Genomic DNA, 144179 nt, shown 5'->3' with positions numbered 1-144179 from the left:
TCTAGCCAGATTTCAGAGCAGAAGGCAAAGGGACTGGTACAGAGACAGAATGTGAGGAGTAAAGAAGAAGATGAAGTCACCAAGCCAGTGGGGTTTGGAGACTTAGGAAATTACGGTGTTAGTGACAGTGAGGGAGTATCATGATTTACCCCTGGCTGTAGTTTAGCACCTCCTCCCTAGAGGCTGCTGTGCCTTCATCTGTTCTTGCTTGCCAGGGGTTAAGTTCTCATCATTGGATCTGTATCATGATCAGCTGTGACTGGCTTTTATAAGACTGCCTTCCCCTGCAGATTGGGCCAGTTCATCAATTGTCACTGCTGCTGGTCTCCCTGTAAAAACTCCTGTGAACTGATCCACCCTGGTATTTAACACCTCCTCGTTCCTACATGTTTCACCTCCTTTGTGACTCAGACCCTGGCTTCATCTGACCTTGATTCGGCATACTCCCTGGTATTATTGTGGATCTACCAACTTCTGACCATTCCCTTGCCTGACATTCCTTTTGCCTGAATCTCCTATGGATCATCCAGTGCTTCAAGACATCCTATATGCAGTCACCTGTTAAACTTGTAAAACCAGAGTCTCCAGCTTCCCAGCTTAACCTACCAAAGCAGACACCCTGCATCTACAGGCACCTGTTATACTTGAAAACCTGGTACTCCAGTTTCCCAGCTAACCTGGCTATCTTGACGACCTGCACCCGCAGTCATCCTGTTGTGCCTGGGCTCCAGCTTTCCAGCCAAACCTGCTTACTCAGACTAACCTGTACCTGCAGTTAATCTGTTTTGCCAGGTTTCCAGTACCTCTGTTCCTCAGATAGCCTGAGTATCCAGGTAATCTATTTCAACTGTTTTTATGGACTTGTGTTAATTGTCTTATTATTTACTGCATCTCATTTCACCTGTGTGACCTGTGAAATAAAATAAACCACCTTCTTTTACTTACATTTCCTCTGTTGTCTTCACATTGGGAATCTGGCCATAGAGAGTGAAGGATGTCTTCTATATTGGAGTCACAAGCAATCTAGCAGATATGTGCACTAGAATAGAGCTGGTGAGTGGATTATTTTGTATTTTTTTTCTCTTTCATCCTATCTGAGGGACACTGCTACCATGTGGTTGTGTGAGGGGAGTGGAGTTTGGCAGTTAACTTGTTAATGTATCATGCTGACAAACCCCTCGCCTCTTCAGTATTAGTTGAGTTGAGGGGAGTTGGGGTTACTTATGCTAGGTGGTTATTTCTTTAGTTTAAAACTATTTTATTTAACCTATTTACCTTTTTATTTTTATATATTTTACCTACAGAAATGTGCTCTATCTTACACAGAGCACACTTGTTCAGTGAAAGGGGGCAGCTGTCAGACAGTGAGAGCCTGACAGAAGTAGAAATTAAGTTTTTTCTCTCCTTTCTCAGTGTGACAGGTGGCTTGTAAGCCGCCGTCACAGTATGATTTCCAATTACCGGTGCTGCCATGAGTGGTAGAGAGCGCTGGTAACCAGTAGCGTCGGAGGCGGACATTCTGGATTATACCAAGTTCCCTCCTCAGAAAAGTAGGGGGTGGGTAATTGGTTCCAAATTAGAAAGGCCATAGCAATAAAGGATTCAGCGATTACTGCCTATTGAAGAGGCAGTAAATCGCCATTGCCGGCATGATAGTATAAACGAGGGCTGAGCAGAGCTGCAGGACGCGAGAGCTAGGTATAGAGCCCCCTCGCCTGCAGACACATTTTGGACCAAATGTCACCAAGGCAACTGCCCGGGAAGGACCGCAGCTACTTCTGAAAGAACATGCCGAGCTGCTGACAGACCTCTCCTGCTCCAGACTTCTTAGCCCCATGGAAGGCTAAGTACCACTGAAATTTTTTCTATAGTCTCTATAATATAGATACGGGTGTATTAAAAAAAGTTATATGATGCAAATAGATTAATATATAGAACACTACTTGCATTGATATTCTGTTGTTTGACACACATAGCCTTAACAGTGATACTGTCTTTTGACTTCTGTCATAGATTATTTAGTATCTTCTATCATAGATTATTTAGTATCTTCTGTCTATTTCTTGTGTGATTGCCTGTATTACATTTTATTGCTGTGACTCTGTTCCTTATAAAATGTCTGACAAGGGTAAAGCACCTTTGCAAAGTATTATACTTGCTCCCAGTGTAAAATTAAATTACCCATTGAACAATAGTTTGTTTTCAATGCAAAATCCACTCTGTTTAATCAGACTGCTGTACTACTTGCTCAACCACTCCCTACCCATGCTACAGTTATTTCAGTTCCCCATCTCACCACTGTACTTTAATTCAATTTAAGCTTTGTCTCCCTTTACAAGTAGGAAGAAATTATACTGTCTTTCAACCAATCTCCTCTCTCATGAGTCTGCAAAATCTCAGCTACTCAATTACCTGCTCTTTATTACTCTCCATTCAACACTTCCACCCACTCACCCACATGGCTCCCCACACCATTACTTTATACTATCCAGACATCCAGGAATACACTACATTTGCTGCAGCCTAGCTCTACACTACTTATCTGATTACACTGGACATTGCAATTAGGCAATTCCTTTAATTCCTCATTTTTTGCTATTTGACTACTAGTCCCAATGCTTGCCAAAATATTTTTCTTTCTCTCTTTTCATGGCATTATCTTTAGGACTATATCATCCCTCACCCATTTTGCAACACACACCTCTGTCCACATTACCCCTTCATTACTTCACTCACCTCTAGTTAACACTCATGAACTCTTTTGCTATTTAAATTCAATAACTTTAACAGCCTCACCCTGCCGCCAGAAACTAAAAGGACAGACATCTTACAATCATCTTTCCTACCTTTCTTCCTCCCTGCTTCTATTAGCTGGTGATATATCACCTAATCCAGGTCCCCCTCACTTCTCCCACACACATATATCTGAACACTACAGAAATCTGGCAAACCTCAAACACATCACCTGTCTCCCCTCTCTTCCAAAGTCCTTTAGATGTGCCCTTTGGAATGCACGCTCTGTTTGTAACAAACTTACCTCCGTACATGATCTCTTCCTCTCATACAACCTCAACCTTCTAGCAATAACAGAAACATGGCTGTCACTCACCGGACTGTGAGTGCTTCTTCCCGGACATTTAGGAACCGTGGCCGTCCTCCATCCTGAGGGTCTGCGCATGCGCAGCCCTTTCCTATACTTCAGTGTATGTCCCTTTAACTCAATTGGCAGATCAGGCAACACTCCCTATATTAAGCACCTGTGGTCAACACCACGTTGCCTGATCTTGGAGTCTCATTCCCCATGAGTCTCTGAAGGTGTTCCTATGTTTCCTCGTGTATTCAGCGCTGCTGATTCCTGTGGTTTCCAAACCACTTCTACCTCTGTGGTTTCCAAACCACTTCTACTACTGTGGTTCCCATACCACTTCTACCATCAACTGTATCATCGTGACTGTTGGCTGATTCCTATCCACTGCCTCCGTGCACTACAGTCTTCTATACCACTTCAACGCTATCATATTCCATTGTGACTGTTTGCTGATTCCTATCCGCTGCCTCCGTGCACTACAGCCTTCTATACCACTTCAACGCTATCATATTCCATTGTGAATGTTTGCTGATTGCTATCCGCTGCCTCCGTGCACTACAGCCTTCTCTCCACATCCACTCACCTGTTCATCATCAAGTCTGTGAGCTGATTCCTATCCGCTGCCTCCGTGCTCTACAGTCTCCAGCTTGCAACTCGTCTGTGTTCATCATCGTGACTGTTAGCTGATTCCTATCCGCTGCCTCCGTGCACTACAGTCTCCAGCTTGCAACTCGCCTGTGTTCACCATCGTGACTGTTAGCTGATTCCTATCCGCTGCTCCTGTGCACCTCAGCCTCATCTCATCTCTTCCGTGTTTCCTCGAGACTGCTGCAATTATTACCATCTGCTTCTCTTCGTGATCAACAGCTCCTGGTCTACTCTGCTCTCCCGTGTTCCATCGCTATTGGTACCTGTTGGTTGCTACTGGTTACCTCCGTGTGTCCGCAGAGCCCTGCTGCTGCTGTCAGCGCTATCGTCCATCCGCTGCTGATCCGCTCTCCACGCCTTCCTGTGTCCCGCTGGTCTCTACCCTCCTGTCAGCATTGGATTCGTATCTCATCAGCTACTCCTCTGCTAGATCATCTCCATTCTCCTGGGTCCTCCACGAGTCCAGTTCCACGTTCTACTGATTCCTGTGGATTCGTGTCCCTGTTGGTCTACTTACCTGTGCGCTGCACCTACTAGACTCTTCCTCATCCATCCAGGGACTTCTCATCCTGCCGGCCTCCTGCCGCTCAGGGATCGCTGCACTACTATCTGACTGCCTACTTCTGAACCACGGTATGCATACTTCTCATTGACTGTGCTGGTGTATTGCATACCTTGCTGGACTGTGTTGGTTCTCCTCTGGAGTCTGCTATCCGCTGAGTCTATTGCCATCATTGACTGTGTTATCTTGTGCTGGATTACTTCAAGAGACTTTCTATATTTGCAGACCTGTTCAGTCATTTATATATATTGTGCATATTATTGTGGATCGTGTTTAAGGTGCCCGTGTACATCCTGTGTTGCAGTCTCTCCCCGTACACCTCCTCACATATATATTCAGTGGTACAACTTGCTGAAGGCAGACCATTGATCCCTGTTTCCTGTATCACCTGTTCCAGTATCCTCTCACATAGCAGTGGTACAACTTGCTATCGCAGACCACTGACTACCCGGATACCTCCACTTGGATTCCATTCCTTCACTCAGACAGCGGTACAACTTGCTATCCGCAGACCGCTGACTCTCATCACCTCCTCGTTGCTGTTGGACATTCCTCCTCACTATAGCAGTGGTACAACTTGCTATCGCAGACCACTGACTACCTTCACGTGTCCTTGTCCATACAGTTCCTCGTGTATTAATACCTCCATATTACCAGTGCTGCTAGTCATAGACTTTCCTGAGCATCTCATCATCTACCATTACCTGTTCCGTGATCACCCTGCTACCAGAGTACTCTATTACCATCTACATTACTCTGGTAAGCCTACCACCTGGTGATCCCTGGGTAAAGACTCCTAGTGCCCGTGACAGTAAGATCAGGCCATGACAGACCCAGATACGGAACCTACCGCCAAAGAGATGCTGCAGCATCTGGTCAGCCGTGTGGAGCAACAGGATGCCCGCCAACAGCTGTTACTTCAGTGTTATCAGTCATTAACCTCCCAAGGAACATCTGGACAGACTGTGACAGCTACTCCTGAGGCTCCTGTGCTTTCCTCCGTTTCCCCAGTGCCATCCCAGGTGTCTACAGCTTCCACGCTTCACCTGCCTACTCCGTCAAAGTACGATGGAGACCCCAAAACTTGTAGGGGTTTCCTGAACCAATGTTCAGTCCATTTTGAGCTCCAACCTCAAAATTTTTCTACCCATCGTTCCAGAGTGGCCTATCTTATCTCTTTGTTTTCAGGACAAGCCCTGGCTTGGGCCTCCCCTCTGTGGGAAAGAAATGATCCAATATTACAAGATAGTGCCAAATTCATTTCTACATTCCGAAGTGTGTTCGATGAACCAGGTCGTGTGACCTCCGCTGCTTCCAGCATCCTCCGCCTACGACAAGGATCTCATACAGTAGGCCAGTACGTCATTCAATTTAGGATCTTAGCCTCTGAACTTCAGTGGAACACTGAAGCCCTAGTTGCCGCCTTCTGGCAGGGGCTCTCCGATAAAATTAAAGATGCACTGACTACTCAAGAGCTTCCTTCATCACTTGAAGGTTTGATCTCTCTATGCCATCGTGTTGATATGAGATTTCGTGAAAGAGAGGCTGAGAAAACAACTTCTGCTAAAGCACCTCTTCGTTCTAACCCTCAATTTCGTCCAGTTTCACCCTCTGTGATTCCCATGGAGATAGGACGTTCCAAATTATCTTCCGAGGAGAGAAAACGAAGAGTAAAGAATAGACTCTGTATCTATTGTGCTGATTCCACTCATATTCTCAGCTCTTGCCCTAAGAGATCGGGAAATGCCAGGCCCTAACTAGTTCTGGAGAGGTGAAGTTAGGGTCCCTGGAGTCCTCTCCATCTTCTATGAAATCTAAAGTCTGCGCTTTTGATGTTACGATTTCCTGTGCTACCAAAACCTTTGAGTCACAGGCATTGATTGATTCCGGAGCAGCAGGAAATTTTATTTCCAAATCGTTAGTAAATCAATGGTCTCTACCAGTGATCACCTTAAAAACACCCATTACTGTGACGGCTATAGATGGATCACGTCTCATCAATGGTCTCATCACCCAGAGTACGTCTCCAGTAACACTTCAGATTGGTGCCCTGCATCATGAAGAAATATCGTTTTTAATCCTTCCTGTTACGACAAGTCCGATTGTCTTAGGCCTTCCATGGCTTCAGTGTCACTCTCCCCAGATTGACTGGCGCACCCCTCAAGTCACGTCTTGGGGGCCTGAATGTCACCATCGTTGCCTTTCCCAAGTTATTCCTCTCAAAGTACAGCAATCTTCCATCTCATCTACCTCACCGGGACTCCCTCCTCAATATGCTTCATTTACTGATGTGTTTGATAAAGCTCAGTCTGAACGTCTTCCTCCTCATCGTTCTTGGGATTGTCCGATCGACCTTCTACCTGGCAAGACTCCCCCCAGGGGCCGGGTCTATCCACTTTTGTTACCTGAAACTCAAGCCACATCTGAGTACATACAGGAGAACCTCCAGCGTGGGTTTATTCGACCTTCCACCTCTCCCGCTGGAGCTGGGTTCTTCTTCGTCAAAAAGAAGGATGGATCATTACGCCCTTGCATAGATTTTCGTGGACTCAATGCCATTACTATCAAGAATCGGTATCCCATTCCGCTGATCACTGAGCTATTCGATCGCATCAAGGGAGCCCGTATTTTTACTAAGTTGGATCTTCGTGGTGCCTACAATTTAATCAGAATCCGTTCCGGTGACGAATGGAAGACAGCGTTTAACACCAGAGACGGGCATTACGAATATCTGGTAATGCCTTTCGGGCTGTGTAATGCCCCCGCTGTTTTTCAAGGCTTCATCAATGAGATCTTTCGGGACTTATTATATGTATGTGTCGTCGTCTATCTGGACGACATATTGATCTTTTCTCAGGACCTGCCTTCTCACCACCAACATGTGGCAGAAGTCCTCTCCAGGCTACGAAAAAATTCATTGTTCTGTAAATTAGAAAAATGTTCATTCGAATTGCCCCAGATTCCATTCTTGGGGTATATAGTTTCCGGAGTTGGCCTGAAGATGGATCCAGACAAGGTGAATGCTGTACTACATTGGCCCCAGCCAACTACTCTTCGTGCTATCCAGCGTTTTTTAGGTTTTGCCAATTACTATAGACGCTTCATTCAAGACTTTTCTTCCATTGCATCTCCTATTGTGGCCCTGACTCGGAAAGGGGCTAATCCTAAGCAATGGTCGCCTGAGGCTCTTCAAGCCTTTCAAACACTCAAAGAGTCCTTCTCTTCGGCTCCAATCCTTCGACAGCCTGATGTGACACTCCCCTTCTTTCTAGAAGTAGATGCCTCTAATGTGGGCTTGGGAGCCATTCTCTCCCAACGCTCTGAACAGCAAAAATTCCATCCTTGTGCCTTCTATTCTCGGGGTCTTCTGCCCGCAGAGAAGAATTATACTATCGGGGACAAGGAGTTACTGGCTATCAAAGCGGCATTAGAGGAATGGAGATACTTATTGGAAGGAGCTCGCCATCCGGTGACGATCTTCACGGATCATAAGAACTTGTCATATCTTCAGTCTGCCCAATGCTTGAACCCTCGTCAAGCAAGATGGTCTCTTTTCTTTTCCCGTTTTGAATTAATAATAACCTTCAAACCAGCTGCCAAGAACAAAAAAGCTGACGCTTTATCTAGAGCTTTTGTGACGTCCTCTGATATAGAAGAGGTTTCCAACCATACCATTCTAGACCCCAAATGTATCTCACTGGCTGCTTCATCCACCAAAACGCTACCATTTGGGAAGACCCTCGTGCCTCCTACTCTAAGGAGGAAAATCCTTTCATGGTTCCATGCCTCTCGCTTTTCTGGACACGCCGGTGAACACAAGACCTTTGAGATTCTCTCTCGAAGTTACTGGTGGCCTTCAATGAGGAGAGACGTCAAAGAGTTCATTGCTTCCTGTGAATTATGTTCCCAATTCAAATCCTCCCGCAGAACTCCAGCAGGGTTGCTGCGACCACTACCCATTCCGTCCAAACCGTGGACCCATATTAGTATGGATTTCGTTACTGATTTACCACCTAGTAAGAATCATAACACTATTTGGGTGGTGGTGGACCGATTTTCGAAGATGGCTCATTTCGTCCCTCTGTCTGGTTTGCCTTCTTCGTCTATCCTGGCTGAACATTTCATTAAAGAGATCTTCCGCATCCATGGATGTCCGTCTGAGATTGTGTCAGATAGAGGAGTACAATTCGTTTCCAGATTCTGGCGAGCCCTTTGTAAAACCTTGGGCATACGATTAGCACTCTCATCGTCTTACCATCCGCAATCTAACGGACAAACTGAACGTGTCAATCAAGATCTTGAGACTTTTATAAGGATGTTCTCTTCAGCCAATCAAGACAACTGGGTAGAGTTGCTTCCTTGGGCTGAATTCGCCCATAACAACATGTACCATGAGTCATCATCCAAAACTCCATTTTTTGTGGTTTACGGTCACCATCTGTCTTTTCCGGAATTTCCTGCCCTCCCGCCCACCCAAGTCCCTGCGGTGGAGACTGCTTGTCAGACCTTTAAAAATATCTGGTCTCAGGTCAAAACCTGTTTAAAGAAGACATCTATCAAATATAAATCTTTCGCAGATAAGAAGAGGCGGGCTATTCCACCACTAAAAATTGGAGATCGTGTCTGGTTATCTACTAAAAACATTCGTTTGAAGGTTCCATCTATGAAATTCGCCCCTCGTTTTATTGGTCCATATAGGATCATTCAAGTAATCAATCCAGTATGTGTGAAACTTCTTCTTCCTAAGAATCTTCGGATTTCTAATGCCTTCCATGTGTCTTTACTCAAACCTCTTATTATCAACCGTTTCTCAAATCCTCCCTCAGCTCCGCAGCCAGTTCAAGTTCATCAGGAGGAGGATTTCGAAATTACTGAGGTACTAGACGCAAAAATTTCGCGAGGAGTCCTCCGTTTCCTCGTTCATTGGAAGGGCTTTGGTCCTGAGGAGCGCTCTTGGATCAAAGCTGAAGATCTTAATGCTCCTGCCCTTTTGAAGAAGTTTTATTCCAAAAATCCGGACAAGCCCGGTTCCAGGCGTTCTGTGCCCACCTTTAAAAGGGGGGGTACTGTCACTCACCGGACTGTGAGTGCTTCTTCCCGGACATTTAGGAACCGTGGCCGTCCTCCATCCTGAGGGTCTGCGCATGCGCAGCCCTTTCCTATACTTCAGTGTATGTCCCTTTAACTCAATTGGCAGATCAGGCAACACTCCCTATATTAAGCACCTGTGGTCAACACCACGTTGCCTGATCTTGGAGTCTCATTCCCCATGAGTCTCTGAAGGTGTTCCTATGTTTCCTCGTGTATTCAGCGCTGCTGATTCCTGTGGTTTCCAAACCACTTCTACCTCTGTGGTTTCCAAACCACTTCTACTACTGTGGTTCCCATACCACTTCTACCATCAACTGTATCATCGTGACTGTTGGCTGATTCCTATCCGCTGCCTCCGTGCACTACAGTCTTCTATACCACTTCAACGCTATCATATTCCATTGTGACTGTTTGCTGATTCCTATCCGCTGCCTCCGTGCACTACAGCCTTCTATACCACTTCAACGCTATCATATTCCATTGTGAATGTTTGCTGATTGCTATCCGCTGCCTCCGTGCACTACAGCCTTCTCTCCACATCCACTCACCTGTTCATCATCAAGTCTGTGAGCTGATTCCTATCCGCTGCCTCCGTGCTCTACAGTCTCCAGCTTGCAACTCGTCTGTGTTCATCATCGTGACTGCTAGCTGATTCCTATCCGCTGCCTCCGTGCACTACAGTCTCCAGCTTGCAACTCGCCTGTGTTCACCATCGTGACTGTTAGCTGATTCCTATCCGCTGCTCCTGTGCACCTCAGCCTCATCTCATCTCTTCCGTGTTTCCTCGAGACTGCTGCAATTATTACCATCTGCTTCTCTTCGTGATCAACAGCTCCTGGTCTACTCTGCTCTCCCGTGTTCCATCGCTATTGGTACCTGTTGGTTGCTACTGGTTACCTCCGTGTGTCCGCAGAGCCCTGCTGCTGCTGTCAGCGCTATCGTCCATCCGCTGCTGATCCGCTCTCCACGCCTTCCTGTGTCCCGCTGGTCTCTACCCTCCTGTCAGCATTGGATTCGTATCTCATCAGCTACTCCTCTGCTAGATCATCTCCATTCTCCTGGGTCCTCCACGAGTCCAGTTCCACGTTCTACTGATTCCTGTGGATTCGTGTCCCTGTTGGTCTACTTACCTGTGCGCTGCACCTACTAGACTCTTCCTCATCTATCCAGGGACTTCTCATCCTGCCGGCCTCCTGCCGCTCAGGGATCGCTGCACTACTATCTGACTGCCTACTTCTGAACCACGGTATGCATACTTCTCATTGACTGTGCTGGTGTATTGCATACCTTGCTGGACTGTGTTGGTTCTCCTCTGGAGTCTGCTATCCGCTGAGTCTATTGCCATCATTGACTGTGTTATCTTGTGCTGGATTACTTCAAGAGACTTTCTATATTTGCAGACCTGTTCAGTCATTTATATATATTGTGCATATTATTGTGGATCGTGTTTAAGGTGCCCGTGTACATCCTGTGTTGCAGTCTCTCCCCGTACACCTCCTCACATATATATTCAGTGGTACAACTTGCTGAAGGCAGACCATTGATCCCTGTTTCCTGTATCACCTGTTCCAGTATCCTCTCACATAGCAGTGGTACAACTTGCTATCGCAGACCACTGACTACCCGGATACCTCCACTTGGATTCCATTCCTTCACTCAGACAGCGGTACAACTTGCTATCCGCAGACCGCTGACTCTCATCACCTCCTCGTTGCTGTTGGACATTCCTCCTCACTATAGCAGTGGTACAACTTGCTATCGCAGACCACTGACTACCTTCACGTGTCCTTGTCCATACAGTTCCTCGTGTATTAATACCTCCATATTACCAGTGCTGCTAGTCATAGACTTTCCTGAGCATCTCATCATCTACCATTACCTGTTCCGTGATCACCCTGCTACCAGAGTACTCTATTACCATCTACATTGCTCTGGTAAGCCTACCACCTGGTGATCCCTGGGTAAAGACTCCTAGTGCCCGTGACAATGGCTCACGCATTCAGACACTGCCTCACCTGCAGCCCTTTCACATGGTGATCTCCATTTCACCCACACCCCCAGACCAGGAGGCAGACAAGGAGGGGGGGTTGGACTACTTCTCTCCCCACAGTGCACATTCACAGTTCTACCAAGTATCCCTTCACTCACATTCACATCTTTTGAAGTACATGCTGTTAGGATTTTTAACCCATTCTTTATGCGTGTTGCTGTCATCTATCGCCCCCCTGGTCCACACCAACAATTTCTTGAACACTTCTCTGCATGGCTCCCTCACTTCTTATCTACTGATATCCCCACCATCATCATGGGTGATTTCAACATCCCTATTTCTAATCCACGTTCCAATGCTGCTTCCAAACTACTCTCTCTAACCTCCTCACTTGACCTCTCCCAGTGGATTGAATCTGCTACTCATCAGGATGGTCATTGTCTTGATCTTGTTTTCTCTAGACTACTCTACTCTCTTCTCATCTTCCTACTCTACCTCCTGTCCTCTTAATCCCATTCCCTCACAAATGGGTATGTCCCTGTCTCCTGTGCTCATTCCCCCTCTAACTAAAATCTGTAATCTATCTCTTTCTACTGGTATTTTTCCATCTATATTCAAGCATGCAGTGATTACTCCCATTTTAAAAAAACAGAATTCTGACCCTAACTCTCTCATAAATTACTGCCCCATCTCCCTGCTCCTATGCCCCTCCAAGCTTCTCGAGAGAATTGCCTACACACGCCTCACACACTTTCTTACAGCAAACAACTTATTGGATCCTCTTCAGTCAGGCATTCGCTCTCAACACTCCACAGAGACGGTGCTGACCAAAGTTGTCAATGATTTGATCACAGCAAAAAATAATAACCAATACTCTCTTCTAATTCTCCTGGATCTCTCTGCTGCATTTGACACTGTTGACCACTCTCTCCTCATAGAAACGCTGCAATCCCTAGGTCTTGAAGGCACTGTCCTATCCTGGTTCTCATCCTACCTATCTAATCGATCTTTCAGTGTTAATTTCTCTGGATCCACCTCTGCTCCGCTTCCATTATCAGTTGGAGTTCCACAAAGCTCAGTCCTAGGTCCTCTGCTATTCTCTATCTACACCACTTCTCTTGGAAAACTAATAAGCTCCTTTGGATTTCAGTATCATCTCTATGCGGATGATACACAAATTTATCTATCCTCTCCTGATCTTTCACCATCTGTGTTGTCTCGCGTTACTGACTGTCTTTCTGCCATTTCATCTTGGATGTCTTCTCGCCAACTCAAACTCAATCTTGTAAAAACTGAATTAATAATATTCCCACCCAAGAACAGAAGCTTCCTGCCTGACATTTCTATTTCTGTCGATAACATGACCATAAATCCAACCCCGCAAGCTCGTTGCCTAGGTGTAATCCTTGATTCACAACTGTCGTTTATTCCCCACATCAACTCTATATCTAAATCATGTTACATACACCTAAAGAACATTTCCAGAATACGCACATATCTGACACAAGACACCGCAAAAACATTAATTCATGCACTCATCATCTCCCGCATCGACTATTGCAATTCCCTCCTTACTGGTCTTCGAAAAAACAAGGCAGACTTGAACCCCCACAATCTATTTTGCATGCACCGGCTAGACTGATTTTCCTTACAAACCGTTATTCCTCTGCTGAGCCACTCTGTCAGTCTCTACATTGGCTGCCTTTATTTCAACGAATCCAATATAAAATTCTTCTACTAACATACAACCCCTTACAGGAAGATGACCTAAACCGTTGGGAACAGGTCCCAAGGGTTGATACGCCAGTGGCATGCTTAGCTTTCCACACCAGACTCCCTGTTCCAGGGTAAGCCATCCTGCAAGATCCACTGACCGTAAGAGAAGCTTTTTTAAAGTCCATCTATATGGCAGCAGACACTTCATTTACACTTCCATGTTTTCATTTGCATGGGTTGCCAGAGCTATGGAAACATGGGCTGACCAGCTGGCAACGAGTCCAAAAACTGGCAACAAACAAAAGGTATTCCTTCCAGAGGACGAATCCTGATCCTTGCGAGACGCTACGACACGAGTTCTGACCTGCCGCAGACTGTCAATCCTCTTATTTATGTGCCTTCTAGGAGAGATGGTGTCGACCTTCGAGTCTCTTCCTTATGGTCAACTTCACTCTCGCTATTTACAATGGGACCTCTTAAAGAAGTGGTCAGGATTCCATCAAAAATTAGAACGTCAATTGATACGCTTGTCACCAGATCCCGCAGATGGTGGATGGTCCAGGACAATCTGGTAGTTGGCTGGTCCTTTGCCCCATGGTCCTGGATCTTAGTATCCACAGACGCCAGCCTTCGGGGATGGGAGGTCCTTCGTTTGCGACTTCAGGAACTCTGGTCCACTCTGGAGCCCTCTCTCCCCATCAACATAACGGAACTGAAAGGCATGCTAATGGCCTTACAGGGTGCGCAGACCATCCTTCACGGCCGCCCGGTCCGTCTGCAGTCAGACAATGCCACGGTAGTGTCTTATGTCAACAGAAAGTGGAGCACCAGGACTGCAGGAGTAATGGAGGTGGCGGCTCAGATCTTGACCTGGGCTGAAAACTACGTTCCCTCCATCTCCGCAGTCTTTATTCCAGGCATCCAAAACTGGGAAGTAGACTATCTAAGGAAAGCTCCTGCAATTTTGCTTAAGGGCAAGAGACCCTTTGGCGGTGCTCTGGGACTTCAGGTTAGGGTACCTGTTCCGTCCCATTTCCATGATTCCCTGTGTCTTTCGGAGAGTCAAGCAGGGCGGACTCCCAGTTATACTGTGGCTCCAGCTTGTCGGCGGAGTCTGATATGCTGTAATCCTGTTAATGGCGGTAGGTCCAGTTCTTCGGTTACCTCTTCGAGAAGACCTTCTTCTACAGGGACCGTTCCAACATTAGGGCTTACCTCTGCTGAATTTAATGGCTGTTGAACCAAACCTTTGGAGGTCTAGAGGGTTTTCTCCAAGAGTAGTGGACTCTTGGAGAATAGTAGCTCTTATTTTCCACTGCATCTGGCTTACCTACATTAGAGGGTGGGAGATCCGACCCTGCCACACGGTTTTGTTCTGCCTATCAAAGGTTCTTGCTTTTCTCCAGGATTGCCTGGATGGGGGCTTTCGTCTGGGTTTATTTAAAGTACAGATCTCGACCCTTTCAGTGTTTTTTTCACCTTTGCATAGCAGACATTCCGGACGTCAGATCCTTCCTGCAGGGAGTCCTGCATATCCAGCACCTTGGGACCTTAACCTGTTCCTTAATATGCTTCTTGAACCTCCCTTTGAACCGTTACATACTGCGGAATTACGATTCCTAACATGGAAGGTTGCGTTCCTACTAGCTATTGCGTCAGCTCGTAGAGTTCTAAGCTTGTCTTTCACGATGATTGTTATGATTCCTAGTAAACTCAGCAAGCAGCCACGGAAGTATAATACAAATGTCTTTATTCCAGCAAAATATATAAGCAAGGGTTCAGTTCAATGAACATGCAGGTTTTCATAAACAGGTATAACTCCCAACATAAACATGAACAGGTGTGGCAGGAAGGTACACAGAAATAACAGGTTACACAGAATGCTAATGTAGTTTGAATGCAGGGATAAGAATGGTGAGTTACCCAGTTCCAGGATCCAAAAGTCTGTCCAGGAAGCAAACAGAGTCCAAGCAAAGTAACTGACACAAGCAAATAATCAAGGTCCAGAAGTCAGGCCAAAAGATCAGGGCAACAGGCAAAACAGCGTGGTCCAAGGTACAGGCAAATGATTTGGGATCTCAAGCAAGCAGGCAAGGTCCAAGGTACAGGCAGGGGTCATACACAGAAATTCAGTCCAGCAGGTATATATCAAATAGCACAGGAGCAGGTTAGCAGCAGCCAGGAACAAACGGGATGAACTGCAAAGAGCACAGCTTGAGGCAGGTATTTAAAGCAGTGTGACAGGTGCAGTTCTAATTAGGTCTCAGGCAAGAAGATTAACTCCTTCAGGCATGCTGAAGAGTTTAGGAACAGAACAGCAGCACCTCTGGTGGTATAAGGTACTGCTCCTAGATACAAAACACAGGAAGAGTTATAACAATGATAGGGCGGTTCACAGAACAGTTACTTCTTTTCTGCCAAAGTGATTTCCAGTTTTCATGTTAACCAAAAAATAGTGATTCCAGTGTTCACAAGGTAGCCACAGTCTTCAGGAGCATGCTCTATGGAGTTTTCTGGATGTGTTCAGAGCTCTCTGATTCTATGTCCATAGGACATAAAGATTCACTGCACGGGTTCTTTATTTATTTTGACTCCTCAAAATGAGGATGGCCGGCCTCCAAGCAATCAATTGCTATATGGCTTATGGCGACTATTAAGCAGGCTCATATCAATGTTAACGACCTGTGCCTGATCGTATTGTTGCCCATGCTACCCGTTCGGTGGGGGCATCTTGGGCTGCGCGAAATGGGGCCTCAGCGAACCAGTTATGCAGAGCAGTCCATACTTTTATAAAATTTTATCAATCCAACGTATTTGCGTTGCAGATGCCAGTTTTGGCTGTAGTGCTCTTTGTGCCGGGCTGTCAGAGCTGTTATGAGCGTTTTGTCGCTATCCAATAACGATTGTCGAATCTCGATTTGTGTTTCCAACGCACAAAGATTTATTCTCAAAAAGTAGTGTGGCAAGAGCCCGCTACTGCAGAAGCACACGCTTACAACTTCTTCCTTTTTATGGTTCTTTATTGTCAGGATAATAATAATGTTTTGACACCGTATACTTGCTCAGCAATTATGGAGACCCTCAACGCTTACTATACATAGTCCAGCTCTCTGTCCAGATCAGCCAGCTAGCCCAGCATTGATCTCCCTGAACAATGAAACAAGCAGAGTTTTATACCTGACACTCATCCCACAGGCCTAGCTTGATGGACAGGTGACACACCCACCTTCTCTTTAAAAGGAAACGCCCATCCCTGGAAGCAGCTTTTAAATCATGTAAGTAAACCAATTTTAAACTACACATATGTTTTTACCTGGTTTAATCTCCACCTAGGTATATAACTGTGCCAATGTTTTACTCTACTTCCCTGCTTTCTCTGCATATTGCCAGCTAAATGCCTCCTTTTGTTACATATCCCTCCCCCTAGCGTCTCCAAGTAGGGAAACGCGGACTTCGCGAAGAGCGCATATTTTCGTGACAACGCATCTGCATTTTTGTGTAGAATCCCAGGCCTATGTTCTACTGAGAACTTGAAAGGTTGTAGTGCCAAGAACCAGCGGGTTACCTTGGCATTTACCTCCCGGTTGTTCTGCATCCATATTAATGGTGCATGGTCTGTTATTAGGGTGAACTCTCTGCCTAGGAGATAATAGCGCAGAGCTTCTGTAGCCCATTTTATGGCGAGACATTCTTTCTCCACAGTGGCATATTTTTGTTCCCTTGGAAGCAACTTACGACTTAGGTACAGGACAGGATTTTCTACTCCATTCTTCTCCTGTGACAAGACTGCACCTAAACCAACACCAGAAGCATCAGTTTGGAGGAAGAACCTCCGGGTAAAATCTGTTGCTTGTAGAACTGGAGAGGAACAAAGAGCTAACCGAAGATCAGACCAGGCGGTTTCTGCAGAGTCAGACCAGGTTAATCTATCTGGACAACTTTTTTTTAACATGTCCGTAAGTGGAGCAGCTCTAGTGGCGAAGTGGCTTACAAACCGCCTGTAGTAACCTACTAAGCCTAAAAAGGTTCATAACTGTGACTTTTTCTCTGGTCTTGTCCAATTTTTGACTGCCTCTACTTTGTCTAGCTGGGGTTTTACATGCCCTCGACCAACAATGTACCCCAAATATTTGGCTTCTCTCATGGCTATGGCACATTTCTCTGGGTTAGCTGTTAACCCTGCGGACCGTAATGAAGCTAAGACCGCCTCAACTTTGGCTAAATGTGATCCCCAGTCTGGGGTATAAATCACTATATCGTCCAAGTAAGCAGCTGCATAAGCTGTGTGAGGTCGTAGCAATTTATTCATAGCCCTTTGGAAGGTGGCAGGTGCCCCATGCAACCCAAAGGGTAGGACTTTATATTGATAGAGACCATCAGGGGTGGAAAATGCACTCTTTGGCTTGGCCGTGGAAGTCAGGGGAACTTGCCAATAACCCTTTGTTAGATCAAGGGTTGTTAAATAATTGCTACCAGCAAGATTTTCCACTAGCTCATCCACACATGGCATCGGATAGGCATCAAACTGGCACATACTGTTTAGGCGCCTAAAGTCATTGCAGAACCTAATTGTCCCATTGGGTTTCGGGACAAGTACAATTGCACTATTCCATTCACTAGTGGACTCCTCAATTACATCTAACTGGAGCATCTTCTCGACCTCCGTTCTCACGTCCACCCGTCTGGCTTCTGGAATACGATATGGCTTCTGCTTGACAATGACTCCTGGGGCCGTGACAATGTCGTGTTCGATTAAGGTAGTGCGCCCAGGAATGGAAGAGAAGACATCCCTGTTCTGGCGAATCATTTCTTCAGTCTGTTGTCTCTGCTGAATGGACAAGGCTGGCTCTATGGGCACTTCAGACTTTTCAATGGCAGTACTCACTACCTGAGGAGAGGTTTCCTCATCATGCCAGGGTTTAAGGAGGTTCACATGATATATTTGCTCCTCCCTTCTCCTACCTAACTGGTGGACTCTGTAATTGACAGGACCGACAGCCTCTAGAACTTCATATGGACCCTGCCAATGGGCGAAAAGTTTGCTTTCCTGGGTAGGAACCAGGACTATGACCTTGTCCCCAGGCTTGAAAGATCGAACAACAGCACTTTTGTCATAACTTTTCTTCTGTCATTCCTGAGCCTCTTTTACATGTTGCTGCACAATGGGCCCTATCTTTCCTAGCCTCTCATACATTTGTGACACAAATTGTACTAGATTTGGCTCCCTGGGACCTTGCTGCTCCCACCCTTCTTTTAACATATCCAAGGATACCCCTGGGCTGTCTCCCAAACAATAACTCAAAGGGACTAAACCCTGTTGAAGCTTGAGGTACCTCACGGATGGCAAACATCAAATAGGGAATAAGAGTGTCCCAATCTTTTTTCTCTTGAGCCACTGCTTTCCTGAGCATGTGCTTTAATGTGCGGTTAAAGCGTTCCACCAAGCCATCTGTTTGTGGATGGTATACAGAGGTGTGAAGCACCGTAACCCCTAGCAACTGGCACATTTCCTTCATCAGTTTAGACATGAATGGAGTACCCTGGTCTGTGAGAATTTCTTTGGGTATTCCCAAGCGTGGTGCTGGACTTTATGTTTCATAGGGGAATTGCCTCTGGATACCTGGTTGCATAGTCAAGCACCACTAGTATATATTGGTGCCCACGTGCAGATTTTTCCAGGGGCCCCACAAGGTCCATAGCTATCCGTTCAAAGGGAACTTGTACTATTGGTATTGGAATGAGAGGTGCCCTGTACATGGGTTTGGGACAGGTTCTCTGACAAATGGGACAGGACCGGCAATACTTTTTCACTGCCATGTGTACACCCGGCCAGTAAAACCTAAGCAGAACTCGTTCCCGTGTTTTATCCTCCCCTAGGTGTCCCTGTCTAAGTCGTATAATTGGATGAACGAAAGTATATTGGTTGATATTGTCTTATTGGGCGATTGAACTCAGTATGCCACGCTACACGTGGCATATTGCGATCGCTCGGTAAAATACGCACGCACACACTCGCATGACAGCATTCAGTTATTTATGTAATTCATATTCATATTGGTTCCATCACACTGTAATTTATGAGCAGATAGTATGTGGTTTATTATTAGTCTATATATATATATATATATATATATATATATATATATATATATAATATGATTATATGTACATTTTAGTGTTATTAAAGGTTTAGGTTATAGGAAAGGTGTCATGATATCATATTGATCCCCTAATCATCAGCAGCTGTCCGGTGCAGTCGGCGAAGAGATGGCACATTGCATACTTTAGTTATTGATATTAGAGAATAATCCTTTGTATGATGCTGGCTATGAAAGGATCAGACCCCCTGGAGAGACGACCCCCACCTTTGGATTCCTTAGATTAAATCATCCTATGACCTGTTTACCCTGGAGTCACCCAACGTCTGGACCTATAGAAACAAACTACGTCATCTCTATTGTTCTCTGTAACACTGAATGTGTATATATGATCATAGCTGCACACCCATCCTCAGTCAACTCTGACACAGTATTCTAAGCAGATATAATGTCCATTGGGTCCCGTGGTTAGCGCAGTGAGCGCATGCGATAGCAGTGGTATGTATGTATCTTTTGGTATTGGCTGTGCTGTACTGTACTGTATCATAATATAATAATGTATTGAATTGTTGACTATTTACATCTGCTAAAATAAATCACTTTGTGCGTTAGAAACACAATACAATCGCCTATGCAATGCTTATTTGAAAACGATAAAATTACTTTAATAATTTGGGGGCTTGTGAGTTTAGGAGGTTACGTTATCTGAAGGTACGCAACGCTTGTGGACTTCGGTTGCTCAACAAAGTGTGGATAGTGACGGACGCGTCTCATACGGGAAAGAATGCAATGTGTTCAAAACCTGTTGTCCATTTTGTGTTGAGAAGCCGAATGTCCACAGTTGCGTAAACTGAAGGAACGCTAACTAGAATCTAGAGACAAGAAAGAAAAATGTTTCTTTTTATTGTCGTTTTGCCTTTTAAAGGGTATTGCATTGCCTAGTGTATGTGTGCTTCCTGTTTAGGGTGGATGAACTGCCGGTGTTGTTACCACGTGTTTAAACAATCATGTTCATAGTCTGTTATATATGTAACATAGTCTACATATGTGTTAATATGTTCATAGTCTGTTATATAAGCATTTGTTAAAACCTCTGTAAAACTACCATTGATTGGGAAATCTATTTTCTGTGCAGAAAACAAAAGGTTGTATGTGAATGGTATGCATAAAGATAAGAGAAGAGTTTGCATACTGTTGAAAAGAGATAGATAACGGAAGAATTTGCATACTGTTGAAGACAGACAAAGAGGTGATTTACTATTGAAAAGACAGAGATATCGGTTGCTGCCTGACCAGGGAAACTGGATGAGCAAGGTTGTATTTGAAATAAGAACAATTTAATAGGTGGTATGTGGATTTTTTATGTAACATACGGTGCAATTTAATAGGTAGTATGTGGATTTTTTATGTAACATACGGTGCAGTTTAATAAGTAGTATGTGGATTTTTTTATGTAACATACGGTGCAATTTAATAGGTAGTATGTGGATTTTTTATGTAACATACGGTGCAGTTTAATAAGTAGTATGTGGATTTTTTTATTTAACATACGGTGCAGTTTTAATAGGTAGTATGTGGATTTTATATACAACATACGGTGCAGTTTAATAAGTAGTATGTGGATTTTTTTATGTAACATACGGTGCAGTTTTAATAGGTAGTATGTGGATTTTTTATGTAACATACGGTGCAGTTTAATAAGTAGTATGTGGATTTTTTATGTAACATACGGTGCAGTTTTAATAGGTAGTATGTGGATTTTTTATGTAACATACGGTGCAGTTTTAATAGGTAGTATGTGGATTTTTTATGTAACATACGGTGTTATAAGTAGTATACAAAGTATACGGTGCAGTGATATTGTAGTATGTGGATTTTTATGTAACATACGGTGTTATAGGTAATATATAGTATTCTAAGCTGTATATGGTGTGGGAATAGGTAGTATGTGGATTTTTTTATGTAACATACGGTGCAGTGATATTGGTAGTATGTGGATTTTTATGTAGCATACGGTGTATTGAAGAAACACGTGATTTGAATAAGTAGTATACAGGGTATACGGTGAAAACAGATTTTGTGGTAGAGTCAAGTGTATCGAGGAGCTGATAGCCCATTAGTCCGCAATGATATTTCTGTGTTAGGAGGTGTGTGGGCGTAGCCTGTGAAACCATCCACGGATAAAAATCTCTAGTAGGTTCTGTTTGAAAGGAGAACAGGTAAAAAGTCTTTTTGCGAAGCGTTGGGAAATAGGTTGTTTTCACAATGGATGCGAAGCAAACGCTAGAGATAGTTCGTGTTGTGCTGCCTATTGAATGGCCAGTTAGTTCAGGAAGATTTCTCATGTTTAATAAATATGGTGCATACGCAACTGCATATTGCGACAAGTGGGTCAAAATGACCAAGGATTGTGAAAGACCTTTCCCAAACATGGGTAGTTTTGAGTCAGAGGTGTTAAATATTGTTAGAAATAAAGTGCGGTTGATTAAATCAACAAAAACGAGAAATGCACATAATGATTGTTTAAAATCGTGGCAAATGGAAGGTAACACATGGCAGAGAGGCGAATGCACAGCGGAAGTGAGTGTGGCGAAAAACACGTGTTCAGCGGAAGTAAGCATACCGGAAACAAGTATTCCGGAAGTGTGCGTTGCAAAGCGTGGCGAACTGAGCGCAAAAACGCCCCTGACAAATTCGGTCGGAGCGGATATTACAGCCAATACCAAAAATGTGAAAACTGTAACTAGTAACTTGTATGTTGTTTTAAGTAATGTTAAAAGTAATGTTTCAGGACAAAGAAAAGGAATGATCCCACCAGCAGGGGCAGCGGCTGAAAGTGGTGAGAATAATGTAAAGGTTAACACAGGGGAAGACATCCATTGTACTGCAGCAGCAATTTCAGCAACTAGTTATAGTGATTTGGTAGACTTACATCCTGTCTGCACTACAACAGTTCCCAATGGGAATGCGGACAGAGATGGTGATGTTCCCTTAAAACATGTAGCAAAGCATGATCCATGCACTAGGTCTGAAACATTTTCAATTTTGTCTGATTTCCCTGATCCTAGGAAAGATTTGACCAAATGTCAGCAGTTTATTAGATATTATGGTAATGTGTACGAGCCAACTAATAACGATTGGCGAATATTATTGAAGACCTGTCTTCCTCTTAATACTGATATACAAACATTCATTAAGGATTGTATGTTGGAGAAGGATGAATCCTTAACCGAGGATGATAATCAGGACAATATTAGACATATAATCACACAGTTGGCCATATATTTTCCAGTGATAGTGGACTGGAGTAAAATATTTACTATCAAGCAAAAAGATAGTGATAATGCAACAGACTATTTTTGCAGGGCTCTGATAGAGATGGCCAAATATACTGGGGTATCAGACATAAAAGATAATGTATATTACACAGAGGTTGCTATTTCAGTTCTAATGGATGGTCTCAGGGAAAACTTACAAAGAAGGGTGCAAACTTCATTACCATACTGGAGAGGAATAACTGTAAGTGCTCTCAGGGAGTCAGCTATAGGACATGATAGAAGTATGAATAAACAGAAAGAGACACTAAGTGATAGGGTAATGATGGTAAGTATCCCAGCACTAGAGGGACTGCACACACGTCCACCAGCATACAACCCACATAACAGGAAACACAGAATAGTGAGATGTTACAATTGCAGGGAAGAAGGACACATTAGGAGAGATTGTAAAAAGTAGGAGAAACAACATGAGCTGAGGAAGTGTTTTCAATGCAATAAAATAGGACACCTAGCAAAATATTGTGCAGACATGACAGGGACGTGTTTCTACTGCCGTAAGAAGGGACACATGAGTAGGAACTGTGTAGAGAGAAGAATGGATACCTGGGTTGGAAATCACAAAGACATCCACAAAGGAGGCGTACACTTCTCTCAGAGGTTCCCCTACAATTGATTGCACACTCTGTAACAACTAATACTTTGGGGGAGAATTATAGCCAACTCTAGAGTACAGGTCAGACCTGTAATCCTACAACTAGACAAGGTAAAGGTTTAATCTGTGGTAAGTATTTTGTACTTTTAAGAAGAAACTGATTTTGAAAGGTAATCTTTATTGATTTTGTTTGTTTGTTTTATGTTGTCAAATGCTTGTTTTTCTAATCGCTGGCCGATGGTAAAGAATGGAAATGTTTGTTTTGTTTGCTGTTTTGAGATAACTATCTTGTTTCCCTCTTACAGATAAAGTGTACACGAAAGAAATATAGACTTAGTGTTTACAAGGGTGGGATAGAGAAATAGAAAAAAAATCACTCTTAAAAGACAAATTAACAATAGACAATTGGAACACTCTTTGTTTCAGGCTGCAGTGACTCATGATAATTTGTTTGGCTGAGAATCATTATCCAAAAATAAAGTATGTACATACTTTTCTCCAAAAATATCGTTTTATGTATCTCAGATGAGTCATTAACAGTTAATTTTTACATTTCTCTATCATAAGTTCGGAAAGTCCGTTGAAAAGGTATGTAGTCAATGTTATACCGAGTTCTTAATGAACAAATGATGGACGACACTGGATTGCACGGTTGGGCTAAGACCCCCTAGTCAAGTATGGGGAGGGGTCATAGTTAGCAAATAGCTAAGGGGAGCAGTGGAATGAATTCAGCCATTTTCCCGTAGAGTCCAATCCAGCTGTCATTTGTGTTGTAAAATCTCCCTTTCTACATGTATGTTTGTATTCAAATCTTGGTATTCCTATTATTCATTGCTTTCTTATTTCTCATTCTTTACACAAATGCTAGTACCTCTCTCTCTTTCTCTCTCTCTCTCTGCTCTGGTAGAGATAAAATCAGACACAGTCTCATCAATGGGCTTAAGACATATTTTTAGTTTTTACATAAGACAAATTCAGAGATACACACACTAGATTGACATGAGTTACAGAAACAGTCAGGGGTTTTGTTTTCATGTGTATAGAAACTGCTGATTTTAAGCAGAAAGGTTCTGTTGTGGAAATACGATTCATGTTTTATAGATTGCATATCTGTTTTGTTTTTTTTGTTTTATGATTCGTGCCTCTTGTACAAAAATGTGCCTTTATATGGATGCACAAAGGGTGGATAGGAGATTGCTGGAGGTTAGGCATACAGATATGCATCTCTGTATAGAACATTGGAGTAGGATTTTTACCACAAGATACGACATAATGTGAAACCCTAGAAAATGTAGAATTTTCATGTTTTATATTTTTTTACTGTTAGACAGACATGTACTGAGTACTGTAACAGAAGAACAAGCAGGGCGCCTCTGAGTGTATTATCAATTGTATAGTGTGGAATAGAGCAATAACTTGCATACCATGAAGTTGTAGATGATAAACTTTACAGAAGATAATGGAGTAATCTGTGCTTTGCCTTTAGTCCTCCAGATCTCCACCGATCCATACAAAATACAGGAAAACAGCAAACATAGTGTAATACTGCAAAAATCACAGCAATATCACCAGGTTCCCCACAATACTATGGGGTATATGGGATAACTATCCCAAAATAGTAATAGGACACCACCACGAGTGCACAAAATAAATATTAAAATCTGCGTACCAGATATAGTGATATATTCCACTTCTGAAGGGTATTAAAACATGTGTAACACCAATGTCTTCACGATCACAACCTCATCCATATGGCGAAAATGCATAAGATTGAAAAAAGGAAGGATATTTTGGTATGCATAAAAAATTCCCGTCATCGCAAGTTTCTTCGCAGTGACCAGGCAGTGAAAAGGTACATGTTATGCTCCTGATGAAGTCTTGATTGTTACAAGACGAAACGCGTTGAGCTGTATCCAGTGTATTACCCAATACCTCATGTGAGTGCTTTTATTATATTTTATTAAACATTTTTTATGCATACCAAAATATCCTTCCTTTTTTCAATCTTATGCATTTTCGCCATATGGATGAGGTTGTGATCGTGAAGACATTGGTGTTACACATGTTTTAATACCCTTCAGAAGTGGAATATATCACTATATCTGGTACGCAGATTTTAATATTTATTTTGTGTACCCGTGGTGGTGTCCTATTACTATTTTGGGATAGTTATCCCATATACCCCATAGTATTGTGGGGAACCTGGTGATATTGCTGTGATTTTTGCAGTATTATACTATGTTTGCTGTTTTCCTGTATTTTGTATGGATCGGTGGAGATCTGGAGGACTAAAGGCAAAGCACAGATTACTCCATTATCTTCTGTAAAGTTTATCATCTACAACTTCATGGTATGCAAGTTATTGCTCTATTCCACACTATACAATTGATAATACACTCAGAGGCGCCCTGCTTGTTCTTCTGTTACAGCAATCCATCCTGTCCGGATTAACCATCTGGTTTCAGGCTATCGAGGCTGCCACTCTTACAAGAGTCAAGTGTTTTTTATGCATTGTGGATTTGGGACTGAATTTTCATATATATTGTATGTATATCTTTTTATATATATAATCTTTCCACCTCATTTATTTGAAGTGGTTACGCTGTGGTGATCAGCGCCAGTTATATCTCTATTTGTGTTTATATGTACTGAGTACTGTTATATTTGAAGAAAGTGTTATAGAAATAGACCCCTTTGTCTTCCTCACTTAGTTAAGTAGCTGAATGTGAGATACTGAGAATGACATGTGAGTTGGCACAGGGAAAATCGATTGATATACATTGGTCTTCAGCATTTTTCTAGTCTAGGGGGCGATGTTGAGGTGACTGAGAAATCGTTTTATAGCAATACAGCACATGATTAGGACACTACATAGAGGACTTTATACAGTGACACAGTTACCAACTGAAGTAGCTGCTAGTAAAGTCCACACTTACACACACGACCATACATGGCTGTCACACCAGGGCGAACATAGCTGTCAAATAGACAGCAGGGTTTTATGTGACAGCTAACAAATCTATGTTTTGTTTTGTTTTTCGTTGTATTGTTTTAGTTTTAAAGAGTGAACACACACACACAAACATGCACACATACACATATTGGTGAATATATGAAGATTTGTGTTACCTGAGGAATAAACTGTCTGGAAGGTGAAGAGATTTGGTGAGGAGTCTGGTGGACTCTGGAAAGATGGACAAGGTAAACTAATAGAGCCATCCCATATCCCTCCTGCTGATGGGTTTTCCCCCAGATAAAACAAATCCACGTCATCCGATTACCACCATGCAGGATCCTCAAGTATACAGTGGTGTACTAATGAAATATGTCTGGGTAAAGGTGTATTGAAATGTGTCTAATGTATTATTACTGTGTCATACTCAAAGCTTTTGTTATTAAATGTGATAGTCCTAGAGTTATAATAGATGATAGGGGTATTCATGTTATTTAATAACAGATGTATAATGTATGAGTAGTAGTAACAAATCACATACTTTCAATTAGCCATAAACCAGTGTGAACATAAAGTAGTGGTACTCGGTAGAACGAATTGAATAGAATAAGAGTTGGAACTTGATTGAAGTGACTGATAGCTTCGGCCACTAGTCCTTTCCCGCCACCAAAAGATCACTCCTGGGCAGACTCTTAACCTGTCAGTTTTTAAATGTACTTGACCCCTCGTGAGATGAGATTGTAACTGGGAGGCTACGTTAGACCTTCAGAGAAGGTAAATAGTGAGACAGCAACCGAGAACGTCCAAAACACTGTTTCCTGAAAAGTCACACTAACTGTCAGGATGTTGGATCGGGAGAGTAAGTTGTGGAGCAGTAATTTCTTAGGCTCAGGTTATTTGACAGACAGGTACCAGGTGTAGGCTACCAGCATCACGGCTTCAAGGGTAGCAGAGGCACACTGGTGCCCATTCCACACACTGCAGAGGGGCCAACACTCAGAGAAGGGTCCAAGGACAATCATGAGTCTGTTTTGGAAGGCCCCAATGCAGTTAGTAGCACCTGAGCCAAAGGCTAAGACAGTTGTCCAGCATGAAGTCGTAGTTTTTCCGGTTTTGTGTTCTCTCATTTCATTCTCTTCTCAGGACGGTTAATTCTTTTGATTATTAGCAGGTGACAGAGGCTGGTTCAGGTAATGATAAGGAGGTATTGGGGACGAAGGAGAAGTTAGTAGCATAATCGGTCCAGCCAATTACTCTATTCAATTCAGAGGTAAAGGAAAATCTGGAAACCTTGGAGCTTGGAGAAAGTGCGAGGGGCTATTGTCTGAGTAGCATTACATCTGTAAGTACGGCACCAGCGATGCCAGTCCAGTAATATTCAGACTTGGGCAGGCATCCTTGAGAATGATTATCATTCTTGGGAGGGTAAGGTTTTAGACCAAACAAAATGCTGGGCGTGCTCACACGTGCTTCAGTGATTATATCAAGTAGGATTAGTTCTCTTTCCACTAAATATTCTTGAGGTACCAAATTATGGGTGGGAGGTCACTAGGGGAAAAGTACAACACCTAGGTCCCTTAGTCTGGAGTCTCCCAATATTAAACCAGAGTATTGGGAGACTGGGAAGAATGAACAGACAATAGCCCGCCCACAAGTGTTGATGAAAAGAACTGATAACATTATTAGAAGTGTGTATATTAACGCAAGCTGAAGGAGATTGTATATGACATTATTGATAGACATAGGATGATGCTATTGATGAACATGAAGTTTTTAAATGTATTCTGAGCTTAAAGACATGCGATGGACAGATGAACCTGTTAAACTTGAAGAACTGTAGTAGAGTATTCTGTATAGCTGATACATGTCCTGCTGTACCTTGTACCTTTCCAAATAATGTATTAAGTGTTTTATTGCACCCTTGAAGGGCATACAAAAGGTTATCTCCAAGCTCCAGAAGTGTACGGTTTATAGTAAAAGAAGAAGTCGTTTAGAGGATTAAGACTCTCTCTTATGATAACTTGTTTAGATCTACAAACAGCGTGGTCATACACCAAGGGGGACTTGTATTACATAACAATGAAACGTGGTACTTAGATCCTGCATATAACATCTTTAAGGTGATAGTTTATTGTACTATCAAAGGGTGGAACTGTCGAAGTCGTATAATTGGATGAACAAAAGTATATTGGTTGATATCATCTTATTGGGTGATTGCACTCAGTATGCCACGCTACACGTGGCATATTGCGATCGCTCGGTAAAATACGCACGCACACACTCGCATGACAGCATTCAGTTATTTATGTAATTCATATTCATATTGGTTCCATCACACTGTAATTTATGAGCAGATAGTATGTGGTTTATTATTAGTCTATATATATATATATATATATATAATATGATTATATGTACATTTTAGTGTTATTAAAGGTTTAGGTTATAGGAAAGGTGTCATGATATCATATTGATCCCCTAATCATCAGCAGCTGTCCGGTGCAGTCGGCGAAGAGATGGCACATTGCATACTTTAGTTATTGATATTAGAGAATAATCATTTGTATGATGCTGGCTATGAAAGGAGCAGACCCCCTGGAGAGACGACCCCCACCTTTGGATTCCTTAGATTAAATCATCCTATGACCTGTTTACCCTGGAGTCACCCAACGTCTGGACCTATAGAAACAAACTACGTCATCTCTATTGTTCTCTGTAACACTGAATGTGTATATATGATCATAGCTGCACACCCAGCCTCAGTCAACTCTGACACAGTATTCTAAGCAGATATAATGTCCATTGGGTCCCGTGGTTAGCGCAGTGAGCGCATGCGATAGCAGTGGTATGTATGTATCTTTTGGTATTGGCTGTGCTGTACTGTACTGTATCATAATATAATAATGTATTGAATTGTTGACTATTTACATCTGCTAAAATAAATCACTTTGTGCGTTAGAAACACAATACAATCGCCTATGCAATGCTTATTTGAAAACGATAAAATTACTTTAATAATTTGGGGGCTTGTGAGTTTAGGAGGTTACGTTATCTGAAGGTACGCAACGCTTTTAAAGGCATGTTCCAAAGTGGCATCATTAAGTTGGTCTCGAGCAAAGTCCAACAAAGGAAACAAAATTGGTATTGCGGACCAGTCCGTATCCTCAATGACAGGCGGGGTGGGCTCATCTGCGACATCACCGACCAATGCTAGTTTGTACTGTCCATGTTTCCCCGCAGGTGGATGCTTTTGTGGAACTCCTGCTGTGACTCCCAGGATGGCATTCCGGTTTGCGGTTCCCAAAGATCGATGTCCAGATGTTGTGGATTCTTAGGCGGTTCCTTTAAGACCGGGCTTCCGACCGTTGCATCAGTTGCCGGCATGTCCGGCCGGATCCGCTCACCGAGGACATCATTAAACAGTGTTAAGTCTAGCCCCAAAATGAGTGGATATGGGAGTTTAGGTGCTATGGCAGCTACCACCATAACAGTTTTGTCTTTGAGTGTGACTGGTAGTATTGTTCTTTCATACTCCTCTGTTGTGCCATGTATGCAAAGAACTTTCACTTTGGGCAACCGAGAAGTTATGGTTTCGGGTAAAGCAGAGAGTTCACTCCCCGAGTCAACCAAGGCCAGAACAAGGTTTTGGTTGATTAGCATAGTCACCCGGAACAAACAAGGACTTCCTGATGTGGGACTCATGGTAAAACAGCTTGGAAATGCAGGTCCAATATGTGCTACAGAACAGTCCATGGGTTCCTGTAGTTTAGGACACTCTGCCTTAAAGTGGCCTGGCTCACCACATTCAAAACACTTCAGATTAGACAGCTTTGCACCTGGTCCTCTGTCCGTAGCAGTTTTGCCATTGGGCCCTGTGGCAAGGATTGTCAAACCTGGCTTTTGGCGTGGCAGCGGCTTTGGCACAAATGCAGGTTCTTTAGTCATTTGCTGTAGTGCACAAAACCTTTCTACTACGGTGGCAAGCGCTTCATAAGTTTGTGGGTCTGATTGCAGAAACCACCTTTGCAAATCGCGGTTCAGCCCCCGGATGCAGTGATCTATCGCCAGAACTTCAATAATCCGAGAAGGCGAATTCTCCTCAGGCTGCAGCCATTTCTTTAAAATTTTAGAAAGCTCAACCACTTGCGCTCTGACCGGTTTTTCTTTATCATAGCGCCATTGGTGATAGCGCTGGCATCGGCCTGGCCCGCAAACTCCAATGCGAGCCAATATCTCAGACTTTAGACACAGATAATCAGAGGCCCGTTGCTCATCTAGATCCATATAAGCTATTGCGCCAGTCTCTCAGCCCAATCTTTAGGAGGCCATTTTGCCCTTTTTGCAAGTCTCTCGAAAGACACCAGATATGCTTTTACGTCATCAGATGGTGACATTTTCTGGAGAACAGGACCAGGTGGTTCATTTCTGTCATGCCTCACCTGGCTTAACTCTTCTCTTAAGAGCCTTGTGTTTTCCACCTGTGCCTTGGCGACTTGTAGCATCTGAGCTTGCTGCTGTTGCTGCGCAGCGGCCACATTCACGAGAATTCTCGGTACTTCCTCCATGTTGACGTCTGCGCGGGTTGGGTAGCGGAAACTTGCTTCCCGGAGCATCCCTCTCCTGACACCGCTTGTGGCAAGAGCCCGCTACTGCAGAAGCCCACGCGTACAACTTCTTCCTTTTTATGGTTCTTTATTGTCAGGATGATGTTTTGACACCGTATACTTGCCCAGCAATTATGGAGACCCTCAATGCTTACTATGCATAGTCCAGCTCTCTGTCCAGATCAGCCAGCTAGCCCAGCGTTGATCTCCCTGAACAATGAAACAAGCAGAGTTTTATACCTGACACTCCTCCCACAGGCCTAGCTTGATGGACAGGTGACACACCCACCTTCTCTTTAAAAGGAAACGCCCATCCCTGGCTCTGTTTAGACTATCAGACCCACCCTGTCTGTTTGCTGAGAGGAAGCAGCTTTTAAATCATGTAAGTAAACCAATTTTAAACTACACATATGTTTTTACCTGGTTTAATCTCCACCTAGGTACATAACTGTGCCAATGTTTTACTCTACTTCCCTGCTTTCTCTGCATATTGCCAGCTAAATGCCTCCTTTTGTTACAGTAGCAGAATATATTCAAGCGAAATAATAATAAGTACAGCCGTTACTTATCGCAGGTATCTGGATCCAGTGTACAGTCATTCAGGTCTGAATTCTGTGGTCAAGGTGACTGAACACTAGGTGAGGAGCTGCTGCTTATATGCACAGAGATACAGTAAACAATGCAGATGGTATAGCTTGCTTCTATTGGTCCAGGTTTCAGGAAGGCCCAGGGGGTTGTCGATCATTGGCTATTTCAACCTAAAGAATCCAAAGGTGGGGGTCATCTCTCCAGGGGATATGCTCTGATCTTCCCGCCAAGATTCATAGTCCTTAATAGTCCATAATTCCCTAACATTAATAACTTGCGTATGCACTCTGCGATCCCTTCGCAGAGTGAACCGGACAGTCGCAAATGTAAAGGGGATTATATAATATGATACCACACATGACATGATTCCTTCAACCTGTACCATATGTTTTACTGATATGTGTATAACTTATAATATTACACATTAACACACTATATTTCGACATAAATAACTATGTGTTGCAACTACCATTAATGTGTACTATTTTACAAACGTGTGTGTTGGTGCGAATGTATGTAAAAGCGTAAATACTGTTGTTGCCACGTGTTGCGGCTGCGTACGCCCTTCCACGCTGTAGCGTGCCATACGCATCTTTTCAGACAAAGACAACCAAGTTTGCTCGATTTTAATTAAAATGACTTTATCCAATTTGCTGACTTCGACAGAGCGGTCCTCCCTTAAGGGGGCTGCTTTAGAACGTCCCCCATGGTAGCAGTGTCCCCAGATAGGATGAAAGAGAAAAGAGGATTTTTATACTTACAATAAATCAGTTACTCTGATTCCATCTGGGGGACACTGCGTTCCCTCCTTCTTCTCCACTGCTGTTGGTCTCTGGGTGGTTGACTCCCCTTCCTTGGGGCTTTATACTTAAACTGAAGAGGCTACAGGGGATTTTGCAGAGGGGAGGGGTTTGTCAGCATGATAACTAGTTAACTTGTTAATGTAAGTGCCAAACTCCACTCCCCTCACACAACCCCATGGTAGCAGTGTCCCCCAGATGGAATCAGAGAAACGGATTTATCGTAAGAATAAAAATCCTCTTTTTTTTTTTTATTGTGCAGGATTTGGACCTTAGAGTTTACCAAACACCTTTGACCAGAAATATGATACAAGTGGTCACACCCACTATGTGTCATATGGTCCATTCTCAGAGGGGCAAATGTTCCCGCTGAAACCACCCCCCCCCCCCCCCCTCAGTCCAGCCTGCCCCTGTCCATGCTTCAAGAATATGCAGAATGTACAGTTCATTTCTATCAAGTCCACCTTTTAACTGTCTTTGAACAGTATTACACAACCATGACGCCATTTGTGTATAGTTATTTCACACCCATACTCCAACAAGTGTGGTGTTAAAGGGTGAAAATGTTTAGTTTGGATTGAAAGTGTGAAATAAGTCCTCAAACTAATAAAAAGTCCCTTGGTGCTGTATGAACTATTCAGAAAATAAGAAAGAATATAGTGTTTAATATTTTTACAGTGAACTATAGTTCGCAGTGTATAATCAAATTCTCACCTATTTATAGGTGTCCTTGAAAGGAACAAATATGCTGATTAGATGATCTAATGCATTTATGATCATACATAACATAAAATTATACGATTATTTACCATAAAATTGTAGTTTGCTAATGTATAGACATTAATACATTTCAATACAGCTCTTTTGAACTGCCATTATACTATTGCACTAGTCTGTTCTAGAGACTGATTTATGGCAGGAACAGTTTTCTTTGAAATTAGACAAAACTGAAGTAATTCTAGTCATGTGTTTAATGATTTGTATAGGAGTCAAACCTATTAGAATTGAAGAGGCACAAGTAGCCGACATAACATCTGTGAATGTTAAACCTCGCTTGAGGTATATTTGAAATGTGACCATTTACATTTATTGATTGGCTTCAAGTGCCACTCACTCTCTCCTCAACCCCTTGCAATTGAGCTTTGGCCCTCTACACGTAATAGAGAATGTTAGTGACCAGTGATCTACTAAGTCAAAGAATCACCTCTCACTACTCTTCCTCCTCGACCTCTCTGCCGCATTTGATTCAGTCAACACCATTCACTCCTTTGGCCTTTGATGCACTGTGGTCTCCTTGTTCACCTCCTACCTTTCTGAACGCTGCTGGAGTAGGCCTTTGATTACCGTATTTCCCCATGTATAAGACGCACCTTTTCCCCCCAAATTTTGGGTCTAAAAAAAAGGTGCGTCTTATACACTGCAAGTCTTACTTACCTCAATGAAGAAGTCGGCACCTGGATGTGAGAGAGGAGAGAGGAGTCCTCGCTGGCTGTATGGAATAGCGTGTCCCCGCTGGCAGGAGCCATCCCTATGCGAGCTTTAACCCAGCGATTAAGAGGAGCAGTGGGGGTAACTTGCACTAGAGGCTCCAGTGATGAGGTGCTGACTCCGATCGATCCGGGTGAACCGGAAGTCCCGCCGCGTAATCGGAAGTAGCGGGTCCGCCTGGCTGTTCCAACTCCATCCCCTGGTCTCCACCGGAAACAGGCCACAATTGCCGTGATAGGCACTCTGAGAGGTAAGGCACTCAGCTAGGAGCCACCAGGGCCAGGGGGGACTCTCAGAAGGCGGGGGCACTCGGGAATCTGGAAACCGCCAGGAGGGCAGCATGCTCAGAGCATCAGATGGCGCGGGACGTCCAGCCGGCAGTGGGAGACCCCAGTCATCTCAGGAAGCTTTTTTTTTCATTTTGGGCCCCAAAATTAAGGTGCGTCTTATACATGGGTGCGTCTTATTCTTGGGGAAATACGGTAATGTTTGAAAAGGATTTTCCTGACCTCTTCTGTATGCGGTGTGTGCTTCACCTATCTGTTTGGTTTGTGGTGCGAGGTGTGTGTGTGTGTGTAGATAAAAAGAATGTGTAAATAATGTGAAATTAATAAATAAAAGGTAAGAATCAACTAAACTGTTAGGCATGTTATGCATCCACATGTCATATGCTGGCAGAATGCAGAGCCATCATGCAGGTACTCACTACAGAGAGCTCAGATCTGGGGCTTGTTTTGGTCTCCTGGCCAAATAACCATACCCACCAATGCAGGATGGTATTGTGAAGCAGTATTACCCTCTAATGGAGCTTCAAGGTATGTATAGGGGGATTAGGCCATATTCTTCTTGAGATGCTCAGGAGCTACTGTAAAATACAGTCATACTAGATACCCCACCATCTAGAAGTATACTATACAATTTTTTGGATGATAAAATATAATACATCAAATAGAAGTGAATTTAATAACTATGACAATAATGTAAATTCAAAAATCAGAGTACTTCAAAGGATAACTTGTAATTTTTCATATGTCTGAAAATAATAATAAAGTTCGTTATTCTCTCTCTCTTTTAAGTCTCATTTGTTAAGTGGCACAGTCATTTCAAGAATCAAATTCACAGCAGCCCCAGTGAAATATGAACAGACAAGGATTCATCCTCCGTTGTGCAGCAGTGCCTACTTCATTAATAAGGGCTCTCCTCTTCCCAATAAATAAAACACATCTTCTCGCAGTAGAGTATTGCTGCTTGCTAGACCACCCCTATTAACAGCCACTTACCAGCAGTAGTTAGAGAAATTGTTGTATGTGGCCAAGGCACAATTAAAAGGGAAACGTTGCACAGATATACACATATGCATAATCAACCGACTTATACAACATGATTTGTTACATGGTATATTAAAGCATAATGACTCTACATTAACTCCATATTTTCAAATATCCTTTATTTGTAAGTCTATTGAATGACATTCATGGCAAATTATGGGAAAAAGTAAAAACACCCCAAAACAAAATGCAAAAATACCCATAACCAATATTAACCAAATGTTTGCTTTCACTTTGTAATCTGTACTAGAAAATAACAGATAAAGTTATAATGGTTGCTGTGGATTACAGCAACTTGTATGTATGTATGTATGTATGTATGTATGATAAATAAATTACATGAACATGCAAAGCCATGTTAGTCCATTATTGTTGAAAAGTCTTTATGAAGAGATGCATCTGCTACTGCTCTTAGTATGCTAATGGTGTCTTCTGGCAGGCTTCTAGAAAGATGTAACTTGCCTACAACACAATAAAAAGATATTTTGTATTTTATAGCACAAATAATAAATAAATAATAAATGTATAAAACCATTTTGGGTATCACAATGGGAAATTCAAGGGTACCCAACAAGGCCAATTGGTTACTGGGAGCATTTTTTGTACACATTACATGAAGAACAAACTACAAAGACCAGACATTATGGATAAACAAATATACAGATAAGATGTTAATGCAGAATAGCAGGAACATATTTTAATATTTGTACTAATTTCAAAGAGGTTTATTGCAACACATATCTCCACTAGTAGTAGTCATAAAAAACATGCTTCAATAGTATGATACTAAACATTAAGAGGAATTGTACCTCTGATGTAGATTATCGGGTACAATCCACTCTTCTGATAAAAAGTTTGTTTTTTTTGTTATAGAAAAGCTAAAACTTTCCAGTTTTGTAGAAAATTAAATTCAAACTGACAAGGTTTTAAATAAAGATTAACTGCCCACTTCCAAAAACAGTTTTGGATATAATTTTAGTTCCGGTTCTATAAAGACCACACAAAAGTAGACAACCCGATTCACAATAACTAAACTTAAGTATGTAACCAATAAAAATCCTAGATTTACTGAGAAACCAAGTTTTAATTTTTACTAAGGCAAAAAAAACCCCATAAAAAACAGTTGCCATTTTGTTTACCTGCAATACCCCTCACATAAGTAGTGCATTTACTATTAATGTAGTATTAATCTAGTATTCTTTACTGTGTATATGACATTTCATTACATTATTTTATTGTATAGAAATAGAGTAACATGACTTTTACACTTTTAAGTCACATCTACTCTATCGCTTGGCACAAATAGTACCGCTTTTGCGTTGGATGCACCTTGATATATGTTCGACTTACACATGTAAGTATGTTGTTGTTTTTTTTCATATTTTTTTTTTTATTTATACGCATATGTACAGAGAGCAAAGGTGCCGACTCTAAATTAGGCCCTTAATGTTCGATTTACTACATAAAAAAATTAAATAAAATGTATACACTTTAAATTGTAGAACCCCTGTCAAATGCATATAATTGGGATTTATGAAGAAATGGTTCATTACTTAAATAAATAGAGCAGGTTGACTGACAAAGTTTAAATAACTAAAGATGTTTGGTGGTGCAAAGAATAAACTTTGTTTTTAGTCTTTCCATAATCATTTCTAAATATGTAATGCAATATACTAAATTACAATTATACCATTCAATCTTAAGTTGGATCTGTTATGTTTATGTGAATCTTAGCTACTACATTCCCTGATTTTGTCGCTTTTGGTTTAAACCTTTACTGCATTTTAATAGATATTTGTGATCCTTACAAGGAAAGACAGGGCAATTCACTACTTACAATAGTGAAGGGGGCCAAGCAAGGTCTTGTACATTGCCTTGTGATAAGACAGCTTTGTGATAAACGCATGACAACTGAGCCATTGTGCTGATTCAAAAGGGATTTGCCCGGTTGCATCTTTGGCACCAAGAGTCATATCTGCAAACCAAAAAATATTTTTTATTACATATGAAGACTTCTTGAGTAAGAATGCCAAAATACATTTATAAATTAAATAATTAAAGTTGTATTTTATAAATATGTGTGATGCAGTCCAGTAGCAATCTTATTGATTATGAACTGTTCTGACATTGTTAGAAAGACAAGAATTAGAATTAATCATCCTCTGCAATTCAGTTCCTCAATTCCAGCCTTTAAATTCCTCCAACAGGACATGATTTGGAGATGTTGTGAAAAAATTAGACCAACATATAGCACTCTATGAAAGGGGATTTTAAACATGTTCTTGGCTATTACTTTTATTTTGATTCATTTAAAATAAAATTCTGGAATGATGTGGAGATGTCCCCGGAGAAGACCCCCGCCATCACTGTGCCCCCGGAGCTGGTGCCCAAGAAGCGGGCGAAGATGCCCGCTACCGCCGTGTCCCTGGAGGGACAGAAGACGCCCCTGATTCCGGTGCCCAGCAAGAGGGTGAAAAAAGAAGAAAGAAGTTACTTACCCGTCCAGGGCTGGTAAGTATGGCTTCATCTTTGCAGGTTCTGGCCGCGGAGGAAGGATGAGCCAATCAGGGCTCATCTTTCCCCGCTGGCCAATCAGCGGCCTGATACACGAGCCAATCGCGGCTCGCGCCCGGCCGTTCAAAAGATTGGCGCCGATGCGAGCCAATCGGCGCTCGCGCCGGCTGATGACGGGCGGCGCCATTTTGCCAGAAGGAGTTCGGCGGAGCAGAGAGAAGGACGTCGGGGGACGTCCGGAGCGGCGAGTCAAGGACCGAAGACATCTAGCAACAGGACTCCGGAAGTGGCAGGGAGCCTGTCACTCACCGGACTGTGAGCGTCATTTCCCGTGTGTTCAGGAACCGTGGCCGTCCGCCATCCTGAGGGTCTGCGCATGTGCAGCCCTTATCAAACCTTCAGTACCTGTTGCTTTTAATTGATTGGATGATCAGGCAACCCTCCCTATTTAAACCACCTGTGATCATTACCTGGTTGCCTGATCTTGGAGTCTCATTCCCCATGAGCCTCTGAAGGTGTTCCTCGTGTATTCAGCTCCTGCTGATTCCTGTTTACTGCTATTGTGGTTTCCAGACCACTTCAACTCTACTGTGTTCCTCGTGCCTGCACTCAGCTGATTCCTATCTGCTATTACTAACGGACTCCGGTTAGTTTCAACTCTTCTGTGTTCATCGTGCCTGCACTCAGCTGATTCCTATCCGCTGCCTCCGTTACTACTACAGAGCTCCTGTTCGTTTCAACTCTTCTGTGTTCATCGTGCCTGCACTCAGCTGATTCCTATCCGCTGCCTCCGTTACTACTACAGAGCTCCTGTTCGTTTCAACTCTTCTGTGTTCATCGTGCCTGCACTCAGCTGATTCCTATCCGCTGCCTCCGCTACTACTACAGAGCCTCTGTTTGTTTCAACTGTCCTGTGTTCATCGTGCCTGCACTCAGCTGATTCCTATCCGCTGCCTCCGTTACTACTACAGAGTTCCTGATCGTCTCAACTCTCCTGGGTTTATCGTGTCAGCTCTCCGCTGCCTCCGTTACTACTACAGGGTTCCAGACCGCCTCTACTCTCCCGTGTTCAGCGTGCCTTCTCTCCGCTGCCTCCACCACTACTACTGGATACCAGACAGCCTCAACTCTCCCGTGTTCTTCATGTTTCCAGTTCCACTTACTACTGCTTCCTTGATTCTGGATTACCTGCCGTGCGCTGCACCAACCTGATTACCGCTTCCACCCTCCAGTGGTCTCTCCTCCTGCCGGCCTTCAGCCGTTCAGGTATCCCTGCACATCTCTCTGACAGCCTGCTCTCCGCGGTATGCATCCTTTCCATTGACTTTGCTTTTGTATTGCATATCCATCTGGACTGAGTTGTGTTCTCCTCCGGAGCCTCCTATCCACTGAAGCTATTGTTACCATTGACTTTGTTTCCTATTGCCTGGATAGCTATTGTGACTTTGTATACTTCAAGCAGTGCTTGTCAGTTATCGTTGTATTGTGGATATTATCGTGGGATCAAGTTCTGTGAGCCCCGTGTATACTCTGCTTTACATTCATCTCCTCGTGCCCCTCCTCACATATATATAGCAGTGGTACAATTTGCTGCCGCAGACCACTGACTTCCCTGTTACCTACTTCACCTGGATTCCATTCCTTCACTATAGACAGCGGTACAACTTGCTATACGCAACCCGCTGACTCTCACTACCTCCTCGCTACTCCTGGACATTCCTCCTCATTATAGCAGTGGTACAACTTGCTATACGCAGACCACTGACTTTCCTCACGTTTCCTTGTCCATCTGGTTCCTCGTGTACATTCATCTACTCATTACCAGTTGCTGCTAGTCATAGACTTTCCTCGAGCATTCTCTCACCATCTGCTGTTTCTCCTGTTCCGTTGTCACCCTGCTACCAGAGACCCATAGTACCAACTATATTACTCTGGTAAGTCCATCATCTGGTGATATCCTGGGCAAAGACTCCTAGTGCCCGTGACAGAGCCCTTGTAAGGGCTAGGAGCGCCCCCGCCCCCAGAAGACCCGCGCCGACGGCTGGAGGGTCTGGAAGACCCGAAGAAAGAAGACGAAGACGGCGTGGAAAGCTGAGAGTCCTGCGCAGAGCAGGTAAGTAGCCTCAGCATTAAGTCGGGCACTAGGCCCGTGGCCACGGTCGGGCACAAGGCCCGTGCAACATTGTATTAGGGGCACAAGGCCCAGGGAACTGGGCTCTAGGCCCTTATGCAGTAGTGTGCCATTAGGCCACAAAGTTGTTAAAAGGGGACAAGCCCCTGTTAGTAGATAGAGAGGGGGAGGCTCAGAGCCCCCAGGTGCAAGGACACAAGGCCCTTAGTTAGGTAGTGGCCTAGAGGCCATAGGAAAGGCCACAGGGCCTTGGCAGGGGCTGGTAGCCCGTAGGCTGAAAAGGGCACAAGGCCCTTAGTTAGATAGGAAGGCCACAAGGCCTAAGTAGGCAGTGGCTAGTGCCCCTAGGTAGCAGGGCACAAGGCCCTAGTAAGTGGGCTCAGAGCCCTGAGTTAGAGAGGGGGCTACAGCCCGTAAGTAGAGCTCAAGGCTCTGTGAGTAGCTGGGCGAAGGCCCGTCATGTGAAGGGCAGAAGGCCCTGGTGGTGTGTTAGAGGCGTGAGAGCCTTGTGAGTATAGGCGCGGTCCTGTGTGAGATGAGCACACGGAGTTAGGTGGTACAGTAGAGCGGAGGCTCCTGTGGGTGCTGTAGCAACGGGCTGGTTGGCTAGCAGCGGTGTGTTCTGGTGAGTAGCGTACAAAGTACTGTATTACTATATTCTGTCTGTGCGTCGAGTATTGTCTGTATTACTGTATCTTTGGGTGTGCTACATAATTGTGTCCAGGGGCAAGACGTCAGGCCCCCATTAAAGGTAGGCTCTTGTTCCCTGTGTTTTCCTGTACTAACCCGTGCTGTGGGGACAAGTGTAGTTACCAGCTTACACATAGTCAGGGAAGAACATACATAGTTTTCCCGTCCCTTAGGTCCCTGGGGTCACACTGGTTTCCAGAGGGGGTGGAGTCAGTGGCAGTGCAATACAGCTCAACGCAATTCCAGGGGGTGTCCCGTGGTTCTGGTTGAGTGTCCCAGTCCTCAGTTCCGTGCAGGTTCCCTGGCGGTTCCGGAGTGGGATACGTGTTCGATATCTGGGTGCAGGCAGTCGGGCGGTTCAGTTTCGATCGGCTGTTCCGGGCGGCAGTCTGTACGCAGGTCAGTGTGCTGTTCCAGTGAGCCTCAGTCGGGCCTGGTGCAGCCGGTCCTTAGGATCCGTGGGTGACCCCATAGCAAGAAGGCAGCTTCTTGGTACGGCCTGGGTGAGGGGGTTAGGAACCGCCCTCCGGTTTAGTCCGTGAACACTGGCTGGTGTTCCCCGTAGTGGTTAGTGAGCAGTTCCGTTAGTGCACCACACCTAGTTAGTCATAGTTGTTTGACTTAGTTGCATTGCCGACCATTAGAGCGTTTTTAGGGTCGGGTCGCTGTTGTAGTCAGTTTAGTTTTGTGGGTGGCCATCTTAGTCTCACTGAGAGTGCAGAGGGAGGCTGTGTGTTCCTTGTCATCCGCAGGTTTAGGGGAGGTGCAGGAGAATCGAATCGGAAGTAGGAGTGTCCCGGTAAGTATCACGCTCGATTCCCTCTTTCGGTTAGGCCCTCACCGGGTAGTGTGCGAGGTTCTTGAGGCGGGACTAGTCCTGGTCTCAAGTGCCTGTAGTCCCCCGTGCCTTGGCAAGAGCAAAGTGAGGAGGCGTCAAGGGGGCTTCGACTGAGAGTGTCCTTGTTCATTGCCGTATTCTCGGACAGCCCTTACCTGGTAGGCACGGCCGTAATCTCTGTCTCTTTCTTAGAGGGACGTGGTTGAAGGTGACAAGGGTTGCGGCTGCGGATCTGCTGGGATGGGGTCGCAGCTGGGATATCGGAGGCGGACTGGAGGTGACCATCGTTTACAAGGCAAGTTCTTTTGTGTTGCGTCTGTCCTGTTTCCCCGCAGGCGCTACAATGACAAAGTGGTCATGTTATGCATTTACAGATGCAGCCTCTAAGTGGTATTCTTACTACATCCAGGTACGTTTGAAAGTGATCATGTATCAGTAAGTGTTCCTGCCGAATTTTCAAAGGTTCAGAGATTGTGCATAATGTAAACCACTTCTATCCAATCGCAGTCCAAACTGAAAACTGAGCAGTTCATCCAATTTTCAGTGCTATCTTTGAAAGATGGTGTTGGTTCACTGAACATGTGCATGAAAACAAAAGGCTTCCAGTAAGATACATTGGGCATTTTAAAAATGTTCCTCTCCCCCTCGTACTTTAAGTTATATAAATTGTGCAATTAATGTATAATAAGCTAAAAATTTTATTATTTTTTTACATTTATTTTACAGTTTACTATTTTACTTAACTCATTTTATTTCTTATTGTTGTGTCAGCAAAAAACACATCTGCTATTACAGTGTAGAGAAATAAAATGATGCTCATTAAAATTAAATTAATATAAGGATAAAGGCTAAAGTACTTTGCAATATTGTTACCTCTGTTTTTTGCTTTTAAAATTGTGTAGAGACATGGTGCCATATCAGAAATCACAGTAAGGAAGAAAGATGGATTATTCCTCACACTTTGATTAAATGGAAGTTGTGTAACACATGCATGGAACCTAAAGTGGACAAGAGAATATAAAGAGAAGAGAATTTATTTTTTGAACAAAACAGATGAACGTCTGTTTTTTGGTTTTTTTTTTACAGCAAGCCATGGGAGAAAAAAATAAAACATAAAATGTGTCTATCTGGGTACTCAAAGGTTAATTTCAACGTTTTATATAAAACATAAAAACAACTTTATTGATATGCACTAAAATTATGTATATTGTACAATATGTGTTATCTAAACACTCATAGCGAAATATTAAGAACAAAGAAAAATGTATCCACTTATATGATGAAAACTAATGAACTGTTAAAATAGCTGTAACAAACTGCTAACGCAAGCCACCTATAACTCCTATTAAAGTAAGTCAACTCTTCAATGGAGCAAGTCCCTTTCGCAACAAAATACAAAATAAGACTTTTGTTGCAGAGAGGGTTTTTAACCGAGGATACACGGCAGGTAAGTATTCTTGAATAGCAGACATACATCTTTTGGTATTGCTGCGATGAGAAGCGATACAGATCATCTAGTAGTGCTGCCCACCAATTATAAATAGACCCCAGCAAGCTATACATTTAGGCAAGAGATATTTTGTGCTACTAAGAGGTCATTTCAATTTGTGCTTCTGTAACTATATTACTCTTTCCAAATTACCCCTCCTGTTAGTTTGAGAAGTTCAATTTTTCATGATTATCTTATTTAAAAGGAATAAGAAACTTCTCATAGCAATATTTATTGTGCTTAGCGTGCGCACTCAGCAGCATCGGTTTACCTGTCAGAAGAGGCTGCCCCAGAATGTGATATGAACATCACGTGGTTGGCATACATCCTACCATATGGTAAATGATACAAATAACCACGCAGCCAGGGCAATCTAAACCTGTTCAATTTATAAGTCATATAATAAATTATGATATTCTATCAGCCCTGTAACGGAGTCTGTAACTATCTTTCTCATGGATATATGGTGTTCACTTGCATCGTAGTTGTTCATATGCCATAGGGGGATTCATTGCAGTACACAAGTCGGAATCTGTTGCCAACTAAAAGTAATCTATAGGACTATAATCCTCTGCTTCTCATTTATTTTAATTCTTAAAGTTAATATTTTTCAATAACAACATTTCAACAACTTCTGATCTTCAGGGGCTTAAAAAGGCATATTTATTCTGTAATGATCAGTAACAGTCATCCTTCTTGGCACCATCTTTAATGCAACTACTCCGTTACTTGCAGGTTCTCTTTTCTACAGTGGGTACATCTTTGTAGGTGTAACAGAATTCACATACACTCCTTCTTTATAGTCTTACATTGTTCTGGTGGGACAACATATATAAAAACTGTTGGCGAGTAACTATGCCTAAATACTGTATAGAAGCTAATTGGATTCTGACATTCTTCTTGAACATTTTAGTAAATAAAATCAAACCACTGATTGCTACATATCTCTAGCTGTCAGCATGGAAAGGATTTGATGGGTCTGTAGAACCAAAAAAATAAACTTTATATGGGATTCATAAATTGGTGGGAGTAGAATTAGTCTGACTGAAGAAAACCTTTAACAATTGTATCCTATGTCTTAATTTAATGACATTTATTGTACAGCAATGTGGAATACATAGAATAGCTTTAACTAAAGTATTGTAATAATAATAAAGTTTAACAGATTCATGTTTTAAAATGTGATTAAATATTACATACCTGTAAGCCTGAAGTAAAAGAATCTTGTAAACATTGATGCACACAGTTCGCAGACTGTTTATCTAGAGGTTTGACAAAAGTAATAACATTTTTGTCTGGTAACAGAAACGCAATCTAGAAATATTCTTCTCCATTAAATATACAAAAGATTAGAGAACACTGGTTTACCTTGAGGTCAAGAAAGAGCCTGTGACACTTAAGTCGGAGAACTCTTAATAATTTATTTCTCAAATTTTCCCCTGCTGCAGCACTGTGGCAAAATGTCAGACTAGATCGAATGGAAGTGCATGAATAGCTGTAGGGACAATTAAAATGATATAAATATACAATACTTTTCACATGTATTATTCAAACAAACACAGCATTGGGGGGCGGGGGAGGGGGGACTTAGCCTTGCTTTAATGTTTTGGCTTGTGAACTTGAAAAAAAAACCAAAAAAAAAACTGGGAAGACATGAAATTAAACATATGTATGTACCTTGTTTTATTAATTGGACTATAAAATGCATTCAATGTTTACTAATAACTTTATAATGAAGTATAGATTTATATGGGTGTTGTCATGAACAAGGTTGTTGACTGAACTTTAATATATTGAGATAAGGATATTACTATGCAATTTGTATTCATGTGCACTAAAGCATATGCTGTGACACTGACCTCTCCAAGTTGACTTTCTCAAGGTATGTTTGGGTATAATAGCCTTTTGTTTTATAGACAGGATGGCAAAAAGATTCACATAAACATTCAATTTCCTTAGCACCAATGTAACACAGATCATCTGTCTAAAACAGTGTTGGCTAACCTATGACACTCCAGGTGTTGTGAAACTACAAGTCCCAGCATACCCTTCCAGCAATAAGCTGCTATATATTGGCAAAGCATGCTGGGGCTTGTAGTTTCCCAACACCTGGAGTGTCACAGGTTAGCCAACATTGGTCTAAAAGGTCAGCCAGCTTCTCCAGCATAGATCGCCCTGCCCACAGGAAACATAAGTCTTTTAAACCCCAAGTTCATCCTAACTATTCTGTTAGGTAGGGAAAGACCTGGGTTTGACATCTGTCTGAGTTTGACACCACCCACCTCCCTTAGATAAAGCTAATAATGAAGGATGAGCTATTTTGCCTGTCTGTGAGGCCTTGACACCCATGGGAAGTTACTCACTATGCCACAATATATATATAAAATATAATATTTCATAGTGATATCACTTGGCAACACTTTATTATTATTTTTTTTGACATCCAAGTTATGAACGGCACGTCCAAAAAATTAAGAGTAGAATAAGGCATGATCTTCCAGCATGTTTTACCTAGAATAATCACAATACACCTCCAAAGTTTTTGTATCAAGCAAAAGACCACACCATCGGAACAAACAGTGAGCTGGTAACTCCTCTACTCTGGAACACTCTGGAATGTCATTGATGGGAAAATTTACCACTGTCTTATCAAGGCTTATTGAGCAGCCATACTCAGGAATCCCTACTGCCAGAGTTCTGAAAAAAAAAATAAAAAAAAATTCACCACTAGATTTGAAACATCACAACTAGCACATATACATTGGGGAGCAATATCTGATGTGAGAATCTAATATATAAATGCTTAGTGGCGTCTGTGTGTGGAAAAAAGTTGCAGCGCCACCTGCTGGGCAGAGTTATACACTGACCTACTAAATTCTTAGTGTGTGTGGGAAAAAAATTCAAAAAAGGCCTGAAATTTGGTAGGGCTCAAACTCATTTTTCGTGAGGTAATTTTACCTCATGAACACACATGTGTAGAGGCGTGCGTTAGTGTGTGTGTGGAAAAAACTATTTTCTCAGAAAGGGCTCATCCAATTGACCTGAAATTTGGTATACTGACATTATTTGACAAAAAAAATAGAATAGTCAAGTCAGTTAACTTCCATCATCCCCCCTTCCCCCCGTGGGAGGGGTAGTAAAGGCTAAATTTACGAGTTGAGGGGTCAAACTCATTTTCGTGAGGTAATTTTACCTCATGAACACACATTAAAAAGGGCGCTTGCGTCGGGAAGTAACGATCTTCCCCTGAGGAGGCCTGGGCTAGGCCCAAATGCATGACAAGAACCTTTTTAAGACCTTAAGTATCTTGATTTGACTAGAATGCATGAGTATCATGTACGGGTTAACTTGTATAATATATATATATATATATATATATATATACACATATATATATATATATATATATATATATATATATATATATATATATATATATATACATACATATGTATGTATATACACATACACACACACACACACACACACACACACACACAGAGTACTTTGAAATCTAAATGAGTTTTGGAAATGTCAATTACTTAAATGTCACATACATCAGTTTTGTACTTTACATTAAATTAATTTCTTGGAGTAAAATAAAAATGAAAAACATGTTCCAGTAGCAGATGATAGAGTCGTCCACATGCAAAGTCTTTCCCTTTGCTTATGAATTTATAGAAATATTTTGCAGAGTAAAATAATGTCAATCCAAAATCTAGGTAGTAATTGTTCAAGTGTTCACTTCATAATCCAATGCTACCATTGTGATGTTTTTTGGAGGGATTTGACACAGGTCTTTAGCGATTAACTTATTGGATTGCTTTCTTCATAAATACCAGCGCTTTAGAATACACTGAAAGGACTAGTGGGTTAAAGGGTTCTTCAGTTTAAAAAAACATAAATAAAAAAGGAAAACTCCATGTTTGGATCTTCCTGTAGGTGTAATATATATATATATATATATATATATATATATATATATATATATATATATATATATATATATATATAAATAATGAAATAGTTGGGCCCTATGTCAGGTCAGATAGTAAGCTCTTCCAAACATCAACATGACGACAGCTTTTAACAGGAAATGATGAGGAGCAGGCAATGGCTCCTGTCATGTCCCAAGGCAGCTAACAGAACTCCATTACTTGTCCTGTAGAATTTATAAAGTCTGTTCAGCTTTCCATATAACCATTAAGTATGGCTCAGCTACGTTGCACATAATGTACATGGGCACCAATTACCATAAAATATGTTGGCAACACTGGCCATAATGTTTGTTGGCACAAGCTGCATACAGTTAGATAGAAGGGGGTTTGGAATGAAAGTCAAGTACATGGAAATTATTGTGAAAGTAAAATTCATTGCACCATATATGCATTTTTTTACAAGCATTTAATATACATTGTACTTCACCGTGTTGTTTAATTGGGAATATGAAATCTGATGTGATACATATGAGTTTCTACATGCGTTTGTCTTAAACAAGATTACAACTGCTACAGACAAAATAAAAATCTGCAGATTGAATGCATCTGTAAACACATATTAAACAAGTAGTTTATACACATTTTTATTTCGACATACAATAAGAAATGCCACTGTGTACGTAACCTTAGGATAGGATTTCAAATAGGTGATAGAGCAGCACTTTAAACTAGAGTATTAGCCCTGACCAAAAAATTAGGTTTTGCATCCAAAGTTGATAAAGTCTATTTATATATGATCGCATTTTATTGTTATGTTGGGTCTGATAATGCTCAATGTCGGGTGTACATGATTTCAGGCTTGGCTTTATAGAGCTTGTGTCATGATTACATACCGCAAACATTTTTTTGCTTGTTCTAGATGAGGTGTAACCAGCAAGAAGTCATCAATGAGTCTCATGAAAACTCTACAATAGACAAAATATTGTATTAAACACAGATAGAAAATAAAATCTCTGGGCAGCGGTAATAAGATAAGTAAGCATTCATAATTACAAAACCAGTTTTGTCCTGTATATCTCTGTACATATGGCAGACAAAACCGTTGTGAACAACTAAGTAAAAGATGTGCAATGAGTATGGTATGAAGAAAGGTAAAATTATTCAGTACATCTGCAACTGATTTTCTGTTTAGATTATCGCAAGTATGCACTTCCACACACTGTACTGTAGTTAAAGGCACTTGAGAACCTATGCAAGTTTTGAGTTGAAGCTCCTTAACAATTAGAAATATATCTACATTAAAAGCAAAGATAATATAGAAAACGGGTCTCCAACTGTTGTGGAACTATTCCTGGTTGGCTTGGCCGACTGCGTCAAAATAGCCCTTCTCCCTCCACTCTATTTGAATGGTAGAAGTCTGGGGATAAACATGAATGGCATGCCATGTTTCTGCTTTATGTAACACAGAACTGATATACACATAAAATAGTGTGGAATATATATATATATATATATTAACAAAGGGAGGCATTTATCTGACAATATGCAAAGAAAACATACAAGCAGAGTAAGACATTGACGCAGTTATGCACCTAGATTCATGTTAAACCAAGTAAAGACTTATGTGTAGTTTAACTTACATGATTTAAAAGCTGCTTCCTCTCAGCAAACAGACAGGTTGTGTCTGTTAGTTGAAACAGAGCCAGTGATGGGCGTTTTCTCTTAAAGAGAAGGTGGGTGTGTCACCTGTCCATCAAGCTAAGGCTGGGGGAGAAGTATCATGTATAAAAGCTTGTTTGTGCCATTTGTTCACTGAGACCAACGCTGGGAAAGCTGGCTGGTCCTGAGAGAGAGCTAGTCTATGTATAGCTAGCGTTTAGGGTCTCCATAATTGCTGTGAAAGTATACGGTGTCAAAACATTTACCATCCTGACAATAAAGCTACATAAAAAGGAAGAAGTTGTTCTCGTGTGCTTCTGCAGTAGCGGGCTCTTGCCACAATATATATTATATATATATATATATATATATACACACATACATACACACACACATACACTTATTATCATCAGGTTACACAGATTAAACATATTAAGCACAAGATGGTAGGGAAAGCCTTTCTCAAGACCTTACATCTAGTGCGAAAATAACACAGCTGAGTGTTATGAGGTGCAGCAGTGCCTCCAGCCGCCATGACTCGCTGGACCCCTCTGGCTGCGTTCCGGCCATCTCTATGACAACCGGGACGTCATTTCCGGTTTCATCCCAGCCATTGTTAAGGCAACGGTAGGAACGACTTGCCTCTAATCGCCATGTCCTGGCATGAAGTGGCTTCGGGCATGTGCGCAATATATTTCATTTAATTAGCATCGGAGGCTGATTACACTGCTGGGAGTGCTGCATCCTCATTGGTCCATCTATGTATCTAGGGCTTAGCCTCCCTGCCGGTTATAGCATTCAGTTCCTGGCTGATGACCTGCTCCTGTACTCTGTACCTGACTTCTGGATTGATCTTTCTGTGTATGACCTCTGGCTTGTTTCTTGCACCGTGATATATTGCTGGTGACACTGACTTCTGCCTGTGACTTGGATATCCTGGTTGTCTGCCGGCCCAACCCTTGGCCTGAACCTCCCCTCGTTGCCTGCTTATGCTCTTCCCTTAGCCTGTTCCTGAACACACTTATCTCCTTCCATCACCCTCTTGTCCACACTACGGTGTTATCCATAAGCTTGTATTACGCTGAGTTTAAGACTTGGGGGCATCTGAGTACCCGTGAGCACGACAAGTTCTACAGGAAAGGCGGCTGCCATAGCTGAAGACCTCTACCACCTGTTCTATAAGCTTATGACAATAGTTGGTAGCCGTAATACTGTGACATTAAGAGCTAGTGTTACTCAGAGATGAGATTGGGATAGTTGTAAAGGTGTACCAGTGTAAGTAGTATAGGTTTTATTAGGGTAAACTCTAATAAAGAGATCAGTTTTCATAAAGTGAATAAAGATTTGAACACTGGAGTCTGATCGGGCGTGGTAGGGAATTCCATAAGTGGACAGTGACTCCTGGTCATTAGAGAGCAAACAGGATGCAGATCAGAGGCAGATCAAAAGGAGGAAGTAAGTAAAAGTTTTGTAGCAGCAGAGACAGTGGGGTTGTTAATTAGAATTTTGAAATCACATACGTGATGAAACAAGGTATTAATATCACCTCAACCAGTCTGCACCTTGTTTCTCACAAAGTGTGGACTATAAAAACATATACTTTTTCTAGCCCTCTGGTTCCCCATATTTGTCAATCATATTTAAACTATATATTGTATTTGTAAGTAGTTGATATGTCTGGCAGTATGGTTTTCCTAACTTGTATATACATGCAGACTAGTCCATTGTTTCAGCCTAGGTGAAAGGATTATTGTCCAATATTCCTGAATAAATGTACATCACACCAGGGGGTCACATGTATTAAGATAGGCAAAAGGTCCACAGATAGAACTCTTTGCTTAATTACAGATGACTACATTGTGTATTTAAATGCAATGTGTATGGCTTGTGATCTCTCCTGTTTAAACAAAATTTACTGTGTACCCATAGAACAATAACTGTCCATGACTATATCAAGATCAAATTATCTGCTATCTGTGAAAATGCAAACACACAAAAAGGACAATCAGGCAGGACCTGAAACTCCTGAGAGGGTAATTTCTGCCTTTAAAAGCCAGCTCTCCACAACAGCAAACGGGCATTCAGTATCCAGTGATAGCTGAGGTCAAGCTGGCATTGAGGTTTTCAGCCTCTGCCAGGTGACAGGGAAGGTACAAACAATGGGTTATTATTTAAATGTAATTATTGCTATTTGGTGCTACCATTTTGTTAAATAAACCTATTTATTTTATTTCAGATATTTGCCTAGGTGATTTTAAACCTTGAATAGGTACCGCGTAGGCCAGCTATGTGACACAGAGCGATACATTAAGTCCAGTATAATCACAGCATAGTAAGTCAATGATAAGCGAGCCAGGCAGCAAAGTTGACAAAGAATTAGGAAACTGGACCCAGTCAAGACAAGTATCTGTAATGCAAGGGGGCCAAGGTATTTTGAAATGAATAGATCATGAATAGATACTTTGTTGCAAGCAAATCTCACATTCCAGAGTCCAAAATGTATGAGAAGAACATAATGTGGCCAATAGTGCTTAGAACTGAACTAATGTGTAGCTATATCTAACTGATAATAGAAGTCATTGAGGAGGCTGTGACTATATCAAAAGCACAAAACTGTAGGCTCTGGTTTTATACAGTCAGAAAAATCTGAAGCGACTTCGAATATCCATAATAATTTGCAGCATGTGGTACAGAATTCCTTATTATACACAAGTTTTGCTAACAAACAATGAATGAGACAACATAGCTTACTGTTTATATAGATATTATTTCCAGGAGTTTATGTATACATTAACATCACAAAATCAATACATAAAAACATAGTGTACATTGTAATTAGAGATGCTCACTGACCCCCGTGTTTTGGTTTTGTTTTTGGATCTGGATTACCTTCGTGTTTTGCAAAACCGCCCTTGCGTGTTTTGGTTTTGTTTGGTTTTGTTTTGCTATTTTGATTAAAAATCAATGTTTTTGGGCATAAAATAACCTAATTTAGTGCTCCACATGTTTCTTGGATAAGTAAGGTAATTCTAAAGCTAATAAATTCGGAAGAAAACAGTTTAATCCCTGGTAGGCCATCCTTAATTCTCCACACAAACCTGGTTGTCTTCCTCTTCATCTTTGCCTATTGGCAATGCAGCTATCGTCTTTGGGTGTATATTACACCTTCTATTTGTAGTTGAATAGAAAAAAAGCAGCCTGCATAGACTGTGGAATTAGAAAGTAAAAATAAACGGACCAAGGTAGTTTGGTATCTGTCTGCATCAGACCCCCTCTCCACTAGGAGTAAAATAGTAAACTATTCAGCCGTTATAGAGTCTAGAGAATATAAATAGAAATTGAGAAAGGCAATTTGGTATCTGTCTGCATCATAATCATCAACATCATCATTAGTGACCTCGTCGCCTACACAAATCTCCCCCTCATCCTCTTCTAATTCAAAAGTGGCATCCTCAATTGGTGTATCACCAACTACACTCGGGCTGTTCAGGCACACATCAGCAGAGCTGCTGAAAGGGTCCCTCTTTATGGGTAAACTGTCACTAACAGAATGCTCACGATTAGACATAGCACTTCTGGATGGACTCTCCCCAGGGATTGGTGTCATTTGTGATTCAGAGCAAACATTATCCTCTACTGCCTTACTGTTATCTTGCAGCTCGGCTTTCACGTGTAACAGTACTTGTGCACCACTTTTAGACTCCAAATTACTTGGTTTTGCTTTGTCACGAGTGTCCGTACAAGAAAAAGGCTCAGTAACATTTTTTGATCTGCCACTAATAGAGAAAGGTCATTCTCTCTTTGCCACTGCGTGTGTAGAATGGCATGTTGGCATTTTTTTTTTTTATTGGCACTTAACTTTTCCTCAGTTACACTTCTTTTGCGCTTCAACACGGTAAAAAAATTTTGGGCGCGTCTTTTTTTGACTGATTTCAAAAGACTGTTTAGTTTGACATCGCCTTTCCCAGATGACGTACTGGGAACACTACCTTCAGGACTGGTGACAGAACCTGGTTGCTGATTCTGCTCATTTGTGGACTGCTTAGAATCCATTATGAGCCCAACGCACTTGTAGTGCTACAAATTGTTTTAGATACTGCTGACAAATATGACTTTTGACAGCCAGAAATATTAATGCAAAAGAATGGGGGATACCCCAAAAGCACTTGGGAGTGCTAAATATTATATTTTAAGTCTGCTGACAAATATGACTTTTGACAGCCAGAAATATTAATGCAAAAGAATGGGGGACACCCAAAAAGCACTTGGGAGTGCTAAAAATTATTTTTCAGATTGCTGATAAACAGGACTGTTGACAGCCAGAAATATTAATGCAAAAGAATGGGGGACACCCCAAAGCACTTGTAGTGCCAAATATTGAAAAAAAAGACTCCTCTATCCTCCTCTCTTCTCTATCAGAATTGTAATCATAATTGTATTCTCTGTCCCTGCTCTAATCAGCCTGTGACTACACCCTGCTCTCTCCCTCTGTCAAATGGCGATGGATTGCTGTGGAGACGGGTATTTATAATTTTCAAGTATCGCGAGAACCGAGCCCAGAGATCCGACGACGTCATGATGACGTTCGGCCTCGATTTGGATTCCGAGCGGGCGAAGTTCGGGTGGATTCGGTTCTCGGGGAAGCGAGCCCGCCCATCTCTAATTGTAATACACAACCACAAACACACTAGAAACAATTTACATACACTTATTTTACTCTTACTCTGCCTGCCAGAACTTGAGACCGACAGACATTTTTTTAATTTACATCTTGCTCCAAGTACACAGCACACAGTTATTTTGTTTCCCAGAATGCAGGAAAGACATAAGGGTGCAAGTAGGTTCTGTAGGCCCCCTAGATGCAAGGGCCTGAACCCCTGAAATTACATCACAGCAAACACTATTGCTATTAGGTGCAACATTACCCTCAACATACAGCTGTATTTATGCTGAAATTAATGATCTATTCATTAGAAATCTATTATTCTAATATATTTTGGTAATGGATTGCTCAAAATATTTTCTGTTGTAAATATCCCAAAAAGTTTTTTTGGTTTTGCTTTTGTTTTAAATTTAAAATTGGTTGTCTGCAGATTAATAGTATTACACCCCCACCTGCCTCTTAAGTCTTACGAAGAAGGGTGGAATTATAGGGTGTTCGGTTATGTTGTTTTAATAAGAAGCAAGTCTCCATTGTGCAAGCCAAGCAATTCAGATGCCAGAGGTGTATAAAATCAAGCACCTAGCCATGCAGTCTCCATTTGTGATACAAAATGGGTCATTCTGAAGAGCTCAGTGACTTCAAGCATGGCACTGCTGGATATTCCATGGTCAACAATAAGCGATATTACTAGAAAGTGGGAGCGTTTAGGAACAATGGCAACTCAGCCATGAAGTGGAAGACCACGTAAAATCACAGAGCGGGGTCAATGGTGTGTAATAGTTGTCAACATACTGCTGATTCCCTAACTGAAGAGTTCCGAATTTCCCCTGGCATTAATGTAAGCACAGAAACTGTGTGGCGGGAGCTTAATCAAATGGGTTTCCATGACAAAGCAGCTACATGCAAGCCTCACATCACCAAGACCAATGCCAAGCACTGAATAGAGTGGTGTAAAGCACACCAACACTGGACTGGACCTTTCCAGTAATATATGATCATATAATTAGGGAAACACAGTTACTACCAAGTGTTTTTAATAAGCCCTGAAGACTGAGTATGTTACCTGCGTCTAACTTGGTAAATAAAGATGCATACATGCAGAAAAGTCTAAAAAAATGAAAAATAAAAGGCTCAGATAAGCACCGCTTGACTAGTTTAATCCCTAACTAGCATGTAAAAACTGCACTGATCCTCTAATTCTCCATTATATGGGATTTAAAATAATTAGTATACACCACGCCATTAATCTAAAAACTAATAACTATTGGAGTAATCAGACACACTTGCTTTCCATACACAACCAATCAGTAGCCAGTTATCACTTTGGGCAGTTTTGCTTTTCTCTTGGAGCTCTCCAGCAGCTATCCCTTTAGCATCCCCAACTACAAGTGACTGTGGGACAGCTGTACCCCAAACATGATAAGGTTCCCAAAGAAGGGAAAGTTAACTTGCGCTATATGTATTAGACACTACCTACCCGTCCTTTTGTATTCCAGCAAACATTTTATTTTCCAGATCACCATAGCATAAGCTGCAGAGTAATGCTGACAACATGGATCCCTGAGGTATTCCACAACACTGCACAAAATATCTGAATGGAACAAAAATTATAACGTTAAAACACCTAAAATAAAATAACCTACATTTTGCAAAAATAAGTAATTTAGGTGGAGATCTTCAATAGAAAAAAAAACATCAATTATATTCTATATTTAATAGTTACTGACAATGAAAGAAGATTTTGGTACTTACGTCAATCTCTTTCTCTGAATTCATCTGGGGGACACTGCAACCACCGGGTTGTAGGAGGGGCACTCGGAGTTTGGCACTTAAATAGTTAACCAACTGCTGCTATCTCCTCCCCTCCGCAACACCTGCCAGCCTCAGTATAATACAAAAGCACCAAGGAAGGAACCAAACAACCACATCCAGCAGAAGAGCAAAAGGGAGGGAACGCAGTGTCCCCCAGATAGATTCAGAGAAAGATTGACGTAAGTACCAAAATCTTCTTTTCTCAGTCATCCAATCTGGGGGACACTGCTACCATGGGGACCTTCTAAAGTAGCCACTAAGGGAGGGTTTGCTCTGGAGCCCCTGCAAGCAAAACACTGCGGCCAAAGGAAGCATCCGAAGCAGCGAAAACATTAAATTGGTAAAATTTGGTAAAGGTGTGAACAGAGGACCAGTTAGCAGCCCTGCACAGCTGATCCGCCAAGGCACCGTGACATGCAGCCCAGGACGCCCCCACCAAATGGGTGGAGTGAGCTGTCAGCCTCTCTGGCACCGGCCTGCTAGAACTCACATAAGCATGCCGAATCATAGATGTAATCAAACGGGCAATAGTTTGCTTGGATGCTGGCCAACCCCTCTTATGAGTCATACAAAACAAAAGTCCTTCTTACGATAAGCTGAGGTCCTATCCACATAAGAGCGTAAAACCCGCACCACATCCAACAATGAACCCTCACGAAAAGCAGGAATCACTATATCCTGATTCACATGGAAACCATCGAACCGATTCCATCCGGAATTTGTCCACTCGCAAGCGCTGATTGAGCCCTTTGAGATTTAGGATTGGCCAATAAGACCCATCCTGTTGTGACAGCGCCCTTCGTTTCAGAGGATCGCAAGGAAGAGAAGTTGAGAAGAACCTTCTGGGAGCCGGTCCCAAAAGGTCTATCACGTATCCTCTGGATATGATCCCCAAAATCCAGCTGTCCCGGAAGGACACCGTCCACTGATCTCTGTAAAGTTGCAGACGGCACCCCACCCCCACGTCAAGAGGGATGTTCCCGTCATGCTGGGGACTTATCCGGGGTCTTGGAAGTCGAGCGCCTCCTGGGAAAGGAGCCTCTTCCCCTGTGAGACTGCCTTCGGGTTGAAAAAGGCCCACCTCTTGCTGATCACGGACCTCTTCCCGAGGTGTGGCCCTGAAAGGACTGCCGAAAAGAGCTGAAACTAGGAGGTCTAGCCCTAGGAACATTCACTGCAGAAAATTACTGGCGTATCCACCTTGGGAATCTGCTCCCAGCGCAAAGTATCCTAGTCTTGCAGTGGATAAAGCTGAAGGAACTTGAGAGGAAAAGAGAATTTTCAGTCCAGAGCCTTCCATACTGACTCCGCAAACTCAGACAGATCTGAAGAGGAAGGAAAACACACAGTCTTTGACTTTTTTCATTTAAAAAGACCCTGACTTGAAGTACTCTACTCCTCTGATTCCACCAAGTCCAAAGCCTCACGTACAGCTAACACCCCTTGAATTCTGGCATTGTCCTCCCATTCAACCTACTGGGTGGAGTCAGAATCCTCTATTAGCTACCCCTCTTCCTCAGAGGACCCCTCTGAACCTGAGGCCGAAAGCTGAGCATGGAATAACCTCACCAGCTTGGCCCTGGGAGGAAGCAGCCTAGGAGAATCCAGAAAGCGATTTAAACGGTCTAATCTTCTCTCTAAGGAAGAAGACGAGGTTGGCTCTCCCTGGGCAGTCTGAGAAGGAGGGGACAAAACATGGGAAGACGCCCCCATATTAACCGCAGAAGCCAGGTTAGAAATCCTTTCTATTGAAATATGTGGAATAGAACCAGTGTCTGAGAGCACAGTGGCTCCTTGTGCCTCCACCTGCCGGGTAATGAGCTGTGCGAGCAAAGAGACCGATTGGGCCAGTGAAGACGCCCACGCCGGCTCCCCCGCCGCCAGTGAGGACACCCCCTGTACTAGCTCGTCCCGGGCCCCAGAAACACACTACACAGAGTGCATCCCGGTTCGTCTGTCCCACCGGACGTTTAGTAAAACATTTTGAACAGGCATAAACCTTAACACTGGCATATTTACCCTTATCTGACATGATAACAAGCAGAAAAAGGAATACACCAAAACAACAGCAGCAAGCACTCCACACACACACACAGGGTGGTTAGGAAATAGGAACGAGGTTTTGCTAGGATCTCCTCCTCAAAACACCACGCTCATTAGTAAAATACATATTTCTTACTAACTTGATTTACTCTCCACATTGCTATAAAGTACATTTGTTTTAAGTATAAGGCTCTATAGAAACTTCTAATGTGTGCCTTGTATTATTTAATCTTTGTTGGAAATTACTCATCAGTCAGTAACAGCATACTATAATCAGTATGTAGAATGGGGAAAATGTTATTTCACACATATACTACAGACACATATATGGCTTATCATAGCACTTTAGTCTCTCTAGGTAACATCCCCATGCATCCTATATTGAGAGGGGTAGGTAACGTTACATTGTCACTGGGTTGCCTGCATTTTTTATCTTGAAAACGTTCCTATTAGGCTGCTGAGCAGAGTCTCGCCCCCAGGCTAAATTAGCCAACCAGTCCCTGCTATTGACATACTGATTGTAAGATCTGTGGGGTTCAACTACTGAACATTTCTCCTGCCCAACACCACAAAACCATCAATCAGCAAAGGCGATATACAGGACTTTTGTTATACTATACCTACTTTTTTGCAACTATTTTCATGTTTAATATTTTGATATTTTCAAGTATAAGCACTTCACCATTAAAATTCTTAGATGCAACAACAAATGTTTAAATAAAAAACAGAAATGATATGTATACTTACTGATCTTTTATTTTCAGGATATGATTACAGATTATTTGCTGGAAAAAGGCTAGCATTCTGCTTGAACTCTCATTCAAAGATAGGCTCTAAAACATAGAAAGCGCAACAAGTTATTACTATATGTGAAGGGACTTGGTACATAAATCTACGTGTCATGTATAGTGGGGTATCCTGGGAGCTCTGCCCATTGACCAGCAACATTAATTCTTATAAAGTTTAAAATTAAATATAACTAGACCAAAATAAACAGAATTAGTAGATTTTTTTTTTTTTGGGGGGGGGGGGGGGGGAGGGGGGGGAGGGTGTCAGGCGCTGTCTCCGCACTGACACTTGGTGCAGGAGACGGACGCCTGCACCTTTTCAGCAACCACGTCCTGTTGCCTAGCAGCGGGTTGCTATCTCTGCTCACCTGTCTGCAGCCAGCATGTCTTACCGCCAAAATCTCCCTAACCCTATCAGGAGGCACCTTAGGGTATATAAAGCAGCCTCTGACACATGTCTAGTGCCAGAGTATTTGGTCTTCAGCCTTGCTCCAGCGTTTGTTCCTGTGTTGCTGTTATTTGGATTCTGACCCCGGCTTGTTCCTGACTTCTCCTTTGGTTCCTGATTCTGGCTTAGAGTGATATTTGGTATTGACCCGACTTCCTGACCATTCTCCTGCTTCTGATTTGGCTTTATCCGTTCCTCTGGTTTTGACCCGGCTTGCTGACTACTCTTCCATCCTGCCTCCTGGTGGGCTGTCACCGCTGCCTCAATTGTTACCTCGCCAGCTGACTGATACTGAGGGCCGCGACCTGTACGTCCCTTGCAGCGAAGTCCATACCTCCTTGCGGGGGTTCCTGGTGAAAACCAGGGGCGTGTTAGACTCCGCACCTCAGTACTCAGTAGCCCCAACTGCTGGCAGGTATCATCAATTCCACCTAGTGATTCTGACAGTATACTCTGGCCATGTCAAATGCCGAAGGCACCGGTGATCTCTCCGCTATTGACCTCCTGTAGCACCTGACTCGCAGAGTTGATCAACAAGAGGTAAACCAGACTCAGCTCCTGCAATGCCTTCAGGGACTGGCTACACGCACGGATACCCTCCAGAGAACCTTGACTCCTCCCGGAGTATCTGTTGTGCCCGCACCTAATCCTACTGGAGGGATTCACTGACAAATTTGGTGGTGATCCGACCAATGTGCTATCCAGTTCGAGCTATCACCAGGAAATTTTTCTTCAGAACGAGCCAAGGTGGCGTATATTATTTTGTTACTCACGGAGCAAGCGCTTGCCTGGGCCTCTCCTCTCTGGGAGCATGATGACCCCCTGTTACAAAATCCATCTTCCTTCATACAAACCTTCAGAAAAGTGTTCGATGAGCCTGGTCGAGTTGCCTCTGCGGCCTCCAGCATTTTAAAGCTACGTCAGGGAAGCCTTCCCGTGGGTCAGTACACGGTTCAGTTCAGAACTCTCGCCTCAGAACTGAACTGGAATAATGAGGCCCTTATAGCTACCTTCTGGCAGGGGCTGACAGATCGGATCAAGGACGAGTTGGTCTCCAGGGATTTACCAGCTACCCTAGATGATCTGATCTCCTTATGCATCAAGGTCGATATCCGTTATTGGGAGCGTAATCAGGAACAAGAACAATCTCGCCGGGCTAGTCCACGCTTGGTTCCCACTTTTCAGAACCCACCAATTCTACCTGAGGAGCTCATGCAGATCGGGCGTTCTCGTCTAACTGTGGAGGGGTGGGAACGAAGGTTTAAAAACCATCTATGCCTCTACTGCGCTGACCCCTCTCACATTCTATCACAGTGTCCCAAGAGACCGGGAAAACGCCAGATCCTAGTCGGTGCCGGGAAGGCCGGTCTAGGACTGAGTACATCTTCCCCATATTCCCCAGACAAGACAGACTTTTTGATGCCCATCATCTTCCATGCTTCCCAGGGTCCGGTCTCCCTTTAAGGCCTTCGTGGATTCAGGGGCAGCTGGAAACTTTATTTCTGCATCCTTAGCAGCTAACCTTCATCTACCCCTGGAATCATTATCGCAACCCTTGGTTCTGACAGCGGTGGATGGTAACAGAGTGGCCAATGGATCTATCTCTCAGGCCACCCGGCCGATCCGACTGCAAGTTGGTCTCCTCCATTTTGAATGGATCTCGTTTCTAGTCCTTCCACAGACTGTTAATCCGATAATATTAGGACTACCCTGGTTAAGGGACCATTCACCCCAATTTGATTGGCAACATGCTCAGGTTACTTCCTGGGGTCCGCTCTATGCTGATCGATGCCTCAATAACCTACCTATTAGATGTCACGCTCTCAGACCCAGTCTTGGGTTGCCATCTGAACACGCTGCCTTCGTGGATGTCTTCAGTAAGACTGCCGCTGAGAGACTCTTCCACCCCACCATCCTTGTGATTGTTCCATTGAACTTATTCCTGGAGAAAGGATTCCTCGTGGCAGAACGTACTCTCTTTCCCTCCCTGAGACTCGAGCCATGACCAAGTATGTATCTGAAAACCTCGAACGAGGATTTATTAGAAAATCTTCCTCACCTGCCGGTGCAGGATTTTTTTTCGTAAAGAAGAAGGATGGTTCTCTAAGACCATGCATCGACTACAGACTACTCAATGCCATTACCGTGAAGAACAGGTACCCCATACCCCTGGTTTCCGAGTTATTCGATCGGATCAAAGCCGCCACAATATTCAACAAACTAGACCTCAGGGGCGCCTATAATTTGATTAGGATTCGTGAGGACGATGAATGGAAGGCCGCTTTTAACACTCAGGATGGCCACTATGAATACCTGGTGATGCCTTTTGGCCTATGCAATGCCCCAGGGGTCTTCCAGGAGTTCATTAACGACATCTTCTGAGACCTACTTTATCTCTCAGTCGTTGTCTATCTGGATGACATGCTTATATTCTCCAGAGACTTAGAATCCCATAGATGTCAGTCACGTCAAAGAGGTTCTCTCTCGACTACGTTCCAACCACCTTTGCTGCAAGCTGGTGAAGTGTGTCTTTGAAGCCTAACAGGTCCACTTCTTGGGATATATTGTGTCCGATGCTGGTCTTTCCATGGATTCTGGGAAAGTGGCTGCCATTCTTAATTGGCCACAACCATTGGGTCTTAAGGCGATCCAAAGCTTTATTGGCTTCGCCTTTTCGACTCTCATTTCTCCCATTACTGCTCTCACCCGCAAGGGAGCAGCAAAATCAAGGTCTGCCGAAGCCCTCAGTGCCTTCCAGTTATTAAAAAGGGCGTTCTCCTCCGCCACTATTTTGCTACAACCTGACTTGTCTCTGCCTTTCTGCGTTGAAGTTGATGCATCCTCCATTGGTATAGGAGCCATTCTTTCACAGAAAAATTCCGATGGAAAGTTTCATCCCTGTGGTTTCTATTCCAGAAGATTTTCCTCCAGCGAATTAAACTATGGTATCGGGGATAAAGAGTTATTGGCCATCAAAACAACCCTAGAGGAGTGGAGACATTTGCTAGAGGGGGCTGAGCATCCTGTTACTGTCTACACGGACCATAAAAACTTAACGTACTTGCAAACAGCTCAGTGTCTGAACCCACGTCAGGCCCGCTGGTCCTTGTTTTTTGCCCGTTTTAAACTCATTTTGACCTTTCGACCTGGGGTTAAGAATATCAGGGCGGATGCCCTCTCCCGGTCATTTCATGTTAAAGATCTTCAACCCGCCCCCACCCCCAGAACCATCTTGGATCCTACTACAATTGTGGCCCTCACCAGAACTTCAACCAAGGTTCCTCCTTCTGGTCGCTCCTTTCTCACTTCTAGGCTTCGGCCCAAGGCTCTCAAGTGGGCCCATGATTCTCTGTTTGCCAGGCATGCAGGTGTCAAAAAGACCCTCTCGTTGATTTCTAGGCATTATTGGTGGCCCTCTACCGAGGCGGAAGTTAAGGCCTATGTTGCCGCTTGTGGAATCTGTGTCAGACACAAGACACCTAGGCAGTCTCCTGCAGGACCCTTGGTACCACTTCCTATTCCAGAGAGACCATGGACTAGTATTTCTATGGATTTTGTCACTGATTTACCAGCTAGCCATGGATTCAATACTATCTGGGTGGTAGTGGATAGATTTTCCAAGTTGGCACATTTCATACCTCTCAAGGGACTTCCTTCAGCTTCTATCCTTGCTAACCTCTTCATCAAGGAGATTTTACGTCTTCACAGCTGTCCCCAGGATATTATCTCGGATAGAGGAGTACAGTTCGTGTCCAAGTTCTGGAGATCATTCTGCAAAGAGTTGGGGGTCAATCTAAAATTTTCCTCAGGGTGCCACCCTCAAACCAACGGCCAAATGGAGAGGGTCAACCAAGACTTGGAACAATTTCTCAGGACCTACTCTTCGGGTAATCAGGCTGAATGGAGTCGTTTCTTGTGTTGGGCAGAATTTGCTCATAATAACCAGGTGCATGTATCTACTGGTTCGTCTCCATTTTTTCTTACCTATGGGTTTCACCCTCTCCTTCCTGAACTTTCCCAACCTGGTTCAGCGCTTCCGGCCGTGCAGAATCTCATTCAGGACTTTTCCCAAATATGGTCTCAGGCGAAGTCCAAATTATTGGAATCCTCCCAACGCTACAAAGCTAGCGCCGATCGTCGCCGTAGACCAGTCCCCAGACTTTGAGTTGGGGACAAAGTGTGCTTATCCACAAGGAATTTAAGACTTCAGAGTTCCCACCATGAAGCCCGCACCCCAATATATCGGACCTTTTCAAATCACTCAAGTTATAAATCCCGTGACATTCAAACTCCTTCTCTCTCCATCATTCAAGATTCACAATGTGTTGCATATTGCTCTACTAAAACCCCTCGTTCTCAACAGGTTTGTCAAAAGAACCCCACCCCCGGTCCCAGTAAAGACTGATCATGGGGAGGAATATGAGATCAATCAGATTCTGGATTTCCGGATCTCCAGGGGTCGCCACCAATATCTTGTTGACTGGAAGGGTTATGGCCCCGAGGAGAGATCTTGGATCGATGTACAAGAGATACATGCCCCTCGCTTATTGGCCAAATTCAAGAGGGAGAGAGAGGCGACCTTGCAAGCCCTGAAAAAGAAGAAAGGGGAGAGTACTGTCAGGCGCCGTCTCCGCACTGACACTTGGTGCAGGAGACGGACGCCTGCAGCTTCTCAGCAACCACGTCCTGTTGCCTAGCAGCGGGTTGCTATCTCTGCTCACCTGTCTGCAGCCAGCATGTCTTACCGCCAATATCTCCCTAACCCAATCAGGAGGCACCTTAGGGTATATAAAGCAGCCTCTGACACATGTCTAGTGCCAGGGTATTTGGTCTTCAGCCTTGCTCCAGCGTTTGTTCCTGTGTTGCTGTTATTTGGATTCTGACCCCGGCTTGTTCCTGACTTCTCCTTTGGTTCCTGATTCTGGCTTAGAGTGATATTTGGTATTGACCCGACTTCCTGACCATTCTCCTGCTTCTGATTTGGCTTTATCCGTTCCTCTGGTTTTGACCCGGCTTGCTGACTACTCTTCCATCCTGCCTGCTGGTGGGCTGTCACCGCTGCCTCAATTGTTACCTCGCCAGCTGACTAATACTGAGGGCCGCGACCTGTACGTCCCTTGCAGCGAAGTCCATACCTCCTTGTGGGGGTTCCTGGTGAAAACCAGGGGCGTGTTAGACTCCGCGCCTCAGTACTAAGTAGCGCCAACTGCTGGCAGGTATCATACATTCCACCTAGTGATTCTGACAGGGGGGGTTAAATCATACTATAGCAGTCAAAACGCTTCCACAGAAGTTTTATAAAGGTGTGGAAAGTGTGGATTGAAGAACCCTGTAACATTAGCCCTCATGGATGGTAGATAGGTGAACTTAAAGTAGAAGGGAGCCGCAGGTGGAGTCAGACATCTAATGTCATACATATATTTACTAGAATAAAGTTATTTTAAAAGTAAACAAAAACAAACTAAGCCTGATATTATTCACAGTTTAACTGTTATATATAAAAGGTGTTTCATATAAGGTTATAAGATCTATTGTAATGTAAAGTTTATTGTTATAAAAATTTTGTTGAAAAACAACATTGCCATAACCTACTTGTTATTATATTTTTATATTCCATAAAACGTACATCACATTAACAAATATGCAAAGATTATAGGGATGAAAACTTCATACCCATGTGATAAAAGATAAACAGATAGAACAGAGTTTCTTGACGTGAACTATATACAATAGCTAAGAAGTTATGTGCTACATCTCAGTTTACTTTAGTACTGTATGTTGGAGTTCACTGTAAAAAAAAGTAATTCTGTACTATGGAGCACAATTTTGTGCAATAAACTCCTATTAATCTGTATATGTAGGTTATGTTATAGGTTTGCAGAGCCTTATTCATCTAGTGAATAGAATTTCGTAATGAAGAACTTAAAACTGATATTGGTGATGTTCACTATTTCAATGTTAAATCCTATCAAAATAGAATCAGAATCTGCATACTGCCTTAATAACTTATCTAACTGCAATAACATAGCATGAAAATTGGATTGGAGAACAAAGATATTCTGGTAATGGCATTAAACTTCTGTAAACTCCGGGACAAATCTAGCAAGTCCCCAGCCCTGCATATAATACTTTTTTTTTTTACTTAGGAATCACAACATTCAATATGCCTAATATAAATAGAATTTATTTGATGAGAATGTACTACCAAGCCTTGTGGGACATACTACATGGCTACACCCCCCAGTTTTTCAGGAAAAATTAGGGCTAGAGACAATAAGGTTCATGATTTCATTTTGAGAGGGGTTTTGATTATAGGTGACATTCAACTCTTTTTTTGCAGATTGCAGAAAAGACTAATTTCCTATTTTAACATTTTAAAAGAGTCATATTTTGTATCATGGATGGTAGAACAATTTCACTACAATGCAATCAATGGAGTACAATTATGGCTATTAATTTAGCCAACTTTGATTATTATTATTTTATCATGTATTGTAATACAATATTTTGTGTTCTATAGATAATAATACAGTAAGCCAACAGAACATTCACACTATTTGTTATTGATTTACGAATGGTTAATCATTAAAATGAGAGATTGTAAATTCTATATGGAGTACAAATAGACACAATGATGAATGAAAAAGTGCAACACATGCATTTAGATGCAAAATAATGTGCAACGATTTCAAGTAAATCTGCAGCTCATATCTGCACAAATATACTACCTGTTCCACAAAGATGGAGTTCTGCACCATGTTTTTATCTTGCAGATGTGTCAAAAAACTTTTCATGTTAGGCATAAAATCAATCAAGCTGGAAACCTCAAAAAAGAAATGAAAAGAACAACATATTACTATATAATCCGTAAAATATAATGGAACTGCTAGGTTTTGCATTGGATAAAACTGCCCTTGCAGGCTACCAGCAGAGTGATTAGCTAACGGGACATACTGAACACTTAACTGTCCAATGCCACATAGTTAAGAAGTAAAAACAAAAAGAAATTTCACTATTTTTGAGCAAATAAAAATGTTGCATTTTTTGCTACAGACACATAGTGATATCATAATGGAAATATTGATATTTAGCTGTGACATTGATCTACATGTGGATTAAAATAAAAACAAAACCCCTTAAAATATTGTATCTCACAGCTACAATTATATTCACTACATAATATTTATATATCCAAGGATTTTTTGGAAAGGTCAAGTTCAATTTCTCCATCAGGCTCTGCTAAAAATGTAATCTCCATGACAAAAATAAAAACAAAAATACAAAATATATAGAGTACAGAAATTTTCAACAAGTTCTGCAATTCAGATGGTAATCACCTGCACATATCACACTGGGTACACTTAACATTTCTGTCATTCAATACATTTTGTCTTATTCTACCTGTAGAGAAAATGTATCCTCTAGCCAAAGAGATTTTAAGAGCCAAACATAAAAGAAAAAAAAAATCTGTGAATTTTTAAATACTTAAATCGTTTTTACATGTTGTTTGTAAGATTTTCTTATCCGGCCATTTGAATCCATCCATAGCATGGCATATCGTCGTATGCAATAAACTTCTTCAATGTCTGGATTTATTACATTTGAGATCACCTCCTTCAGCTTTTTATGGGGAATAGTGTCATATGCCCTCTTCATATCAGTCTAGAAATGAAAACGTAATGTATGGTTAATTACTAAACTGAGCATAAACAATGACAAACAAACATCCAACAAGTAAGCTTTTAAATGTAATATAATATTAAAACAGAATTTTCCATGCTTAAAAAAATTCAAGGTAAAATTATTTGTAAAAAAGTTATCTACCAGACATTCAGTAATTCAACAATTAAACTAAATTATAATGTTTTTCATGTAAGAAACTGGTACTTAAATTTTCTCATGTGTTCTGTGTCATAAAATGTATGCTCATTCTATTTTCCTGCATTCTTTTCCATGAGACACTGTTCTGTGATCCTGTTCCTGTTTTCTAGTGAGGTCAAGTGCAGTTTTTACTGTATCATACATAAATGGAAAAAATGCATATTGTACTGAGTATTATAATAAATACAAAAATGTGTTGTAAAATATGCCTTGCTGCAAAGAATCAGCACAACTCTAAATGTGTCAAAACATACTGTCAAAGAGTTATATTAGAGTATTTTGCACTACTGAAGCACCAAAAGGAGTGTGAGCTTTATGATTCAGGGCTTGAGTCAAGCCGTCAAGGTTTGCATTACAATGACAAGGTATAAGTTAGAGATGAGCAGGCTCGGTTCCCCGAGAACCGAACCCGCCCGAACTTCACCTATTCGAGTACAGAGCCGAGCAGGCTCGGTACTCTGGCGCCAATTCGGAATCGAAATTGAGGCAAAATGTCATCATGACATCGTCGGATCTCGGTTCTCGCGATATTTGAAATCCATAAATACCCGCCTCCACAGCAAGCCATCGCCATTTGACAGAAGGAGAGAGAAGGGTTAGGTCGAAGGCAGCATTAGAGCAGGGAGAGAGCAATTCTTCTAGCAATTGTTATAGCAGGAAGAGAGGAGGATAGAGGAGGCATTTTTGCAAACATTACCAACAGTTTGGGGTGTCATATTCCCTCCTCCAGAATCTATTCTTTGGCTGCAGAAAGTATTATCTAGCAGCACTATCTATTTAATATTTTGCACTACAAGTGTTTGAGGTCTCATTAAAATGAATTCACAGCAGTCCACTAATGAGCATGATCAGCAAGCAGCTGCTTGCACCAGTCCTGATGTTAGTCTTCCCTGTAAGTCACCTGATAAAGCCTATGTAAAAGTGCATAGTTTTTTAAGTCAGGGAAAAAAACACACCAAAAAAAACAACTTTTACCATGTTGAAGAGAAAAAGAAGTGTAACTGAGTAAAAGTTAAGTGCCGAGAAAAAAGAAATTGCCAACATGCCATTCTACACACGCAGTGGCAAAGAAATAATGAGGCCTTCGCCTTTCTCTATTAATGCCAGATCGAAAAATGTTACTGAGCCTTCTTCTTGTACGGTCACTCGTGACGATGCAAGACCAAGTAATTTGAAATCCAAAAGTGGTGCAAAACTACTGTTACGTGTGAAAGCCGAGTTGCAAGAAAACAGTAAGGCATTAGAGGAAAATGTATGCTCAGAATCAGAAATGACACCAATCCCTGTGGAGAGTCCATGCACCAGTGGTATGTCTAATCGTGAGCATTCTGATAGTGTACCCATAAAGAAGGGCCCTTTCAGCATTTCTGCTGATGTGTGCCTGAGCAGCCCGAGTGTAGCCGGTGATACACCAATTGAGGATGACACTTTGGAATTAGAAGAGGATGAGGGGGAGATTTGTGTAGGCGACGAGGGCGCTAATGAGGATGTTGATGAGGATGAGGTTGTTTGTGTAAGTCCTGCACCAGTGCAGCAGCAGTTCTGCCACGTGACAAGAAAAAGGCCATTGTCATGTCTGGGTATAAAACAAAAAAATCCACTTCTTATGTGTGGAATTATTTCTACCCAAAACCAGACAACAATTGTATAGCCATTTGTAGTGTATGTCAAGCCACAGTCAGTCGAGGGAGGGACCTTAACCATCTTGGAACCTCGTCTATGTTACGCCATTTGACGAGAGTTCATGGCAAGGTTTTGGGAAAAGCTGAAAGTTCTGGCATAAAAATTACAAGCACTCCATCATCAGCTAGGACCCTTCTGTCACCTACATCCCGATGGCTGCAAAATACACCCACAACACCATCCTCTTCAATATCCTCAGTAGCGATCGGAGTTAGCCCTGCATCCCACTTAGTAAGGCTGGATGACTCCTGCACTATAATTGATTCCTCTAAAGAAAGCGTTAGTCCCACTGCTGCTGCTGTTGCTGCTGGTGAATCTTCCTCCCATAAGAAGGCCAAGAAAAAGAGCAGTCCTACATTACAACAATTAACTGTGATACAATCATTTGCTAGGTGAAGCAAATATGACAGCAGTCACCCAGTCGCCAAGCGAATCACAGACGCCATGGCTACTATGTAAGTGTTAGATCTGCGTCCAATATCCACAATAAACGCAGCTGGTTTTTCACAGTTAATTGATGTTTTGTGTCCGCGTTACAAAATTCCATTGCGACACCATTCTACAACTATACCAAAAAGTGTGTAAAAATGTAGTGATTGCGCTGAAAAATGCCATTCTGCCCACTGTCCACTTAACCACAGATATGTGGACAAGTGGAAGTGGCCAAACCAAAGACTATATGACTGTGACAGCCCACTGGGTTAGTCATTCGCCTTCACCAGCAGGAACAGCAGCAGCATGTACACCACTACGTAACATTTGTCACTGGCAGGCCACTCTTTGCATCACTGGCTTCACTAACAGGCATATAGCTGATAATTTGTTACAAAAACTAAGAGATGTGATTGATACATGGCTTATACCACTTGGACTCTCCCCAGGATATGTCATTTCTGATAAGGCCAACAATATAGTGCGAGCATTACAGCTGGGTGAATTCCATCACATTCCCTGTTTTGCTCACACCATAAACTTGGTGGTGCAGAGCTTCCTAAGAAATAACCGTGAGGTGCAGGAGATGCTTTCGGTGGCCCGTAAAATTTCAGGGCATTTCAGGCATTCTGCCACAGCATGTAGGAGATTGCAGCAGCTCCAAGAACAGTTTAACTTGCCCTGCCACCAACTTAAGCAAGAGGTGGTAACTAGGTGGAATTCCACCCTGCACATGCTTCAGAGGATGGAGGAACAGCGCAAAGCCATCCAAGCGTATTGCACAAGCCATGACATTAGGAAAGGAGGAGGAATGTATTTCACTCATGCACAGTGGGGAATCCTTTCTGTGCTGTGCAAGGTGCTGAAACCATTTGAAGTTGTGACGTGTGAAGTGAGTGCAGACTCTGCTAGCTTGAGCCAAGTCATTCCCTTAATTAGACTATTGGAAAAGCAGCTTGAGAAACTGAAGGAGGACATGAAAGAAAGCAATTCTGCAAAGTATGTTGGCCTTGTAGATCAAGTACTTAATTTGCTTCACAATGATCCTCGAGTAATTAAAATCTTGAACTTGGATCACTATGTTTTGGCCACTGTGCCTGATCCAAGGTTTAAGACCTACATTGAGTCTTTGCTTCAAAATGAGTGAGATGTGACCCTTTGCAAGGAGCTATTGGTCAGCAAGTTCTTAGCTGAACTGGGCCTTGGCATGACAACGTCTCCTTCAGTTTCTCAGGCAGCTGCTGCTCGTAAAAAATAACATTTTCCAAAGCGAAGCAGGGAAGACGCAGGGGGCAGACCAGAACAGTTTTACATCTGGTCTGGTTTGAAAGATTTTTAAAAAAAATGTGTAACCTTGCCCATAACTCCATCCAATCCGAGTATAAACATGCAAAGGATGGTGGAGGATTATTTTCAAGAGGTAATTGATATGGAAATGTCAGATAGTCCCTTTCCTTACTGGGAAGAAAAGCAGGCCATTTGGAAACCCATGTACAAACTTGCTTTGCAATATCTAAGCTGCCCACCCTCCAGTGTGTACTCTGAAAGAGTGTTCAGCACAGCCAGGAACCTAGTCAGTGATCGACGTAGGAGGTTACTTCCAAAAAATGTGGAGAAAATTATGTTCATAAAAATGAACTACATCTTCCACGAGGAAGGCCTTTACCATAAAAGACATCCAAGCACTGACAGTTCTCTAATGGCGGATTCAAGCGGAGATGAATTGATAGTCTGTGATGAAGATGTACACACTGATGAGGGCAAGGATGATGCTGAAGATGAGGACGATAACATCTTTTTAAAACTTTCTATATAAGTGTAGGGTGTAATCTACCCCAAAATAGGAAAGGGACTTGGGGCATTTCTATATCACGTACAGTCTTGTAAGGCTGCTGTTTTGTCAATTTCACGATAAGGGTAGGGTGTCATACACAGACAGACACCAAACTGCCTTTGTCCATTTCCATTTATATTGTACAGTGTATACCGGCTGAATTTTTCACTATTTTACTACAAGTGGAGGGGGGCTGATAGACAGTCACCAAACTGCCTTTGTCCATTTCTTTTTATATTTAACTATAAGTGTAGGGTGTAATATACACCTAAAGACGATGGCTGCATTGCCAATAGGCTAAGATGGAGAGGAAGACAATCAGGTTTGTGTGTAGAATTAAGGACGGCCTACCAGGGTTAAAACTGTTTTTTTTCCTAATTTATTATCTTTAGAATTACCTTACTTATCCAAGAAACAGGTGGAGCACTAAATTAGGTTAATTTAGCCCAAAAAAAAAAATAGATTTTTAAACAAAATTGCAAAACAAAACCAAACAAAACCAAAACCAAAACACAAAAGGGCGGTTTTGCCAAAACAAAAACCCAAAGGTAATTCAGATTCAAAATCAAAACCAAAACACGGGGGTCAGTGACCATCTCTAGTATAAGTGGCTTGATAAGGGCTGGATGTATAACTGAAGCACTGACTAAGTATGGGTGAATACATTTTTACAGTAATATTTTTGCCTTAAAAAGGTGAAGTCAGGCAACATAAAATAAAATGACAGAAAAGTTTCTGGCGTTCAGAGGATCCCCGACACATGGAACAGCCAAAGTAGGAGATCCTCTCTCTGGCCTTGGCAGATTTTCATGCAAATCAAACTTAATTGGGAAGGGACTTCAACAATCCAGAACAGGGCTAGTGCGGTTGAAAAGACCTCTAAATAAAATTTCAGCTCACCTAAGTCAACCGTAAACTGCATTCTTAGTTTTGTGTGTTACTAAGCCTTTAGGTCAAAGTATGTCATAGTAGTACAGCTCTGCTAAACTATGCTAAAAGGCATGACTATTGTCATTTGTTTAAATGCATTTTTAATTTGTTTTCCATGAGTTTTTAACACATTACACTTTTACCAGTATAAGTTATTGTATTAGTCGTGTGTGTCAACGTATGAGAAATAGGTTGTGCGCTTTGTAAAATTTTTGTGGCATGTTTAACATTTTGCAGTGCAATGATGGGAATGAACCGATATGAAACCATTGATGCGATTTTGAATGCTGTTTTATGGCTTCAGCTGGTTGTTTATAAGCACATTAAAAGCAGATCTGTTGAACAAGCCTTAAAAGCTCTACACGATGGTCAATACTCCTTATGAACCTATACCAAATGCTATAATCTATTTCATACTATAAAACTTACGGGGCAGCAAGGTGGCTAAGTGATTAGCACTTCTGCCTCGCAGCACTGGTCATGAGTTCAATTCCCGACCATGGCCTTATCTATGAGGAGTTTGTATGTTCCCCCCGTGTTTGCGTGGGTTTCCTCCGGGTGCTCCTGTTTCCTCCCACACTCCAAGAACTTACTAGTAGGTTAATTGGCTGGTAACAAATTGTCTCTGTCTGTGTGTGTTAGGGAATTTAGACTGTAAGCCCCAATGAGGCAGGGACTGATGTGACTGAGTTCTCTGTACAGCGCTGCGGAATTCGTGGCGCTATATAAATAAATGGCAATAATAACAATTATTTTACAAATTAAATGCTGTACACACCTTTACAAAATAAAATGGAACATTTTTTGCATTTGATTCTTGAAATTCCAGAGAAAATTTCCTCCATTTCATGTAGATGTCATCCAAACCAAATACAGAAGAGCCTAGAATGTCAGAAGTCTTGCTTCGCTCATAATTCAGAACGCTAAAGAGGTTTCTGACTTGAGCATTGAAATGACGGATCTTAAAAGAAATAACCAAGTAAATAAATAAATCAAAATGGAACACACATTTATTATTACGGAGTTAAGTAAAACAGCAAAGAAAAACAAACCATAGATGGAAACTCCAGAGGGACTAACGCATTGAGCTTTTAGAGGACTGTAATACGCACTCAAATTTAGTACTAAATCTGTTTGACTGTTGCAGACTTGACCCCAAGTCCTGTATAATGATTTGTTATGTTTTAAGTGAAAAGGCTAGTATGAAGGAAACACTAGCCTAGTCACAGTTTCTTATTGACAGGGAGTGGGCCCAGATGTCACAATGGTACATTTTAAATAAGCCACTGTGCACATTTGCAGGTACTACGGTACCTCAACATCGCAGATTTCTTCTCACACCTTTTTGTGGGGAGAAGAAAAATCTGCGCTGTTAAATTGTCACAGAGTGCCTTGATGACTGTTCTGCAGCTAATTGAATATGCCCCAATATGTAATATCATTACATGTAAAATAGTTTAATTACAATTTTGTACAGAACATTCAGGGCTTTATCTGTAACACGCATGGGGGTAAATGTATCAATCTGCGGGTTCTTCAACACCCGCGTGTTCAGCCTCTTCCGTGATTAAATTTCAAGCGGCGCTGCATTGTAAAGGGAAGTTAACCCTTTACAATGCAGCGCCGCTTGAAATTTAATCACGGAAGAGGCTGAACACGCGGGTGTTGAAGAACTCGCAGATTGATACATTTACCCCCCGGTCTTTTTCGTATTTTCAGGGGAAAAAAAAGTGCATAAATTATTTTTGGGCCTTTTGGTGGCTTTGGTTCTCACTGTATCAGAACCGAACAGATAACATTACTGTCCTTCCATTATAGGTTCTGGAGAAAAAAGAGGATTTTTACTCACCGTAAAATCAATTTCTCTTATTACACTGGGGGACACTGCGTTACCTTGTGGGACACTGCGCTACCTTGGGGTATAGTAGGTGGGACTGGAGTTAGGCACTTATAAACTTGTTTGTTTCCCTGACTCCTCCCCCACTATGCCCCTCCTCTGTAACTGACTTCAGTTTTGTATAACCAAGCCAGGAAGAGAGAAAAAGCAATTCAGAAAGCAACACCAAAGACAGCACTACTTTCAGAGCAAGAGAGGGCGAGCAGTGTCCCTCAGTGTAGTAAGAGAAATTGATTTTACGGTGAGTAAAAATCCTCTTTTCTCTATCTTACCACTGGGGGACACTGCGTTACCTTGGGGAGCTACCAAAGCTGTGTCCAAGGGCGGGAATTCTCTGGAACGGCTGTGCGCAATGTTTTGTGTTCAAAACCCTGCATTTGTGAATGCAAAGGCATGCAACAAAGAAACAATACAGCAGCAGAAACAGACGCTGCCACTCTGTACAACAGCGCCATTGAATGACGCTTTTGTGGCGTACAAAAAGCTGCAACCCTCCTGGAAAGTGCACTGTAAAAGTCACTGGAACCTGCAGAGGGGTACAGACAGAATGTTGGTGGTGATGCAGTGGCAAGAGACCACCTAGACCCTGCCCCCCCTACGCTCTTTAGCGTTAGAGAGGCTAAATGGGCATTAAATTCCTAAACAGGAACTGTGCGAACAAGAGCACAAACTATCTCCCGTCGGAGAAACGTTACACAAAAAGAGGCACAAGAATGATGAACTACAATCTCTGTGTCAGTGGAATGCAGGCACTAATTGTCATAACCAATGTCTCGAACAACGCGCCACTATGTTTCTGGTAAAGAAAATGAGGAAGAGCTATACACACTCTCGCCCCAGATCCCCTACGAGATGTGACATCCAAGAGAACAGCCTGCATTGAGCGAACAACTCAATCCACTCAATGTTATCCAAAGCATCACCATATACACTGATGCAACAGCTTAAGGCACTCAGCGATATCTAAGGGAGCACTGATACAGTGCTTAAACCATTCAGAGATAAACAAGGGAGCACTCATTTCATGAGCTAACGGCTTAACTAACTCAGCGATATCTGAGGGAGCACTCATATAGAGAGTTAACAACATAAGCCCGACATATATACCAGGAAGCACTCATACCATGAGCTAACAGCTTAACTAATTCAGAGAGTCACCGGAGGCCAAAGCAAGCCTCCCGATGACGAGAACTAGACTCCCTGGAAATCTACAACCAACCAAAGTTGAGCTGAGCATGAAGAAACCGCTTAAGCAAAACAACCTTCCGCTGAGCTAGACAGAGAGCCACGGAAGCTGCACGCTGAAAAAAGTAGGACGGAGACCCAATTGAAGCCAGCTGGTAAAGAAAACCTTTTAAAGATTCCTGAGTGGGGCGTGTGAAATTCTAGGAATTTACACCAATCGAATATAGTTTCTAGCCCAAAGAAAACAGCTGAGGAAGAAGCTCAACGGCTGAATTGAAGGTAGCAACCATCTCCCTGCAGGGATTCTCTAGCCGAAAAGGATAGCCATCCGACGCCACAGCATCAAACCAGATGATGAAAACAAAAAGAGCCGAACTACGAGATGAGGCCGCTCTGGAACCGGGAAAGGAGGGACGACAACACAAGTCCCCTAAACCAGTAGAACACTGCTTAGCGAGACACACGGCGGACCACCAGACTAGCTGGGATGCGCCCCCTCCTAGAAACTCTTGAACCCCCACGAGGAATTGGACCTGTGAAACACCTGTACACCCCCTAAGTTCTAGGGAGACCCGACTTGGCTATGGACAAATCCACTTGAGGGTCATTAGATTAAGAGCCGATAGAGAAAACAGGTTAACATCTGAAAAGAACCTGGGCTCCCTCTCAGAGAGCCCTATAACCTAACCAGGAGAGCCCAAAGGATTACCCTGAGGTGACCCACTCTACCTGTTAAAGGATTGATTGCTAAGGCATTCGGCCCTCAATAATAATAATAAGTTGGTCTAGCTTGGCCCATAGGATGGCACAAGGAACACCCCTCCGACCATACACAGGTCGACCCCTATCCTGCATTAGGATACGGGAATTGCATAAGTGCTACAAATATGCAACAGCACTGCATTTTGAGACCGAATCTCTACAGGTTTTCTGACCTTCTGTACAAGAAGAGCAACTGACCTACTAATAAAAACATTGTGACTAAGCACCACCCGACAGGTAAATTAGTGAATCAGTGCAAAGGGGTGCTATGCACGTCCAAAGCCATGAAAGCAGCCTTCCTTGATGAAAATCTCCCTGTTGAGACATGGGAGATGTTACAAATAAGGAGAGCCAAAGATACAAGTAGAAACTTGTTATCCTATTTTGCAAAACAGAAACTCCTGTTACTGAAAGGAAATTCTGCCAGGAGCATTTTTGGAACGGTGTAGAAGAGAGATGAGTGTGTTCTTCGGTAGTAAGCTACTGAAAACCCCAATCTAGAATGTAAGGCATAAGCCAACGCTTCTAATGTGGTAGAATAAGCGAAGACCTGGGTAGGCTCAAAGAGACCCCTTGTGAACCCAATAATGCAGCCCTGCAGCTTGCCGAGAGGCTGCAAGTATAAAATTCTGGCTGAACACGTCTAGCTGTAAGCTAAGTGTTAGGTGTAATAAATAACTTCCACCACCGGGGAATGTCCCCAAATCTATGAATGTTTACCTGATTGCCACAGTACATAAACTATAACCACCCCTGTAAGACAAAGCCTGACTCGGGACGTGGCACCCTGACCTCAGATCAACAGAGAAGATCAAAGGATTGAACATGTAAACATCATGGCCTGGTGTCGCTGACATAAAAAAAAGAAAGCACACCTACCGCCAGAAGCCTTTGGATACTCATTTGTAATAGTGCAAACTGAGAGTTACGATACTGGAACGTAGTCCTGTAAGCATGTGGCTAACTATAGGTATCATGGCTGAATAGCTGTATGCCTACCAGCTATGATGCTGCTGGGTGAATACAAACCACCCAATTAACCCTTCACGTGAATAAAGGCTAGAGCACTTATTTTGTCCTAAAGTCACTAGATAAACCCCTATACCAGCCCCTGCTCTGTGTAGGAGGACTTCTTTGTCTGCTCCCGCCGGGGTGTCACCGACAGGGAATACCTCCCTTGTATTGACTCTGGAGAGTTAGGGGAGGTGAAAATATAGACAGTCTATTACTGTTTACCTGGTCTTTGACAAAAGACAGACACCAAGTCTAAGATATGAGGAAAAACATTTTCCCAACTAGGGTGTCACTAAGGCTTAGGTAGACAATTGAAAAACAAAGAATAGACTGTTGTCTTGCAAATGCAAAAACTGTGTACAATTTAAGCTGAGATTATCCACCTCGTGAGTGTAATCAGCAAGAATATTCCTCTCGATAGTAAAAGAAGGAGATAGACATCCTGTGGTGAGGAATGAACTACGTCCCTATTCTGACTGTGGAAACAGTCAAAGATAAAATCCTCTCCATCTGTGGAAGATGGTGAACAACAGCATATTTGTCCGGATGGTTTTATACCTGAACAGCGTAATGCCGCTTCTGTGGAAGTGGACAGATATAAGCTGGGTGGGTGCTTAACCAGCACAGTGAAAACATGTGTAGAAGCATGAAAAAGGGTATACTCACATACTATTTCGAATTTAAAAATCACCTTAATGTGTTCGGCCACCAGAAGCAACAGTGATTTGGACCAGACCTGTTTCTACAGAACATCTGACACCGAAATGGGAGCACCCTGTTTGTAGACCCTAGCCCTGCAGTCTGTGCCAAGGCATTCGGGCTAAGCTGTGGAAAAGATAATTTAAAAATTACATTTCACACATATATAATGTCACTCCTATTTCCCAGTTGATCTTCTTATTAGAAAACATAAGGAAATGGAAGACAAAGTAACAGGGTATAAGATTGTCTAACAATTAATTTGAAGACACATATACATATATATATATATATACATTATATATATATATACATATATATATATATATATATATATATATATATATATATATATATATATATATATATATATATATATATATATATATATATATATGTTACCGTGAAAGACCGAAATTGGAGAATGTCGACTTTCACCAGTGAATGTCAACAAACACCAAATACGTCGGTGAAAGATCGAATATTTCATTACATTCTTGTACATTCGGACCCTCACTGGTGTATGTCGACAATCACAGACATGCTCTGGTGAAGGACGAAAAGGGAGGAGCCGACATATAGGCGACAGGTTGTTTCCTGTCAAATCCCGTGTTCTGGTGGAATGAGTGATTCCGATACCCTAATTTATACAGAATGGATACTGGAGTGGATTGTGATCTTTTTCTTGAAAAGTTAAATGCATTAATTGCGAGTAAACGAGAAGACAATTGTTTTTATTTTTCTCAAGAAAAGTACTCGAAAATACTTTCTGAAGTGGTTTCTGCTAAAACTGTGCAAAAGTGCAAGACACCTTTGGATTACCGACGATTAAAACGTTTTGACGTTTTGAAAATTAATGATGAAGAGAAGTTAATTGTACCATTAAAACCAAGAGAAATGAATATACAGTATTATGTTACCAATGAGGAATTGTTTAGAATACTATATGAGACTCATACCAGAATAGGCCACGGAGGAAGAACACGTATGCTTAAAGAGTTGCAAAATAAATACAAAAATATTACATATGAAGTTGTAATGTTGTATTTAAATTTATGCAAACAGTGTCAAATGAAACACAGTGCACCTAAGAAAGGTATTGTTGTGAAACCAATGATAAGTTCTGAGTTGAACTCAAGATGTCAAGTTGATCTGATAGATCTACAGTCAAACAGTGACAGCGAATTTAAATTCATAATGGTATATCAAGATCATTTAACTAAGTTTGTCCAGCTACGACCTTTGAAAACTAAGAGGGCGGAAGAAGTGGCGTATCACGTTCTTGCAATATTTTTAACATTTGGTGCTCCAGCAATATTACAATCAGATAATGGTAGAGAATTCAGTAATCAAGTCATATCCGAGATTTGCGCTATGTGGAAAGATGTTAAGATAGTTCATGGAAAGCCTCGTCACAGTCAAACACAAGGCTCAGTTGAAAGGGCTAATCAGGACATACAGAATATGCTAACTGCGTGGATGAGTGATAACGATACAAATAAATGGTCAGAAGGTTTACCCTTTGTTCAATTTGCCAAGAACACTACATACCACGAAGGAATACGCCAAAGTCCTTATGAAGCCATGTTTGGCATTAAAGCGAAAAGAGGCATAGCGTCGTCTTTTTTGCCTAACGAACAAATCGCAAATATCGAAACCGAAGAACAACTTGAAGAAATTGCCAATACTTTTGAAACTGAAGAACAGTTTGGAGAAATAGGTAGTACTTCTTCAAAAAATTTGAACTTTGATCAAACCGAAAACCATATTCCAGAGAAAAATATTGAAGAGCATTTGCAATCTACCATGTCTTCACATCAAGTTCTGACTGAAAAACACGAGTCAATTTCTATGAAAAGAGCGGCTGCCAAAGAGAATCTTCAACTGCAAGCAACAAAAATGTTACGAACCTCAAAAAAACAATTTCCTCCTGCTCAAATTGGTGATACTGTACGAGTACAAATCCCTGATGTCGACCGTGGTCGTACAGATAACCGAAATGTGTTAGCGGTTGTTGTTGGAATAGAAGACTCCGACTTCTATAAACTTGCAAATGAAAATGGTACCCTCAAGCAGCTTTACACACGTAATCAGTTCGTAATTTGTAAAGAAAAGTTACTTTCCATAGATGAAATTCATTCTCAAGAAATTTCGCTGAGAGAAGCAGCTGTTGCTAATTCGAGAAGCGGTGGGCAAGGCTATACACGCTGCCATTGCAAAAGAAAGTGTTCGACAAATAAATGCAGTTGCAAAAGCAAGGGCCTCTTATGCAATTCAAAGTGTCATAATAGTTTAACCTGCTGCAATAAATAGGATCTGAAGTTTTTTACTACTATTATTTACCTTTCTCATTTTGAATGTACTGTATAATTGAGTAAGTTTTTACCTTCTATTATTTTCGTATCTTATTTTAAATGTACTGTGAATTAAAGTTCCTAATCATTCCTCTCAAAAAGAGAGGCGAAAATTTATCGCGACTGAACTACGGAGAAAGAAATATGAATCTCGAACATGTTCAACATTCACCATTAGTGCATGGTGAATGTCGACATTCACCGGTGTAAGTCAGAAATAAGGATATTTAACAAATATTTCGGACATACACCAAAAGACTATGTGAATGTTGACATTCACTGGTGAAAGTCGACATTCTCCAATTTCGGTGTTTCACCGTAATATATATATATATATATATATATATATATATATATATATATATATATATATATATATATATATACACAAATACATATATATAATTTTTTGAGTATGCCAACCAGCGAGTATTCTACTCCTGGAAGACTCACCTATTGTAACCTGATACAACAGTAAGAAAAAAGACAGAATAAATCTGTTCTATCTTTTAAACAGGTTATATATATATATATATATATATATATATATATATATATATATATATATATATATATATATATATATATATATATATGTGTGTGCTATTAGGGAGATTGAACCCACAACACCATATATTCAAAACAGTGTAAATATCAGATGAGCCCCAGCTCCTGATGTACACATACATATATACATTTACGCACACAATGCAATACAGACCAACCAGCCTACCACGGGATAACACTGTATATTATTTTTGTGCTACATAAATAATGTAGAGCATATAAAACAGCGTGTCTATTACCACTTAGGTAATTCCTCAGACATACCGCATATTTGGAAAACTGTATAAAAGTTAACCACAATACTTGGGAACACAGGCTATATGCAGCAAAAGGGATTGTATATATACGGAACTCCCTTTACCAGACTTATGAAAAAAGTCCATCCACAGTCACCATATGGAATATCATACAGATATGTATTCCCATATCAATGTACATCTGCCTGAAAATCAAAATATGTCACAGGAGGATAGTAAACTACCATATTGTCTAATAGGTAATCCTATAATATAAACAACAGTCACAGGATCCTGAAAGAAAGGTCCTAACTGTGTGGCAAACAGGCTGACAATCGTTTAAAAACAGAATTAAAAACGATACTACATTACCTGGTGAAGAGAGGCAGAGTCAGGAACAGCATGCACTGATGTGTGTGCTCCGGATCCAAGATGGCCACCGTTCGCGCCATTAGGGAGAGAGAGAGGGGGAGGTGCACTCCCATCTCCTAACATGTCCGCCTCTGCTCACCGCCGCTCAGCCCATATACAAAACATGGCTGCAGCCGCTGGAAGTGAGAACCGCCGCGATGCCATGCCCAGGGTGCGTGCGGTCTCACTGACAAATGTAATCGCCTCCTGAGAGAGCGATTCTTGTCCTTCTCCCCCGCTGCTCGTTGTCTAGGGGCGGAGGAGGGGGGGAGGCTGCCGGCAAGTCTGCGGGCAGAGAGGAGAGGCTGAGACACCTTCACTCCCGCCCGCATGTTTAAACATGGCCGCGGCCGTCTATAAGGCCGAAATTAATAAATATATCTATGCCCCACATAAAGCTATTATTTTAAAGGCATACTTTAAAATAAAACATGGCCCCTTTGTTCGTTTTTTCTAGGGGTAGACTGCCGGCAGAGGTGCGAGGGAAGCGTGCTGAAGAGCTGCTTACCTGCGCTGGAACTCGAGTGAAGTAATCCCCGGGACTATTCACTCCTCTGGGTCTTGGCATGGAGTCCAGCGCTGCACCTGAAAAGGAACAAAAATAAAAACAGGAAAACCTAATGCTAAACTAAGTATAGGTAGGAGCCTATACAGAAGTGACCTTTCTCCAGAAGGCACTTACAACAACTGAAGTCAGTTACAGAGGAGGGGCATAGTGGGGGAGGAGTCAGGGAAACAAACAAGTTTATAAGTCCCTAACTCCAGTCCCACCTACTATACCCCAAGGTAACGCAGTGTCCCCCAAGGTAACGCAGTGTCCCCCAGTGGTAGGATAGAGAAATTAAACTTTTCACAGTGCAAGTATTTATAAGATTGATGTAACGAGTCGCGGCAGCTTCAGGCACCGCCGCGACTCGTTTCCTCTGGTGCCCTCGCGTCCCGGCCGTCGTCAGGACGACCGGGACGTAATTTCCGCTATGTCCCGGCCGTTGCCAGGGCAATGGTCGGGACGCTCTTTGGCTGCAGCGCCGCGTCCCGGCACCTAGCTCAGCCGGGCGCGTGCGCATAGGAGCACATTAATTATTGCCCAGCTGGGCTCTGATTCTATGGTCCTCCCAGGGCAGTTTTTCATTGGCCCACTCTAGTATATAAGGCAGGAAGGGGCAAGCCCTCCATGCCGGTTATAGTCCCTGCTTACCTAGTACACTACCCTGCTCGTTCTCTGTTTATCCTCTGATCCCGATTTCTGTTGCCGACCTTTTGCCTGGAATTGACTACGATTTATTGCCTGTGACCTTTTGACCCTGTGCTTGGATTTTGACCACGATTGTTCGCTTGTGACCCCCGACCTTTTGCCTGGATACCGACACTACCAGCTTGCATGTGACCTATTCGACCCTTGCCTGGACCTCACTTTGTTTTCCTGGAGTTCCCCCAGTCAGTACGCAACTCACGACCCTCTGTAGTCTGCAGCCAAGTCTGTCCCCACCACTAGGGGCTCCAGCGAACACAAGGCTTCAGAGTAGACTCCGGGTTTTGTGGTGCTGGCTGTTGGGGTTCCTAACAATTGATTGCTTCTTCAAATGAATGACGACAGAAGCTACAGGGGGGCACATGCCCCCAGGCCGGTCCCATAGTAGGCTACCTTGGGGGAGGGGTTGGCTTGAGAAAAAGGGGGGAGAATATGATCAGAATTCTTCATGCATTACATAATATTAATTTAAAGGAACCATAGATTGAGCAAGATTATTTGTTTTTTTCTAGTATTTGCCCACTATTTGGCTTTCCTCAGTTGCTGTCTATTAGTAGTTCATTTTAATCTGCAGAAAACATTAACACATGTAAATAAATAGAGATGGGTCTAAATGACATAGACATAGCTTGTATCCAAGAGTGCATGTGAGAGAAAAGCAGATTGGCAGGGGGTGTCATGTGTGAGAATAGCTGGTGGGCAAGGGAAATGTGTGAGAAGAGCTGGTGGGCAAGGGGAATGTGTGAGAATAGCTGGTGGGCAAGGGAAATGTGTGAGAATAGCTGGTGGGCAAGGGAAATGTGTGAGAATAGCAGGTGGACAGCGGGGGACGTGTCAGTGTGTAGCAGGTATGTTATGTTAAGTTTATTTTGCTTTGTTCTAAAATCTAATTTATTTTGGAGCCTCTCCTCTAGAAATCCTGTGTTTGCTCCTGGGCAGTAGAGAAGCCTGGACAACATTCTGCATTTGGACTGCAGCCTTGCCCACTAGCCAGGAGGAGGTAACAGCTATTACTTTAATTTTACAAATGTGTGTGTTGGAGCTAGGAAGTGGGTATTGGGGGAGGAGGGGTGGCAGGCTATATCTTTGCTTAGGGCACCGAGTAACCTTGCACCGGCCCTGAAGAGCACTGTATAGTGCGGCATACAGCATAACAAAACAATAAAAATCTCAGAGCAGTAGAACATTTTCATTTACAGTTCTACAGTGGAGCCCATTAAACCCCATAATAAATGTATATTTATTGGTTTCAATCCCCACAACATAAATGTATATGTCATTGTCCCCTAAACCTCCTTTTTTGCATAGTTTATCATCGATTAGCTCTTTTTTCTTTGATCGCTCTTTGTAGAGATACCATTTCCTCAAAACAGACTGTGGATTGTTCTAAGACAGCCATGGGAAAAAGCACTTTTAATGTTTTACCACATTCCTTTATGCAGTCAAGTCTGCTTTTGACACATGTAAGTTTAATAGATTTTATTTTTATGTTTCAGGTAATTTGTAGTAGCACACTGCCATGACACATGTCTGCAACATCATAATTCATAAATTAGCGATGAAATAGTAAAATATTAAAGTCATAATTAGGATTATATGAATAAATGTAAACACACAAAATAAGTGGAGGGCAGATGGAGGAAGGCAGTGACAGCAGTGTCTACAAATGAAGGCGATAATAAAAATAACATTATAGATTGTCTGCAGACACTACTTTACCTTTTTCTGTCGGATTTCTTTGTTTTGTTGCGTGCCCAAAGTATAACACATTTTCGCTATAGGACGTAGTCCATTTGTTTTTGGTATGAATCGTAATGTTGACACCAGAGGAACGTTTTTCTGTTGTTGCAAACTTTCCACCTCATCAGCTGACATTAAACGTAGCTTTACATTGGTCAAGTGTTTGCTTTTTAAATAAAGAATAAATAAAAAAAATAATTCAATTTTAACTCACAAGCTCATAAAAATTGCAACAACTATATAAAATATATAGAAATAGAGAGTCAAATTTGAGCACCAGACTCACATTTTCAAAACCTTATTTCTCTCTCCTACCACTGGGGGACACTGCCAGACATTGGGGTATAGAAGTGGGATTGGGAGTTTAGGCACTAAAAACTCTATGATTTTTACTCCCTTCCTCTGCTATGCCCCTCCACTCCAGTTTTTTTTAGTGCCTTAGGAGTTAGGCCAGTTTGGTATAGGCTCCTGCCTATACTTAGTTTAGTGATAGTTTGTCACGTTTTTAGTTTATTTCTTCTCAGTGGTGCTTCGCAGGGATCGATCCTAAGTCCCAGAGAGGGTAAATAGTCCTGGGCTTCCTTCACCCTGATCCTCGCGCAAGGTAAGAAGTGGCTGATGCCCGGGTCTTCCTTTCACCTGTCTTGCCGGCAGTTCATCCCCTAGAAACGAGCTATTAGCTGTTGGTAATGCCATTAGGGCTTTAGGTGCCCACGGAGGTAGTCCTCTTTTAGCGGGCCACGGAGATAAGTCGCGCGGGGGAGATCCAGGATCCATCTCTCCCCGCCGACGGACTAGCCGGCAAGCACCCTCCTCCATACCCCCACCTCCCCTGACAACGAGCAGCAGGGGTCCGTTAGTGCTCCCTCTATTATAGAGAGTGGCGCTGCATGAGGAGGGCAGAGATCACACACGCTAGCCTGGGCACTGTAACATAGCGTGTTGTGGAGCAGTTACTGACAGCCATAATATAGGTGAGCTGTTTGGTAGCTTAGAGAGGAGCAGACTTCTTTTTTTGATGAGAGCGGACCTGGAGGAGGACCCTCGTTTCCCGCACTTCTCAGGATCCAGCACAGCGGAGCCGCCATTTTAAGCTCATATCGAGTAGCTGCATGTCGCTTCTCTCCTCTCATTTACCTCTACTGTGAATGGTATCGTTAAATCCTGTGTTTGTTTGTGTACAAAAACATTTTAAATATTCAGGGTTGATTGTTCTGCCTAGCGGGAGAGGTTAAAAGTTACTTTGGGGCTAATTTGTACCCGGGTATATAGATCTGGCTACAAATTGTGTATTGCTGTATTCTGACATTAACTGATTATAACTAGACAGATAAATGATTATTGTTTAATCAGTTTATACTGTATTTAACCAGTGATGTCAAACAAGGAGTCCTCTGGAGGGTCTGCATTGTATTTTACTTGTGCCATGTGTAAAGTAAAACTCTCTAAAGGACAGCATGACAAAGGTGCCCTTTGCGCTGCTTGTGAGGCCGGATCTCAGGAGCGTCCCGCCCCAGTTAAGACACCGGTAGCCATGGAAGAGCCGCCTTGGTTTAAGTCCTTTGCTGCAACCATGGAAAAGTTTACTATGGTGATGTTACAGGCTGCAGAGGTACGTCAGAATGCTGTTGCAGACTCTCGGTTATCTCTCTCTGCAGGGCAGCGCTCCACACATGTTGTAGTTGGGGGGGGGGGGGTGTGACCAGATGTAAAGTGCAGGCACACATCCTCACAGAGTTCTCTGACTCAGAGTGAAGATCGCCTACTTGCGGTCTCCCACAGAGCAAAAAGGGCTTCACTGGCTCAGATATCCCATCAGATGAGGATGGGGATTTAGATTTGGATACTCAGGAGGAAGATTCTCTGAGTATTATGACCACCTCGGTGGGTAATATTGAAAGTCTGGTGTTAGGTATTAGGCATAGCCTTGGTTTTGCTGACCCTACACCCTCGGCTCCCTCAGGTTTCTCCATTTTTAAAAGGACTAAATCTCAGGTTATGTCTTTTCCACCGTCATCAGAGATGGTGCAGATTGTGACGGACGCTTGGTTAAATCCAGGAAAACAGTTCGTTATGCTGGGTAGATTTAAGAGTTTTTACCCTCTTTCAGCAGAGGATTGTATTAAATGGGAGGCGTCTCCTAAGGTGGACAGACCGATTATCAGGTTGTCCTCTTCCTCTGCCATTCCTACCCAGGAGAGAGTATCTCTCAAAAGACTCTACCGACAAAAATTGTGACAATGCTCTCCAGTCCGCATATGTTGCTTTCGGTAGCTTGTTTAGACCCACTATGGCAATTGCATGGGCAAATAAGGCGGTGCAGATATGGGCGGAGCAATTGATCTTGGCCATTCAGAGTAAGGCTCCGTTACCTGATCTCCTTGTTCTCGCTGTACACATTCAGGAGATGGCGGATTATATGGGACAGGCATCCATGGACGCAGTAGCAGTCAATGCCAGAATTAGCGGCCTTATTATGGCGTCACGACGTTCCCTATGGTTACGTTCGTGGACGACAGATGCTGAATCAAAGAGGTCCTTGGAAATCCTGCCTTTTGATGGAGTCACTATGTTTGGGCTGGAGCTTGAGAAAGTGATTGAGGTAGCCACAGGAGGTAAGAGTAATGTTCTTCTCATGGGCTCTCGTAAACCTCACCAAGCTCGGTTTCGCTCCTTCTCTCAGGGCCGTCCCACCAAGGGGTCAGACGGCTGTTTCCAGAGGAGGTGGCGGCAGAGGTAGGGGCGCTTCCAGATGGGGAACGTCGCGTCCCAGTGAAAAACCTGCAGCATGACTCCTTGGTCCCCACGCGGGTAGCCGTGGTGGGGGCACAGCTTCTTCTCTTCAAGCGCCAGTGGTGGTCAGTCACGTCGGACGCTTGGATTCGAGGAGTGGTGTCGAGGAGTTATGTTATAGACTTAATCCAGTCTCTGCCAACAAGGTTCCTTTCTTCACTGGTGCCTGCTTGTCCCCTCAGAAGTCAGGCCCTGCCGGAGGCAGTGGCGAAGCTTCAGGGTGCGGGAGTGGAGGTTCCGGTGCCGGGGCCAGAAAGGGGTCAGGGGTTCTACTCCAATCTCTTCTTGGTTCCGAAGCCGGACGGAACATTCCGCCCTATACTGAACCTCAAGTCCTTGAACAAGCAAGTGGTAGTCCAGAGGTTCAAAATGGAGTCTCTACAGACAGTCATTGCAGGGATGGAAGAGGGAGAGTTTCTAGCTTCCATCGATATAAAAAAATGCATATTTACACGTTCCCATTGGGGAACAGCATCATCGGCTCCTGAGGTTTGCTGTGGGTCCTGATCATTTTCAATTCAGGGCCCTCCCTTTTGGTCTGGCCTCCGCTTCTCGAGTGTTCACCAAAATTATGGCCGTTATGGAGAGTGTCCTGAGACGAAGGGGAGTCACGATAGTTCCGTATCTAGACGATCTTCTCTTAAAGGCGATGTCTGCAGAGGTCTTAACTCGCTAGGTTCAGACCACAATGGAGTTCTTGGAGGACCATGGGTGGATTCTGAATGTGCCAAAATCGTCTCTCATTCCAGCTCAGCGCATGCGCTTTCTGGGATTGGTGTTCGACACAATGGCTCAGAGGGTGTCCCTTCCTCAGGAAAAGATCATTGCCCTCAAGCGGAGAACCAGATTATTGAATCGCCCTCGAGTGTCCATACTCTCCTGCATAAAGCTGCTAAGGACCATGGTGTCAGTGTACGAGGCAGTTCCGTTTGCCCAATTCCATTCCCGCTCTCTTCAGTTGGAGATTCTCCGGAAATGGTCGGGGTCACAGGAACATTTGGACAGGCAGTTCATCCGCCTGTCTCGTTTAACTCGACTAGCATTAGCATGGTGGCTCTCCACAAGCAATCTGAGCAAAGGTTAGACCCTCAAATCGGACCCCTCGACCTTAGTTACCATGGATGCAAGTCTCTTGGGTTGGGGAGGAGTCACAGGACCGTTAAGGTTTCAGGGACTCTGGTCTACCCAGGAGTCAGCTCTTCCCATAAACGAATTGGAGCTGAGAGCGGTTCACAAGACTCTGTTAAAAGCTCAGGCGTTTCTGAAAGGAAAACACCTTCAGATACAGTCAGACAATGCCACGGCCGTGGCTTACTTAAATCATCAAGGAGGAACTCGCAGCAAGGCAGCCATGCAAGAGGCTGCCAAGATTCTAATCTGGTCGGAACATCGTGTACCCCAGATTTCGGCTGTATATATCCCGGGAGTGGACAACCGGGAAGCCGATTTCCTCAGCAGGGAGAAAGTTCATCCGGGAGAGTGGTCCCTGTGCAAAGAGGTCTTCGCTCTCCTTGTTCAGAGATGGGATCTACCAGAAAGACACCATGGCGATTCCTTGGCGCTTCAGGCTGGTTTATCTGTTCCCACCATTTCCGATGCGGTCTCGCGTTCTGAAAAAGCTGAAAAGAGAACGCGTTCAAGCGATTTTAGTAGCGCCTCATTGGCCTCGCAGGGCGTGGTTCTCAGATATCCTAGGAATGCCAGCAGATCAGCCATTTCGTCTGCCCATGCGAGCAGACCTGCTCGTTCAGGGCCCCCTTCACCACCATGAACTAGATCGGCTGGCTTTGACGGCGTGGCTACTGAATCCTTAGTTCTCAAGGCTAAGGGTTTTTCATCACGGGTTATTGCCACCATGAATAGGGCAAGAAAGTCATCTTCTTCGGCTATTTATCACAGGGTCTGAAAGACTTATATACTCTGGTGTGAATCCAAAGGTTTCCATACTTCCAGGTTTAGCCTGTCTAGGCTGTTGGCTTTTTTGCAGGAGGGCCTGGATAAGGGACTCAGACTGGGTTCCCTTAAAGTTCAGGTGTCTGCGCTGTCAGTTTATTTTCAGCGAAAACTGGCGCCTCTGAGTGAGTTTCAGACCTTTTTACAAGGGGTCCTTCATATTCAGCCCCCATTTTCTCATCCGGTAGAACCTTGGGACTTAAATTTAGTGCTGAGGGCTCTTTGTCTTCCTCCATTCGAACTCCTTCAGACTGCGGAATTGCACCATCTTTCTTGGAAGACGGTTTTTCTTCTAGCTATATCTTCAGCTAGGAGTTTCAGAATTGGCAGCGCTCTGCTGTAGCTCTCCATTTCTGGTGGTTCATCAAGATAGAGCGGTGTTACGTACTAAACCTTCCTTTGTTCCAAAGGTAGTGTCTAGGTTCCATCTCAACCAGGAGATTGTGGTTCTGGCATTTCGTCCGGATTTGTCTTCTTCAACTGACTCTATCGATTACGATCTTCATCTGCTAGATGTGGTTAGGGCTCTCCGGTGCTATGTGGACCGCACAGCCTCAATTCGCAAAACAAAAGATCTGTTTGTTTTATACAACGTTAAGAAGCGTGGTTGGCTGGCGTCAAAACAGACTATTGCTCGGTGGATCACTTCCACTATTAGTCGACCAGTTCCTCATACGCTTAGGGCTCACTCGACCAGGGCTGTTGGTGCGTCCTGGGCGGCGCGCCATGGTGCTTCAGCTGAACAACTGTGCAAAGCGGCCACTTGGACGTCTGTTCATACTTTTGTAAAGTTTTACAGATTGCAGGCTTTCGCATCTTCTGATGCGAGCTTTGGCAGGAAAGTATTGCGTGCAGCCACTCCAGAGCATTCCCTCCCATAGAGGCTGCTTTGGTATGTCCCCAATGTCTGGCAGTGTCCCCCAGTGGGAGAGAGAAAAGAGGATTTTTACTTACCGTAAAATCTATTTCACTTTCTCCACTGTGGGACACTGCGCTCCCTCCCTTGCTCTGTAGACGATCTGATTGTGAATGTTTTTGATTTACATTCTTTTGCCCTTTGGGCAGCTCCTTATAGTACACTTGGTTAGTCAAAACTGAGGTATCTACTGGAGAGGAGGGGCATAGCAGAGGAAGGGAGTAAAAATCATAGAGTTTTTAGTGCCTAAACTCCCAATCCCACTACTATAGCCCAATGTCTGGCAGTGTCCCCCAGTGGAGAAAGAGAAATAGATTTTACGGTAAGTAAAAATCCTCTTTTCTCGAATAAAACTCATTAACTTTAATGAAAGGAAACCAATTTGAAGCTCAATGACTCAGAACTAGGGCCAGCACTATTAGGCAAATAGCACCTAAAACACTGTTTGAGCAACATAATGTCACTTATCCAGTGTTTTTAATGTCCCCTCGGCCCCCTTCCCCAACACAAAACACTAGGCAGAGATATGGAAGAGAAGCATCAACGTCTTCCTCAATGTCAGCAATAGGCTGGGAGATTAGCACTTGGCTATGATGTCATTGCACATTCCAGACTGAAGGGAGCAGGAGGTGTCAGCAGCTACTTCCTGTCTACTAAGGCAAGAAACAGCTGGTGGGCCGGCATTATGAGACCAGGGGAGCGCCCACAGTGATTATACCCGCGGTGCTCAGAACATATTTGTGAAGAATTCAGAATCATTATAATCATCATTTACCAAAAACAATACAACAAATTTCTAGTATGAAAATTAATTCATACTAGATTCTAGTAAAGTTAATTCATACATTTTAAATTATATACAAATGATAGTAATGTCCTCCGCTAAATTGAGAAGTTAATGTTGAAGCATATGCATATGGAGTATATAGTCAAGTTCATGGACAAATGTTTAAAATAGGGACATTTTGTGTACTGTCATTATGTGTGTATCCTTTCAAAGTACATTACATTTGAATGTTGTGCGCCAAGTTACTGGAGTGGTGTGAATAATGATTTTGTACTTAAATAATACAAGGCTGGGGAGTTTAATTCCAAATTAAGAGACACACTGCTCAAAATTGAAAAATAAGTTTAAAATTGCCTTACTGTCGTCCAATGTTTTGAAGTTTTCTCCAGATGCATTTTCTGTAATAGAAAAGCCTGTTTTTCTGAAACATGGTTTCAGTGACATAAAAGAATGCTTTCAGTAACTGGATAACGTAAGTGTCCATAAGCCAATACAAGAATTTGGAAAGAATTCTCTCTCGCATCAAGTGCTCTGATGCAGGAATAAAGTGGTTGCCTGTAATTTGAAGATATGCATTGCTAAATAAATATTTCTAAACATAAATATAACAAAGAAATGACAATTCATCAAACACAATTACAACATTTTAGCTACTACGACAGAGATTAAATAGGTGGCAGAAACTAGTCCCTAAGTTTGCTCATAACCTGCACAGAGGGATAGTACAAAACATCATATGTTCCTTTTCTGTAAAAGTTTATTCAATAAGTATTATTATTAGGCTGTTTGACTAAAATTCATGACATCCTTGAATATGTGGCACATTTACCCAGTTATGAAGCTGACTAAAGCACTTTGTAGCTCAGCAGATTATGTGTTGTAGAGACAACATTCTTGAGAGTACATACTGTACTTGCCCCAAAAGGAGTTAATGGAGCTTTGCTCTCTTGTCTATATCCCAACTGTCCTTATACTAATCCACCATATAGAGTTATAATAAGAAGGGATTTAGGGCTAGATTTACTAAGCTGCGGGTTTGAAAAAGTGGGGATGTTGCCTATAGCAACCAATCAGATTCTAGCTGTCATTTTGTAGAAGGTACTAAATAAATGAAAGCTAGAATCTGATTGGTTGCTATAGGCAACATCCCCACTTTTTCAAACCCGCAGCTTAGTAAATCTAGCCCTTAGTGTTTGTGACCAGTGTGTCTGCATGGTGGAAACCACGAGTGTCTGTAAATATTATCACTACCACTGGAACAGTATGCTTATCCACATAGAGAATTTATTAATGAGAATAACAATATCAAGAGAAACCAAATGTTGCCAACTCACTTTTTTTTAGTCGTAACCAAGAACAATCTTCCACTCTCATCTTCCACATTAGTTCGCACAAAGAATACTTCTCAAACTTGACTGAATTAATCAACATTTTGACATTTTTTAAAAAGCGGCACTTGTTGTGACTGGAACCCCACAAAATATCAGGTACCAGTCTATGTAGACATTCCCTGACAAACATATACACTTGCCATACACTGTTATGCTGCTTAAGAAGAGACACAATATTTATTTCATCTATAAACTTTATCTTTTGATTTTCTTTTCCAATATTACTTCCTCTGGTCATATTTGCTATATTTTGCAATGAGTTTAAAGCAGTGTTACTGGTCTGAGAGTCCATTTTTAAAGTGTGACTATTGTCATATAGACCAGTCAAAATTTGGCTGTTTGAATCATCCATTTGTAGTAGTTGACATTTATCTTTGTTCAACTTTCCTTGCATACTTCCTTTCTTTCCATTGAGTGTAACAGAACAATGTATTTTTAAAAGTGCCCAGTACGGACATTTTTTGTGATTTTTCAACAATTCTTGAAAAACGTGTCTCATTTGCCAGTAACGTTTGGGAAGTTTTCTTTTACCTCTGCTTTCAAAGGGACACTGCAAGTCAAAGTTTTGCTCAAATAGATTATTGTTCATGAATATTGTTTCGATAAGATTCAGACTGCCACATGAGTTACTCTCCAACTTAGTTAGTAGAAAACTTGGCAAAAACCCTTCTTTATAAATATGACCTGTGTACAATATTTTACCAAAATCAATGAAAATCTTTGAGGACAAAGTTTTTCCTGAAGTTGCAGACGCAGAAATGCACGAGGCGGCTTTGTTTTGAGGCAAAAGAAATTCACTTGCAATGAATGTGGCAGCAGTATTTTTCTCCACTGCAGTGTCTAGAATTTGTTTTTGGTGAACAGATTTCTTATTAGCGTCACGAGATTTGTCAAAAAGCAATTTAGAGCCGTGACTGTCTAAGATATCTTGTTGTTTGGAAAGGGATTCTGTGGTCAGTGGCACATGCTGCATGCGTAAGCATGAATGTACAGTAGAAAGGTTATCCATTTGCTTTTCGTAAGCAAATCTGGATTCAGTCTGCTGCAGTACTGTTTTGCTTTTTTTAGCTGGGATTTCACATATATCAAGATCAGATTGCTTTTTTGTGCACTTAGCCTTTGTGATACCCTCTACAACATTATCCAAATGGTTTAATTGTGGATTTCTGGTATTTATTGTTCCTTTTTCGGTCTCTGTTTGCACGGTCTTTTCTTTCTTTCTTCTAGATAATTTTTTCCTCCACCTGTTTATTTTCAAAATACATTTTTTAGGAGGATTAGCTATTTTTCGAACATGCTGGAATAAAACATTCCTTTTATTGATCGAGCAACTTTGTTTAAGCCAGGCAGGCGGAAGGGTTTGCTGGTTGGATAAGTTATACACTGGCTGTCCAGTCATTTGATAGCAACAGCTGGGCTGCACAATCATATAGAGTGAACAATTTTCTAGCAAATGCATCATGACATCATCCCCCACCCTACTAAGAAGGGTTTCCCAAAGGATACTGGTACAAATAGTTGCTGTTGTTGGATTAGGTAAATAATTGCAAATATTTGGAGCAAACATAACACGAAATGAACTCTTTTCATCAACCAGACCATAACCAAATGCTAGAACATTCCTTTTCTTCTTTTCACAAATCCGTTGAATCACTCGGGCTACAACTTCCCTTTGTGTGGACAACTAAAACAAACAAAAAAGATCTAGATTATAATCTTACAATGCAGTTATTCATATTATGACTGCTATAATGGACAGGTGATCCAGTGGTGGTGTTTTGTCTTCACAGTGATCAACTGTATATTCTGGCAGTTGTGACAATGAACCCACCACAGTGTGTGTGTGTGTGTGTGTGTGTGTGTGTGTGTGTGTGTGTGTGTGTGTGTGTATATATGTATATATGTATATATATATATATATATATATATTATATACACACACACACACACACACACACACACACACTACTTTATAAAATTATCTACCCATGTGTTAAATAAAATATTCAGGATGATAGACATAAATGATAAACTGCTAGTAACAAAGGAAAAACACAGCAAGTTTGTGTGAAAAAAACATATTATCTATGCTTATTGTTGAGCCACACGGAGGATTGCACAATAATTACCAATATCGTTGTGTATTATTTAAATTACCAGTTCAAACGTACACAATAATATGCTGACTTTTAAAATACTATACACCTTAGATTGAACAAATAGTGACTTCTTGAATATATGTATGTAGGTGATGAATAGAGGTTCACGCCACTACCAAAGTATGTGCTCATTTAAAACGCTCCATGGAGTACTTTACTATCGGGAAAGCTTTTAAACAATTGGGTTAGTTTATTATCCTAGGCACAAAAAGAAATATCACAGATAATCTTGAAGATAATTACAAATATGCTACAACCTATAATTAACGCACTGACCACTATTATAAGCAAAAATTTGCTAATTGTGCAAAAGACACAATCTTATTGTGCATATTGATGCAGAACTTCTCAAAAAATGCATAAAGCCTGCAAAGGCCAGTTTTGGATGTCGCACTGTTACTTGTAGACCTTATATTCTGCACTGCTCATTAGTAAATAATTTGAATGTTTTACATATGCATTCTCATCCAACCAAAAAACATACATAAGAATATTAATAAAATACTAATACAGAACAAGGACTTTGACATATAAAAACAAAAAAATGTGCTTATAAGAGTTAATTTAAGGACTCATAACCCAGTATTTAGAGTTAGGAGCAAAGCAATAAAAATGGAGCAAATTTGTTCCTGAACAAACTATGTTGCAATTCAAGAGGCACAAATGCATTTATTTATTGTTTTTGCACGTATGTGTTGACAGAGGATACGCCTCCTTCACACTGTATATCTGTCCCCACATTTTAACCCCCCCCCCCGCGTAGTGCAACATTCTTTTGATAAAGTGTAAGTTTGCTCCTTTTTTTTTTTGCTTTGCTCCTAACTCTAAATGAGTCCCAATATGCAGCAACTTAAAGATGAATGAGCTATGAGAAAGTAAAATATACCAAATTTGCTATATGACACAATAAGCTATAATAAAATACTGGGTATCTTTCAAAATATATGTAACAAGCCCAACAGGTAACAGAAATGACTAAATAGCTTTGTATCATAATTTTGGAGGTAATAGCAATATGCTATTGGAATATGCAGTAAGGCAAGGATTTACATTTGTATGCATCAAAAGGTTATTAGTCTCACTTTCTGCCAATACCAGATCATACATTTAATTTGTATATGGTAATTAACATGCTATTTGCTACCTGGTAACAAATTTGGTGAACCACCTTAATGTAACCCTGAATATATCAAAAAAAATATTAGATTTATTAAAGACTGTTACTAGACTAAATAATATATTTAAAATAGCTGAACTGCCCTATGTCTACATTTAAAATGTGCGTTTTGCTGTAAATATATGTTCTTACTTAATTTTCCAGAAAATAAAATACTTTGGAAAAAAAAAAGTAAACAGACCATCTGAAATAAGAATATTTTTTTTTTTTAACTACCAATATATTGGGCTCTGGAAATAAAAAAGCAGAACTACTATTTAATGTTAGGTCAGGGATATTTAGGTCTTAAACAAAAAGGCATATGTAAGATTTATTTAAAAAAAATGAATGCCTCAACTACTCACTCTCTTAATCATGCCATGGTAATGCCATATGTAGTCTTGAGAATTAGTCATATGCTTATAAGGGGAGATGTGAACGTGTTGGGGTTTCCTCAGAAAAGGGCTGAGTCATTAATGAGAGCAAGGTAAAAAAAGGAGTAAATGTGATCCTGGACAAACCATGTTACAATGTAAGGGGTGCAACATAAAGAAAAATTGAGAATTATACTCCGTTAATTTCCTTTCCTTGACATACTCCATGGCAGCCCTTACAATGGGTTAATACCCTGATCAGCTTAGTGTAGACCGGAAAAGATTCGCCCCACCTGGACCTTATATAAGGCAGCTCCTCCTCTTCCTCAGTGTCTTTTGTGACTTCCCAAGCCGTCCTAGAACTTAACTATTAGAACAAGGGTGGGAAAATATAGAGCTGCCATGGAGTATGTCAAGGAAAGGAAATTAACGGTGAGTATAATTCTCAATTTTCCTTTCCCTACTCCATGGCAGCCCTTACAATGGCATATACCAAAGCAGTGCAATGGTCGGGAGGTCAATAAAAACCAAACACCTTAATGACAGTCAAACAAAAAATTTATTTACACCGTTTGCTGGAGAATCTTTCTCCCAAACGGAGTCTCCGTAGATGCTGAAACGTCAAGCAGATAATGTGTAGAAAAGGTGTGCATCGACGACCATCCGACTGCCTTACAAATGCCGGTTGCCGATGCATGGGTTCTATGCGCCCAGGGGGTCGCTACCGCCCTAGCTGAATGCGCCTTCAGTATCTTGGGTACCTCAAGCCCTTTCACACTGTAGGCCTGTGCAATCACTTCTCTAATCCACTTCACCAATGTGGGTTTGGATTGGACAAGCCCTTTGCGAGGACCTTCAGGAAGTACAAACAGTTGCTTTGTCTTCCTAAGCTTTTCCGTCTTGACAATGTAGGTAGATATGGCTCTCACCACATCTAGAGTATGGAGTTGTCTCTCCTCACTATTAGTGGGATGAGGGTAGAGAGACGGTAGTACCAATCCTTGATTGATGTGGAAGGAAGAGACAACCTTGGGTAGATACTCCAGATTCGTCCTCAAAATCACTATCTTCATAAACGTTCAGGAAGGGTTCTTCACACCATAACGCATGTCCCCTATCCGACAAGCCAAAGTGATTGCCACTAGAAAGAGCACTTTCACAGTGAACCATTTAAGAGAAATATCCTGCAATGGTTCGAAGTGGTCAGCGGTTAAGGCGTCCAGGACAATATTAAGGTCCCAAGGAGCTAGGAATGGTTTCACTTTTGGTCATAACCTTTTCAGTGCCTGAAAGAATTGGAAGACGATATCCTGGGATGACAGCTTGGTATCAAGAAAGATGTTAAGAGCAGATATTTGCACTTTCAATATAGACTGTGCTAGTCCTTTCACAAACCCATCTTTAAAAAATTCTAACACATCTGGAACACTAGCAGACATGGGATCCTTTGCCATGTTCTTCGCCCATCAAATTTTTTTAATCCAAATTCTGTAATAAAATTACAGAGGAATTATTTTTCCTTGCCTGAATTGGAATGTCTATTACCTTATCTGAAACGCTTTTGGATTTCAATAGTCGCCGCTCAGTCTCCACGTCATCAAACCAAGGGAGTCCGGATTTGGATGCAGAACCGGACCCTGATGTAGGAGGTCTGGTCTGACCGGCAACGGCCATGGACCTTCCAGCAGCATCCTTCTGTTACGGTCGGAATGCAGTCTGTCTAGATTGGCAAGGACTTAGCAAGGCGCGGAGACTAACAGCCCCTGGTTTTCGCCAAGAACCACCGCAAGGTAGGATGGATTTAGCTGCTAGGGAAGTGCAGGTCGCGGTCCTTGGTTTGGCCCCTAGACACGAGTGAGATAGGTGAAACTGCCAATACAAGGAGTAGAGATAAATACCTTAGAGAGAGTTGGTATTCTCTGGTGAGCAGGTAGGACTAAAAGACTGAGCAGGCGGAATGCTGGATGTGATCCAAAGGTAAGTAAGGTGGATGGCAGGCGGACGGTTACGTGCTCAAGCAGGTTAGTACACAGTTCAAATAACTGGAGTGAGCAGTAGAATAGTTGTTTAACACACCAAGTTGGTACACGGTTCAGATGTCGAAACCTCACGGAGGAATAATACAGGACTTGAAGCAGAAAGCCACAGCGAGCAGCAATAGCGAGCTCCAGGAACACAAGAGTAGTCAGGAGGATAACCTGTTAATCTGACACAAGTATGATGTTGGATCCCCCGCCACAGAATCACATGATGTTCCTAATTGCAACCCAGGCTAGCAGCTGACAGGTGCTGGAAACAATACAGGTGAGCGCTACATAGCTACTGACAGGTGCTGTAGGAAATACAGGAGAGCGCTCTTACAGTACCAGCCCCACCTTAAAGGTGAACTCTGGACACCCTAAAAGGTTTATCAGGCAATCTTTTGTGAAACTGAGAAAGGAGTTTTTGGGCTTTAAGATCTTGCGCAGAAACCCACAAGCGTTCCTCCATGCTACCGTGAACCAAGGGCGACGCAGCTATGTCGGGAGGACTGCCAAAACCTCAACCCTTTACTTCCTTATCTTCCCGAGTACCTGAAGGATGGCTGGAACGGGAGGAAACACGTAACCCAGCTTGAAGTTCCACTGTATCGACAGAGCATCTATTCCTAGGACCCTGTTGTCTCTGTGACGGGAGTAGAAAAGGGGTACCTTGGCATTGCTTCCTGTGGCCATCAGGTCTATTTCTGGTGCTCCAAACCTGTGTCGTATGAGTTGAAAGACTTCTTTGTGCAACTCCCATTCTCCTGGGTGGACTTGGTGTCTGCTTAAATAGTCCGGCACCACATTGTCTTTGCCTGCCACATGAAGGGCTGAGAGAGATCTCAGATTTGTCTCTCTGCCCATGCCATCAGAGTGGTCATTTCGGACAGCACTGCTCTGCTCTTGGTGCCACCCTGCTTGTTTATAAAGGCTACTACAGTCGCAGATGTTTGGCTTGCAAGTAGGCTGGAAGTACTGGATTGCATGCCAGACCGCTCATCTCCAAGATGTTTCCCTGGAGAAGTCTCTCTTCGTCTCGCCAGATGCCCTGTGTGACCATCGCTTGCATGTGAGCACCCCAACCTACTGAATTGGCGTCTGTGGTAAGAACACACCAGTCTGGTATAAAGAGTCACCCCTTGCTTTCTCGAGCCTTGTAGTTGCCACTAGTCTAGGGACTGTCTTGCCGACCTTGAGAGGTTGACTTTGGAATCTAGCGACCCCACTGTACGATTCCATTTTGAAAAGAGGTTTGATTGAAGATCTCTCATATGCCATCTTGCCCATGGAAGGATTCCTATTGTTAAGGTAAGCATCCCTAGGAGGCGAAGACACATTTCTGCCGAAACTCGAAGCTGAACCTGAATTTGATGTGCTAAGGACTGGATTTTGTCGACTCTTTCTTGAGAGACAGACCTTGTCTGCTCTTGTATCTATTTGCACTCCTAGGAACACAAGCTGTTGTGACGGTTTTTGATACATTGATTAACCAACCGTGCTGTTGTAGAAACTGGATTACTTGGGATGTAACCACCAGGGCCGCTTCTTCTGATTTTGCCGCAATCAGGATATCGTCCAGATACGGCCACAAAGCTATTCCTCTCTCCCTGAGTGACGCTATGAGGACTATAAGGACCTTGGTAAATGTTCTTGGAAATATGGAAAGGCCAAACGAAAGACAAGTAAACTGGAAGTGGCGTCCTTGAACGCAAAACCTCAGGAATTGCTGGTGATGAATCATCATCGTTTATTTATATAGCGCCACTAATTCCACAGTGCTGTACAGAGAACTCATTCACATCAGTCCTTGTCCCATTGGAGCTTACAGTCTAAATTCCCTAATATAGACACACACTCACAAACAGACACAGACAGACAGAGAGGGGGACAGACAAACAGAGAGGGAAAGACTAGGGTCAATTTTGATAGCAGCCAATTAACCTACCAGTATGTTTTTGGAGTGTGGGAGGAAACCGGAGCACCTGGAGGAAACCCACGCAAACACAGGGAGAACATACAAACTCCACACAGATAAGGCCATGGTCGGGAATCGATGCTGTGCTGTGAAGCAGAAGTGCTAACCACTAGGCCACTGTGCATCATGACCGGGATATGCATCCTTTAAGTCTATCGCCATCAGAAAATCTCCTGTTTCTTTTTTTTTTTTTTTTAAATCCAGTATTTTTATTGAAATTTTTTAAGATATAAACATACTAAACAACAAAAAGAAAAGAAAAACAATCGCATACATATCGGAATTAAATAACGGAATTTACAAGATTACATTAAAGCATAATAATAATAAATGTGCTATATTCATTCAGGATCATACATCGTAAATGCTTATACATAAGTATGTTACACATGCAGGGTTTATTACATTGACTCAGATACTTATTATAAGAACTGCGGTAGCCATACATTTAAGTAAATAGAGCATCTGTACTAGATGACATAGGATAGAATGGAGACTCTAACCATCTCCTGTTTCTACTGCTTTGAGGATTGATAGACTCCATCCGAAAGTGTTTTGCTTGCACATAGCAATTCAGAGCTCGTAAATCGAGTACAGTTCTGAAGGCACCCCGACGCTTTCTGGACGAGGAACAGTCTGGAATAGAAGCCCATGTTTTCCTGATTTTTCGGCACCAGTACAATAGCTTTTGTTTTCACTAGGCCTTCCTCCAATACTTGCAGTTCTAAGAAGGACGTGGGACTTTTTGACTGGACGAATCTGTTTCTTTTTGGTCAGGTATGGAATTCTATGGCATATCCTCTGGTGACTATCTCCTGGACCCACCTGTCTTGTGTGCTCCGATTCCAAATTTCTGCAAAGCGTGATATCCTGCCGCCCACTGGGGTTAGTGGAGACTGGATCTGCAGATAGTCATTGGGTTCTCTGCTGTCTTGTTTCCCCCTTTTTGGTCTGAAGGGCCAAAAGAACTGTCTTGTCATACTGTCTTGATGTCTAGAAAATTGTCTGCCAGGCCTATAGGCACGGGCTTCCTTAAACTGTTGCCTTGGAGAGTAAATAAAGAAATGTCTCCCCTTTCTGTCTTGTGGTAAACAATTAGCACTACCACTTGCTAGCCTCTGCATCAGATTATCCAGTTTTTCTCCAAACAAGAAATTACCTTCATATGGAAGCATCGGATATATGACGGCTTTTGGATTCGTGATCTGCCACCCAGGGACGTGACCAAAGCGCTCTTCTCGCTACAACTGCTGAGGCCATGCTTTCGGAAGAGAACACAATTGTATCCAATGAGGCTTCACACAAGAAGTCAATGCTCTTCTGCATAACCTCTAAGGACTTTAGAAGGTACAACCTATTTATTCTCTCTTCAATGTCTGTATGCAACGTGCTGTCCCACAACCTAAGGGCTCTAGCTACCAAAGCCATGGCTATCCCAGACTTTACAGTTATGCCTGAGATGTGTAATTTCCTGAAGGAAGTCTCCATTCTCCTATCCATGGCATCTTTCAATGGTCCCCCATTATCCCATGGGACAGTGGTCCATGAGGATAAGCCAGCTATGGCTGAATCCACCTTAGGTACTGAACACCATCTCAGCATATCCTCATCCTGGAAAGGGTACATGCGGTTCAGTCTCCCCATGATAGGATGACTTTTGTCTAGGGCTTGCCACTCCTTAGAGATCAAGAGCAAGATTTACTAAACAGCGGGTTTGAAAAAGTGGAGATGTTGCCTATAGCAACCAATCAGATTCTAGCTGTCATTTTGTAGAAAGTACTAAATAAATGAAAGCTAGAATCTGATTGGTTGCTATGGGCAACATCCCTACTTTTTCAAACCCGCTGTTTAGTAAATATACCCCCAAGTCTTTAATCACCTTATGGGTATGGAATACTCTAGATTTCACTTGGTGTTCTGAAAACAGTGCATCCTGTGGTTTCACCGGAACTGTAGGTTCCTCAATGCCTAGAGATTTGTTAATATGCTTGAGTATACCATTTACAGTATCCAAATTAAACATTTTGGGAGACTCTCTCACCTCAGCCTGAATCTGAATCGGAATCCCAGTCCTGAAGGGAACTGAATGTCTGAGGATGGCCCTGGCCTTACATCCTCCATCTCTTCTGCTATTGGAATCCTGTCCCTCTTTGCCCCAAGCTGTGGGGCCTAAAAATCCTGCATGGCCTTCACCATCCATGAAAATAACTGTTTGACTTGTTCTGGGGGGACCAAGCTCTTCTATTGTTTCAGGGGTGCATGACACACACAATGGATCAATGCAATCTTTCAGCAATCGGCCATCACCGGCTGCCACACTCTATTCTTACCTTTACATTTTCTTTTTTCCTGCACAAGCTCCACAGAGGTACTGTTAACAAATAGAACAATAGGCACTAAGTAAGCTATTCTAAGTACACAAACACCCACTTCTACAGGCTTGCCTTGGGGCGTCCTTCAGCTTTTTTGGGGCGGGCTCCTGGTCCATAGTGCACTGTATCCAGATAGCTGCTAAGTCCTGCAGCATAACCACCTATAGCAAACAATGAGCCTCATATAATGGGCGTCAGTTGCTTTAAAAAAGTGCCTGTCCTGACATCATCAGAGTGTGTCCATCGCAGGATAATGCTTTCACCTGTCCCCTCGACAGGTGAACAGATGAATGGGAGTAGCGCTGCACAGCAACCCGGCAGCGCACTGTGCATGTGCGCGCGTCCTCCCTGTGTGCACGCCCGACTCGGAAGTCCCAGGCAGCATCCAGACTTCAAAACAGCCCATCTGACAAACGATACAGTTCCAGTCCATGCCCCACTGGACTGCACATACAGCCAGTCTTATGAGGAAAGCCACAAACCTCGGGTAAGCCCCCTCGAATAAAATAATAAAACAAAATAAAAAATGCTACACTGCACTAGCCTGTCATAAACTTACTGAGACAGGAAAAGAAGACACTGAGGAAGAGGAGGAGCTGCCTTATATAGGGTTCAGGTAGGGCAAATCTTTTCCTGTCTATACTAAGCTGATCAGGGTATTAACCCATTGTAAAAGCTGCCATGGAGCAGGGAAAGGAAATACTGGCTTTTTTTCTCATGTAGTACACAAATATTTGCTGACTTTATTTTACACTAAAATTTAGAGTTGATCTAGAACAGTGTTGGCTAACCTGTGACACTCCAGGTGTTGTGAAACTACAAGTGCCAGCAATAAGCTGCAATATTTTGGCAAAGCATACTGGGACTTGTAGTTTCCCAACACCAGGAGTGTCACAGGTTAGCCAACACTGATCTAGGACATGCCCTATCCCAATTATAAATCTGTTACACATTTTAAATGTATCCTCCCTTCCCGCTTCAATGCAACATGGTTTTGCCAAGGTGCAAAGTTTACTCCTTTATTTTTTGCTTTGCTCTCCCTAATGACTCAGGGCAAAAGTGTTAGTAAATTCACAATAAATGGCTAACCATCTTTCTTCTTTTCACCCTCAGATATGCACACTAACTGCTGCAACTCTCATCCTCTCCGAATGTGATCACCTCATCTCATTTTAACTTGTACATCTCATCTGTGCCAAAATGTTTTTTAAAAGTATGTAACAGGAATCTGTTGTATATTGTTATAACCTGTGTTTGCTGATCTGTAAAGCATAGTTTAGGATACTGGCCATGCACTCATCTTGCCTAAGACCAATAGTCTTTTTGTTGTCCTTTTTTTTTTCCGCTCTGATCAGCTGACCTGATAGCACAGATGCAACTAGTTTGTATTCTTCCCAACTGAATCTTAGCATTAATTCTAAGGGGAGACATGTTGGGCTGTCGTACTGAAGTGGGTTTTCTCACAAACTGTAAGGAACCGTTAAACACCACAGTGGACCAAACAGGGAACAACCTCTCATATCTGCCAGTAACAAGCTTCACTTGCTGCAGCCTGCCACTCCACTTCAGATTTTACTGTTCTGGACATTGTAACTTACCAATTATCTTTCTTTTCTCTCTTTAACTCTGTCTCGCTCTTAACTCCTACTATTTTTGTATCTACCATAACATTGATTTGCCATAGTGTTACCTTGCTGATGTTTTGCCAATTAGTGCATTGCTGATTACATTACCATTGTCATACCTCCCTGGTCACCATTCAGACTTCTACACTTTCTAAGCCCCTGCATCTTTTAGGCCCCTGCACAATCCTGGATGTTGCCCAAAGAGGTCTCTGCGCCCTGAGCTGCCATTGCGTTAGTACTGATCACCGATGGCTGGAAGTGCGTCACCTGGGATCAGCCACTACACAGGATGTGGCCAGGGCCATCTATTCCATTGGGCACGATGGGCAGTTGCCCGGGGGCCCCATAGGCAGGGCTCTTAATTAGAATAAATAATCCTGCAAAAGAAAAAACCTGCAAAAAAAACCTTCAAGGGTCACTGAGCAAGTACATCTATCTATCTATACATCTATATATCTATATATATCTATATATATTTAGGGGCCCCGGTGCACTGCTTTGCCCGGGGGCCCATAATGTTGTTAAGATGTCTCTGAATGTGGCAGGATCTGCAGAAGAACAGATTAGTTCTTCTCCTACAATTTACACAGCATGTGCCTGCCCCTCCTTCGCTGCCGTCTGTCTCACATGGGGCGCGCACCACTTGAACTGCACACCCTTCCTCTACCAAAGAACAAGAGCGGCAGATAGAAGAGTCTGCCTCTCCAGCACTGGAAGAAGATAAGGAGGGAAGTAAGGGGAGGGGGTATCTGTGTGGCCACTGCTCTCTAGTGTCTATTTTAAATTAATAAGTGGCATTTGGGTCAATGGCACCTGACAGAAATTCTGGCCTGTGGTCCCCTTGAAAACACTACCATCCTTAACGACCCACCATTATTAAATGTACATTCTAATTATTTAATATCAGGGCTAATGGGGGTGGGGGCTAGGCGTGTGTATTAAATGTCAATACTATAAAATGTAACGGCAGAGCATGCATGTTTGGGGGGGAATGGATAGGTCTATTTATTAAATGTGAATGTTACATGAAAACATAGTATTTGACGGCAGATAGGAACCGCTTGGCCCATCTAGTGGTTATTAATTTTATGATGGGTTTGTTGAAGAGAGGGAGGCCCAATTATTAAATGTGGGTGCTACTGATTTAATGTCAGGACTAGCTGGATGGAGGGTGGCCTAGAGGGTTCACTCATTGCTTATGTCCCTATGGTTTTTCCCCCCAAAAGGGCCCCAACATTCCAGGATCCAGATAAGCAGATACTGAGCTCAAGACACCAGCAGCTGCAGGTTATGGAACCTGCAAGAACATGTAGGAGAGAGCAGGATAGTCTGCCAACTGTCCTGATTCTGGTGGGGCAACCCCAATTTTGGATGACTATCCCGCTCAATCAGACTTTGTCCTGACTGCAAGTTAGGAGGTATGTCCTGCTACCCATTGCCCTGCTCGTGAAGAGGGAGCTGCATGCCCCTAACAGTAATGCATGCAACATTGCCCATGCATTTCAAGTGGATGGGAGGTTGCTGGAGAGCTGCCTATTATTCTCTAAAATGATAGCCACAACATGAAAACCCCTTTTAGAAATCCTGAATTTGCCCCTGTTGGACATGAACTTTGCTTTAGTACTGTGATAACTATAACCATGCTCATTTAAAATGTCCTTTATGGTTTCTGCATTGGGGTTACGATGAAAATACATGATTACATCACTGAGGGGTAAATGTATCAAGCTGCGAGTTTCCTGCTGGTTTGAAGAGTGGAGATGTTGCCTATAGCAACCAATTAGATTCTAGTTATTTATTTAGTGCATTCTACAAAATGATAGCTAGAATCTGATTGGTTACTATAGGCAACATCTCGACTTTTCAAACCCGCTGGAAACTCACAGCTTGATACATTTACCTCCAAGAGATACTCTATATGGTACTGGACAATTTAGGACAAATGGACAGGAAAGATAAGAATCAGGTTCCATGCTCCACTCTAATTCATCAGTAAAAAGAAGTTAAAAGAAGAAATGTCACTAACAAAAATAGTACAAAAATAACTTAACATAAAAACATGAAAGACTAAAAAGATCCTTCAATGTGGTGGAATTTTGGAGCAAGTGGGGGGCATTTGGAAGGTTTTTCCTAATGAGTGATGTGGGTGTGCAAAAGTAATTTTCATGTGGTTTTTTTCTTAATTAAAAGTTCTTTTAGTTAACAAGAAAAAAAACACACAAAAACCCCTATTTTTTTTTAAAGTCTGTTTTTTTACATTCATTTTATATTAGATCAAGAATACCCCAGAAGGTCTGCAGATTAAAATCAAACTGAATAATGTGTAAAATAAAACCTCATGTCCCATGTTCATTATGTGTACTTGGACATGTTGTAGTTATTGGTACTTACCTGCAAGAATGAAATCGGGGAGCAGAGTTTCTTTGCCCCCCTAGGTATGCACACTAGTAGTTCGGATAGAAATGCCAGATACCTTTCACTATCTCCCTCTTGAGACAAAGAAACCTTCTTCTTTGCGTCTGTCTGTAACATTTCTAAAAAATCTCTAATACCAAAAACCTTGTTGTACAGTGAGTGCAAAATCCCCAATAACTCTGCAGCTTTCCCTGTGCTCTGCATGTTTGCTCTGGTATGTACGTACAGAGGAAGCCCCCGGCTGGATATCTGAGCGCGCAGAGCTTACACTCCTCCTACTCATCTCTACTTACGCTCACCTTTACAGAAACATATTACACTCAAGCAAAAAAATAAATACGTATCCCATACACAAATGTAAGCATCACAGTATAACGTGCTAACATGTATCAATATGGATCAATAAATTACATTTTATTTATTGATTTATTGTATATATTATACATATGGTAAGTTCTTTCTTCAATGCAGCAGTTGGACTATGCCTATAAACAAGTAGCCGATCCTCATACAGAAAGACCTGAACCAACCATACGGTATTGTCTGATATACTCCTCTGGTCATCCCGTACAGCGAGTCTAGTCACGTGTTAATGTAACATGTCTTCAGTAAAGAAGCCATACTAGAAGTGCCAATTCTTTTTGTTAGCATATATATTGGTCTTCTAAATAATGTCCGCTGCTTTGAGACTTGGCGATGATTATTTACGACCTTTGTTAAACATACAATCTTCCCTCTACATTGTTCAGAATAATACATACGGATACGTCACTTCCGGGCTGGGCTGACAGTCTTCCCGGTTTCGGTGTCGGTTCTCTCGTTAGGAGAGACATGCAATATACCGGCGAGAGGTAAAGTCCCTCGGGTTATCATTGTCTAATGTTTGCAGGGCTATAAACATATGTTACATTGCAGCAAATTACTATGCAGCTAAATAGTGAATAGGAAACGCGCTTGCAGGTTCACCTTTTAATATAGCGAAATTATATATATACTTATGTAGTGGATATATGTTCATATATATTTTATATTTAAAGTTAGTGCTGACATTTTATTTTAAATGTTTTTTGGTAAATCAAGACTTGTCAGTGCTTCCAATTAATATGGATTCAATGGCTTAATACTTTGTTGCTTTGTTATTGTCTCTGTATAATATTTTTTCACCGCATAATCTTCTAATTATGAAAAACGAGCTACTGATTTTGGTCTCTCAGGCCTACCATATGTTATGAAATGAACAGACAGAACATAGAATGATTCTTAACGATTCAGTTGGTTTACCATTATTATTCAACACTTATTATTTTCAAGGCCCCATGTAAACAGGCAGTTTAAATGTACTTCTGTATTTTAATAGTCAAGAAAAGAATGTTTTAAATGCAGGAAGCATGTGTTTTACTATACTTGTCCCCCTCATTTCTGTAAAGGTTCAAAAAAGGCAGCAAAGATTTAAATTCGCTTTTTTGATAGTTTTTTCAAAATGAAAATAAAATCCAGATAAACAATTATTTGGTTTGTGTTGCTGACTCACAGGCTAGGGTCATGGGTTTGATTCCAAACCAGAGCACTATTTGTGAGGAGTTTGTATGTTTTCCCCATGTTTGCGTGGATTCACTACCACAGTTCACAAACATACTGGTAGGATTATTGGCTTCTGACAAAAATGGATGTATGTGTTGTAGGCACTTTAGAATGTAAGCTCTAGGGGTGCAATGGGCTGGTGTGATATGATTTGTTGTTTATATGGTATTATTTATTTTTATATAAATAAACAATAGCACCAGTCTACTATTTCATTTGGGAGAAAAACAGTTATAAAACAAGACTGATAATTAATAAACAAAGAGGTAGGGGCCCTGCTTGCACCTTTACAATCTAATCTATAGCAAAATAGGTGTTTGTTACCTGGTTAGATACCACATCTTGCATATTGGTCCAGTCAGCCTGGGACAATGGGAGAAAGTGCTTAGTTGGGCTGTATGACACACAGCAATGGTGGTTTTAGTATAGGAAGAGAATGTGACAATAAAAAACTGTCAGCATTTATTTAAAACAAAATATAACTGAGGTAGATGTGCGTTACCCAGCTGCCCCAGCGATTCTGGTCTGGAGTGTTAATATTAACTTACGGCTTAGCTTGTGTCCAGTGTTGTACACATATGTGAGCACGTGCAGATTTAGGTTTTCAGTTCCACTATCCCCGTAAAAATAAAGTGAATTGGAAACCGTTGGAGACTGCAAGCGCCCAGCTGAGAGGAGGTGGGGGAAATACATGATATGTAAGGTAGCGGTATAACAATTGTAGCTTTTGGAGGGGATGCATATTCATGGATACAGCCACTGTGCTAACGCTTTGCATCGGGAAGATACTGGATACAGGTTCTGTGCCAGTTCATGGCTCCAGACAATTGGTAACCACAGGCATGGTGTTGGTTCTTGGATCTGGGCAATTGGTAACCAAAATAATTTTGCTAGTTCCTGGCGCTGGTCAGTTGGTATACCAACTTATTCTGAATCTATGATTGAACTCTACCAACTCTGATCTTATGTCCTAGTGCTTAGAAGTAGACTAGTCAGACAACACCTAACAATTTTGTACATCACACTCTGAATGCCATACATTTTGTCTTGTAAATTTGCTGGATTAAGTTTGGGAAAACTTTGTCCAGTCCTGGGACAAATAGAGAAGAGCAGAGAGCTTAGGGCATAGATAGAGGGAGGTGTATCCAGAGAGAGAACCAGGATAGGACAATGTTTTGGAATGCAGCATTTGTATGAGAAGTGTTTGACAGTGTCAAATGCAGTGAAGTCAAGGGGAATTAGAAGGGAATATTGGCCTTCAGTTAAAGCAGTGATCAAATCATTGACTTACCTTAGTCAGCGCAGTCCTTGTGGAAGGCTTGAAATTAAATCCTCAGTGAAGTGGGTCTAATAGTGGTAGGCAAGCCTTCCACAAGCTTGAAAGAAGAATGAGAATTGAGAGAATGTCCATATTATTATTTATTTTTTTCAGAATAGCGGTAATTACCACATGCTTGAATAATGATAGAGATCCAAAGGTAGTCAGTAGGAGTAGATTTAAATTTATTAAAACTGTATTATTTGGGTGTAGATGTCCGAGCAAAAATGTGATAAATATATTTAATTTATAGGGAGGTATCATACATAGCTTCCATTTTTTAACACAACAGTTTTTAAAAATACACTATAAACTAATTGCAGTTTTGTTGCATAATTTTTATTCACATTTGAAGCATTGACAGGTAACTGAGGAAAAGTGGTTTAGTTCACATTGTATAAATCACTTTTTTAAACACAACTTTAATTGTGAACTTGTTTATCTTATAGATCTTTACTTTCTCTAACGATTTTGGATACCAAATTGCTTTTCTGCTACTTCCTTCTCCATCTATGATGTTGAACCGAAGCTCTTTCACCACCCTTGTGGTTGGGGTATTTATTGTATATGTGGTTCATACCTGCTGGGTGATGTATGGCATCGTCTACACTAAGCCCTGTGAAAGCCACAGTGACAACTGCATCAAGCCGTACTTATCCAGAAGGCCGAAGCTGCAAGTATGTTTTTAAAGAAAGTTGATTTGCATAATTTTATGGGCTTTCACTATAGTTAAAAGCAAATTACTCTTTCATAACTATAAGTTAGTCATGTGAATGTTATGAATGTTTTTTATGTTTGAGCTAAATGAGGTGTCCTGGTTTATTCCCTATTTTGGTTATTTCTCTAATTGCAAAACATTTTGGTGGTATTCAATTGTACACAATGGGCCTCCGAGCATCACGGCTGCCCACATTTTTGAGGACTACAGGACCCCAACATTGTGGATTTTCCTGCTCACTTCTATAGTGTGCGAGAAAAAAGCTGCGATATTACATTGCTACGGAGGCCCTCCACGGACAATTTAATTCCTCATGTAGTGCTTTACTCATTTGTTATATTCTTGAAAACAATAACTTTCACCACAAATCCAGTTTATAATAAAATATTTTTCTTGTTGTCTTATGATTTCAGTTAAGTGTATATACCACAACAAGGACTAGTATTAGCGCTGAAAATAATGTTGATTTGGTTTTAAACGTGGACAACTTTGATGTTGAGTCAAGATTTGAAAGGTAAGGCATAGGTATAGTAACACAATAAGTAATATTTACGTTATTATTATAATCTATAATTAAACAATAAAGACTTTTTTACTTTTTTTTTTTTTTAGTTAATACTATACTGTAAAAATGCACAGCTATTTATTCAGTTGTTTTTTGTGAAATAATACTATTGCATTTGCGGCTCTGGGGGAGATTCAATTAGCCATGAGGTCTTGGTAGAATGTTTATTGTAATAAACTTTGCTTTGTGAGTTGCGAGCAATGTGTCCTGTACTGTAATTGCTACAAATGTCTGCAGATTTGACTGAGGTTCTTGCGGCTAATTGGATCTTCCCTTTAGAATGTTAAGACGTGAGACTAATTATTTCAGAAATCTAGGCCAGAACTGCCATCTTGGCTCATCAATATAGGAGGGGACAGTACTGTAAAGTTTTAAGTACAAGGAAATGTATAAAAATAAAATTAAATGCTTACATTAATTAGGACATGGACTACTCCTTAGTTACTGGACCTCCTTATGCAACAGTTTAGTTGTGGTTCCACCACTGAGATACCCTCAATCACTGCTAATTGCTTACAGTTTTCTTCAGTTGGAAGAATGCAATTTCATAACTAGAAATTTTCTGTTGCAGATGGTTGACAATTATCAGTAAATCAGTTAGGTTGCAGAGAATAGGACAATCACCATTTTCCTATACAGTGTGCTGTATCTGAAAATGTGGAGGAGGAACGTGTCCTAAAGTGGACAATCTTCTATATTGATATTCAATTCGCTGCAATGTTCCTCAACATCATGTCTCCGCGGTTGAAACGTTACTACGGTAAATTCTCAGCAAACTTTTCCTCGCACCTCTATGGGGCGCGAGGAAAAATCAGCAGAGTTATTGTAAAAATCCCGCGCCCGCGATGTTTCTCAGAACATGGCGGCTAATTTAATCTCCCCCATATGTCAACGATCTCTACCGCAATGCAAACACAAAGTATCCAATGCCATTCTTCTTTGTTATGCCCAGCCAAAGTTTCTAATTGTGTTCTACCTTTTACACAACACATATAGCCAATTCTACCTATCCCTGAGGTTCAGTTCTCTACAGACACTGCTCACAACGAAATATTGTGTCAAGAGCACTGAAATGTGCATTTCCCAATTAGTGTGGAAATACAGATTACTGAGGAATAAATACATTGAGGCAGTCAAACAGAAGTTCAGACAATGAAGCAGAATCTTGATGCACACAGGAAATGAATAGATGCGAAAATGTATCCTAATAGTTTTTCTCTCATCTATGCAATATCTTGTGTGTACTACGATTCTGTTATATGTATAAATGTATACTTTTTACATAGTCCTTATTGACAAATATATCAAAAGGACATGCTTAAATATGAGTGATCATACTGTTCTAATCATCATCATAATATATATTTTAGGATTTAAAGACAGGAAAGTAGTACGTCTTCTTGAAATAGACTTATCATTATAGTCTTTATAATACTTAATATTTTGTCTTAAACCTATTCTATTATATTTTTTAGAACTGTGAATGTAACTGTACCCAAGAAAACCAGAAATAACGGGACATTGTATGCATATATCTTTCTACATCACGCTGGAGTCTTACCCTGGCATGATGGCAAACAGGTGCATATTGTGAGCCCACTCACTACTTATATGGTCCCTAAGCCTGAGGAGATAAATCTCATAACAGGAGAAACTGGCACACAGGTAAGAGATTGTTCGGATCATTCTGCACTGCTTACTTTAAATTTAGCCTACAGTAATCAAATTAAATGCTATTGTAATATAAGGAAATATAAGTAAAGTTACCAAATCTATCTCTAGGTTAGATCATTGCTGGTTGAAGTAACTTAACAGAGCTTCTGTATCGGAGTAAGCATGGAAAGATGATGTCACTGAGCAGTGTTTCTATAGAGGCATGGCCATATTTGAGTACAGGGTCAAGGTTTTTCTTGTATTGTCATAGTGAAAGATCACCTTTATTAATCATCTAATGATAGCTTGCATGTATGGAAGACCTGACACTCCTGGAGCTTAAAAAGAGAAGTATAATAAAGTGATGAAACAAATTAATAAAGCAAAAAAAGTCCCTTTCTTCTCCACAACAAAACAACTTGGCTGTTCTTCCTAACAGTTATGAATACAAACCAAAAACATGAATACCATAAAATAAAAAAGGTGACTATGTGAATTTTGTCACTTCGCCCGCAGCTCTATCGCTACTTATTATATCTGAAGGGAGAGAGCACTAAAAAAGTTCTAGCTTTCTGATGGATGCCCCTAGAATGGATTGTATAATAGTGCTTATGGTAAATGCACCTCTCTGTACTCCCTGAAATATAGGATACATCTGAATCGCAGCATGTACTGAATTTGGTGTGTCTAGCATTCACATATGATGTAAGTGATTATAGAATACACTTTTAAAATAAAAGTGAATGATCTCTGTAATAACTGATTCTAGTCACAGTCACTGAGACCTGGCCCACCTGCAACATTCTGATGTCGGCTGCTACATGGTAGCATGTGTGACCAGCATTCGATTGTGTAAAGTTGCTATACATCACAGTTTTAAATAAGCTCCCTACTGTATTACTTGTTGCTACTAGTGAAATCTTAAGTAATGTCTACTTATATATAGATAGACAAAAAGTAAACATTAGCTGTACCAAATTTAATATAAAGTGCTTCCTCTTTATTCTGTTTTCCCTTGTTTACCAAAATGTACATTATTGCCTCTTTATAGCACTATCCTTGTATATAATCATAAAATATGTTCATTCCATAATATGCCACCCTGTCTTTATAATGCCAGTTTTGATCTTTGGTTTAAGCAGGCAGTATAAGGACGGATGAGAGTATACTCTTATGTCATAAGTAAGATTTATAGCATTGCACTATAACACTTCTGATTTTCTGTATTTAAAAAACTGTTTGCAGTATTAACCTGGTTATTATTTTGTTTGGTGTTATACGTGGGAAAAAAAGTTTGCTCTGGCTACGAAAGGGATGAACACCTCCAGATTTTACCACTCATGTCATGTGTCTATTTAGGTTGAGATTATTGTTGTATTACTATATAATATATTGGGAATTTTGTTTATTTTAATCTGACAAATAGGATTTGCTTTTTGTGTTTTTTTTGTTTTTTTTAAATTAATTTGGATTATAAGAGTAAATCCAGCTAGAAGGTGCAATTTTGTACCTTGGCAAAACAATGTTGCAGGAGATGGCAATTTTAAAATGTGCGGACAGATTTAGAGGTGGTGGGGTATTTCCTAGCTCTAAATCGCAGTGTTAAATTAAACATGCCCAGTATTTGTGTGTTGCCTTGCTTAAGCAGGCAATATTTTACCTGCATTGGGACATACATTTACACCCCTTGCATTGCAACTTGCTTTGTCCAGATGCAAATTTGCACTCTTTAGCTGGATTTTTTCTTCTAACTATAAATGAGACCCTGATTCTGTAACTTGTAAACTAATAGAAATGGCAGATATGGATATAATAACATATGTGAGCGTATTGACCAAATTAGTATCAGGATATTTGAATCTGTTGATCTCCTCTATAAGCATATTTACACACCTGTTATGTGTGTACAGTCACATAACAGGTGCTAAGCACCAAACAGACACACTTTGGCCACATTGGATAGTAACCCTTTCGCCTGGTACTTGGGGTCTAGATCTGGGGGTAAATGTATCATACCGCGGTTTCTTCAACTCGCGGGAGTTCGGCGAGATGACAGCTAAAATTTAAAGCGGCGCTGCCTTGTAAAGGGAAACTTGCCTTTACAAGGCAGCGCTGCTTTAAATTTAAGCTGTCATCTCGCTGAACTCCCGCGAGTTGAAGAAACCGCGGTATGATACATTTACCCCCTGGTCTGACTATTGGTGCGGATGGGGTAAGTGCTATATGCAGGTATTTTAGCAAAGGTTCTTATACAAAGGATGGGGTTTGCACTGGAACTAGGATAATTCTAATAAGGAAATTACTGCAGCTCTTCTGTACATACCCTATCCGATAAAAAGGCATAACGGAGGTTACAGTTATGCAGATTCTGTATGGGTGGCACAGAAAGGGGTGAAGGAAGGGGATGTGTGTGTGTGTGTGTGTATATATATATATATATATATATATATATATATATATATATATATATATATATATATATATATATATATACACAATTACAAAGGAAACTTGCTCAGGAGAGTGCACACAGGCGAATGTGAGAGGTGACTGTAGACCGTGTAAAATGTTGCCAGTAAAATACAAGGGAGGACATATGAATAATGTGCTGGTAGTGTGACAGACCCCCTAACACTTCTTACCACATTGTCAGCCTTAGAAAAAGGTGGTTGGGTGATCAGTTAAGTTACTGTAAGAAACCATTTACAATACTGTGTAATTTTGTAATAAGCTGAATGTTAAAGGTAAAGGCGTATTAAATATATTATGCGCACGCTATTTCCTAGATAGTCCTATATAATGTTCATTGCCAACACACTTTTATTTATAAGACATGCCAATCCAGCCCTTTTCAACCATTAACATACAATCCTCAGAGTTCTCTGAACAATTTTAACTGTATAAAGCACAGAATCACAATGCAGATATATATGTATAAAATAGTACTTATACAACAGTGTTACAGCATATCTTCAATAACATTATCTTATACGCCAGTAAAATTATAGTTCACCTTAGATCAGGGTTTCCCAAACCCAGTCCTCAGGGCTTCCCAACAGTGCAGGTTTTCCGGATCACATGTGACATAATTAGGACCACCTGTGGATCTGTTACAATGTGTCAGTCAGTAATGAATACACCTGTGCTTCAGCAAGGAGATATGGAAAACCTGCACTGTTGGGGAGCCTTGAGGACTGGGTTTGGGAAACCCAGCCTAAGATGATTCAATATCTTTGTGTAGGTACATCAGCTTCTATTGCTGATCTCTTAATGTGTTTCATAAAATTACTTAGCTCATGTATGTATCCCAGATTCCATTACCGTTTCTATGTTAGCAGCATTAGCTCAGCATGTAATCAATTGCAAAGCTACCTTATCGCAATCTAGCCCAGCAATGTAATAACATAGCACAACAATAATTCAACTATATCTTATTACCATACAGCCCAACATACTATTTGCTATAAATGTTTTCCATTGTTTTCACATGTCACAAGCTTCCATATCATCACAGCATAGTCTGCCTAGTATCCTGTTTTTATCCATATTATGCCCATAAATACCCACTATATTACTGTCCTTCATATAGCCTGTCCTCATATGCACACTGCCCCATATATAATGTACATATTAGGGAAGTGGGGAGAGATACTTGCATCTCGCCAGGGTTGCAGTCTGAGCAGAAGAGAACTCTGGAGATCAGAGTCTGGGCTTTTAAACCCATCTTCCCTCCAAGCGCTCACATGTGGGCGATGATGTTTAGAAACGGAGTAGTAATAAAACCTTTAGCAGTAAATGCGACAATGTCTGTTACCTAGATCAAAACTATAATTTAATATTTTCGTTTGGGGTTAGTTTTAAGTGTGTTCTTTGAATACATAATACAGTTTACTTCTTTCTTTAAAGCAAATTGATACAGACAAAAAAGAAAGTACTGCTTTGGATGAACCTGTTTCACATTGGAGGTCACGGCTAACACTGAATGTTATGGTTGAAGATTTTATCTTTGATGGTTCTTCGTTACCTGCGGATGTTCACAGATACATGAAGATGTAGGTATCCAAACGTTTTGTGGGTAATGTGACTACAAATGAATAACAGATATTCCGAAGTTAAAATGCATTTTTAAAGGATTTTTCCACTTTTTTAGATATGTGGTTTCTATTAAATTTATTATGCCAAAAATACATTTGTCAGTATGACATGGTACATATGAGCTTTAGTTCAGAAGATACTGTTGCCTGGCCTCCCGTGGAGTAATATTGTTTAGTTTGTTTGGTATGAGTAACATACTGCTATGTAGTATTAGGATAGTGTTGCCTGTCACCTCCCACTGCAAACTCAATTTTGTATAGTGCTATATGTGTCCTGTGACACTTTGGGCTACTTTTTGTAATAACTATGTTCCCAGCATAAATAACATTTCTATTATATGAAATGAAAAGCGTAATTTGTTTCTTTAGGTGAAGCTGTATTTATATTCCTATACTTGTCTAACACAGTGTGTTAATGTTTCCTTTTAGTGGCTTGATACTGTACACAATTTTTTATTTGTTACAGGATACAGCTGGGAAAATCTGTTCATTACCTCCCTATATTATTTATTGATCAGTTAAGTAATCGAGTAAAGGATTTAATGGTAAGTCATAATGCTTTTCTTTTGGGGAAGGATCTTTTGTTGGGTTTTTCATAAAATATTAGTTAATTTCCTTACAGTGAGTTTTAGCTGCTTTTTTTTTTCTTTTTAATGTGTTTACCTGCCCCCCAGAGTATTTCCTCTGCCATCAGTCCCATTTATTGCCTATGTTAGTTCCTCCCCCTCCTTCTCTTCCCTCTGCCTTTATATGGCATGCTAAGAGTCTGTGTGTGGGACTGGCAGCCATACTTGTCTGCCTTCCAGAGAAATTTTGAAAGGTGAATAATGATTTTTAGGAGGTCAGCTGAAAATGACATGCTTAAAAGGTCCTTAACTGTTTAAAGAAAAATAATTTTGATATAGTCAGACACACAACATGTCTCCAGCTGCAGGTAAATGTTACTTACCCTCACTAGGCACTTAACCTGGAGATACAAAATGAATCCACAAAAATACTACATATAATCTAAACATCCAAATTCAAAACAAGTTACAAAGCATAGTACTTAAAGTAAACACACAGGTTTTCTAAATAATAATTTCTTTCCCACTCCAGCTTGTGGCAGTAAGTTAACGTGAAAAGATATCTTCTGCTCTCAACTGCTGTCCTCTATATATTATAAACAGCTGAAAATTAGCTCTGTAATCCAATACCATGAACCCAGCTTCCATTGGCTGCATCAGATTCTAGTCATGTGGTTTTTTTCCATGTCTGGCTATAACATTTATACAGGGGCGGATCTAGAATTTTTTTCTACCCCGGGCGATGTAGGGGGGCGATTTAAGCCCCGCCCCCTTTCTAACTTCTAAGGCTGCCGGCGGCTGCACGTTATGTGCAGGTCCGTTCGGCAATGATAATGTGCTGTCCCGCTGCTCTGATTGTGTTTTACACACCATCAGAGCAGCCGGGCAGCACATCATCAGTGTCAAACGGACCAGCACATACCGTGCAGCCGCCGGCAGCCTTAGAAGTTAGAAAGGGGGCGGGGCTTAAATCGCCCCCCTACATCGCCCGGGGTAAAAAGCAGCAAGCCCCTGCTAGGGAGGGCGATCGCCCTCCCCCCCGGATCCGCCACTGCATTTATATAGCCTTATGCATAGCTAGCGTAACCAGAAACAAGTATTTTTATTTTGTGGATGTGTTATTAAACTGATTTTATAAAGTTCTCAGATGTCTTATCTGTCAGTTTTTGATGTTCAGAAGAACTTAAAAAACATCAGAGCAAAATGGGATAGAATATAGATAGTCTTCAGAATGGAGCTGCAAAAAAAATAAGACTGCGCCTATTATATAGTAATGCTTCAATATATTTTTACACATATGCTGAAGACAGGGCATGTTTCTCCACGTAAATGTTTTTATTATTTTAATAAAATGTGTGCCTAAAAAGGCTATGAAAATAAACACTCTAGAGCCTAGGTTCCCAAACTGTGTGCCGCGGCACTGTCACAGGGGTGCCGTGGACAGGAAGAAGAGGAAGGAAAAAGAAAAACAACTACTTGCCAATCCGGCGGCGCCTGGGACCCAGCATCCTCCTCCTTCCTCGTTTCTCACTGAATGCCGGGCGTGACGTCACGCCCGGCATTCAGTGAGAAACGAGGAAGGAGGAGGATGCTGGGTCCCGGGCGCTGCCGGATTGGTAAGTAGTTGTTTTTTTCTTCCTGTCCACGGCTGAGGGCACAGCGAGGGGCAGAGGCTGAGGGCACAGCGAGGGGCAGAGGCTGAGGGCACAGTGAGGGGCAGAGGCTGAGGGCACAGCGAGGGGCAGAGGCTGAGGGCACAGCGAGGGGCAGAGGCTGAGGGCACAGCGAGGGGCAGAGGCTGAGGGCACAGCGAGGGGCAGAGGCTGAGGGCACAGCGAGGGGCAGAGGCTGAGGGCACAGCGAGGGGCAGAGGCTGAGGGCACAGCGAGGGGCAGAGGCTGAGGGCACAGCGAGGGGCAGAGGCTGAGGGCACAGCGAGGGGCAGAGGCTGGGGGCACAGCGAGGGGCAGAGGCTGGGGGCACAGCGAGGGGCAGAGGCTGGGGGCACAGCGAGGGGCAGAGGCTGGGGGCACAGGGTGTGTGTGTGTGGAGGCTGGGGGCACAGGGTGTGTGTGTGTGGAGGCTGGGGGCACAGGGTGTGTGTGTGTGGAGGCGGGGGGCACAGGGTGTGTGTGTGTGGAGGCGGGGGGCACAGGGTGTGTGTGTGTGGAGGCGGGGGGCACAGGGTGTGTGTGTGTATGGAGGCGGGGGGCACAGGGTGTGTGTTAGCTGTAAATTATTCTTTGACAGAAATATAATTAAAAAAAATATATATAAATAAATTCTTTTCCCTTGGATTTATGTGTATTATTTTTGTATACAACTAAATAAGTATTTCTGTTCTGACCTAAATATTTATTACGTCTTTTTGACTACTTATAAAACGGGACTGCTCGGTAATTATTTTGGAGGGGTGCCTTGAAAATTTTTTGGAGACTCTAAGGATGCCGCGAACTGCAAAAGTTTGGGAACCACTGCTCTAGAGACTTAATTTTTTTATTTTATTTTTTTTAATTTTCTTTTATTATAATGTGCTTTGGAATATTTTCTTATGGTATATATTTTTTTATACCTTTCAATAAAAACATAATATGGGAAGCCCACTGTACTGCTTGTTGGGAGCAGAGTATTACCTTGCAAATGTAAGTCTTCATATCTCCAACTCCTTTCCAGCTTATTATATATGGCCACAATTATTTTTGAAACCCAACAGGTTTTCCACCTGAAATGATTTGGTTTTGGGGTTATTATGCATGAGCATTTGCATAGTAGTGTGGTTAAATCACAGATTACCTGGGGACATTTTTGGCATTCTGTTTGCAGAGATTTCAGATGGCTACTACACAAACAGGATACTGAGGGCAACCTGCAGCTGTTCTGTAATGGTGGTTGTTCTGTGGGTTCTCCTGCATTGGGATCCCAGCACCTATGTCATCTTCCTTTTTACATAAATTCCCAACACATACTCAATTAAAAATGTTTTTGAGTGGAGAACACCTTAATTCATAAAGTAATGTTAGTGAAATGTAAAGTATTAAAATAAAAAAACAGAAGTGTGATCTATAAACATTTGCTTTACATAAAGGTGCCTATGATACTACAATCTTTACTGGAGCCACACTTCATTACTCCATGTTGGTTTTCACATTTAGATTCTCATTGCCTACACAATGACACAGCCCCTCCCTCTTCAAACTTGTCTATAGATTGACTCAACTGCCATTATTTTAATGTTGGTATACCTAAAAGTCAAAAACCTTGCTCAATACATACCTTGCTGCCTGTGTCCCCAGTTTTGTTTAAAAAAAATAATGCAATAGAAACACTGACCCAATTCAAATGCACTTATATACTGTTGTAAACTAGTTTTGAAGGCATGCAGTCTTGAGCAAAATTGTCTCATTGATGGTAATGCCAACATTGTAAGCATTCTTGCACTCATAACATCTAGGGCTTTATGTACTAACGTACATGGACCCACAGTGATCAGTTTTTGTAGCAGAGCAAGTATCATATGTACTAACAGAATACAGTTCTGTTAAAAATGGAGTAGAGGAGATCAAGGGTTTTGGCTCACTGAGGTGGGGAGAACAGCACAAAGCCATGGTAAAGATGAATCTCCTTACCATGTATATGTGCTCTCTCTACTCACCGACTTGTCCTGCCAAGCCACCTGACGACAGATACGCAAAGTAACCAAGAAAGATCGAGTATGAGGGAAAGACTGGAAATGCACCACTCCCATCCCCCCCCTCCCACTCCCATATTTGCCTTTATACATAAACCCCCTAGTGTGTTTTATCAACATTCTCAGAACGTTCTGATCCTGCCAAACTTTAATGTGTAAGGATTTTAGTTTACACACTTCAGTATCTGCCTGCATGGGCTAAATCTAGAAAAACTTTATTACTTTATGCAAACTCACTTGCTATTGTTATATCATACACTGCTCCACATGAAGTAACATGTGCTTCCTATCTTAAGTGTTTGAGACTCACAATGTAACTTATCTGCATATGTTTTTGCTTTGTCTTGTGGTGAAGTGGCATTTGATTACTAGACTTAATACCTTATAAACCGCTCTAGTATATTTCTTGATCTTCGTTCCACCTTTCTCATTTCTAATCTGATAACGCTCATGTTCTATCTAATGTAGATGATAAATCGTTCTACAACAGAGCTTCCACTTACTGTTTCATATGACAAAATATCATTGGGAAAACTTCGATTCTGGATTCACATGCAAGATGCTGTCTACTCTTTGCAGCAGTTTGGTATGTTCACTTACAAAATGTACCCTCTAAAGTGGGACTGTCACTATTAACGTTTTATGATTTAGTGATACACCTGAAGTTACCTGTATATAACCAGATCCAACTAAAACACACACCTTGCAAATGGATATATGCATTTATGACTATTCCTGCTAATGTTCATAATATAACATGTATTTCTTTTTACCAGGCTTTTCAGAAAAAGATGCTGATGAAGTAAAGGGAATTTTTGTGGACACCAACCTTTATTTTCTAGCCCTCACATTCTTCGTGGCAGCTTTTCATGTAAGGTTATCTAATATCCATACTATAATGGCAATATGGATTAGTTTATAAATGTGTAACACGCATGTGTGTACTCTAGCTAGTCTCTATCATAGGAAAGACCTCCTCAGTGGCTATGACTTAATGTGCATACAGACAGGCCGTTTATATGGTCCTATGAGCTGTGCCATGCATTTAATTGTATGTTGGTAGCACATAAACACAGCTTAAACAGTGGTCATTGATTTGATGAGGCATGCAAAATAGATATGAAATGGCACTTTGATACTTCATATATACTCCTAATATACCTGTACATCAATTCCAAAAATTCAAGTGCGTTAAACAAGTATGAACATGTGTATTTAATGTGTCTAATTTTAAATAGCTGATCTAGTGACTTTATTCAGTCGCCCAATTAAATTCTAGAAAGCACTATACTGAGGATATTGACTGGTAGATTATTATTATTATTATTTAATTTGTATTTTCTATACATTTTTCAACAATATATTTGTCTTTTATTGTGCAGCTTCTGTTTGACTTTCTTGCATTTAAAAATGACATCAGTTTCTGGAAAAAGAAGAAAAATATGGTTGGGATGTCAACAAAAGCAGGTATGATTTTGAACTATGTGCCAATTTAGTTAGGAAAAATCGTAATTAGTGATTAAAATTGGTTTGTCAAAAGCCGTCATCTCATAAAATGCACACACAATCTTAGTCCAAGTACAAATAGGACCAACACAATTTAAACAATAGAAATAAGGTACTTGCAGTCTAGCTACTGGGACTAAAACCTTATGAACAGTTGAAACAAAATTAATGCACATTCTAGTATAGCAATTTTAGCTGCAGACATAAGCTGCTGTAAATCTTTGTGCAATTTGTCTTAAATTAAATATGGTCTGTAAAATGACTACTTTTTACATTTCTATTATGTTTTCTGGTTCTAGTCATGCTCTATGAACTGACACTATCTTGTCTTTTATTATAATAGAGAGTGATTCTCTAGCTTTTATTTTACTTTTTTTTCTCTAATGAGAACCTGACCAAGACGATGAGGTTTAGAAGTATCCAGGAGCGTTTTGTCATTGCCCGTCAAATAACAATTGCTTTATATATTCAGGGCATTTGATCTAATTTTTTGCGCTTCAGTCTGAAATTTTAGGAGTTTGTAGGCACTGTAGAAAGGGATGCATACCAAAGAGTCAAGATCCTGATGTTCTAAAGATGTTTAATTCCAGCATCCCCAAATTTAACCACTACAAGGAGTATTGAATTACTTTGTTGGCCTTATTTCAGGTGAATGACTAGGTCTCCTTACCACCATTCTTGTAGTGAAACAGCCCCTCAAGATCTCCAGCTGTCAGAAAAATTGACCCCTGATCTTAATACACTATGTATAAGATAATAAACCTTTATAGTAGATTACCTTTAATGTGTAATAGTGGAGCTTGATCTAAATTCCCTAACACAGATTGACTAAGGTCAATTTAATAGCAGATAATTTACGCACTAGTATGTTTTTTGGTGTGTGGGAGGAAACCGGGGCAAACCTGTGCAAAAACGAGGAGAACATACAAACTCCACACATATATGACCATGGTTGGGAATTGAACTCATGACCCCAGTGCTGTGAGGCAGAAGTGCTAAACGCCTTGCTGCCCAAAAGATCAAATTACCAACTCTAACCTTTATGATGTATGATCAACTTTTCTTTTTACATTACTGTTGAGCGTTGTATGTTTGCAAATAATGACTATCAATAATCTGTGTCACAGACTTTATTTTTTTTTTTTTTATCTTACCTGGAATATGTTTGTGAGCTACTTGCATTTAGGGCAATGGTTCCCAAACTTTTTCAGTTCGCGGCACCCTTAGTCTCCATAATTTTTTCAAGGCACGCCTCCAAAATAATTACAGATCAGTCCCGTTTTATAAGTAGTTGGCTCAAAATAACATAATAAATATTTAGGTCAGGACAGAAATACTTAGTAAGTTGTTTGCAAAAATAATATACACAAATCCAAGGTAAAATAATATTTTTATATATTTTTTTCAATTATATTTCTGTCAGACTAATGTACAGCTAATAAGAGGAATAAGATCAAACAAAATAAAACATGTACAAAAATCATCACTCTGTGCCCTCCTTCACCCTCACACTCTGTGCCCTCTTTCATTCTTTTTACCCTCCATTTCCCCACAGTTTCTTTACTTGCCATACTTGGCCTTCTTTCTTCTATTTCTTCTGTCTTTTCACCAATCCGGCGGCGCCCGGGACCCAGCATTCTCCTCTCTCCTGATGCCTCTCACTGAATATGTAGGAACATGATGACGTCACGCCCGACATTCATTGAGAAGGAAGGAGGATGCTGGGTCCCGGGCGCCGCCGAATTGGTAATTTTTTTTCTACTTTCATGGCCATGGCACCCCTGTGACAACGCCGCAGCACCCCTGGGAGCCGCAGCGCACACTTGGGGAACTGCTGATTTAGGGGTTTGTTACTGGAATTTCTGGGTTATACTGTTAACCTATAAGGGTTGCAGTACCTTCAACACGTCATGTGGTATTTATCAGCCTATCTGTACACTGTCAGTCAACTATGACATCAACTAAGTGGCAGATTCCAATATGTAACATATTATGGTGGTTTCCATAGTTATATTGGTCACTTGAGAGTATATTAGTTATGCATATTAGATTACAGGTCTTGACTGCCAGTTCTGATTATCTCTGTTATATAAATTTTCTATTACCCTAGGTTGTCGTGAGTACATTAGTGTGATGGTAATATGCATTATTTGCGAAATACTGCAGAAAATGTATGTAAAAAGAAAGAGGGGGAAAAGCATTTAAGACATCTCCTTTAAAAAGTAAATTCTGCAAGAAATAGTGTATTTTTTGTTTGTTGCATTTAGACAAAGGTACAGTACTCACAACTATTTTAAAATGTAATTTGTTTTGTATCGGTTCATTATCATTACAAAAGTGATGTGTAAGTTGATTCTTCTTTCTTTTGCAGTATTATGGCGTTGCTTTAGTACTGTGGTAATCTTCCTTTTCCTTCTGGATGAACAAACCAGTTTGTTGGTATTGATCCCAGCTGGCATTGGAGCTGTAATAGAAGTTAGTTTCAATATTAATTATTTGTACAAACCATATAGTAATGTACCTAAGAACTGTGTATCAATTTTATTAGTATAAACTGGTTTATATTCTTTCTTTTTTTTTTTTTTTTTTAAATATTTGTTATAAACACTTTTTTTTATTGACAAGCACTACTACTCACTTTTTATTAAATGTTAGAGAAATTCAAAAATCTTGATAAAACACAGCTTGTGGTTCATGCTGGTTCTGCTGATTACTGTATTTTTATTTTTTATATCTGATCCAAGAAAAAAGTATGATTACATCTTCTCTGTTCTGTTCATTTGTGTTTGTCTTAATATAGTACAATATATTACATATAGATTAGATTTTTTTTTCCATTTCTGTATTTGAAAATTTTTAATAGTATTGTGCTTTGAAAAGACATGATAGCAACCGGGGTATATAAATAATTGACAAAATAAGCAATCTTCTCCTGCTGTTTTGAAGTGTTATCTGGTTAACTAAACAATAGTCCAGTTTAGATAGGATTCAATGTCCTTCGCCATGAACCAGATCTTGTTGTTTTTTAAAACCTACCATCACCGTACCGGAGTGGCTATTGTGTGAGCTCTTTACTTAAGAGCCAAGTCCAGTACTGTTAAAGTTTTAGTTCATGTCTTCTGATTTATAGAAAACTTTCAACAATTATCTTAAAAGGTAATTGATGTAAGTGATAAATTAATATCATTGTAGGAATACGCATTTATTGACTAGTGCTTCATTTACAATGCTTGGCAAGCACAAGGCCACAAATATTGCCTCCACAAGCTTTTCTTATTTAGGGGCAGATCCAATTAGCCGCGATATTCCTGAGAACATCACATTTGCGCATTTTTACCGTTGGTATGGCAAAAATATCTGCTCACAGCTGTATGGGGCGCGAGCAAAAATAAGCAAATATTTTACTAAAAAAATACCTGTCTCCATGGCCATTCTGGAGACACATTGCACATATATTTTTCAAATTTAATCTCCCCCTTAATGTAAGCAAGCCAAACCTTGCTGAATCTGTTTTATCCCCTATGAGGGATACGTCACCGACGTCCACACTATTTTAGCATTTTGGAAACATATTAAAAGCATTACATTTTGCATGCTTCAATATCCATTACATTTCAGATCAGAAATACCAATATTTTGCTTACAATGCTCTCTAATTTCAGGTTTGCAAGCCTTGCCAGACTGCTGAACACAAGCTCCAGTTTGTATCAGTGCAGTGCAATGAGAGCAATTATTTATTGGATTGTTTAGTGCCCCCACTGGATGCTGTATTACCCAGATATTAAAATGGCAGCCAAAACGATACTAAACCTGGAATTTGTAAACAGCATAAGAAAATAAATCCAAATTAAAACCCATAAATTTTAGTTGGCAATTTATAATTTTTATTTCTGATTGGAAGTTCCCTTGAAGAAGTCAAGTCCATTGCATCCCCACAGACACAGCAATATCTGAGATTGCGGGAATGGGGGCTTTGTAGGTGCAGAGCTAAATGCAACAAATTATATTTAGCTAGTACAAAGCAGTACTTTACACATCTAGATGCCGTTACATATGCTACTTCCTCTTCTTACGTTCAGATACATGAATACAGATATATTCTTATCTAAAACTTTAACTCGACTTAAAAATATCCAGTGGATCGCTTGCAAAACCGGACAATATTCAAATCATTTCTAGAAAATATTCATATATTTTCATGATTCTGTGACAGAGTCCAAATTATGAGTGTAACATTATATACTGTAACTATAAGATATTATAATGAAAATTGCATTTAATTTTTTGACTTTTACTGCCAGTGGATGAGTGGCTATCTTTATACATTAGAAAACTTACTGCAGATTCAATTAATTCCACAAGGCCATAACATTACATTATGCATTGGATCGCCATTTTAGGTTTCTGCAGAATACTGCACAGTTCCTTTTTGCCCATGGAAGTTTTAAGATTTAGTTTGAAAACAATGTCTTTTTACTTGTCAGGTCTGGAAGGTAAAGAAAGCCTTGAAAATAACCTTTCAATGGAGAGGGCTGACTCCAGTAATCAAGGTAAATTGTTTTGTCAGAGTTTAATCTCTTCATAAACAGTTGGATTCCTCATTTATGACCAAGCCAATTTTACGTTTTTAGGTGGATCTGTCTGGTGATGGATAACTTAATTTTATTGTAATTTACTAACCTAAATTTTATATTGTTCTTCTGACAGACAGTATATTCTTAGAGAATATTACAATAAATATGCAAAAACAGTGAACAAATACATTGTTTCAAAATTATGGGGTTTTTGTATTTTTTTTTTTTTTTTTTTTATTTGATTCACTTAGTGCAAGCCCATTAATTTAGCAAAATATGTAATTATCTAGTTAGAATGTGTGTGTTCTAAGGTATAGCTGTCCAAGATAAACTAGGATAGCTGCCTGAGTGCACTTCACATTGAAAAACAGCCAAGAAAGAAAGAAACAAAGAGAGGCAATCCATTGTGGTGGACTTGCTCGAGAATATCTACACTTTGGGATAAGATGACTGACCGATTTCAGTTCTGTGACCAAGCTTCCAGTTAAAATCCAAGGTCCTTACCTTCTGAATTTGCTAATTGTGGGATTAGACAGACATACGGACAGATTAATCACCAATATACTCAATGCAACTAAATCACAGTAAAATTTGGCACCTTGTGGCTATGGAGAAGATCCCATACTAAAATAATATCACACACATGCTGACTTTTGTTGCTTGTGGTACTTATACAGAAACCTATTCCATTATGAAAATAAATAAACATCAAGTGCTAGAGTGCAGACATTTCATCCACTTGGTTCCTTACAGTGCTTGTTTGACTGTTCCTACTGAGGAGATATAGCAGTACCACTGTATATGTTGCAAGATATTTGAAAGACGCTTGAGTTCTTGAAAAAGAGTTCACTGGCAGAGTAAGAATAAATATGGGGGAAGGACTCAGAGAATAAAAAGACTAGGTTAGAAAGCTTTGAATTTCATCTGCGCAGCAATTGGTAGTTATTTAAGCCTGAGCGTTCCCGAAACCCAATGTAGCCATTCTAAAGCAAAGATTGCACACATTGATCTTTTAAATTTGTTACAGGTCACAAAGCTGAAAATTCAGTCATTTGAGGTGCTGTAACATCCCTTGCCCTGTCTATATATTAATCCACATAATGCACCACCTTTGATATATTATTTGCAAATAGTGACTTTGCTTACACTTTAAAAGGGTTGATCCCAAACTAAAACCATATGCCTTTTATGAAACTTAAGGTAAGAATTAGGTGAGAACTAAGAAAACAAACTTTTGTTGCCTTATTCTACCAAAAAGCCACTGTGGCAAGGGCCAACTTCAATTTTAATCATGTTCAAATTCTGCCAGATCTCTATCCTGTCTTGCCTTATAATGACCGTTTACAACCATAATGTTAGTTTTTTTTTTGTAGTTTCATCACTTCCGGTAGTCTTGATTCTTTTTTTCTTTTTTTTTTTTTTAATGTTTCCCCGGTGTTAATTTCCCTATTTTTTTTCAATAGTTTGGAGCCTACAGTGAATCTGAAAAGAAAACTGGAGAATATGATACACAGGTTTGTGTTTTATTTGTGTGTGTGATTTAGAGATGTATTGAATCCACTATTTTAGGAATCCACCAAATCCCACTGCAAATGATATCTAAACTTGCAAAGTATTTTTAGAAATTGTTGTGGAATCTACAAAATTAGCCAAATATAGCTGAAGGTAACGATTTAGTTCTAGTAAGACGGTTATACAATTTTCATGCAGGTTTGTTTTAAGCTGTAGAGTAGAAGCACATTGAAGTATTCAGGCACCTCACAACCTATTTCTTTCTAATTCTGTCATCAAAAGGTCTCTAGTTCATCTTTGCTGCTAGTTAATTAACAGTTACCCTAAGTTTTATCAATGCAAAAGTCTTTTTTTTTTGCCTTCCCATCCTGGAGTTAGTTATTCCACTGCTCCCTACATTTTTTTATTGTATTGTCAGCTAGTTACCATTTTGTCCTCCGCTCCCCCTATATGCATGTTGCCATTGCCATTTCCCGTCCCAACTTTTTTTTTTTGTTCTTCTCTCCCATGTATTTGAATTGTTGAGCTTGTTGCTGTTATCATTTTGTCCTATGTATGTGTCATCACCACTCAGCGCCTCTTATTAAACAGACTGGGTAAAGAGGGAGGTTCTGATGCACCACAGAGTATTAGGATCTCATTGATGTGCCCTCCTTGTCAGAGATCACTTTAGATTTGCTTCATATATTATAGAAAGAAAGTAAAATTGTATCCTTCAAAGGGTCCTGTTTGAGAGCTGAAAGTCCCTAGAATGCTTTTGGGGGAAAAAATGGTTTTCTGCATGTTGCACGCATTTGTGTGTGTTTTTACAGTGCTACATAATATGTTTGTGCTTTATAAATAAATTGTGTTCAATACCCTTTACTGTGTAGCACCTGTTTTTTATATACTATGCACTAAAATATTTGCCCTCCGTCTGACTATACTCCATAATCTATGGCTGGCAAGTGATGCGTGTGGCATATATTCTGCAAACTCTGCTTCAACACATCACCAATTTAATGAAGTATATATTCACTAGGCCTAGTAGATCAGGTACTGGGTGGTAGATACACCAAGTTTTAGTTGTCCAGAGTTACACCAAAAATTTACCCGGAACCGAAAGATTAATGATCAGGTGCCAAAAAGGAAGCTACAGCCCATATAGTAATATAAGTAAATGAAAAAAATATTGTTGCCTAAAGTAGTGTTTTGAACTAGCATATTAACACATTCTGTTATTAACTAAAACAAAAAGTAATTGTAATCTTTGTATGTTTTTCCTTTTTTTAAGGCTATGAAATACTTGTCCTACTTATTGTACCCATTGTGCATTGGAGGGGCAGTTTATTCACTATTGAATATAAGATACAAAAGGTAAGACCTTATCTTTTTGTCTTTTTCTTTATGCTTTTGTAAGTTAACACCCAGCATTTGCATATAATGAGGCAAGTTATATTGGAAATGTAATGTAGATGTCAAAATGAATAGCATTTAACATGTTGATAGATCAGTTAATGATTAACCATTTCAGTAAGTGTCTTTTAAAAAAAATGCACACAATTAGTTTAGTTTTTGTTTATAATCCTTTATTTAGGTGATGAGAAGTGCACCATTTCAAAGCGGTCTGCTTTTTGTTTTGGGCAGCACGATGGCTTAGTGGTTAGCACTTCTGCCTCACAGCACTGGGGTCATGAGTTCGATTCCTGACCATGGCCTTATCTGTGTGGTGTTTGTATATTCTCCCTGTGTTTTCGTGGGTTTCCTCCCACAATCCAAAAACATACTAGTAGGTTATTTGGCTGTTATCAAATTGACCCTAGTCTGTCTGTGCACCAGTGGGGCAGGAACTCATGTGAGTGAGTTCTCTGTACAGTGCTGTGAAATTAGTGGCGCTATATAAATAAATGATGATGAGTCCCATTGAACTTCATTCATACCTTGTCTTTAAGAAGCCCGAAGTTCTGTGCAACTAAGAGGTTTGTTTAACATATGCTGATGCACAGAAATACATTATTAATATACTTGGTTATTAATGAGCATGCAATTGTATGCCCTTGGCATTAATGACATTGCTGTAACGTGGGTCAGGCTTTAACAAATTTCTCACAAATGTAAAATATATTATTGTGCTGATAAATGAAGGCAGCACATTAGCTGTATTTATACTCCTGTCTGAGTGGTTGTAAAATAATATTGGTGATGTAGTAACAGGAATATGTCTGTACTTCCCCCTTGTTCCTTGTTATAGTTGGTAGAATGCTCTTTAGCTGCAACTACAGCTGTGAGTCTGTTGCAGAAACACTGCAGTATTTGCCAAATCTTATTTGCAATACCGTTAGAGTTCTATCAGGTTGGACAAGGAACATTGGTGAATAGCAATTTGAGTTTGAGGTCTGAGCTTTGGCTGGACCACTCCAGGACATTTTTATTTGCTTTTTATTTGCTCTTAAGCCATTACAAATTGCATAGTCCAGTAAATCTTTTCCTAGGTCTCTCGTAGACTGCAATACTTTTTCCTCATAATATTTTTCTGTGTCTTGCTTCACCCATTTTGTCTGCTATTTTTGAAGTTTTCCATTCCCTGAAGCATAGATTTTGGACACATAGTCAATATAATGGTTTTCATTTTGCCACCGTCTGTTAGAGATGCCGATGGCCTCCCTAGCATACACCTTGATGCTCTGTACTGGAGGACAACCTGCTCTTTTGTGCCGTATTCTCTCTATTTTTATGGTGGTCTTTATAGTGCTCCAAGGTATATTAAGTCTTTCAGAACCCCCAGAATTGATGTCTAAATGTAAGACCCCTTATTGGTTGGGGATTCATTGAACTTCCTAGGAAGCGATTGGAGGATTGCAAAAGTATAAAGAAACAATATCCTGATATAGGACTAGGACTAAAGCCAGGGGCCACTTCTCCCTTCTGATTCTCCTAGACCTCTCAGTGGTCTAGGAGACCCCCTTCCTCCATGCGTTGACCACCCCCTCCTGCTTCACACCCTCCAGTCCATTGGCCTCTCTGGTACCGTCCTTTCTTGGTTCACCTCTTACCTTACCAAACGCTCCTTCACTTTTTCCACCTCTGGGTCTCTCTCCCCCTCTTCCACCCTTCCAGTTGGGGTCTCACATGGCTCTGTTCTTGGACCCTTAGTCTTTTTTTACTATACACATCCTCCCTGGGTAAACTCATCAGCTCCTTCGGCCTCAAGTACCACCTTAATGCTGACGACACTACTCTATCATCTCCTGATCTCTCTCCCTCGCTCCTCTCTAGGATGTCTGCCTGCCTCACTGCCATCTCCTCCTGCATGTCTTCTAGATTTCTCAAACTCAATCTTGCTAAAACTGAGCTCATTGTGTTTCCTCCTTCTCGAACTTCATCCCCCTCCGACCTCCCTCTTACTGTCGACAATTCTCTCCTGTTCCCCAACTTCGCTGCCTGGGTGTCACCCTTGACTCCTCTCTCTGTTTTGCCCCCTCACATTCATTCCCTTGCCAAATCCTGCGCTTCGAGTTACGCAATATTGCACCTATTCGGCCCTTCCTCTCCCAGAATGACCCCAAATCTCTCATCCACTCTCTGATTATTTCCAGCCTGGACTACTGCAAACTTCTCCTTATTGGCCTTCCCCATTACCATCTCGCTCCTCTTCGATCTGTACTCAATGCAGCTGCAGCTGCTTCCTTTCTCGCCGCTCCACTTCTGTCTCTCCCCTCTACCAAGCCCTCCACTGGCTCCCCTTCCCCTAAATATTCCTTTTCAAGCTCCTCACACTGACTTACAAGGCTCTTGCTAACTCCACTGCTCCCTACATCTCCAACTTCATCTCTATTCACAATCCGTCCCGCCCACTGCAATCACCCAATGATTGTAGCTTCTCTTCCCCTCTGATTACCTCTTCTCACGCATGTAGCCAAAATTTCACGTATCCCCCCTCCATTGGAACAAGCTCCCTTGCTCCATCAGAACATCCCCTACTCTGTCCAGTTTCAAACGGACATTAAAAACCCACCTTTTCTTAAATGCCTTTCAGTCACCCGCTTAACTACCCACCTTGTCGGCTACCTCTCCCTCTCATCCCTGCTTCCTCCCTCCATGACTCTGTCTCTGTTTCACACTTGTGTCTCTGTTTGTCTACCCCTCCCTTTAGATTGCGTGCTCCTCTGAGCAGGGCTTTCTCTCCTCTTGTTTCCACCACTTTTAACTTTGCTCTCCAGCTACTCAGCCCACCTCCTCTTGGACCTTCTGACTCCTCTCTCTTAACCTGTCATTCGCGCCCACCTTTTTGGGTTCAGGTTACCAGCTTGTGCTGATTTACCCTCACCCTTTCTCTCTAACTGTACTTTGAGCTTCTCGAGTTATAGTGCTTATTGTTAATTGTACTGTGCTGTTTCACCTTTTACTTTGCTACTGTTTGTCCTTGTACGGAGTTACGGACACTTTGTGGCACCCTATAAATAAAAATTAATAGGGGAATTGAGGTAGTTGTATGCAGAAGTTTTCTTTTTTTTGGGGGGGGGATTTCACTTTGCATATAATTTTTTTCATTTGAAAACAGTTGGGAAAGACTTAAAAAAAACAATCAAATGAAATAACTTATTAATCTTCATGATGAAGCTCTTGTTAACACACTAAATAACTGTGGGACAGCTCAAAGATACATTTATTTGTGTGAGTTTAGCAAAAGGGGTGAATTTATATGGAATCAATTTTCTGGTTTTAGTTGTAGAAAAATGTTGTTTTTTTACGATATATGTAGGCTATTTTTTTTTTGATCACTAGAAGAAATATTCTGAATTCCATTTTAATTTCATGATGTAAGAAAATAAAATGAAAATTTCCAAAGGGCTGAATTATTTTTATTGCCACTGCATGCAAATTAACTGTAATAGCTTTCTCAACTCTTCACCAGTACAATAAAAAGTTTAAATCTTCTGTAGAAAACCTCTTATTATTTATTTATGTTGTTAGCATCACAAAGGCAACAAAATGCTACTTAGGCTCATATTTTCTCTATTGTAAATTTTCATGTTATTACTGTGTGGATTTGTCCAAAATTACCTAGCTACGCATTCCTTTATTTAATTCAAAATCTGTTATATTGCTCTGTCCCTTACAGGTACAATTTTATTTTGTAGAATATTATGATCATTTATTAGCCTCCCTAAAACCATAGATACATAAGGAAGAGTTTGAAGTAACTTCCTGTAGAAAAAAAAATATTACATTTCTGGAGCACTGTACGATATTCACAGCTTTGTGTGTGTACATTATTAGTGTTTGTTAGAGATGAACCAAGGCAGTGTTGTTAATGTCATATCCAATACTGGTGAAGAGTGCATCCAGTACTACCAGAAAGGACCAAAAATCCTCATGTCCTGCTGATTTGTCATCCGGCAGATATCTGCAAATTTGAAGTGTTCAGCGTGAAAGCTTTTTGCTGTACAATTCAAATACTCTACTTTTTTTTATTATTATTATATTTCTTTCACTTTTTTATGTATGGTAAAATCCCGCTGTTAAGTAATGGTAAATGTATACCTTAGTCTACTGTTAGGAAGCACTTTCATTATTTTTTAAAAATTGTTATCCTATTTTTTATTACAGCTGGTATTCTTGGTTAATCAACAGCTTTGTCAATGGTATGTAAATGTAAAATTAATATTATTAACTATAATTACACTTTAATCGGACATTCAAATAAAATCCTCAAAGGAACAATTGACTTTTTGTTTTGCTGAAGTTCAGTCACACCAGGCAGGGGCTACACAACAGAGAGAAGACAATTTTTTCCACTATAAATGTGCTTATAGGTATTTTTGGCTTCAAATGATATACAGTTATAGGATGATCCTACTGCACATTAACTTTGCCTTTGTAAATGACATGTAAGCAACGTATTAAGTTTTTGATCCCTAAATGAACTATTCATGTATAAAGATATGTATATTTGTGTGCATTTAAAAGTCAACTGAAACTGTTCTAGTGATTTTATTGTCTTTTACATTTAAAGTTAAAAGTAAAAGATTAGCAGTCTTCTCTTACTATGCTGGCTGCTGGATTGATCCTACCACTTGTCTCAATCACAAGCTGACTGTTTTCACATGATCTGATTATTAGGCATGGTGCTCATTTTGAGTCCACACACATAGTTATATCTGGAAAGTTGGCCTTTATCATATATGAATAAAGAAAAAGAGCCATCATCTAGTGTACTCTAGGACATAACTTGTTAAAATCACAAACTTTATAACATATTAAAACCATATCCCAAGCTATCTCTGCAAGGTAAGTTACTTGATAATGCGAAATATTACATTTAAAAAGATGTGGGAAAGAATTCAGAAAGGTGTGAATTGAGTAGATTTGAGTAACACTGATGTGATGCGTTTCCATGGACTGTTTCGGAGACACAACGTGACACCTCGCACCAAATTGAATCTGCCCCTTTGTTTATAAAGCTGCAGTGGTGTATTTAACACCTTCATTTGCCAAAGCAGACACTGTCTTTGTCTTGGCAAATTGCAGGTGAAAAATACACCACTGCATCTTAGAGTTTATGTATTTTAAAGATAAAATCAATTTCTCTTTCATCCAGTCTGGGGGACACTGCTTACCATGGGGTGTGAAGGGGAGCATGGGAGTTGGCACCTAGCTAGTTAATTTCTAGCGTTGCTGACAGATCCCTCCCCTCCCCTCTACATACCCCCGCCTCTTCCTCCTCAGTTTTTTTAGGTGCCCAAAGGAGTTGGGCTTACTGTGGCTGCTCTGCAGCTACACCTTGCTGATTTTACTTTATTTTCATTTTATTTTATTTTGCTAAATGGATAACGTGCAAGAACTGAAGGGGACTCCTATGCTGTAAATAGCTGCAGCCGACAGAATTCAGTGTGAGCAGGACGGCTCTCACTGCCAGTGCTTCATGACAGGTGCTGCCAGCGATCTCAGGGACTGCTGTCACACCGGAGCCCCTTCCTTGCAACAGAGACCATCAGGTCTTTACAGTTAAAAGTACCGGCGCTGCCACTGTGGGCATAGAGCGCCACTACTCGGTAAATGGCGCCCGCCATTTGGATAGATTGTACCAAGTCACCCGCTCTCAGAGCATAGGGGGGACTTAGGTACACGCTCTTGGTGCCATATGCAAAAAGATGGAGTGAGGCACTGTTTTAGTTGCTGCTAGATAGAGAGCACACTCGCAGAACAGCAGCGCAGGCACTGCTCTCTCAGCTGAGAGCCAGAGGCTCTCACTGGCAGAGCAAAATTAGGGTGCTTGAATACAGAGTCACTCTTTGGGCCTCACCGATAACCGGCGCTGCCTTTAGGCATGGAGGGCCGGTTATCGGAATGAAAAGAATGCCTGCGGCCATTTTAAAAAATAAAAAAATAAATATAGCCGCTGTGGAGGAGGTCTCCACTACTCTGCCATATACTATTTGTTTTCTTCTCCTCCCCGCTAATGGGGCAGGAAAAGCACTTCAGAGAGACAGCATTATAAGAGGGGAGGGGGGGGGGAGCTATAATATAGAGCTCCCCTGCTCTCCATGGAAAGAAAAGTTGGATTAGTCCAGCCTTTTTGGCGCCAAATATAAGTCCGGGAAAGGACACACATCAGAGTGAGCAGGTACTGCTGTTGGACTTCTCCCCTGTTTGGCTAAGTATCTGATTTATTTAAACATATATTATTGTATTGCTGACTGCAAGATGGGCTAGTGGAAATTATATAATAGTTCTCCCACTTGCCAAGTTATTTTATTTTGGTTTAATAATTTATAAGTATAACTTTTATGTCTATGCTGTCTCTCTCTCTCTAACAGCTAAATTTAAGTCTGTATGTTTGGTGCGCCTTACTTTGTAAAATGACAGATAAAGGAAAGGGCCCTAAAGTAAAGTGTTTCACTTGCTCCAAATGCAATACTAAATTAGCTAGTGAGCATTGAGACTCAGGTGCTCTGGGCTGATTGCAGCCATTCTGGAAAATTTGCTGCAGCTGACAGCCTTTCCTTGCTAAGTAAATTTTGTACTCTCTATAAGTAGATAGGGAAGTATAAGATTCTGAGCACATTTTTGTGGGATGAGCATAATGTTTCTAAAGGATTATTGCTCTCTCATGAACAGAAATACTATCTTTTGACTGGTTCATACATTAGTGTTTTCTGTGCAAATATCTGGTGTATGTGCTTGTATTTTGCAGTGTGGTAGCTTTATTTTCTACTAAAAAAAAAAAATGTTTGAGAAAAGTAAAGCAACATGTGCAGAGTTTTTTTTCCCTGTTCCAAATGCAATGCTAAATTAGCTAGTGAGCATTGAGACTCAGGTGCTCTATACTGATTGCAGCCATTCTGGAAGGTCTGAGGCTGCTTACAGCCTGTCCTTGGCTAAGTATATTTTATACTCTCTATAAGTAGATAGGGAAGTATAAGATTCTGAGCACATTTTGGGGGGATGAGCATAATGTTTATAAGAAATTATTGCTCTCTCATTGACAGAAATAATATCTTTTTGATAGATTAGTAGTATTTTCTGTGTAAATATATTTTGTATATGTACCTGTATTTTACTCTGTGGTAGTGAGAAAATTAAAGCAAAATGTGCCACGTATTTTCCCTGTTCCAAATGTAATGCTAAATAGCGGGTGAACATTAGGATCCAGGGGCGCTCTGTACTGATTGCGCTGCGGCGTCAGTTGGGGCGCAATGTAAAAACGGCTCCATTCAGGCTTCAATCCTCCTGAGTGGGTACTGTTTTTGACACAGGGGGTTGGTACCCCGGTCAAACTATGATCTAACCCATCGGAGGTTCCAGTGGTAGTTTAGGTGTTACCTTCTGCCTCTGAAAGCGGTAGCCTTTATTAATTCAGTCATGTCTATAAAGAGAACAAGTCCTTTACCCTCGGTAGTAGGACAATCTTCTCTGGCGTATCAGGTATTTACCTAAAAATAAGAGACATAGATCAGCAAATTCGCTGTTTCTATTGTCTGACTCAGAGGGATCCTCTGAGGGAGAAGGTGAATGGTTAGAGGACTGTGACTCCTCATTAATAGGATCATAGGAGAGTTCATATTCCCTCACTTTGCAGAGTTGAGAGAGTAAGCAGTTTTTCTTGGCTATGTGCCTGAAGGAAGACGCGAGTTAAGTGTATGAGGCAGACCAGAATTCAGCATCCAGTCTTCCTCTAGTTTTGGCTACAACTGTAGCGACCAGAAGAACATTATGGTTAAAATATGGAATGCGGATGTGGAATCTAAAAGATTATAGTATCCCTTCCTTACGCTAGTGGAGTTAATACTCCAAGATCTAGGATTCCGAGGTTGTTTTTTTTTTTTCAGACAGCCCTTTAGGGGGGAGCATGTCTGGCAGAGGTCATCCGGTTAGATCTAGATTTTCTGGAGGAGGAGACAATCTCTTCGGGGAAGATCAGCCTCATCCTCCTCTTCTGGGCGAATTATGCACATGGTGTGTCAGAAGATTTTTCTTCCAGAGGACAAGAGGTCTCTGCAAGAGGGGATGAACAGGATTCTGTCCTGTAAGAGGCCGTTGGTCCTTCTGTGTATGAGGAAACATGGTAGCGTTTTTTGAGACTCTCCCTTATGACAGGATCCACTCTGTGTTTTCAAGGGAACATGTTGAAGAAGTGGACGGGGTCCCATCTGAAGTTAGATCGTCAGATGGTGTTATCTCTGGAGACGACACAGTCTCTCGGACGATGTTGAGTCACGACAGGAAGTTTACAAAATTTAGTGCAAGACCAGAAGAGATCTAATAATGGCAGTGTATGTGTTCACAATGCCAGGGGACTTCAGGCGAGGTTACCTGGTTACCCTTATATCAATGATTCCCAGAGTCCTTGAAGGCTCAAGAGGGAGATCGGCCAGTCATTCTTGTGGCGCCAGCTTGGACATGAAGAGTCTGGTGTCCAGAGGTTCTTCTTTGACATTGGACCTGGTTATTCGTACCTCTTTGGAAACTTCTGCTGATTCAGGGACCATTCTTGCATCAGAATCTAGCCCAATTGAATTTAAAGGCATGGCTTTTGAAGCCATTCTGTGGAAATCCAGAGGGTTTTCTTCCAGGGTAATTGATACCCTTATCTAGGCTAGAAAGCCAGTTCGGCTTAATTTTGTCACCGCATTGGCGTTCATACGTGCATGGTGTAGGGATAAAGCCTGCAGTTCAGAGTCTTTATCTTGTTTTTATACAAGATGGTTTGGATGTTAGGACTTTCTTACTGGGAGTGCTTCATATACAACCTCCCTATGTTCCACCAACGAATCTTGGGATCTTGTTTAGTCCTTTATACGCTGCAGGAGCTTCAGTACATACCGTTACAGTCAGCAGAGTTACGGTTTTTAACTTGGAAGGTGGTTTTCCTTCTTACTATTGCCTCAGCTCGAGGGGTATCTGAGCTTGGGGGGCTTTGTCGTGAACCTTATCTGGTTTTCGGGATGATAGAGCAGTTCTAGGGACAGTGCATCATTCTTCCTAGGGTGGTGTCTGGTTTTAATGTAAACCAGGGAATGGTGGTTCCTGTGTTCACAGAGGATCCTCAGGGATCTGGAACAAGGAACATGAAATTTTGGATGTGGTCAGGGCTCTACAAATTTATGTCAAAAGGACTGCAATGATTCATAGGACTGTTTCTTATTATCTTGTTTGATTGTTTTGGACGTGGATGATCAGCGTCTAAACAACTTATTGCTAGGTGGCTTACTCTGACTATAAGGCAAGCTTATGTCTGTACTAACCGTCCAGTACCAGAGTGTATTGTTGCCCATTCTCCCCGTTCTGCGGGGATGTCCTGGGCTTCACTGAATGGGACCTCAGCGGACCAGTTATGCAGAGCAGTTACCGGGTCCTTGGTCCATACTTTCACAAGATTGTATCAATTCAATGCCTTGCGTCTGTGGACGCCTCAAATTGGCCATAGTGCTCTACGTGCTGGGCTATCAGAGCGGTCCCACCCTTAGGGGGCTGCTTTAGAACGTCCCCATGGTAAGCAGTGTCCCGCACACTGGATGAAAGAGAAAAGAGGATTTATGTACTTACGTTAAATCCGTTTCTCTGATTCCGTCTGGGGGACACTGCGATCCCTCCCTTCTGCTTTTCTTCTGTATGCTCTTGTTTGACCTTTCTCCTTGGGGCTTTTTGAATTAACTGAAGAGGAAGAGGCGGTGGTATGTAGAGGGGAGGGGTCTGTCAGCAATGCTAGAAATTAACTAGCTAGGTGCCAACTCCCATGCTCCCCTTCACACCCCATGGTAAGCAGTGTCCCCCAGACGGAATCAGAGAAACGGATTTAACGTAAGTACATAAATCCTCTTTTCCCCAGGATTGTATTTTTTGGATACATAATTATTAATATCATTGTAATAGATCTGTTACGGCTTTTATTCACACCTTTCAAAATTATTTTTCATATCTTTTTGATTTTAATATCTCATTTTGAAGGAGCTTACCCTGCAGAAATAATTTGGGATATAGGTTAAACATGCCTTTAATAAAGTTTGTGATTTTGAGTTATGTCTTAGAGCGCACAATTAGCTGATCATTGTAGTAGTTGAATCAAAGTAAGACGACATTATGTGATCAGGGTAGATGACCGTTTCTATGAGACTGACCAGATGCAGGTGAATTCTTTTTTCTAAATTCCAGATTCAGGCTTTTATTTTTGTGGCCAATTTTAGTGAATATATTATCTTGCTAGCAATTTCTTCCATGTTACTTTATATCTCTACAGATATTGGCATATGCTAGCATCACTTGTATTTTACAATTGTATACTATTTGTCATATAACTACTTTTATTTTGAAAGCATAATTCTAACTGAAATAATATTTTTCCTTTTATAGGTGTGTATGCTTTTGGATTTCTTTTCATGTTGCCCCAGTTGTTTGTAAATTATAAGGTAACATTTTACATTGTGAATACATATAAATAACATGATATATTTGATTTGATCATTACAGCAGTTCTCATTTCTTTTTTTTCTTTTTTTTTTTTCTCTTATCTTTTAATTTTACAGATGAAATCTGTGGCACATTTACCATGGAAGGCATTCACTTATAAAGTAAGTGGTCAATAGTTTACATTACACATCTGTATTTGTATTCACATGCTTTATTACATTTTTATTATTTTTTTATATCCTTAAGCAAATGTTAATCTACAATAAATTTCAGCTAGAATTTCAGCCACATCAATAACCAGGGCCCTGATTCATCAAGGTACGCAAACGCATACGCATCTGTGTTTCATACTTTGAGTGACGCAAACCGTTATATTTGCGTTGGAGTTTGAGATTGAGTTGACTTTGAGTGCCGTATCTGCTCTGTTTGCGCTGCGTATGTGGTGTTTTACGTAGCTCAAGTCCCGTTTAGCAGATGCGAATGAGTTTGCGTACCTTGATGAACCAGGCCCCAGGTTTCAGCTTGGTAAGTCTTCTTGCATGACCCTGAGCTGCTTGATAATGGCAGTAAGCGTGATAAGGGCGCAAGTGGGAATTTATTTACAGCATCTCTTTATATTGTAAGAAAGATACAAAGGAACAATATTTTAACTGTTTGCCCAGTATAATTATTAAAAAATTCTTAAAGGTGAAGTTTTCATTTGAGAGAGATGTATAATAATTTACTAAGTCTGCAAGCCTACTTGGCTATTGTATCTGTCCCCAAATCCCCATGTTAATTACCAATGCCCTCCTTTCAATTTTAATGTGACAAGATGGTCTTACTCAGCCGCCCTCTTTGGGTCAGTAGCCTTATAGTTTTGTCTTGGGGGTCCTCTAACTGTCAGTAACTCGTTACTGACCATTTCAACTGATGGTTTTTCTCCCACCACACACTCACTGCCTGTAGGTGTCAAGTATTGATAATGCTCCACAATGATGCCCCCAGTTGTAGTAGAGTAGTTACTGCCCCACTGTGTTCCTTAACTGGCATCTGGAATACTTCTGGATGGTGTGTTTAGCTGCTGCAACAGCTTTTTAGCAGTGTCTATGGTTGGTTCCTCCTGAACGTTTGCTTTGGATCACGCATGCTGAGCATTGATTCATTGTGGTGGGTTCAGCACAGGACAGCCAGGTGAGGACTAGAGGGTTAGCTTTTATCTGTAGGTCACGGGAATTCAGCAGTTATATGCGTCTTGCAGGAATAGAGCAGGATTTTTATGCAGTGTTGTGTTTTTTGCTAAAATGGTTGCACGTCGCTGCAAGGTAGGGATGACTAATGCACACACTTATACACTTTGCTACCTTTTGTGCACATTTTAAAACACACAGGTTGGCAGCCCCCTGTCCCTTCAACCAGTCAAGGTTGATTCTCTTATCTTGCACGTGAATTAGCCTGGCTCTGATTTGCACTTTTAATATTGTAGTCAGTGGTAGAGTTTGGATCCTCCCTCCAAGCTGAAATCTGCACCAGACAGATGGTAGCCAGATAGCCAGACCCCAGAGTAGCATTCTCCCTTCTGCCACTACTGTAGCAGGCTTCCTTATGGCACTTCTGCTTAATTGGAATCTCGGTGAGCAAGGAGTCTCCTGGATTCATTGGATTCCAGGAGGCGCCATCAAAAGCCTCCCTGTCATTGTTCGAAGGCTGGGACTGAAATGCAGCAGGTAGCTGTCACTGCTTTGCTCAGTGGCTGCTTCTGCGGCGCCCCCGTTCCCCATGAGATCACCAGGGTCAGTCTAAAATACATTTATATCTATTTAATATTTACACGTTTCAACCATTTCTGTTAAAACATTTATACAAGGTGCGCTGCCTGATCAATAGATCAGTGCAATTAATCCCAAAGGCGAAATTCACAATGTGACGGTCTGTAGAGAGAAAGCACACCTTTTTTTATTTTTTTTTATGGTTTTCTTCTGCTAATATAACATTCTCCAGCTTATGCTTAAGTTCATTATAGAATAAGCTCTTATTTGTGTCAGTATTTCCATTATTCTGTGAACTATATTATTCTTTTCTTTTCTCTTCCAACAGGCATTTAATACATTTATTGATGATATCTTTGCCTTTATTATTACTATGCCAACATCACACAGACTGGCATGTTTTAGAGATGATGTGGTCTTCCTAATTTATTTGTATCAAAGATGGTAAGTACACATCCATTCTTTTTCATATACTTGCATATGTAAAAGTTTCCATATTCCCGGATTAGGGTGTGTCTGTCTGCATTATATATATATATATATATATCTATATCTATATCTATATCTAGATATATATCTATATCTAGATATATCTATATCTATATCTATATCTAGATATATCTATATCTAGATATATCTATATCTAGATATATCTATATCTAGATATATCTATATCTAGATATATCTATATCTAGATATATCTATATCTAGATATATCTATATCTAGATATATCTATATCTAGATATATCTATATCTAGATATATCTATATCTAGATATATCTATATCTAGATATATCTATATCTAGATATATCTATATCTAGATATATCTATATCTAGATATATCTATATCTAGATATATCTATATCTAGATATATCTATATCTAGATATATCTATATCTAGATATATCTATATCTAGATATATCTATATCTAGATATATCTATATCTAGATATATCTATATCTAGATATATCTATATCTAGATATATCTATATCTAGATATATCTATATCTAGATATATCTATATCTAGATATATCTATATCTAGATAGATATAGATATAGATAGATATAGATAGATATAGATATAGATAGATATAGATAGATATAGATAGATATAGATATAGATATAGATAGATAGATATAGATAGATATAGATATATATCTAGATATAGATATATATCTAGATATAGATATATATCTAGATATAGATATATATCTAGATATAGATATATATCTAGATATAGATATATATCTAGATATAGATATATATCTAGATATAGATATATATCTAGATATAGATATATATCTAGATATAGATATATATCTAGATATAGATATATATCTAGATATAGATATATATCATACTGTAATACAAGTTTACTCTCTGAAGGGGTAAAGAGATTTATCACAATAATTTTTTTATTCTTATGTGGTGGATCAATTCTAGTTATGTGTTGATTTTCTTTTTTTTTTTTTTTCCATATAAAAAGAAATCTTTTTTTGTGTCTGTCCTGTATGTGTCACACACAATTCATTGCAAATTTCAGGTTAAAAATGATCAATCAGAATCTGAACTAATGCATGTGATTTAATGTCAGTGTTTTTCATGATGAAATTTGAATATTGAGTGAATACTTGTCACAAGAATTTATTGGTTATCCTAATACTTTAGCCCTCTTGATGTGTTCAGAGTAGATATTAAACATTCTGAGTACTAGATTTTCACTTCTATTCACGACTTTCTATTTTCTAATATTTTGCCTCATGTAGATCCAGACATGAAAAATTCTTTAATAAGACAATGTACAAATTTTATTTAGTTTGAAAATCGGTGGACCGGAGTGCTTCTTATAGAAGCATTCTAGTATTTTAGTTGTTTCAGTATGCCACTGTAAAACATTTATTTTTGTTCTCTTTACACTTTAAAATGCTGACTCACTGACCATCTTTGTCAGTCAATCAAAGGTCCTCTTGTGATGACTCACGCTTATTGCCAGGGCAGACCTGGGTTTAGTATGAATGGGGTCAACCCGGAAATTTCCTGGTTCCAAAGTGCAGTGAGAACAGGGTCTGATGAGCTGGGATGCTCTGTGACACTGCAATATCCCGGATTCAAAAACCCAGGATATTGCTGGGGCGGCAGTGTGAACGTGGTATTAGTGATTCCAAACTTCAGCACACTATTGTGTGTGTGTGTATAATATAAATTACATATATTTACTAGTATGTTTTACTAAGGAGGAGCAGAACACAAAAATAAAAGCAATAATATGAATTAATTTATAAAGTTTGTATGATGCAATCCCAAAAGCCATATTACATATTAATGCTGTGTTTTCTACCCATTAGGCTTTATCCTGTGGATAAAACTAGAGTGAATGAATATGGTGAATCCTATGAAGAGAAACCAAAACGGAAGCCACATATAAACTAGATTTCATTCATATGGACTACCTTCTATCTCTTACTTGAAAGATATGGCGTGCAATGAAGAAACTAGTGAATTTATCAACGAGTATTTTTGAATGCTGTGGTAAACCTTTCCAGACGCTATATTGTCTACATTGCCAAAATCCTAAAATGTGTTTCCTCTTAATAATGTTTCCCACAGCTTTCTTCTCAGTTTTGTTTCTGATATATTTTATTTTATACTGGCAAATTGGAATTATTACAAGAAAATTGTAAAACTGTGTAGCTTACTTTTTAAGGGAGAAGAAATTTCACAAGCCGCTAATGTTTGCTTGCAAGGACTGCCTTTTGTGCAGAGACTACTGTGCATTACTCAAAATTTGAGACTTTGGTGTACCGAAGCTCTGGAAGATTGTATATAATCGTTAAACTCGTTAAATTTCCATTCCATACTGTAGTCACTAACATTCCATTGCGCTTATTTACATGATATGTGAGACAATATTCAAAATGTTAAAGAAACATTACCTATGACAAGACGTGATCAACTGAAACCCAAGCTTGAAATACCATGGTGTTTGATATGGCACTTTGCATCATTGTAGAAATTACTTGCACCCTTATTTAAGTTGTTGTTCCAAGCATGTTTTGACTGAAGCAGCATGTTTTTGGATCGTTATGATATATATATTTCCCACTGGTTGAAGATATTTTGAAATCAAAGGTTAATAATTGTCAAATAGAAAAAATACATTGTGTTCTTTTTAACTTAAAAAATATCAATCTGGATCTTTTACCTGGCTCAAAATAAGGAATGTGAAATTACAATATTTTAAACTTTAAAAGCAATTTTTATTTGTATCAACTACTATGCTTCTGTGCCAATAGAAAATCCAGTATCTTACCACCTAATTTCAAGCACAGGCAGCTGCAATAGTACAATCATGTGTTGCTAAATCTAATTATGTTACCACAATGAAATTATATGTTCTGTAAAAATATAGGTATCTTCCCTTGTTGTTTCAGCTGAAATATTTTATGTTCAGTTTTAATGTTTTGACAATATAATTCCTATTGAGCCGAAATATAAATTATATGCTTGAATGTGTGTTTTATATAAAGTCTGCAATTTTGTTCATTCATTCTGACTCTTAATTTTTTTTTATTTTATTTAGTTTTACTTCTGCTGGGTGATTAAACATTTTTCTTTTACTTTGATACAAATAATTATACACATATACATGAGAGAATAGTTCATCATCATCATTTATTTATATAGCACCACTGATTCCGCAGCGCTGTACAGAGAACTCATTCACATCTGTCCCTGCCCCATTGGAGCTTACAGTCTAAATTCCCTAATATAGACACACACTCACAGACAGACTCATACAGACAGAGAGGGAGACAGACAGGTAGAGACTAGGGTCAATTTTGATAGCAGCCAATTAACCTACTAGTATGCTTTTGGAGTGTGGGAAGAAACCAGAGCACCCGGAGGAAACCCACGCAAACACAGGGAGAACATACAAACTCCACACAGATAAGGCCATGGTCGGGAATTGAACTCATGACCCCAGTGCTGTGAGGCAGAAGTGCTACCACTACGCCACCGTGCTGCCAATAGTTAGATGTATAAATGTGTG

General features: G+C 41.1%; 2 protein-coding genes and 1 long non-coding RNA gene across 4 annotated transcripts in view; 1 reads left to right on the top strand and 2 right to left on the bottom strand.

The window, feature by feature from the left end:
* LOC142157727 (uncharacterized) overlaps positions 1-279 on the bottom strand; it is an 11643-nt gene extending 11364 nt beyond the window's left edge. Inside the window, exon 1 of the long non-coding RNA XR_012692587.1 lies at positions 150-279. This is a non-coding gene — a long non-coding RNA (uncharacterized LOC142157727). The remainder of the gene's footprint in view (positions 1-149) is intronic.
* Positions 280-34982: 34703 nt separating this feature from the next.
* On the bottom strand, positions 34983-104939 carry TERT (telomerase reverse transcriptase). 2 transcript variants are annotated; one of them, XM_075212673.1, is made up of 16 exons: positions 104688-104939; positions 90558-92298; positions 89583-89778; positions 82754-82940; positions 71436-71618; positions 65398-65559; positions 64626-64721; positions 57409-57494; positions 54284-54397; positions 47378-47449; positions 45058-45243; positions 43915-44041; positions 43747-43808; positions 41931-42055; positions 36722-36859; positions 34983-35346 (listed from the first exon to the last, which is right to left on the bottom strand). In XM_075212673.1, exons 1-16 carry the CDS (start codon positions 104913-104915, stop codon positions 35243-35245), a joined length of 3807 nt encoding a protein of 1268 aa, XP_075068774.1. In that variant the 5' UTR covers positions 104916-104939; the 3' UTR covers positions 34983-35242. The 2 variants fall into 2 exon arrangements, with proteins under 2 accessions (XP_075068774.1, XP_075068775.1); XM_075212674.1 differs by lacking the exons at positions 34983-35346; positions 36722-36859 and adding an exon at positions 41248-41395.
* Positions 104940-105483: 544 nt separating this feature from the next.
* Positions 105484-143675, top strand: CLPTM1L (CLPTM1 like). Its single transcript, XM_075212672.1, has 18 exons — positions 105484-105562; positions 108060-108287; positions 108742-108842; positions 110369-110558; positions 114453-114598; positions 115107-115185; positions 119363-119480; positions 119671-119765; positions 120277-120361; positions 122772-122875; positions 124885-124950; positions 126438-126488; positions 127760-127842; positions 132076-132110; positions 138319-138374; positions 138492-138536; positions 140452-140567; positions 142474-143675. The coding sequence occupies exons 2-18, from the start codon at positions 108123-108125 to the stop codon at positions 142556-142558; spliced, it is 1620 nt and encodes a 539-aa protein (XP_075068773.1). The 5' UTR covers positions 105484-105562; positions 108060-108122; the 3' UTR covers positions 142559-143675.
* Positions 143676-144179: the final 504 nt, after the last annotated feature.

This window comes from Mixophyes fleayi, chromosome 5 (genome assembly GCF_038048845.1).
Source record: "Mixophyes fleayi isolate aMixFle1 chromosome 5, aMixFle1.hap1, whole genome shotgun sequence".
NCBI classification, from domain to species: Eukaryota; Metazoa; Chordata; class Amphibia; order Anura; family Limnodynastidae; genus Mixophyes; species Mixophyes fleayi.
This window is presented reverse-complemented; position numbering and strand designations above follow the sequence as displayed.

Excerpts from the sequence above, each read along its gene's own strand:
- TERT (XM_075212673.1), bottom strand. The coding sequence starts at position 104,915 with ATGCAGAGCACAGGGAAAGCTGCAGAGTTATTGGGGATTTTGCACTCA. Across the intron at positions 82,941-89,582 it reads CTTCAAAACATTGGACGACA|CAAACACTTGACCAATGTAA; the intron begins GTAAGGCAATTT and ends TTATTTAAAAAG. Across the intron at positions 42,056-43,746 it reads CTTTTACTTCAGGCTTACAG|GTTCCATGCATGTGTTACAC; the intron begins GTATGTAATATT and ends TGTCCACTTTAG.
- CLPTM1L (XM_075212672.1), top strand. The coding sequence starts at position 108,123 with ATGATGTTGAACCGAAGCTCTTTCACCACCCTTGTGGTTGGGGTATTT. Across the intron at positions 124,951-126,437 it reads GGCTGACTCCAGTAATCAAG|TTTGGAGCCTACAGTGAATC; the intron begins GTAAATTGTTTT and ends TTTTTTCAATAG. Across the intron at positions 140,568-142,473 it reads ATTTATTTGTATCAAAGATG|GCTTTATCCTGTGGATAAAA; the intron begins GTAAGTACACAT and ends TCTACCCATTAG.